The sequence below is a fragment of the Corylus avellana genome, chromosome ca5, assembly GCF_901000735.1.
Source record: "Corylus avellana chromosome ca5, CavTom2PMs-1.0".
Taxonomy (NCBI): domain Eukaryota; kingdom Viridiplantae; phylum Streptophyta; class Magnoliopsida; order Fagales; family Betulaceae; genus Corylus; species Corylus avellana.
The window spans coordinates 26,039,041-26,150,133 of record NC_081545.1 but is presented as its reverse complement, the minus strand read 5'-3'; the positions used below and the strand labels follow the sequence as shown (position 1 = coordinate 26,150,133).

At 35.2% G+C, this 111,093-nt stretch overlaps 12 protein-coding genes and 1 pseudogene across 17 annotated transcripts; 9 read left to right on the top strand and 4 right to left on the bottom strand.

The window, feature by feature from the left end:
• Window position 1: 1 nt before the first annotated feature.
• LOC132182031 (O-fucosyltransferase 9-like) lies at window positions 2-10,023 on the bottom strand (the record flags this gene model as incomplete). Its single annotated transcript, XM_059595243.1, has 8 exons — window positions 9,246-10,023; window positions 7,333-7,405; window positions 6,471-6,538; window positions 5,357-5,445; window positions 2,782-2,979; window positions 1,696-1,900; window positions 1,447-1,614; window positions 2-169 (listed from the first exon to the last, which is right to left on the bottom strand). Coding segments are annotated over exons 1-8 (1,347 nt in total), but the record flags the coding sequence as incomplete, so codon positions are not given.
• A 5,993-nt stretch (window positions 10,024-16,016) lies between these two features.
• Window positions 16,017-16,736, top strand: LOC132182030 (uncharacterized). The gene has a single exon (XM_059595242.1). It carries the CDS (start codon window positions 16,017-16,019, stop codon window positions 16,734-16,736), a length of 720 nt encoding a protein of 239 aa, XP_059451225.1.
• Window positions 16,737-17,339: 603 nt separating this feature from the next.
• On the top strand, window positions 17,340-18,338 carry LOC132182029 (uncharacterized). Its single transcript, XM_059595241.1, has one exon. It carries the CDS (start codon window positions 17,340-17,342, stop codon window positions 18,336-18,338), a length of 999 nt encoding a protein of 332 aa, XP_059451224.1.
• Window positions 18,339-20,121: 1,783 nt separating this feature from the next.
• Window positions 20,122-23,687, top strand: LOC132183176 (transcription factor IIIA). Of its 2 annotated transcripts, none has more exons than XM_059596579.1 (7): window positions 20,122-20,236; window positions 20,773-21,047; window positions 21,133-21,267; window positions 22,190-22,478; window positions 22,672-22,907; window positions 23,029-23,172; window positions 23,297-23,687. In XM_059596579.1, the coding sequence occupies exons 2-7, from the start codon at window positions 20,922-20,924 to the stop codon at window positions 23,471-23,473; spliced, it is 1,107 nt and encodes a 368-aa protein (XP_059452562.1). In that variant the 5' UTR covers window positions 20,122-20,236; window positions 20,773-20,921; the 3' UTR covers window positions 23,474-23,687. The 2 variants fall into 2 exon arrangements, with proteins under 2 accessions (XP_059452562.1, XP_059452561.1); XM_059596578.1 differs by having other exon boundaries at window positions 20,122-20,241.
• An 8,644-nt stretch (window positions 23,688-32,331) lies between these two features.
• On the top strand, window positions 32,332-33,387 carry LOC132182270 (zinc-finger homeodomain protein 2-like). 2 transcript variants are annotated; one of them, XM_059595458.1, is made up of 2 exons: window positions 32,332-33,240; window positions 33,338-33,387. In XM_059595458.1, exons 1-2 carry the CDS (start codon window positions 32,530-32,532, stop codon window positions 33,341-33,343), a joined length of 717 nt encoding a protein of 238 aa, XP_059451441.1. In that variant the 5' UTR covers window positions 32,332-32,529; the 3' UTR covers window positions 33,344-33,387. The 2 variants fall into 2 exon arrangements, with proteins under 2 accessions (XP_059451441.1, XP_059451440.1); XM_059595457.1 differs by having other exon boundaries at window positions 32,332-33,387.
• Window positions 33,388-37,361: 3,974 nt separating this feature from the next.
• Window positions 37,362-38,417, top strand: LOC132182645 (NAD(P)H-quinone oxidoreductase subunit T, chloroplastic). Its single transcript, XM_059595946.1, has 2 exons — window positions 37,362-37,774; window positions 37,957-38,417. The coding sequence occupies exons 1-2, from the start codon at window positions 37,419-37,421 to the stop codon at window positions 38,378-38,380; spliced, it is 780 nt and encodes a 259-aa protein (XP_059451929.1). The 5' UTR covers window positions 37,362-37,418; the 3' UTR covers window positions 38,381-38,417.
• Window positions 38,418-39,313: 896 nt separating this feature from the next.
• Window positions 39,314-43,322, top strand: LOC132181247 (uncharacterized). 3 transcript variants are annotated; one of them, XM_059594378.1, is made up of 5 exons: window positions 39,314-39,591; window positions 39,689-40,213; window positions 40,835-42,055; window positions 42,142-42,212; window positions 42,599-42,775. In XM_059594378.1, exons 1-5 carry the CDS (start codon window positions 39,493-39,495, stop codon window positions 42,654-42,656), a joined length of 1,974 nt encoding a protein of 657 aa, XP_059450361.1. In that variant the 5' UTR covers window positions 39,314-39,492; the 3' UTR covers window positions 42,657-42,775. The 3 variants fall into 3 exon arrangements, with proteins under 3 accessions (XP_059450361.1, XP_059450360.1, XP_059450359.1); XM_059594377.1 differs by having other exon boundaries at window positions 42,596-42,775; XM_059594376.1 differs by having other exon boundaries at window positions 39,315-39,591; window positions 42,771-43,322.
• Window positions 43,323-43,582: 260 nt separating this feature from the next.
• On the bottom strand, window positions 43,583-46,757 carry LOC132182983 (uncharacterized protein At4g06598-like; annotated as a pseudogene).
• A 1,666-nt stretch (window positions 46,758-48,423) lies between these two features.
• Window positions 48,424-61,295, top strand: LOC132183062 (uncharacterized). Of its 2 annotated transcripts, XM_059596458.1 has the most exons (15): window positions 48,424-48,506; window positions 48,737-48,816; window positions 49,224-49,318; window positions 50,529-50,689; window positions 51,197-51,348; window positions 53,167-53,285; window positions 55,690-55,853; window positions 56,048-56,122; window positions 56,610-56,681; window positions 58,381-58,518; window positions 59,899-60,054; window positions 60,279-60,331; window positions 60,406-60,584; window positions 60,713-60,803; window positions 60,888-61,295. In XM_059596458.1, the coding sequence occupies exons 1-14, from the start codon at window positions 48,431-48,433 to the stop codon at window positions 60,771-60,773; spliced, it is 1,581 nt and encodes a 526-aa protein (XP_059452441.1). In that variant the 5' UTR covers window positions 48,424-48,430; the 3' UTR covers window positions 60,774-60,803; window positions 60,888-61,295. The 2 variants fall into 2 exon arrangements, with proteins under 2 accessions (XP_059452441.1, XP_059452442.1); XM_059596459.1 differs by lacking the exons at window positions 60,713-60,803; window positions 60,888-61,295 and having other exon boundaries at window positions 60,432-60,578.
• Window positions 61,296-73,313: 12,018 nt separating this feature from the next.
• On the top strand, window positions 73,314-77,950 carry LOC132180797 (leucine-rich repeat receptor-like protein kinase TDR). Its single transcript, XM_059593751.1, has 2 exons — window positions 73,314-76,448; window positions 77,305-77,950. Exons 1-2 carry the CDS (start codon window positions 73,802-73,804, stop codon window positions 77,721-77,723), a joined length of 3,066 nt encoding a protein of 1,021 aa, XP_059449734.1. The 5' UTR covers window positions 73,314-73,801; the 3' UTR covers window positions 77,724-77,950.
• A 2,737-nt stretch (window positions 77,951-80,687) lies between these two features.
• On the top strand, window positions 80,688-84,102 carry LOC132181113 (large ribosomal subunit protein uL30z-like). Its single transcript, XM_059594182.1, has 6 exons — window positions 80,688-80,770; window positions 81,211-81,414; window positions 82,369-82,466; window positions 82,564-82,701; window positions 83,586-83,688; window positions 83,783-84,102. The coding sequence occupies exons 2-6, from the start codon at window positions 81,226-81,228 to the stop codon at window positions 83,996-83,998; spliced, it is 744 nt and encodes a 247-aa protein (XP_059450165.1). The 5' UTR covers window positions 80,688-80,770; window positions 81,211-81,225; the 3' UTR covers window positions 83,999-84,102.
• Window positions 84,103-96,792: 12,690 nt separating this feature from the next.
• LOC132182028 (QWRF motif-containing protein 7-like) lies at window positions 96,793-104,197 on the bottom strand. The gene is made up of 8 exons (XM_059595240.1): window positions 103,625-104,197; window positions 100,362-100,598; window positions 100,145-100,234; window positions 99,820-99,930; window positions 99,647-99,710; window positions 97,778-97,882; window positions 97,294-97,383; window positions 96,793-96,878 (listed from the first exon to the last, which is right to left on the bottom strand). Exons 1-8 carry the CDS (start codon window positions 104,195-104,197, stop codon window positions 96,793-96,795), a joined length of 1,356 nt encoding a protein of 451 aa, XP_059451223.1.
• Window positions 104,198-109,080: 4,883 nt separating this feature from the next.
• Window positions 109,081-110,039, bottom strand: LOC132182027 (zinc finger protein ZAT9-like). Its single transcript, XM_059595239.1, has one exon. It carries the CDS (start codon window positions 109,993-109,995, stop codon window positions 109,081-109,083), a length of 915 nt encoding a protein of 304 aa, XP_059451222.1. The 5' UTR covers window positions 109,996-110,039.
• Between the last annotated feature and the right edge of the window lie 1,054 nt (window positions 110,040-111,093).

Genomic DNA, 111,093 nt, shown 5'->3' with positions numbered 1-111,093 from the left:
CCTTAAATGGAGCAAGTTCTTCAGGAGTAGCTAATGTATCTTTCGATTCTAAACGTGGAAACATCTGTTTAAGTGGAGCCATATATTTTTCTGCTTTATAGATTTTTCCTGCAGCAACATATACTGAGGTGGTATTATCAAAACCCATGCCCCTAAGCATCATTCCGACCTAAAGCAACAGATGAAGTGATTAGATCAGCAGACATGAATTAGAATCCAAGGATAGGAACTAGCAACAGTAATGCCTTTAGGTTTTGAACCAAGCCAAGCCACCGTCAGGTTTAGAAGAAACTGTATTCAGATGCATTTTTGCTAGTAAAGAGACCTGAATGAAGCATGACATGTGCTATGTTTTTAAGAGGCCTACTCATTCATCATAAGAGCATTCCCAGCAATTTCGTTGTCATTTTCTCTAAATATAAGGATCAAAACTACTTTTTACTTCCTTATCTAAATACACTCCAAAATAGCTTCCCTTAACACTTCCTTATATCGTTAAAATAATATATTTTTTACTTAAAAAAAAAAAAAAAAAATCCAAAAACCTTTTATTTTCTTTCTCATCTCTGTCTACGCTCTCTTTTTCTTTCTCTCATCTCCAGAAATTGAGTTTCTTTTCTTTGTCTATGGTCTCCTGTTATGGATGTGTTCACAGGCGCCATGGCTGAAGCAAATCATGTTTTTGCAGATTTTGTAGATTCTTGATTGCTAGCATGATTTTTCATATTAGTTTTTAATTACCAGTGGGTGCTTTTGCTTCGATTACAGGTGGGTTTTTTGTCTTTGATTACGGGCGGTGAGAGGAGAGAGGAGAAGAAACCATAATCTTTGTTCTTCTTCTTGGTTTCTTCATACGGTAATGAGGGTCATCTTGGCTTCTTCTTGATTTACATATTTTTTTGTTCTTCGTTTGGAGAGAGAGATGGGAGAGGAGAGAAGAGAGAGATGTGTAGAACATGGATGAAGTTTGAGACAAAGGTTGAAGAAAGATGGAGTTTTGATGTTTTGCAGAGAGAAAGAGAGGTGCGAGAGAAGATGAGGGATGGCGTAGCTGTGATATGAGAGGACAGAGAATTGAATTTTTTCTATTTCAATAAGCATTAGGATCGCTGCAAATGAACCCAATACATTGGGTTCCACAATAGCGATCCTAATGTTTAGGGTTCATTAAGAGAATCTGCTGTGAGTGGCTTTTTGTGATTTTTTTGACATATTTCCTAAACTTAGGAAAGGGAACCTCATTTAGGGGAATCTGCTGGGAATGCTCTAAGGAATAAGAGCTCTTAATAGTAGAAATGGGAACTCTAAGGCACTTTTGAAGATTCCAAATTCCCAGCCAGCAGATGTTTTCACAACTTTGGATGCTAATTTTTATTTGAAAATGAAAAGGATTATAATATACCCAAGAAAAAAAAATCACCAAAGGAAGAATAAGAAAATGTATACCTCCAATGGAGTTAATGGGCATTTTCCATCCACCCGATTTGCACCGGGCCTTATTACTCTACCCCTTCTTCTGAATTTTCCTCTCCAACTTCTTTCTCGTGCAATATCCATTTCATGTTTCTCTTCCTCCCCACCATCATATTCACAGCATGAAAATGCAACCATATCCTTTGAGAAAGGAAAAATTGGCCCTTAGAAATGATATAGAAGACATCTACAAAAGGAGGGTTGCAGAGACAAGAATAACACCTCTTCAAAACGAAGATGCACTGAAACGTATTTACCAGCACTCTGGGAGCTATTTTTAACCATCCGATCAACCATCTTCTCTGCTAGCATTCTTATAGGTTCCGAAAACCTTAGTGCTTCATAATTGGCTAAGCATCTAAGCCATTGTACATTTGAAGGAACTGCCTGAGCCAATCTGTTGGAGAAGGGTGCAATGCGTACAGCCCTGCACGAAGGAATGAGGAAAACCATGTAATTGTCACATTCAGTGTGTTATAAGCCCACGACTGACAGAAAACAGTTCAAAGGGTTGCAAATGTAACTGCAGAGAATACAGTTCTGCAGAACCTGAAAGCAAGGTGAATGAATTGCTTTTCACATGAATGCTAGTAAGCATCATGTCTCTAAGCATGCAAATGTTTATGCCACATTATCGAAGCAAAACCAAATTATGCACTGTCATAGAATCTAATCAGGCAAAGGTTTGGCACAATTCTCACATCAGCGAAGTCTAGTTTTACCACCATGAGCCAAATTGGCTTATAATAAAAGAACAAAAGCAAAAGATTGAAAAAAAGAAGAAGTGTAGATAATAATTATCACTGAGACAGGAGAATATTGCATAAAATGAGCTTCCATAGACTTGTCAGTCTTAGATAATTATTGCTGAATAATTGCCAGACACCCAAGATTGTATGCATACAAAATACATGAATCACATTCCTAAATAGAAAAAAGCAGCGCATTTTTAGGACTGTTATCAATGCATCATCATTTTCAGTGAAAATATATGGTTCTTCCTCATACATATTTAAAACACAAGTATGGTCATCTCTCGTCTTTATTTCTGTAAAAGAATGTGTCTGACAAAAAGTGCCAAATGTTCTTTTGCATCAGTTGAAAGAGGAGTCGGCTGTTATTGATATAAACAACCACAAAACACTTTCACTAATTGTCTATTGTGTGAAAGTAAGAGAAAGAATATCTTGGTAGTATGCAAAAAACAAGGAAAAAAAAGGTCGTATTAAGCCCAATGTAGAATCAAAATAACTATGGTTCTTGTACAAAAAGAATTCAGAGAATTTGAAAGGGATGAAAATCTCATACCCAAGTCCCACCAGCTTTGGAAGGACCTTTTGAAGGTAGTGAGCTGGACTTGACCAAGCTTTTACTCTCAAATTTACAATGTTGCTTATATTATTGTCAAACCGCTGGCGAATATCTTCTGGGGGCTCTTTGACCACATTAACATGATTTTTGAGCGCATTTATGAAGAAATCTTCATCAAATATGTTCCCAAACTTGCTGCCATTGAAATACAAAAAAGATGAGAAATCATACTATCTTCAATCCAAGCATGGTTCTCTCGAGGGTAAAAGATAAATAAACTGACTAGAAATTGCAATTGGATGTATTTGAAATGTATCACTTTGACTTGCTTTTGTTATAGTCTTAAGTCCTTTGTTAATCAGCAATTGCTTTTTAAGCCATCAAGTTCCAAACTTAGTATCCATTATGGAAGCATGCCAACAGACTCAAACCCAATTAGAATTGTAACAAATGAAGGTGCCTTTTCCTACATATCAAGTCATTAAGTACAGCTTAATGATCAAAAGGATAACTGTTCTCATCTGACGCCTGACGGATGTCTCTACAAATCATGGCCGTAACTCAAAAATATGCATGCATAACAAATATTCACTTTCTTCACATTTATAACAAAATTCTACTAACAGGCGCAGATGGGCAAGCTCCCCATAGGTAAGGAATTTAATGAAACATAAATAAAATCATTAGAAAACTAAAGGCCTTTTTAGGTGAACATCAGAAATCCTCAAATTATCCAAATATATCAAACAAATAAGCATCCCTTACTCCATTAGTTATTAGCTTTTCTGACTTTCTTGCTCTCTTTTCTCTTTCTAGTTAGGCGTTTTCTTGTATACTTCCTGTGTATTAGGATTGCAAGCCTCTCTGTGCTTTTTTGTATATACAACATTACTTATCAAAAAAAAAAAGTAGTCATCACCTACAAGACTACAGCAATTACTAAATCCAGAGGCTAACTTCAGATCAAAATGAATTTTCTGCAGCAAATAATCCTCAACCCAACTTGCCTTACAATTAAAAACTCCAAAGGAAGTTGTTAATAAGAAGGGAGAGTTACTCCCCTGAATGTCTCAAAAGAAGTATGCTCCTGCAAATCCCTCCCATTATCCACGTAATCCACAAGTACCAACTCACTATACTTTATTACTCCACATAACTGGAAAAATGACTCAAAGCACACACATACAAGCATAGAAACACATTTTAAGAACCTTAAAATGTCGATATCCACACCACAAAGAAAGATAGTAAAAATCACAACGCTAATTTGGACATCAACTATAGGGACTGCAACTGAGAAAACAGGGATAATGTTTTGGGAATTTAAGAAGACATGAAAATAATTCATCTGAGTTCCTTAAACATTGAATTCATACAAAAGCGGCAGATTTCACCTTAACTGCCAACCTACAGATATTTGAAATGAATCAGCATATCCATAACAATAGCTAATGTAGAATGGTGAAATATGATCTGCGTGACCAAGGCAAGATTTTGGTCTATGGGACTGTAGAGTTGATTTACGCCTATGCATATAGTTGGTAGATGAGAGAATTTTTTTTTTTTTTTTTTTTTTGAGAACGTAGAAGAACTTTACTCAGATTAATTGCACATTGCAAACGCATATTGTACAACAATCCTCACTGTTAATCAAACTCCTACGGGTAACTGACCCCATCCGCCAAAACCAATTATCAGGTAATCCAGGAGGTTTCACCCTTGACGGGCTAAGCAGTTTGAAAAAGCTTAAGAAGAAGGATGTGGTGCTTGGCGTTAAAGGAGGATTTGGCAGCAGTAAAAGTAGCTGGATTCACCATGACTGGCTGGAAAAACCAGTCACAACAGGATAATCAAGTTGGAGGAGCATTCTTTTTAATTTATATAAGTAATCGAGATATAATTAAAAGCATAAAGCGCACCTAGGTACACAAGAAGTATACAAAAGAAACACCTAACTAGAAGGAGAAAAAAGAGCAAGAAAATTATGAAAACTAAGCTCCAAAGGAGATATAATTGCAATTGTCCAAAGATAAAGAGTAGTGAAGAAAAAAGCCTTAAGCACTTCCAACGTCTTCTCATTGTCCTCAAAACTCCTATCATTTCTTTTCCTCCAAAGACACCACAAAAGACAAGAGGGAATCATCTTCCAAACAACACCACTCTGAGTACTACCAGCAAACCACCAACAAGCAAACAAGTTGACAACTCATCTAGGCATAACCCAAAACAGCCCAACATGACTGAAAAAAACATTCCATAGGGCACAAGCAACCTCACACTAGAAAAGAAGATGGTCCAAGGGCTCCTCACTCTTCTTACACATCCAACATCTATCGACCACAATGATATGTCGCGTCCTAAGATTATCCAGGGTAAGGATCTTTCCATGGATAAGCCATTCTAAAAGCCACTCCAGTCCCCTATACTTGTGTGCCTCTAAGGGAATTTAAAGTACTAAACAAGCAAAGCTATTCCAAAAAAAAACAAAAAACAAAAAAGCAACGATAATAAAGACACCATTGAATATGTGGATCAAGATGATGATGATAGAAAGACCAACAAATACAAATACCTGGAATCTCGCCAAACACTATTTAAATGGAAAATTGGAATGATAAGAGATGCGTTTAGTAATCCAGCCACTGCAACTGCATCGCATATCTACATTGAAAGGATGATGAAAAAGTTAGCAAATAAATTTTGATAGAGTATAGGACATGGTTGACACATCTATTACATTCATCGCATTCGCATTACATACTGAAAGATCGGGAATATATATCAGCATAATTCTCCTAAGTCTACCAACAAAATCTGAGTCAGAATAGATTTAACATCAACCAAACACCCAAAGACACCAAAGTTACCATATCCTCCAACAAATCCACAAAAGTTAATTTCCATCTAAGATATTTTACAGGCTAAGAGCATTAATAAAGATGGCATCCCATATAATGCGGTTATTCAATTTTTTGTGGTCCCGTTACTGTCTACTCAACTCAACTCACCTAGCCTTAACCCCAACTACTTCAAGTAAGCAGCATGAATCCTTCTCCATCATTGAGCAATCTCTACAGCTAATTGGTGTTCATAGTGTGGTAGATTGCCCTCCTAGAGGGCACTTGGCTGCGAGAAGCAATGGAAAAAGGGAACGGGCAAGCCCCAGCCAGGTGCTCATTTGTTTTTTGACTAGAATCAATCAATCGAGAGCTAGCATTCGAGAAAGCAGATATTTTTTAACTGAAATAATAAAATTATAAGAAAAACTTCAATACATATATATTTTTTTGCAAGTAAAAAAAAAAAAAACCTTCAATAAATTCACAGATGTCTAAGAAAAATCAATAGTTACTTGTTCAATTGGACTGTCAAAAATGCTAGCTAGTGGCATCCGCTATAACCATCTTTGCTGAAATGACAGACCCATCCTCTGTTCCATCAATAAAATCAACTATAACAAGTCCAAATCATATTTCAGCAGTGCAAGTTCAAAAACCCAAATAATTCACTGCAACCTACATCTGAGTGACAACTCGAATATATTTGTAAGCCAATAACCACATGTAGCAATTTATGAGGCAATATTAGTCAAACAACATTCAACCAATCTTTCTAGGAGGAAGGGTGTATGACCCCTTCCAATGATTAAAACAAAGAGAGATAACGTTTCAAGAAACAAAACGTACCGATAAACGTTGTTGGTTCAACCCACCATTTGCTTCAATTATTAGAAAACCATTTGATTTTGGAAATTCTGAGAAATAGCATAAAACAGCAGTCAGCAACTTATAATGCACTGACAAGCATAATAAAATGTCTAAATACACAAAATAATTAATATCAGAAAATACAATCAGTAACATGATAAGAGATTATGTTTGATGTTAGAATTTCTTATCCATATTTCACTCCGAGGTTAAGCCACAGGCGCAAATTAAGCAGATATATATAATTACCAATCTCAAAACAAAAGTTATGGTATAACATGTCACCAGGTAACATAGGCATGATGAAGTATTCTTGGGGTCTTGCAACATATGCATGATGCTGAACAGGAAAGTTTGTGTATGCAATTTCAGCCACAGATCAATTAAGGGTAAAATGAAGAAAAAAAATACTTGAGATGGTTTGTTCATGTGCAGGAAAGACCTATATATGCACTGGTACACAAAAAGGATGCAGGTATTAGTAAGAAAGGATCTGATCACTAAAGATGCACCAGAGAATATTGTCTTAGATAGAACTAAATGCCAAAAAGGATCAATCTATCCAAACCCAAAGAGTTTGAGAAAAAGACTTATTTAACCAAACCCCATAAATAAAACTAAGGCTTAGTTGAATTGAATAAGCAATCAGCCAAAGATTTCTTACTTAAATGGCACTCCCTCCCCCAATAAGAATGGGATGGAGGGTCATATTGTGAGTTCAGTATGTGTGTGTAACTCACTAATAATTATTAAAAACAAATTCAATTATAGAATATAGCTAGCAATCATTAAAACGTATAACTGCAATGTTAACCAAAACCCTCCTATGGAAAACACAAACCTGCTTTCGAATTATTCTTGTCAACACAGGGTTTCCAAGCTTGATGCACATTTGAACTCCATGCTGTCATCAACTGCATGATTTCCATGGTGATCATATGAACATACTTAGGATGCAAACAATATAAATAAATTATAAAATAAAGCGTAACAGTTGAAGACTAATTCCTGAAGAGTGGCACAGTTTTTTTTTAAAAAAATTAATAACTTGAAGTACTATAATAAAAGTAATTTCATCAAATAACTATAGTTCCAAATTAGAAAGTAGCGGCATCAAAGAACAATAGCAAATAATGTTTAAAGAAAAATGTCATTCAGAAAAAGAAAGAAAGAAAAAAGAAACACATAAGATGGCATGACATATGGCACTGATAGGTTCACCGATGAAAGCAGAATGCAACAAAATTGATTCGCTAGAGTAAAAAAGAAAAACTGTTCACTGCAACCATATGTTTTAGTAAAGACCCAATGTCATCAGTAAGTAGACAAAGTACATTGCCGGTAGGGTTCACCAAGAATTGGGCTCAACAGAGCGGCACTAGATGTGAATTTCACCATGGACTGCCTAAAAAATGCAAAATCTGGGACAGAACTTACAACAGTTGGACATGAAGAGAGTTTTTTTTTCAAGAAAACAAGTGCATACTCAAAGGAATACTTCAATGAGCTAGTGTGTCATAAATCATCATGTCTTATATATTGATAAGTAAGTCTTTCATGATATATTATTTATGGCCTCTATCTCATCTGCATAAAGTCTTCGGCTGATACCAAAAAACAGAACTCTATTGACAACAATAGTAGGTCCTCATATCGCCACATAATTCCTCAACTTCCCTTCATTTTTTTATAGGCAGTTCTACCTCTCAACTCCCAGACTCATTAACATTTGGACTTTCCTGTCATATACATACTTGCCCGTGCTAACAACCCTTTATGAGACTTTTTTTTTTCTTTTTTTTCTTTTGCTAGGTAATTGACTCACACACTCGATGCAACTTGAATGGTTGAACCTGCCCAAAGGCCATTGGCATGAAACTGCTGTAAGTGACCTGCTTGGGGAGAAGAGTAAAAAGGAATAATATTCCCATCAACCAAAAATAATGTAGCTAGCACACTTTGTATGATCTTGTAACCATTCTCCGAACTTATTATGTGATACTTTTATTCCATGATTTTACACATTAAAACGTCTCTAAGCACTATAACATGTCTCATAACCTTGATCTAAGCCAACAATGCAACTCAACAAAAAGTCTTCATTCCTAATAAAGTGAACCATGGTTTCAAAACCATTCATTAATCGATTTTGCTGCACTTACAAGTTAGTTACAACCAATATAAGCTTACATCTGGATATACTACTAGGTTACAAAAATAAATAAATAAATAATGGCTCTAAATACTTATATACTTCAATTGAGATACGGAGCTATCTTAAACCCTTCAAAATGTATACACACTCCTTTTCAAACCTTGTTTAACATAAACGCCCATATTTCATGTATACAGGCATCGTCCCAGAACTACCATACTAATTATTCAACCGTGCTCATTCCATATGCATCAGGCAAACTATATAAGGAAGACAATTTCATGGATTAAGATCATGAAAACTAACCCTAACGCAAGAAAAGAAGGACATTTAAAGCCTTTATCCCAAAACCCACAATTCTTCACAATCAGAGCTATACACGTGAATCGTATGTGAGATACAAGCATTGACAACATAAAGTAAATCTTTTTCTAAACAAGAAGCAAACTGTTATACGCGATAAACAGTAAACAAAAAGAAATTAGCTCCTCTGACCTTTGAAAAGAAACACCCACAAAGAAAACCCAGTAATTTCATAAACTTGGCAGCAATTTTGAACAAACAGTGCAACATATATATTTGATAGTTAGAAAGAGTACCGCATTGGCGCTTCCATTGCTCTGGCGCTCCATAAAAGGCCAGAGCTTCTCGAACACCTGAGGACTCCTATATACCGAGCCCGTCGGCGCGCGCTTGCGCACAACAACGCCAACAGTGTTCTTCAAACTAACGACGTCGAAGCCCACGGAGCCCATGTACAAGAGCATCCCCAAAAAGTACAAGAACGGCGCCAACAAGAGCACGCCTCTCCGCCGAAACACCGTCGCTACGAGCACGACGACCATCCTCTCCACCAAGCTCTGCTTCGACGCCCTGCCACCGCTGGTCTTGCTCCGCCCGTGGCGGAACCGCGGAGAGGACGGCGGAGACGGCGCGGCATTCGACCGCCCGGTGCCGAGGCGGCTGTATCCGTGCATTGAAGGGCGGGCCTAGGGTTTTGAGCAGATAAAAAAATCGCTCGGATGAACTAGGATCGGATATTTATCAGCTTAGAATGAAAATCTCGCATTTTCCTTTCTGTTTTGGTTCCGCTTTTATGGCTCCACTCGTGAACTGAAACTAGAAGCAAAGCTCGGAGGCTCGGAGCGTTATTTCTTTATTACATTCGAGGTGCGGAGTAAAAAAACAAATGGATAGTATAGCTTTACAGTTGAAGCATCTGGACCTTTCTTTTTCTCGAGAAACAAACGGGATACCAGTGTAGTGAAAATGAATCAGAGTGAGATAGAGCAGCGGAGAAAAGCAGAGAGAGTTACAGTGTCGGTTAATGCGAGCGAGAGGAGAGGAAGATTTTGGTGGGGAGTGTTGTTAAGGGGATTCTCAATAAATAAGATCACGTGGCAGGGGATTGACGTTTTCGGAGCGATAGGGAGAGGAGGTAATGTTTTGTGATCGCGTCAGTCACGGACAGATGCCAGGTCGGATGGTGGACCCCGGACCGGACTGCCACTTGTGGTTTCGGAGGAGTGGGTGGGGGCATCATCAAATCGTCGTCATAAATCGGAATCGTCCTTTCAAAGCCATACACAACTGCTGTGGTTGGGATTTTTATTGGCGCCTTTTTAAAGCGGCTTTTTTCTGAAAATTATTGCACTTTCGGGTTGGGTGGGGGGACCTGGGCTGGGATGCTTCTTCTTTCTGTTCGTTCACCCTATACTTGGTCTTTTTACTCTTCTTCTTTTTTTCTTTTTTTTTTTTTTTTTGGGGGGGCCTCAATCAAAAGTAACATATTCCCCCATTGAAGATGAGATGTGGTGCATCTTTATTTTCCTTTGGACCTTGTGTGTAAAAAATAAAATCTTGATTATTGGATGAAGCATACGGACAAAATTTTATTACAAATTGAGTTTTAAGAAAATTCTTATAACTCACTTTCTAAAAGTAACGAATTATTAAAAATGGCATGAGATGATTTTTTAACCGCCCGCTAACCGCTATAACCGCTTAACCGTCTTAACCCTAACCGCTTAATTGTTATAACTGCCTAACGGTTAGCGGTTAGAGGTTATTGGGTTTACTAACTGTAGGCACTAACCGTCTTTTTATATAATATATTTTTATAATTATAATTATAATAATATTTATACATATAACATAAGCAATTGATCATTTAATCATTTGATTATATAATAATAAATTATACATATATAATATGACATAACTCATACTAATACAACAATCAAGTATCTAGAGACTTAGTTCCAATATATGCTATAAACTTATAAGTGCATATATGTTATAAATTATAATTATACATTATATATATGTGCAATTATACATATTTAATAATATAAATGTATAAGATCAATACTTAATTATATGATTAAATGACAATTTAAATACTTTATTATTCAAGTTAGTCATATTATTAATGTACAAATGGCATTTCTCAAGTTGTTTGACAATTCCGTAATTTTAGAATCTGCACTCATTTTTTTCTTTTTAAAAGTGTATGGAATCCTGATATAAAATAACATGAGTTAATCATGTGAGAAGTACTCTTCTTTTCATTCATGTTATGAAAAAGATGAGTAAAGATATAAGGATGATTAAAATTTTGCTAAAATTCTCTCAAATGTGATATAACATTTAAAATTACTAATATATCAAAATTCAATGATAATTATTTCAAATTCAATAATAATTTTAAATGTTATGTCACATTTAGGAAGACTCTAGAAGAATTATAGTCCTCCTTATATCGTTACTCTAAAGAGACATTAATAAAAAAGCATATGAGATAGCATTAATAAAAAAATTAAAAAAAAAATTGTGTTTCTCCCGTGCCAAATAATACATGCAAAACACTTAAAAATAATGAGTTATATATATATAACAGCCAGCAATTGATTATAAGTGATATATATGATTGGTACGTTTAAAAAAAAAACATTTAATTATCCACTTTTATACGAAACTAGAATCCAAATAAGTGGCTAAACACTTGGGAGAGTTTGAATAGAACCGACGTATGGCAAAGCAAAGAATAAATTTACTCTTATTTAGTATTTTTAGGTGTAAAACAAAGGAGATAGAACACTCAATTCACCAAAGGAATGTATAAGACAAGAAAAATATAGAACCAAAAAAGAAAAGGATGTGACAGAATGTTGACAAAACGTGGGAAGGATAAGATGCAATTTCCAAGTTTTGTCCAATAAGGCAATAACTCTCAAACAATGTCCAATCAGATTTGTCTTATATATATATATTATATTGTATATTTCTTGTTAATTTTATTTATAAATTTATCATTGGATTTGTGAGAGTCATATGTGAATGTCACATATTTAATGATAAATTTGCATATCTCTTATAGAGACTATAGAGATAGACTAGAGATGTAAAAAAAATGAAAGCAAACATTTATCTAAAAAAAAAAATCATGTCCCCAATAGATAGTTCAATTAGGCTAGAGACCACGCCTTATGAAGCGGAAGTTACTAGTTCGAATCTCCTCTCCCTCTCTTGTATGGACATGTTAAAAAAAAAAAAAAAATCATATTTTATCAAACTCACTTAACAAAAGAAAAAAAAAATAGGGATTTTCTAATCTATACCAAATTTTGTACATGTAAATGGATTACAAAGGCCCTTCAATTATAAATTATGTTATAATTTTACTTCGAATAATAAGATTTGAATTTAATTAAAAGTTCATTAATTGTGTTTTAATTAAAATAAACTACCAAACACCATAAATTTATATTTAATTAAATCAGATGTGGAATATAATAACACTTTAAATGCTAGAGAGTATCAACCACGCCCTACTAAACCCCACCAAATAGACTTTTAAAATCACATTTCGGGGGTTAAATATAGAGAATTTAGTTTTCTCTCTAAGCCCTTAAACCCTAGAGGAGAAGAAAAGTTTCTTCACGTCTTCATCAAACTGTGGGGAGAGTCATTGGTGGACCTACGTTGGCTGTTTTGTATTATTGGAAAATAGTATGGCGGAGGATTTAACAAGGCTATGGGAGAATCTGTCTCTCTCTGAAGGAGAAACGGTGGCAGTGGAAATCCAACCTAGGGTGGTAGAGGGATTAGTTTCCCGTTGGTGGGGAAGTTGTTGGTGGATCGTTTCATCGGGAAGGATGTAATCAAAAGAACTTTGATTAAGGGTTGGCGCCTGTTGGGCCGACTGTCTTTCAAAGTGTTAGGCGACAATGTGTTCCTTATGGAGTTCGAGAATGAATGGGATAAGATAAGGGTGATGGAAAGAAGACCATGGATCTTTGAGGAAAATCTTTTCTCTGTAGAGGATTTTGATGGACTGACTTCACTGCCATAAATAGAATTTGAAAAGGCGGTTTTTTGGGTTAGAATGTTTATCCTCCCGCTTGCCTGCATGGGGAAGGAAGTGGGATATCAAATAGGATCAACCATGGGAATGGTGGAGGAGGTTGATACAGATGAAGAAGGTGTGGGGTGGGGAAAGTTCTTGCGAGTCCGGATCCGTCTTGACTTGACCAAGCCTTTGACTAGGGGACAAATCATCAACCTCTTTGGAAAGCAGGTGCTGATTGCATTCCAGTATGAAAGGCTCCAACGATATTGTTTTGACTGTGGAAGAATCAGCCATAGAAGGCTTGGGTGCACGAATAGAAGTGATTCCTGGAAAACAGAGTCGGAGAAACAATATGGGCCATGGTTGTGAGTCCCTTCTCCACGGAGGCGGAAAGATCATGGTAGAGCTCGGTACTATGAGGGGCTAGGGGAGGAGCAAGAGATGAATGGTGTCCCAAACAATTTCGAAGGGGAGGGATTTAGCAAATCCATGGAGAGTAGGACGTCCGGCAAGCGAGAAGGGGACCAAACAGGTTGGCCGGAGAAGAACCCAAAAACGGCAACTCCGGTGTTCAAAGGGAAAGTGCCGATTGGGGGAGGAATTTCCGTTATGGTTGTAGAAAATAATAATGAGGAGGGAGGATTTGGTGGAGAAAATATTGGTGCAGTAAATGGCCAGAGGTATGCTAAAGATATGGAAGTAACGGCGTTGCAAAAAGGTAATAATAATAAGGTAATTATTATGGAGCAAAGGGGGGAAGAAGATTCTGGGCCAGCTATGAGGCATAATAAGTGTGAGTCAAACAGCAAAGATGGAAATAATTGTCAAAATCTACAACATATATTAAATGAGAACATGTAGTCAATTATGGAAGATATGGGTAAGAAATCGGCGATAGATGGTGTCCTCATTAGTGAAAATTCAAATGAGATGGCAGTAGGGGAAGCATTTACTCAAGTCCACATGGCACAAAAGTGGAAGCGAAGGGCAAGATCGAGACAATGTTGGCCGGAAATCGTATCTGAACCTGTGTCCAATGGAGAGAGGAAAAATGAAATGAACTAGGGGGCTACCAGTGTTAAAAAAAGACAGCAGGGAGCAAAACTGTCCACTCTGATTACAAAGGATTCTCTAAGGCTGCGAGATGAGGAGGAAGAGACTAGTAATGGATCGGGATTGGCGGGGTCTGGGGTCACAGCCCCGCCGACCGGCATGACAATATTGTGTTGGAACTGTCGAAGGCTTGGAAACCCCCAGACAGTTCGCGAACTTTGCCGTAAGGTAAATAATAAGTGTCCCAAAGTGGTTTTCCTCATGGAGACCAAGTTGAGTAGTAATAAAATGACTCCTATTAAACAACAAATGAGGTTTAAAAATATGCAAGTGGTTGATAGCATTGGTAGAAGTAAAGGGTTGGCTTTGTTATGGAAGGAGGAAGTGGGGATTTAAATTATGAATTACAGTAGTCGCCATATCCAAGCAACTGTGAAATCGAACAATATGCCGACCTGGACCTTCACGGGTTTCTATGGACATCCGGAGACACATAAGCGGAGCAAAGCGTGGGGATTATTGTGGTATCTTAAATCACTGGTACACGGTCCTTGGATGTGTGCCGACGATTTTAATGAAATCCTTCTTTCATCCGAAAAAGTTGGGGGGAGAAGCCGACCAAGGTACCTTATGGAAAATTTTAAAAATGCTTTAGATCATTGTGGCTTTTCTGATGTTCATTGCAATGGCCCTCTTTTTACATGGAATAATGGCAAAGAAGGGGTAGATTTTACCATGGAACGCTTGGATAGGGTTCTTGCTAATCTGGAATGGCATAACCTTTTCCCAAATGTGGTGTCAACGGTGGACCTGGCCAATTTTTTTGATCATCTTTCTATAACCATCGAACCCATAGGTTGCAATAGCGTAGGTAGGGAAGGAAGGAGATTTCGGTATAAGGCGGGCTGGGGGGAGAATATGGAGTGCAAAAAAATTATTAAAAAAATTTGGAGGGTCAAGAAAAAGGAGCAGGGAACGTGGAAAGGGGTGGAAAAAAAATTAAAAGAAAGTAGAGGAGGGCTGATGCAGTGGCAGAGGGTGCATTGTAGACAAAAGGGGAAGCAAATAAAACAAATATCCGAACAAATAATTGAGGAGCAGCGCAAAGGTGAGGGAACGAATGTGAGTTTTCTTAGACAGCTACATTCGGACCTAAGCACTTTGCAAGAGGAGGAAGATTTGTATTGGCGGCAAAGGGCAAAAGTGGACTGGATGAGGTATGGAGATCGGAACACAAAATTTTTTCATGCATGCGCAAATCAGAAACAGAAGGCCAATTTGATTAGAAGTATTTCGGATGAAAAGGGGCACCTATGGGAATCTCAGGAGCATATTGGAGATGCCTTTGTTCGTTATTTCACAAGATTATTTACTGTGGAGGCTCCTAGAAGTATGTGGCCAGTCCTAGAGACCATGGAATCACACGTTACTCCAGCGATCAATGAGATGATGCTGAAGGAGTTTACTATGGAGGAAATGGGGATTGCTTTGAATCAAATGTCACCCTTAAAGGCGTCGGGGACCGGATGGTTTTTCAGTTAGTTTTTTCCAAAAAAACTGGGCTAAAGTAGGTGTGGAGGTTAGCAGTGCTGTAATTCATATATTGAATAATGGTTGCATGAATAAAGATATAAATTTGACCTATATTGCTCTAATCCCTAAAGTTGATAATCCTACAAATGTCACTGAATTTCGTCCTGTTAGCCTTTGCAATGTTTTTTACAAGCTTATCTCCAAGACCCTTGCCAATAGATTAAAATCAGTTTTACCCGAGATTATATCCCACAACCAAAGTGCCTTTATCCTAGGGCGTTTAATTACTGATAACATTCTGGCAGCCTATGAGACGCTCCATACCATGCACTCGAGAATGTGGGGTAAGGTTGGTTATATGGCGGTAAAGCTCGATATGAGCAAAGCATATGATAGGGTGAAATGAGATTTTTTGGAGACGGTGATGTTACGGATGGGGTTTGCAGATAGATGGGTGAAGTTGATTATGATGTGTGTCAAGTCGGCTAATTATGAGATCCTAATTAACGGGAACCCTACTGGTCGAATTTACCCCTCAAGGGGTATTAGACAGGGGGACCCTATCTCACCTTATTTGTTTTTATTGTGTGCAAAAGCTCTGAGTTCCCTCTTGTCTAAGGCGAAGAGGAGTGGTGAACTAGCTGGAGCCCCTACTTCCAAAAAAGGACCGAGGTTAAATCACCTCTTTTTCGTCGACGATAGCCTGTTATTCTGTAAAGCTACACCTTTTCATTGGAGAAAAATGGCAGCAATTCTACACAGTTACGAAATGGCGTCGGGGCAACGGTTAAATCAGGCAAAGACGTCAATTTTTTTTAGCCGCAACACCACCACAGAGACACAGCAGGAAATTTTGAGGGTGACGGGGAATCCATGTACGCAGAGATACGATAAATATCTAGGCTTGCCAGCACTGGTGGGAAAATCACGTAATCAATCCTTCAAAAGCATAAAGGATAGGGTGTGGAGGCGATTGAGTGACTGGAAGCTCAAATTCCTCTCGCAAGCGGGGAAAGAAATTCTGTTGAAGGCCGTGATCCAAGCTATACCGACGTACAGTATGAGCATTTTCCTTCTCCCTAAGGGATTGTGCACCGAAATTAACTCTTTGATGCAAAAATTATGGTGGGGGCATCAAGAGAACGATTCTTGAATACATTGGATGAGTTGGCGTCGGATGGGACTATCAAAAGATCGTGGAGGGATGGGGTTTAGAGACCTGGTGAGTTTTAACAAGGCGCTATTGGCAAAACAATGTTGGCGACTCTTGAAAACGCCCGAGAGTCTCACGGCACAGATTTTTAAGGCGAAATACTATCCAAATGTTTCTTTCATGGAGGCAACCCAAGGTACCAAACCATCCTTTGCATGGCGAAGTATCCACGGAGCTAAGGATCTTCTAGAGGCCGGTTTATTTTGGAGGATCGGTAATGGGCGTGATGTGCATATATGGGGAGACAAATGGATCCCTCAACACTCAACATATCAGATACAATCTGCCCCAAAGGATTTGGATTCGAAAAGTCATGTGCATGAACTCATTAAGGGGGATGTGGCTTGGTGGGATCAAAATAAACTGAAAAATCTCTTTTCTAGAGAGGAGATAGATGCGATAAATACAATCCCAATCAACCATACAAACCAACCCGATGTCCAGGTATGGCGAAGCACTAGTTCAGGATTATTCTCAGTCAAGAGTGCTTACCACTTGGCGAAATAATTAGAGGAGATGAAGGCCCCAGAGAGCTCTAATTGAATGAAGGAGAGTTTGGTGTGGAAGATAATTTGGAAATTACCTCTCCCAAATGCTGCTAAAATTTTTTTCTGGAGAGCCTGCCAGAATGTGTTACCCACAGAAGATAATCTGCTTAGAAGAAAGGTGGTAAAGGAACCTTATTGCCCAATCTGTGAGAAGGAACCTGAGACAGTTGTGCATGCATTATGGGGATGTCCAGCAGCAACAGATGTATGGGGCTGCAGCAAGAAAATTTTCCAAAAATGCGCTACTGAAGGTGTGGATTTTCTGCTCCTTGCAGAACAGATACTGTCAAGATGTGGGTCTGAGAATTCGGTATTATTTGTTCATCTTGCCTGCCAGATTTGGTGGAGGAGAAATAAGTGGGTCCACGATGGAACCGTCATCAACCCAAATGTCATAATACAAGAAACGACCAAGTTCGTGGAAGAATATAAACGCGTGAATGAAGCGGTATTTTCTGCACATGGGGTGAGCACAAGCACCCAAAGCATTAGATGGTTAGCTCCTAATCGTGATTGGTATAAGGCGAACTGGGACGCTGCTTTTGAAAACTCTACTGGAAGGATGGGCATAGGGGTTGTAGTTAGAGATGACAGAGGAAGGGTAGTTGTAACGTTGAGCAAGCCAAGAATGGGATCTTTCGAGCCAACGACGGGCGAAGCGTATGCTGCTTTTCACGCAATGTGTATGTGTAGAAACCTGGGCATTCAATGTCTTTATCTGGAGGGTGATGCGAAACTGATAGTTGATGCCATTAACTCAAGTACGAAGACATGCAGCCGATATGATCATATAGTGGAGGATTCACGTTCTATTTTAAACACATTCCCTAAATGGAAATGTGGTTTTATACACCGTGAAGCTAATGAGGCGGCGCATAGGCATGCTAAGGCGGCTATAACAGATGTCAGTGATAGAATTTGGGGGAATGATCCACATGATTGTATTAGAGACATTGTACTGAGGGAGCAAATAGCTCTCTCCCTTGATTGTTGATGGAGCTTTACTCCACCTTTGATCTTTGTTAATGATAATCATCAATTTTTTTCTCAAAAAAATAAAAACCCCACCAAATAAAAAGTCAAACCAAAGGTTGTGGTATTCATTCTTGTTTAGCTCTTCTTTGACAAGCTACTGGAACCTTAAGAGTTATGATTTCTGTTTAGTACAACTTGCAGCGGGAAACCAGAAATTTGTTATTGTTGGAGTCAAATTAAAAATATAATAAACGTAATTTAAAATTAAAAAAATGAATGTTTTTTAATTACAACGGTTAGATTTTCACAACTAAAATTTTAGAATGATATTATTTAGCAACCCTTTAAGATTTTAAGTTTCGTCAGTAAAATTCAACAGTGTATTACTTTTCGAAATGTCAACTTATTTTCTTTGGAATAAATAGTTTTTAATTTTGACGTTGTGATTCATGAACTTAAATTTTAAAATTTTAATTACATTTACATAAGAGAACCATTGATAAACAACAAATAAACAAACACACATATAAATAAGTAATTATGGAATAAATTATATACAGCGAAAGTGTTTACTTTGATTATAAACACTACCCAACTTTTTTAAAAAAACATATATTTTTTGAAATTTTTTCCAGGCTTATTTTATATGAATTTTGTAATATTCTCTAAGTAGCAAATAGTGATTGGTGAGTGATGCAACCAAAATAATATATCATTTTTGCCTTGTTTACTAACTAGAGAAAATAAGATGGTTACCAATAATTCAATAAAAAACTTTAGAGTATTAAAAAAATAAAATAAAAAAGACACTGATTTTTAAAAGACCAAATGAGTCTCTCTTAATAATTTTTTTTTTTTGTTTTTAATGACAAATGTGTAGAGACCATTTTCAAAATTGTCCTTTAATTATATATATATAAAGTTGAAAGGCTTGTGGGGGCCATAGCTAGGTCTTAATGTGGCTCTGCCAATGACAACTTATATGTATTAAAATTACCTTTTAAATTATTTAATGCAATTTTAAATATGCTCTTAAAGTGTGTTTGACACTGATTGTGTCGGACCAACCTTAGAGATGTTAGCCATTGTTGATAGTTTGGTTTGACGTGACCGAAGGTTGATTTACACTATTTACACCAACTTTTTTTTTTTTGGACATGTCCGCACAAGGAGGGGGAAAGGGGGATTCGAACTAATGACCTACACTTCATTAAGCGTAGTTCTAGCCGATTGACCTACCTCTTGGGGACACTATTTACACCAACTACTATGACATTAGTTGTCGAGTGGATGCCTAAAAATGATGTAATGAAAGAGTGTAAAACAAGATCATAACTAATAATTTTAAAGTGAATACAATGTTTTGACACAATAATTTTGCCAAGAAACGAAGAGAAGCATGAGAGAGCATGAGATTATCGCGTGAAAGGGTTAGAGACATGATTACTCAAGAAAATGATTTATATCATTTTTCAATTACACAATATTATTTGCAATAAAACTTTAAGAGAAATGTTATTTAATGGTCCCCCAACATTCTTATAGTATTTTTCAATTTTTATTTATTTTTAATTAAAATTGATCAAGGAATTAAACATATTAATCAGCTGAAAATGCTAAATAACATATCTAAACTTTAAACTAAAATTCTTTTATGGGGACATGTAAAAAAAAAAGAAGTTGCGGAAAAGTGAAAAAAGCCCAAGCTGCGGGGCCTGCGGCCCAACTAACCTCAAACAATTGGGCCAATAGGGGTTAAAAGAGACGGAAAGAAAATCAGCTAGGGTTTCACTAGCTTTCTTCCCTACACAGTTCTTACACTTATAAACGCAAGAAACACCGACAGAGCTTCTCGTGTCCGAGCGATAGAGAGAGACACTCACGCAAAAGGTTCAGCTCCATTTCGTCGGCGGCGCTGTAAGGTTACCACACTTTCTCATTCACTTTCGTTGCCATCGTTTGTGTTAAATTTTTCTATCTATCTCTGCCGCTCTGTTTGGTTGCTGAGAAAACTGTTGGTGGTTTTAGAAGATTTGAGCAAAAATATTTGTTTTCTGCAAATTTGTGGATATAATCGCTATGGGTTTGCGTTGGTTTTTGGATTTGATCTGTTTTTAGATATCTGGGATTGGACGCTCTCCAGAGTCATACGAATTTGTTGATGCTTCTTTGTATGGGTTCCTTAGATTAAGTTTGATTTGTCTGCTTCGATTAGCCGAGAAAAAAATTGGAAGTAAAAGAACTTTTGATTATTAAGTTAGACGCACCCGATGGGACTCGAACCCACTACCGCACCTTCCACCTTGCTACAAATTTATATTTGACGAAATTATAAATATAAATTCTGAACGAATGGTAAAGCTTAAGAACTTTTTAGTAAATTTATCTTTTTCCTTGGTCGTTTATTTTCCTTTTGCTGAAGAGCTCAAACGTTATTTTTCTACCTTACGCAGCCCTTGAAGCTTTAAAGGCTCCAAAGCAAAGTACGCAACAAAACCCAAGAAGCCGAAGCAAAAGCACTAGATTCTTATTCCTGTCTTCTCGCCGTCACAGCTTCTTCTCTGTTAACTGTCTCGCTGGAACGATACAGAGAAAGAGAGAGATGGGTGCGATGGGAGAGATAGAAAAGCCGCTATTCAGAGACATAAGGCGTTATTTCTGTGAGTACTGTGGCATTTGCAGGTCCAAGAAGTCCCTTATCACCTCTCACATCCTCACACATCACAAGGTCTGCATCTGCCTCTCTCTCTGATGTGTGCTTGTTTGTATATTGAAATAGCTGTTTATTTTTTCTCTGTTTTCCTCTCTTTTAGGAGGTGATGGAGGAGAAGGGTGTTGATGAAGAAGAGAAAATAGAGGGGACAAAATCCAATACTTGCATAGAATGTGGTGCCACTTTCAAGAAACTGGCGTATTTGAAGCAACATATGCAGAGTCATTCCCTTGAGGTATTTATTTACTTGGTTTTCCTTTTCGGTTTGCGTGATTTTTAGTGTTTTTGAGATTTGGTTTAGATTTGCATATTTGAAATGATTATTTATTGGGTTGGGGTTGGCTTGGTGTGGTGTGGTTGGTTGTTGATGATCTATCTTGCGCCAACTCATAACAATCTCGGCTTTGGATTTGCTGGTTTAAAGTGATTGTATTATTGAAGTTTCATGGTATATGCCTCCTAGATTCGTGTGCGTGCGCATGTGATGATGTTTTTCCATGAGCTAGAAGATCTTTAAAGACTACAAAATTGTGCACTAATAGACTGACAGGATCAATTATCAATGGGTTTTTTGTTGTTGCTGTTTTTGTTCCTATTTAAGAAATCTAACGTGTGGTGAATTTGATGTGGAACCTGATTTTGATTTTAGTTGTCTAAACTTAACATATGTAGAAAATACAAATTCCATTGAGAGTCCATTAGCAGATAAGCTACGAGTTGCCTCATATGAGCAAAACATGGGTTTTATTAGAGGTGGGTGCATGTTCTAAGACATTGCTATGATACCACTTTATTTCCTAGCTGCTCACTGTGTTGACGGCTGTTTGCACATTGGTAATTACATTTATTTTGCTTATGGGTCAATTGAAGATGAATTATTTTGCAGGAATCTTTACTTATTTGAGATGTTAAAGCGTGTAGCATTGGATCCCATACAATGAACTCCAAAATGCGAGAGGCTACATCTTAATACTTGAATGGACTAGTATCAGGTGGGAGACCTCCTGAGAAGCTCCTTCAAGTGAGCCTCAATCACGCCATGTTTCCAAGTTGAGGTTTGAAGGTTTCTTGTCATGTATATTCAGATATAGTGGATAGTTATCTTTGCAGTTCTAGTAGCTCTTGACTCTTATTTGATCTTTTTGATTTTTTTGCAGAGGCCGTATACTTGTCCAGTTGATGATTGCCATTCCAGCTACAGAAGAAAGGACCACTTGACTCGCCATCTTCTTCTGCACCAAGGAAAACTCTTCAATTGTCCAATTGAGAACTGCAACCGTGAATTTTCTTTTCAAGGCAACATGAAAAGGCATGTGAAAGAATTCCATGGCGAGGATCAGCCTCTTACTGATGCCAAATGCCAGAAGCAGTATGTCTGCCCTGAAATTGGGTGTGGGAAGGCTTTCAGATTTGCGTCGAAGTTGCGGAAGCATGAGGACTCCCATGGCAAGTTGCTCTGTTTTCTAAATTCCAATTCCTACTATAATCTTGCTTCTGGATATCTCTTTATGTCTTCTTTATTTTTGTAGCGTAGATTATCTTGTTTAGTAACATTGTTCTTGAAATGAGAAACAAGTACTATTGCTAATTTTGGAAATTTTATCAATGCACTATTTGACAAAAGCCTTTACCGCTGCAGTTAAACTAGACTCGGTGGAGGCCTTCTGTTGTGAACCTGGTTGTATGAAATATTTTTCCAATGATCTATGCCTTAAGGCCCACATCAAGTCCTGCCACCAACATATTACTTGTGAGATATGCGGGACCAAGCAGGTGAAAAGGAACATTAAGCGGCACCTCCAAATGCATGAAGCCGAAGTGTCATTGGTGAGAATCAAATGCAATCACAAGGGTTGTCTTCACACATTTTCAAATGTAAGATACAACACCATCGATATTCTCCATTTTCAGCTTATTTTCTAACATTTGTATACGTACACAACTGAATATTATGGCTTTTCAATGATATTTTTTGCACTTGTTTATATATAATCAGAAATCAAATCTCCGTCAGCATGAGAAGGCTGTGCACCTTGATCTTAAACCTTTTGCCTGTAGCTTTACTGGTTGTGGAATGAGATTCGCACACAAGCATGTGAGAGACAATCATGAAAAAACAGGGAACCATGTTTACACACCTGTAAGTTTTTTATGCTTGGATGAGTCAAAGCTATTTTGTGTGTTCATCTGGATAGACATCCTTTTCCAACATGGATAGAAAAATGACATTCATGCTTTTGGATTCGTTATTGCTTTGGGCTCAGGGGGACTTTGAAGAGTCAGATGAGCAATTTCAATCGAGGCCCAGGGGTGGGCGGAAGAGAGAGTGCCCAACTGTAGAAATGCTTATCCGAAAGAGGGTTACTCCACCATGTCAGCTGGATGAGGGTTCTGACTATTTTTCTTGGTTGCTTTCACAGAGCACTGAGGACGAGCAGTGAGTCATGTCCTCTAGTTTTGTGCGATGTGAATAGATTCTTCCAATAGAAATATATAGTTCATTGTAGATGATATGTATAGCTTATTAGCATCCTTGTAGAATCTGGTTATTACAAGTCATGATACCCTTTTGGGGGTCATTCATCTGTTGTCTGTACTCACACTAGTACTAATTAGTGAAATACAAAATGTAGCCTTAGTAGTTTCTTCAACAAACCGTTTTTTTCTCTCTTTGTTTTTGTTTGTTTTGTTTGAAAGGGAAGGAGGTTGGGTTGAGGTTTGCTCACTCGAAATTGTTTTGGCTATGAGAATTGCTTGGAAGTAGGGGTGTACACAGCCCTCAACGGTTGGTTTTTTACACCAATCCGCCTGTCACTGCCCACAGGCAGGCGATTTTTGGGGCCCTATTTGCCCGTCACATGGGGTTAGCTACTCGGATTATAAATTATTCACGCAAGAAAATGAAAACGGTAAAGATTTGTTTGTTTTAGCGTAAAATATTTTTTCTATTTTCTAATATTTGGTACAATTGAAAACCGCGATTCAACCGAACATTTTTAGTTGATAAGAAAAATCTTTTATTTTTGTAACATGGTTTCCTTTTTTATTTTATATATATATATATATAATTTTATTTTATTTTAAATTTTTTTAAAAACATATTTAAATTACACTTTATTCTTTCAAAGTGTATGGCGATTTTCAATTTGACCTCAAATATTTTAATTTTTGTAATGTATTCCTTCAAACTTTTAAATTTTTGTAATTTGATTAATTTTATCTCAAAATTTTCATATTGCCTCTAAAATAGGGGTGCAAAAATGGCTAAATAGTCAAAGGGGTAGCTATGGTCACCCCAATATATATATTTTAATTTTTTATAAAACATAAAAAATTAGAAGCAATATGAGAATTTTGAAATAAAATTGGTCGACTCTTGAGCGTATCCAAAACTTGCTACTTCTGAAAATAACCCATAGCCCATCCGAGAGTAAGATAGAAAAAAGTCCCAACATATGATTTTTGCAATTTTGGGGGTACATTGCAAAAATTAAAATATTGAAGGTCGAATTAAAAATCGCCTCAAACTTTAAGGGATAAAGAATACTTTTCCCAATTTTTTAAGTCCGAACTTCTCTTTTTCTTCATACGTTGTCTTGACTATTTGTGGTTTTTAAAGAACACCCAAAAAAAAAAAAAAAAACAAAAGAAAAATTCATTCATCAAAAGCATTTGGGGTCGCTATACATGATACATTGATGAGCTACTAGTACGACCAGGTTTTCAAATTCTTTGTGGACTGGGGTAGGAAGATGATATTAATTAATTGCAAGTTTGACAAAAATGTTGCCCACAGTCACAGGATTCCCTTTATTTGTCCACCCATGGACCATCTACATAAAATCCACTTTCCCAACGATTTTAGATCTTAGACATTGATGGGATAATTTATAATTTGTGAAATAATTATGAGTGTATAGTTGACAAGTTATATATTATAATTATTTTACGGATCATTTACAACTTTTATTACAAAATTATTTACCGACATGTTTTTAAATGGTTTTAACAATTGTTTTTTTTTTTTTTTTTTTTTTAAATGTATTTTGATTTGAATATATTTTTTTTTAATAATGTAATAATATAAAGTTGAGAAGTGTTTCCGTGAAGTCCACTTCAGCATTTCTGCCGACATACGAATAAAACATTAACATTACTGGTACGACACTCATTTCTTGATTATTTAAAATTCAGAAAGAAATTAAAAAATCTAGATTGATTAATCTTTTCTTTATGATTTGTGATTGTGGGTTTCCTTTGGGTTTACTTAGAATTTACGCTATACGTAACGTGGGTTTACTTTGGGTCTTACGCAACATCCAAAAATATATATATATTTCTAAATTCATTTTTGGTGATTATTTCAGCATCCAAAAAAAGAAGAAGGAATAATTCTTTTTTGTTTTTTTTCAAATAAGGTCTATTTTTTGTTTCAAGTTTTTTTGCTGTAATTTTGGTGATTAATACCTTATATGGCTATAATGAAACCATTGATTAACTTCCTACTAGCATCTCTTGAAATAGCGATTATTTAAACTATTCAAAATGAAGAGTGTTAGGAAGCCCGAGAATTTTCCCAAAAATTCTCTCCCGGTTGGCGTGGAAAGCACTTCAGAAGAAAAAAATAATAATTTTTTCTCTCTCTATGTCTGCCACCCACATTTTCCACCCTCCCACATTTTCCACGGTAGGCGGGAGAGAATTTTCGAAAAAATTCTCGGGCTCCCTAGCACTCCTCATTCAAAATACTTTTTATTTTATTTTATTTTTATTAGTTTTTGAATATAAATTTTAACCGATTATCTATTGTAGAACAAAAATGTATCAAAATTTTTAAAATGACTATTTTCCTAGAGACGAAAATGACTAATAATAACTGTTACCGGTCTTTTAAATATCTGCTGGAGATGCTTTAAGTGCACGTTTTATTTATGAAAAAAATTGCCCTAAGCAGGAAAGATGAAAAGAAAAAGAAAAGAATTCCTTTACAATTCACTTCTTCCAAAACAGTGAATTAAAGACCGAGGTCAACTATACCATTGTTTCTCACTGAATTATGAACCAGGCTTGTAATGATTCGTCTTTGAAAAACAGTATAAATTAAAGGCCGATAATGTAGGAGGGTTTTGCAAGTGACGACCCACTAACTATTTTGTCAAACTATAATAATTAGCCTCTTGTCCTTATATTTCCTCTATTTTATAGCCCTTGTTTAGTTTGTTAATGAAGAGGGTTTTCAATTCCAAAAAAAAAAAAAAAGGAAAGAGGTTTTTCAATTTTAAAGTTATTACATTATGGAATCAGCCGGTTCTTTTTTAAAGAAAATAAAAATAAGGGTTAAACACATAATACTCCTTAGGGTTTCATTTCTTCATTTTTTCTTTCTTAGGGTTTAATTTTTATCACATGAAGTACTTGTAGTTTTGATAAAGACCAAATTAGTCATTTCGTCCATTGATTGTTAACTGACTTAACGGAAGTCCACATCACTAACACGTGGACTAATTAAAATTCGACACCTAATTAAATTTTTTATTTTTTAAAAAGAAAAATTAAAAAATATATTTTTTCAAAAAAAAAATAAAATTGGGATAACCGTCTGCCCGGATGGGGGTGGCTGAAACCATCCCTTGTGGTTTTTTAGAAAAAATTATGTATTTTTTTCTGCTTTTTTAGAAAACAATATTTACGTAATACAAGAAGAACACCAAAAAAATCTGTAACATTTCTCTTAATTTAAAATAATTATGAAATAAAAATGTAATTTCTAAAGACTAAATTATTATTATTATTTTTTCAAAATGGTCGTTTTCCCACTAAAAACTAAAAAGACGAACACGTTGTTCACACCTTTACAAATCAAATCAAATTCAAATTGTTGTAAAGAAAATTAAAATTCAAAAGAATAAGAGGATCCTTAAGAAATCTATCGTACAAGAGTAGGATGGAGTTTGCTTCCGAAAAGACCAAAGAAAGTACTCTGTAAAGGCCAGCAAGAGGTCCTCCAATGGGGACAACCTCTTTCTTTAACCTGGATACGTTCCTTTTATCGCACCCATCCACAACAAAGACAAATTGGTTGCGACAAACAAAACTCGTTGCCTTTTGTTTTAAGCGCACAATGCTTTATTCCATACAAAGGTTCTTATTCTTTCCCCCTAAAATGTTTATGTATTTTTAAATATTTAATGCGATAAAAAATTACAGTCAAATTGATAAGCAAAAAAAGTTTAAACCATTTTTCGAGTTTGAAGTTTTTATTTTTCAAACCGTGCTGGACCTCGGCGGAGGTTGTTGAAAGTTGCCGACCATTTTTCACGGGTTATTTTCCGTATTCGAAAAATATATATATATATATATATTTTTTAAAATGATTCCGTTGACATTAAAACAAACCAAACCTAAGTTAAAAATATTTTCAGTCAAAAAAAAATTATACCAAAAACAAAGTAGATTGGTACCTGTCTACCTGACTTCTTCTCAACGTTGATTCTTAATGCTCCCCACTCAGCACCATATGGAACTTTTGTTACAGCTTTTTCCCTACGATCGATGAGGTTGAGCAATTCCTCAAATCCTCATTATTATTTTTCAGAAATACATTCATTTTTTCATTCTTCCCATTCCCTATACTACACGTACGACTTTCTTTTTTCTTTTTTTTTTTTTTGGCTTTATTCAGGTCAGAACTTTGAGGGCTTGATTGACGAGGGATAAAAAATAGTTCCACACTATTCAATATTCTTTCCAAATTTAATCTTTTACAATTACTGAAATAAAAATTCACTACAAAATAAATTTTTTTAATATTAAATATTTTCGAAAAAAATATAATTTAGCCCCTCAAACTACTAGTCATTTCTATTTTAGCTCTTTAATGTTCAAAAAGTGATAAAGTAGTCTCTTAAACTACCAAACAGTTGCAATTTGACTATTCTGTTAGTCATTACCGTCAAATAAGATGAAAAATTCAAAACTACGTCGTTTTTTTCATGAGCTTCCTATCCTTTTGTGTGTGTATATATATATATATATATGCACACTATGACTTCAAGAAGAGGCATTTTGAAATGAAATCTTTGTATCTTAGATTTTTCTATCAAAGTTCATTAATAACATCTCCAGCGGATTAAGTAAAATATTTGCTCATTTTTCATCTTGAGCGGATTATTATTATTATTATTTTAATTAAATAAGGGAAAAAAAAGCTACAGGACCACTCTTGATCCAAATGAAAGAGAGAATGGGAGATCCTGTGAGAATGTTTCAAAAAACAAGATTGAAAGCGGTTCATTTAGCTAAATCATGTGCACGGTAATTGACACATCTAGACACTTTCAAAGCAAACCAACTTTGAAAATATGATAAATTTAGCCAAATATCAAAAATAATTGAAGCAAAGTTCCAAGACTCAAAAAGCGAAGGATTGTTAATAGCCAAGTTAACCAGAAGAGCGTCACCCTCAAGATGGAATCTGTCACAACCTAAAAAAAAAATGGCCAATCTAGTTGCAAGAAGGGTTGCAATAGCTTCACCTTGTAAGACATTCAAACTAGAAAGCTTCTGAGAAGCTGCAAAGACAATGTTATCGGAGGAGTCACTAATGGGTGTCCTTTATGGCCACATCAAAATTGCCCTCAAGACAACCAGGCTTAGGAGGAACCCAAAGAGAAGATAGGGCAACATCTTGCCATGCAGAAAGATGAAGATTTAAGGAAGAGAAAACAAGCTTGATCACTTTGGCTGGAACAGGTTGTAAAGCTTCATGAACCAATTTATTCATAGAAAACCAAATATGATCCAAAGTGAGCTAAAATACATTTGGTGTTGCATTTTTTGCTATTGATTATAACACACTACTCTCTTTTCCTTGCCTCAACGAGAGGTCACACTGGGAAGGATATAATTCAAAAAAATAAAAGAGAAAAAAATAATATGTTGGAGTTTATATATATAATAGAGAAAAATGCTTTTTAATTATATATTTTACATCTTATTAGTGGAGATGCACTAACTATCAATATTGTACGTGTATGTTTTGCAGCTTTTGCTCAGAAAAAGCAAAAGAAAAACATTGTGCACGTTTTGGAATTGTACAAAAATTTGATACTATTAAGAAGATACTATCAATAGTAATGCTTGGTCTTCCATTATAATTTTTCCTTTTTCTTTATTGCAAATTTGTACAATCACTCGATCCATCTCTTTACACCGTTGGTGAATATATTGAGAAGTGTTACAGAGCCAAATAAATAAATTTTAAAAAATTTATAAACTGATGTAATAAGGATTTTTAAATTAAAAAGATGTAATTTCATCTCTTGTCTGAAACTTATGGTTTATCACGTCAATTTAAAATTTTTCTGAGTTCTTTTATTTGAGTGCTTAGCACTCTCTGAATATATTTGATAATGTGTTTTATGAGTCGGTTTTTTTTTTTTTTAATTAAAAAAAAGTATTGATGTGATATAAAAAATAAAAAATATTTTTATATTTCTACAAGTATTTGTATTTTTTATTTTTGTTAATAGTTTTTATTTCCAAATCTCTTAAAAAGCTTCAACTCTGTTCATTTCCAAAGTGAAATGCAAATCTAATAACGTGGCCATAAAAATTATTATTATTATTTTAGTTTAATTCACAATAGCATTAGTTTGATCAAAGCCTAACAAGAGTGTACAAATATCTTTAAAAAAAAAAAAAGAAAAAAAAAAAAAGCAGTGTACAAATATGGAAAAAAAAAAAGAAGCAGTGTACAAATATGAAAAAAAAAAAAAAAAAAAAAGCCATGCGGAAGCAAAATTTTTTGTTTAAAAAATCATTTTTTATGACAATTAGAGCATTCTTATCCAGTTAGTCAGAAATTAAAATGAAATTAAAATAAACTACAACTAGCTGAATAAAATGTTAAAATATTTTGTGAGTTGTTACCGTGCTTACCAAACACTCATTAAATTTGAAAAAATATTAAAAATAAATATTTAAATAGAATAATAAAAATCGATATCTAAAATAGAGAGTCAAATGTATGTATTTTGAAAAGGAAAAAAATGTAAATTCAGTCATTGTGGTTTACCTGATTTACAATTAACTCCTTGTGATATCAAAATGAATTCAAAGGTCCTTGAGGTATGCTAAAAAAATAATTTAGTTTTTACAATCAAATTTCGTTCACTGACTTAACAAATTCTAATAGCGTAAAACATTAGAGCCAATATAATTGTGATACTTGTCATATTTAAGGCAGTGTCATACTAAAGGAATTTGTTAAATTAGTGGATGAAATTTGATTGTAGAGATTAAATTATATTTTTGGCATACTTCAGAGACCTTTGAGTTCATTTTGATGCTACAATGATTTAATTGTAAATAAGGTAAATCACAATGACCAATTTTGCATTTTTTTCCTTTTGAAAAAGTAGGTAATTAAAAAAGAAAAAGAAAAAATGATTTATTAGTTAAAACGAAGAGTAAATTTGTTGAGTTTGATGTGAATTTTTTTATAAAAAAATTAATGACTATTTTAATTGAAAAGTGCTAAAGAGCCAAATAAATGAACTCAGAAAAATTTTTAAACTGACGTGGCAGACCGTGAGTGGCAGATAAAGGAGAGAGAATTGTATTTTTTTTAATTTAAAAATCCTTACTACGTCAGTTTAAATTTTTTTTTAAAATTCATTTGTTTAGCTCTCTAACTCTTCTCATTTTAATTACATAATTTAAAATTTATCAGTTCAACATACAAATTAATCAAATATAAATAATTTTTTTTTTTTTTTTTTGCTATAAACAAACAACCACATGTAGATAGGCCTTTTTCTTCCATAAGCAAAAAAATGAAAAGGAATTATGAAATTATTACGTGTTGCAGAGAAATGTTTCAGTAAGCAGAGGTGGAAACCCCCTCCTGGACGGTGGTGGGGTGGGCTTCTGTTACCTTGGAAGCCACGCCTATCTCTCTCTCTCTCTCTCTCAATTTCTCTGACATTTTTCTGTGGACCCCACGGGCAGCATGGCGAGAAAAGGCGTGACGTGCGGGAAAAATATGCCTAATCAAGGATTTTATATATGTGCCCATACAGTGAAAGATCTCGTCAGCGCTTCCCTCAGCATCTCAGCCGTTGGATCCTCTGATCAGTTTATCAGAACCCACGTGGTGGGTCCCGTTCCCTGATAATGAGACGTCGACCTTTCACGAGCGCAGCTGTGCTGATAGGGCCAATCGGGTACGGCCACGTGGGAATATGAACAGTACGAGTTCGTTTGTGTGGAATTCTTTGCGATCAGGCTTCCTTAATCGCGTCTCGGTTTTGCGTCCAACTTCATCAGCCACCGTATACACCGACACGAGCCGGTGTTAAAGCACTAGGTAATTATAGTTTATTTTATGTTTTATATTTACCATGCAATCAAAACAACTCATATTAAATAGTCCAAGTTTACCGGTATTTATTATATAAATAATTCTTTTGCATCTTTACCTTATGGGAAAATGGTAATTAAGATATACTATTAACAAATTAAGTATATATTTCCAAAACACAACAAATATGAGCTTTTACAAGAACAGGCTGCACCTTTTTTGGTTAGCTAATTTGCTCAGGGTCTTCCCCTCCCTTCCAATTTTCCAAAATTTTCCATGCATAGCAATTTTATCGACAAGATTTGAGAACTTCATTCAATCATATTGCCTTTCCTCTACACTTAATCTTATAGTTCACATATACATATTTGTATGTTGTGAATATATCCAAAAGCAAATTACCAAGAGCCAACCAAGAAAAAAAAGAAAAAGCAAGCATTAAGAACGCTTGAAATACAACTTTTATTACAAACTACTTACAAGCTTGACATGACCGTCCATAATTAATAAAATAATTAAACATTTTCACACTTTACTCTTCCGATTAGAGTTTAATTGTTTCATCAATTATAAATTATAACATTAAATTTGTATATAAATTATAGTAAAATTGTAACATCCAAACATTTTTCTCTCATATTTTTTAACATTACTTTTAAAATTATTATTAATTTTAATTCAATGACTATTTTAAAATTTACTTCAAAATCTATAACATTTAAAAAAATAAGCGACTAAGATCTTTTCTAATTCATTCGACTCCTTTTCGGTTCAAATGAATCAGGGAGGGATTTAAATTACAAAAATTAGTAGGTGAAAAAGAGAAAAACCGGCCGGAACAGACACGTGTAAGTTACTTTGTCTCTGGCTTAACTTCTCCTTCTTCACCTGTCGTCATGCTTGTCTTAAATACGTTTCACGCCTCATATTATCATAAGAGTATGACGACTGCAACCTTAGAATTCCTCCATTCTTAAAAAACAAACCAAATGCTTCCCCTAAATTCTTGTCCCAACTCTCCGCATTAGCACGACACAGCATCCTCCTCTCCTAATCCCCGCCCATTATCTTAACCCGACCGACCCAAACTCCAGCCCTTTTTTTGTTTGTTTGTTTGTTTGGGTCCTCAATATCATGGACTTAAGCGTGATACCCTACAAACACGTAGTCAAGTCCGACAATGAGAAGGAGGACGACGACGTCGTGGAGGAGGACGACAAGACGGCTCGCCGGTTCGACAAAGACGGCGAACCGGTGGTGATGAACCCCAAGGCGACCGTCAAGGCTGTTCTGAAGTACAGGGAGTGCATGCGCAACCACGCGGCGTCCATGGGCGGCCACGCCAGCGATGGGTGCGGCGAGTTCATGCCGCGCGGTGGAGGAGACCCGCGCGAGTCGCTCACGTGCGCCGCATGCGGATGCCACCGGAACTTCCACAGGAGGGAGGTGCGGTCTCCTCGGCTGCCGCCGACTACGACGATGTTGTTTTACAATGCGGGGCCCACCGTGGCCTATGACGGCTATCGTCGTCATCATGATGGTCACGATGGCTGTGGTGGTGGGGATCGACGGTCGGAGACGCCGGAGAGAGTAGGGCCGAGGGCGAGTGCGAAGAGGTTCAGGACAAAGTTCACGCAGGAGCAGAAGGATAAGATGCTGGAGTTCGCGGAGAGGATCGGGTGGAGAATTCAGAGGCACGATGACGTGGCGCTCAATCAGTTCTGCTCCGAGGTCGGCGTCAAGCGCAACGTGCTCAAAGTGTGGATGCACAACAACAAGAATGCACACCGCCGCAGAGAAGACGCGCACCAGTCGCCACCTCAACCGCCACCGCCACCGCAAGCTGTTGGAGTCTAATTGCACCTCCTCCTTTTTCTAATTACTTTCTTCTATTTTATTTTCTTTTTAAACTAATTTTTAGTTTTTGAATCTGATCATTTAGGGCTAAATGAGCAAATGAGAAGACCCCCGCCCCCGGTGCTTGTCAAAATTTATTGGGTTGTACGTGTATGTTTTCAGTGTGTGATGAAATACTAAGGAAATGGGCTTGCTTGAAGAGAAGCATTCGGAGGTTTACAGGAAAAATATTCGTGGGTTTTGCTTTTGATTATTCAACAATGCCTTCAACTCTTAACATTTTTTTTATGGACAGTACTTTAAGGTATGGGGCATTGTTTTCCGAAGACTTGGTTGATTGGACTAACAAGTAACAAGACTATCATTCTAGCTTTTGCATGGTCTGAAAGTGAAGCGATAAAGAATCTAATAGAAATATTATTACGTAGGCAAACAAAAAAAACACAGATTATATATAATTGCTGTCAAGGATGCATGACAAAATGCCAATGCCTGTTGCATGCCTGTTTCCAGGTATCATCAAGAAAGCTAACCCTCGTTTTAACCAGAATGTTGTTTGGAAGGAAACCATCATGGCATGCCAGAAAAAGAATTCTCGAAAGTGCAGAAGAAAAGGTTTTTTTTTTTTTTTTGTTGTGTGAGAAAGCAAAGTTTTTACTTGTTTTGTTGAAGACGTATAATTTGGTATTGGTTGTCCATTTGAATCTTGTACTTGTTCGCATATATATATAGAACTTGCTTGGGCTAAGATGGAATTGTTGTGATAAAAAATAAAAAAGATTAGTTTGATTCAAATCCCTATTTTGACTTGATTACTTAATAGTATTCATCTATTAGTTGTTTACTAAGGAATAGCAAATGGCCAGAGTTTTAGGTATTTGTCATAAGCATTTGGTGGCTTAATTTCCGTTTAAGGTGGTTTTCTTGTATGGAGAGCAATGGTGTGGTTTGTGAGAGTTAGTTGAATGTTTATAAAACCACGTTAAATCTTATTGTCTGATCAAGATATTTTTATTCTAATGTATTTTGGCATGCACTTGAGAATACATAGAAATTGGTAATAGGGTTTCTTCGTCTTATAAGGTAGGAGTAGATACTAGGTTGTAATAAGCTTTTTAAAAAAATAAAGAAAAGGATTAGAAAAGTAACATAAAACTCAAAACTTGGACACTGATTTATGTTTGGGTAACATCTACTTGTCATAAATGTGTAGAATTAATCTTAATCGCTTTCAAAAGGCTCCCATCTTTGCGGGTTTTTATCTTCCTGATTAGCTTTAGATATATATATATATATACAGCAAAAACTGCTTATGATCCTCAGCTGGACAACATCAGAGGTACGTCTTTAAGATTTGCTAACTATAGAGTTTTTGATGTGATACAATTACAAAGTTGCAAGTGTTTTTGATATATAGGGTTAACATTTGAAAAGTATGTTCTGTACTCTGTCGAGTCCACACAAGAAAATTATTTGGCAAACTTTGAAATACATTTTGTAAGATCAAATAAATTAAATCTAGATATATTTATTTTGAGAGAACACGTTCAAGCATATAGCTTGACTTCTTTTTTATTTAAAAAAGAAGAAGTGAAAAACATAGCGGAGGCCGTTTAGCCACCCTAAAGGATGAGAAGGGGGTGGCCTTGCAGCCCCCTCTCGCTTGAAAGGTGGTTGTGTGGCTACCTTTGATCCGATGGAGTGGCCACCCCTCTTCTCTATTAGGGTTAGGCACACGCAATGACGGAACCAAGGGGGACCGGGAGTGGCCAGGGTCCCCCACAAATCACAAGAAAAAAAAAAATTAATGTTTTTTTTTTTTTTGCCAATTGATCCCCTCAAATTGAAACTTGGGTTCCGTCCCTAGCATATAACTACTTTTACTTTTTATTATTATTATTTTTTGAAAAGTAATCTATCCCTTAAAAAAATAAGCACCGATTTTTCTAAATAGTTTTATAAAAAAGTGAAAGGTTTTCTTAAAGAATATTTGTGTTTAATGTTTTGCAAAAATAATTTTTTTGTGAGGGTTAGGAAGGAAGAACGGAGTCTAGCCCTTTGGGGCTAAGGTGACAACACCAAACACCACCATACTATTCATTTCACTTTTTTAAAAAAATCAACATCAAAATATTCTCATTTTTTATATTACTTCATTCACTTTTTACTACTATTTAAATCAAAACATTCTCACATTTTATATCACTTCATTCACTCTTTATTACTATTTAAATCAAAATATTCTCACATTTTATATCACTTCATTCACTTTTTACTACTATTTAAATAAAAATTACTACAAAACAAAAATGTTCACTTTTCAATACAATTTTTTTAGTTTTCTATACTAATCATTATTTTCTTTTTTTAATGTCAACCATACTGTGGAAAAGGCCTTGTTGTTTAACAAACAAGGCCTTAGTGTTGGGTTGCTCAGCTTTTTTTTTGTTATTTTTATTGTAGTCCTTGTTTGGTATATATAAAATAAAGAAATAAACAAACATAGTCACTGTTGTTTTGTTTTGGTAATGACAATTTGGGCTTGACTATATAGAAAGTTAGAAACGAGCGTAGTGAGGAACCGCCTCAGCATGAAATGCTTTTGGGCCTTTTCTCGTCTCCTGCGTTTAAGCTTAAGAAGACTCATGATGCTGTAAAAAGAATAGTAAATGGGCCCTACGGATTCCCTTTTCTACTAAGGGAAAGGGACTCCATGCCAAAACCTGCCTTGTCCGCAAATTTGTTTACAAGATACCTTTTATTTCGCATGCATGCGTGACACTTTCTGTCAAAAGTCATTGCCATTACTTGTTTCACGAACGTGTCAAAAGCTCCCTTGAGATTTTTACCTTTTTTAGAGTGCGTCCACGGGTAGTGTAATTTTTTTTTAAAATTTTTTTTTTATATTAAATCTAATTTCAAAAAATGTAAATGTGTCGATCGGAAGTGTGTTTTTTAAAAATTATTATTTGAAAACGTAAAGAAATGTATGTTTTCAAAACCCATGTAATCGAGCTTACATTGAGTGTAAGCTCCCTTAAAAATAGACAATTTTATAAGTTCAACTACAATTATCAAACATGTAACTACATTTTTAAAAATTATATTTTTGAATCGCACGTTTTGAAACCACAAATATAAATGTGCTTTTCCTTTAACTCGATCCCTCCCAAAAAAAGAAAAAGAAAAATAGAGGCTAAAGGTGTTAGTCAAATTTCATAAACTTGTATTAGCTAGGAAAATTATTGAGAGTCACTCATATACATCATTTTGCCTAAGGGTGGAAATCGGTTCAGTTCGGTAGAGCTATTTTCGGTCGGTTAATTGAAATTGCTAGTTAAATCGATTAATTCACTGATTACATTTCGATAAGAATTTATTTCGAAAGTTTTGGTTAAACGGATATTTATGTTAAAATCGGTCTGGTTAATTAGTTAACCGTGAGCTTTTTTAATTGGGCCAAAATTTGATTGTTTTGGGATGCTCAAATTATTTTTTTGGGCTAAAATAGCTTATTGAACCAAACAAATTTTAAATGGGCCCATTGATTAACACAATAAGAGTTTACCATACATATGTTCTACACTTCTACTAATAAAATGGCCATAGAATATTTATTATTGGTTAATTATAGGTTAACTATATTTATTACCGGTTAATTATCAATTAATTCGGTTACTTATCGGTTAATTCAATTAACTTACAAAAAAATATTTATACTGATTGACCCAACCGACGTCGATATAAAAATCCTTAAGCAATTACCGACTGACTTCTTGCCGTAGGAGATTAATATTAGTTTGGTTGCAATCGATAGAAGGTAAATGATTAATCTGTCCACCCCTAATTTTGCATATTTGATCGAATTTTTTGTAGTTATTGTGCTCTAAATTCTTATATATAGTTTTACTTTTTTATAAATTTATTGATACTTTCTACTTTTTTGTATTTCTTTGTAAGGTCCACAAAAATAGAAAAACTAACTTTTTTCTTTTTTAAAATTTTAAAAAATGACATTTCAAAACAAAAAACAAATGCTAGTGAGCATGAAATGACTATCTCAACCTTCTGTTTTTGTTGCTATCAAATCCCAACCATAGAAACAAGCGGTCACAAGAGCTCGTCTTCTCCGCCTCTTAAAACCTGACCGTTTTGCTTTCCCTCCCATGGCCTCCGCAACAGCTCCTCAGGCTTTATACTCTCTCCTACGCAGAGGCCAAAACGGCGGTCACCTACGAGAAGAACGCCCAAAAATAGAAAAAGCAAGAAGTACACGAAGCACCAGAAACCATAATAATGGTTTGCGCGTCTTCGCATCACAAGGCCCACGCAAACGCCAAAGACCGCCACCGGGAGAGGTCAATCCAAGACTCCATTCCGGTACTGGCGATGAAGGTTGGATCGGAGGAAGCACTCGCTCCGGCCAGTCAACACAACAAAAGTTCAATGAACAAGACGAGCAGAATGTCATGGGCGACAAGTTTGCTGATTTGCTTAACGACCAATCTGATTCCCATTACCAGTGAGTATCACGTAATTTCACTTTCGTAAATATTCCGAATGGATTACAAGTCTTTTCTATTTTTATATTAACAACAATAAATTAATTTATCTTTTGTAATTTTCTTGTGAATTCTTGTAACTCTTATCTCAATAGAACTCAACAGATAACTACAAAATTCCCTTCTTGTTGGGAATAATCAGGTTCTTAGGAGTACGAGTGGACGCAGATATGGAAGAGATAAAGGGCGCATACCGGAGACTATCGAAAGAGTACCATCCAGACACAACCTCTCTGCCCCTAAAAGCTGCTTCGGAGAAGTTTATGAAGCTGAGAGAAGTGTACGACGTGTTGAGCAACGAAGAAACCCGTAGGTTCTACGATTGGACGCTGGCTCAGGAGGCTGCAAGCCGCCAAGCTGAGAAGATGAGGGTGAAGATGGAGGATCCCTACGAGCAGGAGGTGAGGAACTATACGCCGATGCCGGAGCCGGTTGATCGGTTTGTGGGAACCAACATGGAGCTAAGTGATCAAGCAGTCACAGCCCTCAGCTTTGATTTGTTCGTTCTTCTTTTTGCCATTTGTATCTTCATTTATGTGCTTCTCTTCAAAGCACCATACTACTAAACTAAACTCGTAATATATTACTCAAAAATTGCTTATAGTTATAGTGTTATACTATATATTATTATGTGTTTTTGTTCTATATATTTGATTGTTATAAAGTATAATTTATTTTTATTTTTGCCAATGAACTTTATTGAACCAAAAAGGTCCCCAGTAATTACTACAACAATGAAGCAGAGGGGCAAAGGAAGTTAGAAGCTTGATTGGCCACTCTAAGAACAAAGTTAACTCAAGCACTATATGTACAGTGACGAATCCGAATTTTTGATAGGCCAAATCTAAGCTTAATATATATAATATGTATTAAAGAAAAACTTCCAAACGGAGACCCCTAATTCCATTATTTGCATATATGAAAAAAGAAAGACACAAAAAATATCGTCAGGGATAACTTTTGTTTTTTTTTTTTTGTTTTTATGTTTTTTCTTACTTTCTTCTAATCGAAAAGGCAAGCGGAGGAGATCAACGGTAGTTATTTTACTTGAGCGTGACTATAATAGCACTTATTCACGAGAAGTCGCACATAAGGAACCTAAACAATAGTCCGACTTAGTCCTATCAAGACATCAATGAGAACTAAGGTAGTTTATACTAATTAAGCAATAAAATTTTCACTACAAGATTTAAATTCATGTCCTAATATATACCTAAACACTTTGAAAAAATTGTTTGGACATTAAACCAACCACCCTAGGTGGTATAAACTATAACGGGAGAACTTTTTTTTTTTTTTTTTGGTTCTATAACGGGAGAACTTGAATGGCTAGTGGCTAGAGTGACATTCAAAATCACTTTGGATAGAGCGCTAAGCCTCTAGCCCAATAATAATTTCCTAATTGTTGGGTGTTTATTACAAGGGTGATGGGAGCTTTCTAGCCCAATTTTTTTGGGCCGACGACTGCCACGTCAAGAAGTTGTAAATAGCATTTTTCAATCCGATGTCCGATAAACGCGTTTCTCTTTCTCTCAGTTTTTCCCGCCTAGAAAATCAAAAGCCCGGCAGCCCGCGAGCCAAACACATCTCTCCCCGTTGTAAATGGCTAAAACTATTCCAAAATAATGGTGTCATGTTTATTGGATTAGGTTAGATTCTGTGTGCGTTTCTTTCAGCGATGCGTACCACAAGAATCAAGAAGAATCACTCTACGCCCTCCAAACAAACCCCTTTTCCTCCTCTCCGAGCCCTAATTTCCGCAATTCAATCCCCAGAGGTACTACAAATTTTCAATTGTTTTTATACAGGTAGTTCCTTACTCTTGTATTTCTTGCATTTTTCCTTTTTTGCCTTTTCACTTTCTTGAATTTCAGGATCTGAAGCCGCCACTCACGAAAGCCATCTACTCCCTACTGCTCCACCTGTCCTTAAACGGAGCGTTTTATCGGTCTAATTCTTCACCTCCTGAAGCGGATTTCAAAGACGTGCATAAACTCTCGGACATCTTGTTCGAAGAACTCGATCGCAGATTCAAGCGGTTTTTCTCCGATTTACACGAACTTAGCTACTCGGGCACAGATATACGTACCGGCGTTGTGGAAGAACTAACCCTGCTGTTGCGGTGTTGTCTGGTGATCTTGAGTTTGCTTGCATGCGACCAGAATTTGTTGTCGGAGAAAGGCCGGGTTCTGCTTTTCATAGTCAAGGTTTTGACTTCTTTGGACGCTATTGGAGACTGTGAGAGGGAGAGGAGAAAGAGTTTTAGCTTCGAGAAGTCGGTTTCGCGTGAATGCGGTGATGGTGGTTGTACGACCTCGGTCGCCGAGGACTTCGCGGCTTCCTTGTGTTTTCTGGAGCCTTCTGATCCCTGCCGACCGTTTTTATGTTCATTGCTCGAGGTAATCGTCGATCATTCCAAATTCACATTGTTTTTGCGTAGGTCCATTGTTTGACAAGGCATCAAAAGATTTTGATTTTGATTCTGTTTGAGCCATTAATAACATTTGCGTGCTTGTCATGTTGAGTTCGCTGCTCTGCAAGTACATGGTAGTATTATTTGTAGGTTTCGTGATGGATTAGGGTATTGTTTGATTGCTTGAACAATGCATTTGAGAAATTGAATTTCATGTGATTTTCATTATTCATTGGCTGGTGATACTATTAATATGTGGATAGTAATGGCTTGGTGTTGCTGGTGCTGAGTGGTGCTATTTATGACCTTCCTAGCTTGCTCAGTATAATCTTTTTCCTCCTTGTATGCGAATTAATTGCAAATGTCCTGGCTCTTATTCTGTGCTTTTTGTAAATCTGCATTACTAGCTTTGTGGTTTGCACGTGATTCTGAACATTGAGGGTTATTGTTTCAAGCAAAAAATGTTTTCAAGATTAAGCATCCTTCATCTAAAGCTTTCATTTTTTTCTTTTCCCTCCACTTTTCTGTACCTTCCTCCCCAGGTAGCTTCTTTTATGAGAGCTTTGTTGAAGGCATACACAACTTAACGTGGAATTGTTATCTTCAGGTTTTGGCAGATGAGCTTCTAACAAGTAGATCATTGAGGGAGTACCTCATGCTAGTTGATTCTACTTCCTCCAAAAATGAAGTGCTGTTTACGTGCCATTTTCGTCTTGGTGATATTGAAAGTGTGCTGGAGGTGGTTTCTGCTCATTTTGTCCTATCGGTTTCTGATGAGCAGGCTTTTGAGAATTTCATTAACAGTTTAGTTTGGCAGCATGACAAGGGTTTTAGATTTCCTGAACTGAGCCTCACTTCAGCCATATCATTGCTTCTTAACCCCATCATGCTTTCTGCGCCAAAGATGTTCCAGGCCCATGTAATTTCATTGGTATCTGAAGCCATTGGTATTTGCATGTCTTCTAAGAATTTGAGGCCGGATCTTAGACTTTTGGATTTGTACCTTGCAGCATTTGAAAGGTCCGTCATCTTATACACCAGACACATGTCTAGTTTGCAGATGGATGGTCATCCTTTAGGATCTAAAGCTTCTGCCAATCTGTGTATGCTTGAGAGAAGTCAGCCGACTTTTGACTCTTATGTTCAGGAAGCTACAAGAAATAAAATTGACCGTGTGGTTTCCAAATCAGACGATTTGTGGGACTCTTACTTACACAATATGTTCTTTGCTACAAAATCTGACCTGGTGGCTGGATCTCTTTTGTATATGAAAGAGAATCAACATGTTTTTGATGAATTATGCAGAGACGAGATTTTATCAATCTTAGATTGTATCATACTTAGAGCTTTCTCAGATGATGTTAGTGATACTGTATTGTATAAAAAGGGGGAGACAAGTTCCCAAGATATTTATCTTCTTGCTTCCATATTGAAGTTATTGAGTAGTTCATTGGTGCAAGCTATTTGTTGTTTAAGGCATAGTGGGAATTTAGGATGTCTGAAAACCTTGGAAAATGCATCTTCATGTAAGCAATATGATTTTATTGTGGGTATTATTTGCTGTTTCCAACAATTCAATACCTGTCTACCAGTCCAAAGATTCTTGAGTGACATGATGAAAACTCACACAACAAGGCATAAGGAGTCCAAGTGGATGCTTTTGCACTTTTCAGGCTTACTGTCTCTAAGTTTTAATAGTGGGCTTAATTTCTTAGTGAAGGGCTGCATATCTATGATGATGGCACTGATGAATCTATTTGCTTTTGAAGAGGGTGATTTGTTAGCACTAAGGTCATTGCTTGCAACCAGATTAGATGAAGTTCAAGAGGTGAATTTCATTTTTTTCCTAGTCTAAATTTCTCAAGTTACTTGGTATTGTAGTTCATGCCTTGAAGCTTGTGGCAAATGTTGCAGCCCTTGGTGAACCAAAAATCTAGTAGAAGAGTTGCATCAAGATTTCGAAAGATTCAGACGCTCCACTTAAGGTACATGACTATTGTCTCTATCATATGAGCATGGTTTTTGGTAATCGTGTAGAGCATGTAAAGCAACGAGTTCATGCATCCAATGTCTTAATGATTGCTTTTTGCTTTCGAATTGGGATATATTATGACGAACCATTATTTTGGCTAGTGTTTGGGAGCATGAAAAGTTTATGCTATGCTAGAAACATGTATTTTCCAAATAGAAAAAGAACTAACCACGTCTAGTTTTTGGGAAAGTTTTTTCTCAGAAATTATGCTAAGCATAACGTTCAGTACTAGTGGAATAAATATTACTACTACACATGCTATTGTCAAAATAAAGGATACGTCCAAATGCATTGATACACACCTTGTCCTAATAATAATCTGTGTTGTGAAACTAGTAGGGCTCAATTTTGTGTGGTGACAAAAATCAAGTGTGATATGATTGCTCAGTATTTATGAGTCTCACCAAGAATGGAGCACTGTCATTAGCATAGATCTTTGGCACTCCTGTGATTCTTTCTCAAGGCAAAAACATTTTTTTTTGTTCTGTCTTTCTACCTCTGACTCTCTCAGAAGCTTCCATCAAATAATGGAAAACAAGCAAGTACAAACTTCACAGAATGTCTCGATCCTTAATCAAATGAAGGAGTCTATTGATGGGACAGAGGAGGAAACAGTGGAAACCTGCAATGGGAAGATCTTCCTGAATTGTGTATTAGATGACTCCCGAAAATTATCCGATTATGATGATCTAGCAGACTTCATAGAGTGCAAGCGAGGGAAGGATTATAATGGCTGGTTGAAGGATCGGCAAAGATATCGTAATCGGAAATCTCAGAAAATGGCAGTTTTGAGGTGGAAGAAAAAGATAAAAACTCTGAAGTTGATCAGAAAGAAATAATAAATTGTATGTATAGCTTTGTATATAATTGTGCATCAGCACTGTAGGCTGACCAGCAAATTTTTCAGGTTAGAAATAGGTGCAGGGCAGAATTTTTGTATCTAGTTTTGAATAAGTATTGTAGGCGGACCAGCAAATCTTTGTAGCATTTGCAATATGTCCAGCATGGAATTTGTCATGAAAATGGCATTTGAGGCTCCATAATTTTATTTTCCATTGTTCATTATTTGTTATTTATTTATTATTTTGTAAGTGAGAGTTTCATATGGGCGTCTTGGAAGTGTTAGGTGTATGAATTATGATGATGTCTTACATATTCCCTCAAGAACAATAATGGTTTTGAGTATCAATAGAATTATAGAATGCATCCTAAATCAGACGCTTACAAAAGGGTTCAAGAAGAAATTCAAGCAGCAAAAAAGTTTACAGCAAAGAGAAGAAGAAAAGATTGAAGTTATTAAATATAAAAGATCAATTTCCAGGCTCCAAAGAGTCCAAGAAGAAAAAAAAGAGAGGTGCCTACAATGACTCAAAATGGGCTATTTATAATAGCCTTTAGTAACCCTAGAATCCTAGCCCTTCATATTTCATAGAACAAATAAATCTTAACCCTCCAACTTCGTTAAATGTCGCATGCCCTCTTCAAAATACTAACAAATATATGGCATAAAGCATAACATAATAATAAAAGACTGATATTGAGATAGCTAATGGACTGGATAAAATAGAATAGGGGTCTTCTTTGCTTCAACTTAGATGCTCTTGCATCAGTTCTGTTTATCAATATCTTCTGTAGGGTAAGCTACCAACTGCTTTATCTGGAACCAGCTTCCTTAGGATATATACTGGTGTTGGCAAATTGGGAATTAAGATCTCTACTTTTTCGTTCAACGACGAGTAGAATGCTTCTGCTTTTGCTTCTGTTGTTGCTGCTGGTCGTACAAACATCGAAGCCTTGTGATTTCTCTCTGTAGCATATCCTGTTCCACTGTACCAAACCAAGTCCAGGGCATTCGAATGATACCATGAAACCAGGATCTAGTTAGATTCTTACAGTGTCCATGAAAGAATGAAATAACTTCAATGAAAACCATAGCAAAAGAGGGCCATTTTCTACTTCTAAAAATTGGTAAAGAACATATGGAGGAGGAAAACACAAATAGATTGTATCAAGGATGCAACATCTAAAATCATAAACTGAAGCTATTTGTTTAGATGATATAATAAAAACAACATAGAAAGAAGCAAAGCAGCAAAACGTTTCTCTCTTATAACAAGAACTTACAATGTTTTATAAATTGCTCCTGAGATAAACTATCCAATCGTTGCTTGAGGGCCATGTTTTCCATGCCCAATATAAGAATTTGCTGGTCGAGAAATCCAAGTGCTGCTGAAACTTCATATCCTTCTGCCTGTAAGGTCAGATTGGCCGTTAATGTCAAATCTTGTACTAGTAACTGGACAATTCTAAGGTTGAGGATTTTAGTTTCTTGCCTGCAAAGCTTGGACATTTCTTTCCAGTTCACCTATATATTGAAGTTTCCTGATCCATGGCTCTTGGCTAAATTTCCTGCATTTTGTACATACTATATATTAAGAGTGGAAGCACTTAAAAATTGCTAGATTTTACAAAGCTAGAGCTAAAAATATTTTGAAGGCTAAAATATAAAGATAATGATTCTGGAAACAAATGAAGTGGACTACATACTGCTTAGCACGTTTTGAATCTGTCCTGGATGCTGAAGGATTAGGATGGAAGCAATCTCTTCTTATCGAAGAGCCTTCCAGATATGCAGCATATGCAGCATCTTTCCTTGCAACAGGTTCCTGTGGAGGGCATGAGGATCCTGAGTTTTGAAAACTAATGCCATCACTTGTAGATGAAAGGCCATTTGAGCAGGTAACAGAAGTGCTTGAGTTTGCATAAAAGGAAGCTTGTGACAAAACTTTATGATGATCAAAGTTAGGAGATTCCCTAGAAGCTCCAGCAGGAATATTTTTGAACTTGTATCCACCTTCTTCAAATGCCTTGGCTGCTCTGTCCAAGCATGCAATAGAGTCACTTGATGAACGTTGATGACCTCTGCGCACAGGTGTCTCAGGCTCGTCAAGGAGTTCCTGAAGCCAAGAGGGTTGTTCCTCTAATAGCAAGCTAGCCGACGAAGTGCGTTGATGGTGTACTTGTTGTCCCCCATTGGGCTCTGGAAAACCTTCTGATCCGGCAATGGATCTGGCATTGTAATTGGCATTGGATGGAAAGATGCACTGAGAGTTACTTTTAGGTGGAAGCAGTAACTGTCTTCCTGTGTATGCAAAATTTCTCAAGTTTGACAAACCATTTGAATTTTCCATACCTCAAGGAGTAAATGAGCCTGTTTATGAAAGAAGAATATCAGGACTCAAAGGAGAGGAGCGAATAAGCATACTGACAAATTCAAATTGTTGCAAGACCAATACAGAAGAGAGAATTATCAGAGTGATTCTATATTAGAAACAGAAATTCTCTTTAGCTCCAACAGAAGTTACAAAACAAAGAAAAACAGAGGGCTAATGGAATTGGACTCATTGTATCTTATTGACATTTTAAACTACTAAGAGTATAAATGAACTCAAGCAATGCAAATGAAGAATTTTAGACAGTAATAGAGAATTAAAAATTAATTTTCAATCCAATTATGAAGCGGAATCCCACTAATCTGGTGCTTAGAGTATCCTACAATTGTGGGGAAAACGACAGAATTTAGTATTCTGCATCCCACCAAGGTTAAAAAAGAATTGATGGTGACAAGGGAGTGAAAAGCAACCAAGAAGAGAAGTGAGAATGGGCACATAAGACAAAGCAGAGTGGTAGCTACCGTAGCTTGTATATTGACTTGCTTATAGCAGCCCTGATGTCTAAAGAAGATTTGTTTAGAAAAAAACCTATTGAACCTAACTCTGTGATAGATTTTCCTATTCAGATGGCATGTGGGAATTGCCATAGTATATATTCCTACAAGAATCATATAAGAGCAGACAGATGGGTTTCTAATTGGGAGGTTTGATGAGGGCATAACAAACACATTGGCAACAGAGAAAGGGAGTACTATGATGAATATTGGTCCATAACTTTTATGAAATCACAAGCCAGAATGTCTCCTCCCTTGAACTCAACTCAAGTCATTTTTATCTGCAGCTCGAGCTTTAAGGAACAATGAATTTAATCATTTTATTAATATTTTTATACTCTCTTAACAAATGAGCCCACCACGTTGAAAAAAAGAAAAAAAATTAATATTCTAAGGTCGTAACCTATTTGATTTCATATTCAATATCAATAGGTGTAAAAGAATTTACGTACACTTGCTTAAGATTAGCATCGCAATGTCCTTTTACAATTCAAACGATGGAAATACAAATTGCTCAACACCTGCACCTTTGTTTTTTCTTTTCTTTCTCGGTTAACAACAAACTTGAGATCCTTGTTCGAAACGTGAAAAATACAAAAGAAAAAGAAGGAGAATAAGAAACCCAGATGTCTGAAACAAGCAAGACGAAAGCTTTAAGCCTAATGGATCCATCATTGAATCTGTGTGTGAGAGAGAGAGAGAGATACCGGTATGAGGCGGAGGGGCTTTACCGGTGGAACACATGGCGGTTGTGTCCAGTCAGCCACGCTGTCATCTCCAAAACAGTAAAATTTGCGGAGCCAAAGCCTGCTGGTTTGGCCTGTGAGAGAGATACACAGTCATAGTCATAGATATATGAAATGGAAGCGAGAAACGGGCAAAGCCCACACCGCGCTTTGCGTAACAGTAATATGTTACACCATTTCAAACTGCCCCCCGCAAAACTAACATATTCCCTACTTCATACAGGCATGATTTTAAGTATAAATTAAGAAAATTTATTTGGATTTGAAAAAAATAAAATAAAATTAATCTTTATGTATTAAATATTATGAGAGACATAATGGGATAATGTATAGTATTATGTAAATTGTATTTCCTCTTTCTCTTTTCATTCATGATGCTTCAACTTGATTTTTGGACTCAAGGAGAAGTAGGAATAGTATTATTATTTGTAGAAAACTAAATAAAAGTGATGCTAATATGTTTGATATAGTAGTATGATTGTCCTTTATAATAAAAATGCTTTTTATTTTTATTTTTATTAGAATCAAGCGATATTATAGATAAATAACTTTAAGTACGACGCTCAATAGAGATAATATCTGAACTACATTAGAGAATTTTCTCAATAAGGCCTAGTTCATCTCTAAGAGAGAGCGCTTCTTTTGCAAGGAAGGCTGCACCATTGAGATGTCGTCTAACATAATTAACCTTCCAACTTTGTAGACAATTTAATACTCCTCGAGCTTCCTCAATAAGATCATGTAAATAACAGCTCCATCTCTTCCCATATATATTTCTTAAGAGCATGCATCACTTAGAGAGCATCACATTCCAAGACCACCCTGTAAAAGCCTAGCTGACAACATAGATTGACTGCTCTCAAAACCACAATAGCCTTTGTAATATCTGACTCAATGATGTGGTCTCTTGGCGTCGACAAAGTAGCCAATTCCTCTCTCATTCCATCTCTAACTATCACATTGGTACTCATCTTTTTTTTTTTTTTTTTTTTTTTTGAAAATGGATACTTCATTCTAATAAAAGATCACATAGGAGGAAAAAATTCTTCCCTCCTGACAATACTATAGATTCCGGGTGGAGTCTCCTCCACCCATGTTGAATCTATGACATGGGTTGTAGCTAATTTAGCAAGTACATGAACATCATTATTTGCCTTCCTAGCTACATAATTGAAAGATCCCTTCTTTAGAGTTTGTAATTCTGCCTGGATGCCCTCCACAATATGCCCATCGCTGTTCTGACCGATACGAATATCCATCTTCATTATGTGTTTATAATAAATATGCATTATTAAATACTTACTATACCCTAAAATTTGTATATATAAGTCAGAAATTATTTTATTATATAAAAAACAAAAATGAGTAGGTTTTATTTGGTTAAAAATGAATAATAAAAGAATAAATCAAACAGTTTTGTATTTTGAAAAATTAAAGAAAACTCACAATTTATTCATTCGTTTTTTTTTTTTAAAAAAAAAAAATTATTTTAATTTAAAAAATTATTTTGTATCAAATAACCAGAGAAAAATAAATATAAAAGGCGGCATATATGGTTGCGAAATATGTAAGGCTCACTGCAATTGGTACAAAGAGTATGCTTATTCATCCGATCCGACCCGGTTATTTTAGTGTCATATTTATAGATGAAATTTATGATTTTTGGGGGCTAACTCAAAGAAGCAGTTTCATTTGCAGATGTCAACGGTTGAGCCGCAAATGCCGAGAGGCAAAGACCCTACCGATTTCTCTCGCACTTTCAAATACTTACTCGGTTAGTTCTCTATAAATCTCATGCGAAATTTTCAATTTTCTCAACTTTCTTTACCTTCTGTTTGGTTGCTCAGAAAGCAGAGGAAAAAGAAAAGTAGAGAAAGTTTTTTAGTTTCATTTTTTTTTCTCTAATTGTTTTCTTTTTCAATTACTGAGGCTTTTTTTTCGGTCCATTTAGATATTCTCATTTTCGTTGTTGTTATTATTATTTTCATTTCTGTTTCGGATTAGCTACGCAGTTCTTGTCAAGGGGAATTCCATTTGTATTCAACTCATGGATCGTGAGGCATCTTACAGAAGAGGACTACGCGGTAACAATATCCACCATCTTTCAGTTTTCTGATGAATTAGTTATTGTCATTGTCTTTTGAAGCTTGTAATTACTTTCCTGTTTATTGGAATCCATTCTAGGCTTCGGTTGTAACCTAGATACCAATGTAGTGTTTTCTTGGTGCAAATTGTTGAAACTTCTTCCATAACTTGTGGTATATGTATGGGGTAGCTGAAACAAAAAAAGCCGTAAGGGTTTGCCATAACTTTTCAAGGTTCCTTCTATGGAATGTCAAAGGCTTTCTCCCCTTCTTCTGCGTCTTTTTGGATTTTTCAACTGCTTTCTGAATCCTTTTTTTTTTTTTTTTTTTTTTGATAAGTAACTATTTTCTGAATCCTTTTAAACAGAACTGTTATTTTTTTTATGAATTTCCTTTCTCTGATGCAGCTTTATGCGGTACAATTCCATCTTTTTGTCACCTGTATTTTGTTTCTCAGTCGGGAGGGATTCCGGCGAGCATGCCTGCGGGCAGACATTAAAAGGTGCTCCCAAATAGTTTTTTTTTTTTTTCTTTTTTTTCCTTCTAATCTCCCGGTATGTTACCTTGCAGCCAGATGTGTGTCTAGTTTGTTCATGTGTTGATCAAATATTTTGTTTAAACTGGCTTCATAAATTAATTCATTTGGGTTTTAGTCAGGCTTGAGAGTGAGACAGTTGTTGGTTCCTAAAATTTTGATTCTAGGGTTGACCAGATTATTTTTAAGTTAACTAAAATGCTGTATTTGGTGGTGAATACTTAACTCTTGTTTGCTTTAGTTTAGTATATTTTTTTATGAGATGAAGGAAGAGTTGATAATTGTGAAGTTATTGCAAAATGCAATTTAATGATGGAGTAAGCAGTTCGTTTTGACAGGTTATAGATGTGTTCTGTCAAGAAACAGGTACTCTTTTGTATGTGTCAACCTGACCACGACCTGTTTAACTACGGAAAATTTCCCCATGACATGGTCTGCGTGACTTATTTAATAAACAGGCCAAGCTCATGTAGACACAGTTTACCTATGAATCCATATTCATTTTTTTTTTCCTTTTATTAAAAGATGAAATTCATTAATAATAGACATTTTATTTGGAATTGTAACCATTAGTTACCTGCTTTCCCTTTTAATTTACAAGTATAACCTTTACTTTTAGTTACTTCTATTTAAAATCTTATTTAAAAGCAATTATGTAATGTAAAAATAGTTTGTGAAACTGGTTCAAAAGGAGTATGTGTCACTATACGTGTGATAATAAATCATGATTGCTAGTTTACTATGGATTAGGCTGGTCAACCAAATTATAACCTGTCTAATGATGAAGTTTAAAAAACAACTCGATCTTGACTCCTACAGAATTAAGGGAAACCCAAACCCACTAACTTTGGGTTGGGTTTGAGTCATGTCTGTAGGTATTGACACCCCCTAGTTGGATGTAAGTGAAACAGCTGTCGTACTGCTTGAGTTCTGTATTGCATGACAATTTTGTAATGTGATCAATTTATGTATTGATTCGTATTAATGCACTATCCTTTTATGATGTTAAATATGGCACATTTTGAACATAAACAGTTTAAGTTAAGGACAAAAATTTGAGGTTTATGTTTGATGGTTGAGATACTTATCTCTTCTTTGTGGTCTAAGTGAGGGCTTTTGGTGCATGATACTCTGAGCATAAATCTAACTCCTATAAAAATTATGTCTTATGCTGCAGCGATGGCACTTCAGTGGAAGAAAACACAGTGAAGCTAATGAAAGTTGCTTGGTTGACTCTCCCACTTGGAGTATTTATAACAGTAGTGGCATGCTTTTTTGTTTTTTGGTGGCAAGAACTAAGTTATTCTAATCCATATGCACAGGCTATTTTGATTAATGGTAAAGTTCTGCATCTACTTTCAATTTTTCCAATTCTATGTTTTTGCTGTAGATCCTCTCTCTATGAAGGTTTTTAATCCTGATTCACAAGTCTATCTTTTTTTGATTTTTTCCTCAACAATCAATGTTGTTGTTTGCATGCCTTTAGATGTAGAACTAATATCATGCAAGTTCACAGAATTTAAGAGAACCACCACAAAGTACAGGAGTTATAGCTTGGATGATATAAGTTTGTTGCTTTATTGACTTTAGACGTTGACTGTTTCTTTTGTCTGAGGATGCCAAAAATTTTATTCGCAGCAACTATTAGATAGCGCTGATTTTTTGAAAATACTGGTGACAAAGTGCATTTATGAGCCTGATATCTTTATGTATAAAAAAATATTACTTGAGCTACTTGGTCTAGGGGATCTTAGGCAGATTAAGTTAGAACTAAATCAATATTATATTTCTTTTATTATATTATTGTAAACTTGATCCATGAGACCAGTAAATATCATATGGCAGGTTGTGCTTGTGTATTAGAGCTATTGGCAGAGCCATTGTATATCCTTTCTCAGAGCTTGCTTCTGCTTAAATTGCGGTTGGTGGTTGAAACTGCAGCTACGCTTGCGCGTTGCTTAACAATGTATATCCTCATTGTCAATCAAATTGACACGGTAAGGTTGAAATCAGACTATGCTGTCAATCTTGATATTTATATGTTGTGAATTTGCTTTGTCCGACCACCAGATCCTGATATATTTTTCTTCCCGTTTATATTGTTAGATTTGATGATATCTCTTGGTTCTTGATGTTTGCAGTTTGCATCATTTATTGGTTATTGGAATTATCATGCTTACATGGCGCACAAATTTTATGGGTTTTTTTTTTTTTTTTTTGGTGTGTGTGTTAAATTGAGTGATGCATGGGAAAAATGCAAAATAATAATGCTACTGAAGAAACTCTAGCTGTAGTGGTAGTAGTAGTAGAAAAAAGAAAACTCTCATTTCAAAAAAAAAAAAAGAAAAAAGAAAACTCTAGTAAAGAAACAAATGCACAGAGGTTCAATAAGTACTCATTAAATTAAGTTTTTAAAATACTAAGTTACTATGTAGGACCCTAAATGGCAAGCCTCTATCACAAATGGAGTGATTTTATTGGTTTTTGGATATTTGTCTGCTTTGTTGGCCCAATTTGAATGGTCAATGTTCCTCCTTGTGCAATGGAGAGGAGCCATTCTAGCAGGCTCATAGAGTTAGTCTGGAATTTGATAATGTTGGCTCAAAGAGATCAGTTTAGTTTGCCACCTGGCAGGTGCATGACTTGTTTATGTATGAGGAGATTTTTCTATTGTTTTTAGAAGGGTGTAGTGCGGGGATTCCTGGCCAGTGATGGCTGTGGATTTCTGTATCTTCATGCTACAACTCGGGACGACATAATATGCTTGCCTAAACTACACTTTATTACATGGAACCAGCTTTTCACCATTAGTTGTCTCTTGTTAGAGAAACTGGTTGTTAGAACACAGGACAAGGGCATCTAGGAAGGTGAAATTTGGAGAGAAATTCAAATCACCCATCATTACCTTAGGCTAATGTTTTTTCTAAGATGTTAAAAGTAGAGTTGCTGTGTGGCGTATCTATGAATGTATCTAAAATGAACTTTTGTTGCGACCAATCATTATCATGCTTTTATTTTATTTTTTCTCTTTCTCCATCAGAAATGGTTATAATCAAATGTATTCTATCAAGAAATGGTGAGTATTTCACTACAAAATGTTCATAATTCTTAACTGCTTTCTTTTGTAAATGGTAGATGATTTAAGTTAAATGGAAGGATTACCTGTCTGTGGAAAGGACTTCTTCTGTATATATGTCAAGCATGGCAAAATGGGAGTTAGATGATGATAAAGTTAAAAGATGCACAAAAGGAGACAATTGAGGCTTGGAAATTTAGAATCTTTTCAACTTTGGGGGTCCAATTAGCGTGACAGCAGCCTCTGTGTTGTTGTCACAGGCACGGTCCAGCCTTCCAAAGCCATTATTAATTGATGAATGAACTACCTATTGGAAATTGTCCCTATTTAACAAGGGGAATATCAACATTGTTTTGAGCTGATATTTCAATACATAGTACAGATTTCTTTATTGCTGAGTCCATCCAATAAACTGATAAAAAGTGGAGGTTATTTTTTATCAAACAAGAAATGGAAAACAATTGTTAGGGTTTTTATTCTGTTGTTGACTGTTAGAGAAGGAGGTTTGGGTGGAATGGAAGTTGTATGGTTTGGTGTACTCTAACGTTTCTGTTGCTTTTCATAAGATTCTGTTTCCGGGTTACCAAAAACAAAACCCCAAAAATTGTTTTGGTCCTTGAACGTGATGAACAAAATGCAGGGCTGCTCATTGTAAATGTTCTCTCCTAAGTTTGATGGTTTACATGGATAAGGATTAGATAAAGCTTCTAATTATTAGTAATTCATTGATTACTTGCAGGAGAAAGTGTTCGTATTTGCATTGTCACAAGCTGCATATGGAGCTTGCTTGTTCCTCGGCTATTGGGGCTATTATCTTCTTTTTCGTGCATTTAGAAGTTCTGATCTGTTCCCCTTTAGGTATAGAATATTTTATGTTGTGCATCATTTTCCTTCAATGATGAATATGCTATGATTGTTGCACCAGAAAATAAAAGAAGAGAAAAGAAACAAAAATGTCAATATAATAATGATAATATTTCTATAAATTTAACCTTTAAGCTTGTCCTTCAGCTATCTTCTCTCAAATAGAACACATTAGATCTTTAGAATGTTGTGAATCCTAGACGCCTTTTTTGTGTGAATCTCATTTAGTCCTCTGCAATGAGCTAACTGACTTCAATTTTCTCTGGAAAAAATATTAGGCTGCATCTTGTGGGTCCTATACTTACTCGTGAGCTGGATAGTTTTAACATTCCCTTTATGTTGAAAGTGAATGGTATGAATTGACAGCTTTGCAATGGTTTAGAGCATTCCCAGCAGACTCCCTATAAGGGAGTCTGTTCCCTAAGTTTAGAGAATATGTCCAAAAAATCGCAAAAAATGTCCCACAACAGACTCCCTATATGCTTCCTTAAACCATCAGCTACTACAGTAGAACCCAATGTTTTGGGTTCCACTGTAGCGATCCAGATGCTTATTAAATTGAAAAAAAAAACTCTTCTCTCTCCGCACACCTCTCATCATCTTTCCCTTTCCTGTCAACACGCCATCCCTCTCTGCAAAACATCAAAACTCCATCTTCTTCAACCTCTCAACTTTCATCCATGTTCTACACAAGGTAGAGAGGAGACCAAAAAGAGAGAAAGTTTGAGATTGAGAGAGAATGGTGAGCGTTCTGTTCAAGCTGAGAGAGAGAGAGAGAGAGTGAAGAATGGTGGTTGAGCCACCGTCGTCGTGCAGTGGGCAGCGCCTGGGCAAAGCTGAACCAACCCGATCTGTACATCGTCTTCATCATCATCATCTCGCCTCTTTTCATTTCCATTCAACTGTGCTTTGTTTGGATTTTGATTGTTTATTTTGGTTGGTTGTGATCCGAGAAATCAGTGATAATGGGGTTTGATAAAAAAAGTTAGCTTTATCGACGAGGTTGGGGTTTTGGGTCTCTGATCAGTTGAAACAAAAATAAAAGAGGAAGAGTGCGGTGATGATGCTATTTTGTGGACTAGAGTTTCTAATCTGGGTAATCTGATTGACAAACCCTTGGAAGAAGAAGATGGCTACGGGAAGAAATATGAGGGAGAGAGAGAAAGTTTGTTTAATAAATTAAAAGAATAATAAAAAAAAAAAGTAAAATAAAAAAAATAATATTTTAATGATATAGGGAATGATTAAGGGAAGCTATTGGGATGTATTTTGATATAGGTAAGCAAAAAATAGTTTGAATCCTTAAATATAGGGAAAATGACGAGGAAGCTGCTGTGAATGCTCTTACAAATTTGTTATTGAAACTTTCATTTTAGGGTTAAATATACTTTAGCCCCCTCAACTAATAACCGTTTTTTATAAAGTCCCACAAATTGATAGCTGTGACACTTAGGGTCCATCAAACTACTATTTTGTTACATTTAAGCCATTCCATTAGATGTTGCTGTCTGTTTGGATGAAAAAGTGGTCATGTGTGTCTATCATCCTTCCTATAGTACCCTTCATTTAAAAAAAAAAAAAAATCAAAAAAATTAAATAATTAAAAAAGAAAAAAAGAAGAAGGTAAAACGTAAAGGGTTGCCAGCGAGCCACCCCCAACCCACCAGGGGAGGGGGGTGGCTCGGCCAACCCCATTTGTTTTTTTTGGGTTTTTTTAAGTGTCAATCAACGCTAACAAAGGGGCTAAATTACAACAAAATGGTAGTTTGATGAACTCAAGTGTCACAGTTGTTAGTTAGTGGGCCTTTATAAAAAATTGTTGTTAGTTGAGGGGGCTAAAGTATATTTAACCCCTCATTTTAATATATACGCACACAAAAATGTATTGTTGAGAGGAATCTGGTTCAAATTTGTAGACCACACCATTTAGAGTCTTTCACACTTGAGTTATTTATCCTATTATGTGTCCAGAGTTATTTGGCAGGCTAAGCTGAAATAATATGGTAGCTTAGGTGTGATCTACAGTAGTTTGTTGGCCGTATGCCTTTTTTATAGGGGCCCAGCTGACCATTATATCTTCCAAATGAGGTTGCACGCCCGTATTTGCTTCCTAAAGAAAAACAAGACGTTATATATATTTGCCTGCTCCTATTCTCTACATATAGGCCGCAACTGAATATTTTCAGTTAAAACGCCAGTGGTGGGTTGTTGAGAGAATAATTCTCAATATCAGAACAGTGTTATCATGAAGTCATATGGTGTTATAAAGTATGAAACATATTTGTTTTTTTCTTTACCACCAATATGTAATGACATGTCCTTATCAATTATTACCTGTCTTCTTGTTCTTGTTTTCATAATCATTAGTGCATTACTGAATAACAGAGTACTCTTGCAGAGCAGGAACTTTGAAGGATTATGATAGTCATCTGTCAAAGATGTGTTTTCTGTTTACCCTTCAATCCTTTCGGAAGTTGATCCTTCAGGAAGGAGAAAAGGTGGTCCTTGTGTGGTTGGATACACCATATAACCAAGCTGTATATGGACTTGTAGACAAACTAGGTAAGTATGTGGTCCAGCTATCTTTTGGAGTAGGGTTAATTACCCTATGATCACAACTGGAGTGTTTATTGAACAAATATGGATTTTATTTTGATATGCTCTTATGTTAACTGAAAAAAATGTAATGGATTTTATTGTTTTCTTGTTTTGACTTTCTTAGCGTGCTTAATCTGTTAACTTTTATCATGTTCCAGGAAGCTTAGTGGTGAGGCTAGTGTTTCTTCCTTTTGAAGAAAGTTCATACGCTACCTTTGCAAGGTCTGCGTCAGGTTTTCATCTCTCCTTTGTTTCCTTTTCTTGGACACAAAAATCCAGCACATATCTCATTTTCCTCATGGTTTATCATTTTCTTGGTTTTGATGTTTATATTTCTTTCACCATATTAGAATATTAATTAAATTCATCATTTCCTATCAACTTAAGTTTCTAGGGTAAGTGTTGATTTAACATGGTATCAGAAGAAATGTTTTGAGTTTGAACCCTAATTCTTTAATATATACCTTGCATTTATGTAAGGTGTTGGCCTTCACTTATTGAGATAGAGTTTGAGCCTATGCATAAAAAGGAGTGTGAAAAATATTAACTAAATGATTTCAACCATTTTCCTATCAACTTAAGTTTTTGGGATAAGTAGTGATTCAACACTCCATTTGATAAAGAGTGCTGCTTTAGTATATCTCTATAAATCATGCATTTTTAATTTCTCTTGAGCTGTAAAAAAGTACTTGTGTATTAATTTTATTTATATACTGACAGGACAATATCCAGATAGAAGTAGGAAATTGGGAAATCGCCTTGCAGAGGCCCTGAAGTTAGTTATGTTAATTGGTATGTTTTTATGCTCACCACTCTTGAATCAATCTATTTATATATTTACAACTTTCTTTTTTGTTCCTGGGAGGTATCATTGTAGTGGTCATAGGAAATATGTGATGTTATTAAGATTGAGGAGAGGACATTATGCTTTGCAGAGATTGAGATAGATTTGCTTATTCATGTAGGTAAACTTATCCCCTCTTTGAGCTAAAGATGTCATATTAGTGCAATTATTGAAACCTCTTAGTTTGGCTGGACTTTTAAATCAGATTATTTCTACCCCCTCTCCAACTAAAACCTTTCTTTTTGTTTGATGCCATATCATAGTATTTAATCAGTTGCAATCGTTTAAAAGACCTGCCCATTTATGTTACATGTTTTCCAGATACTCATACCAAATACCACAGCTATGGTTTTACAAATCGAGTTTTTTTCTGGACATGTTTTCCAGATACTCATACCAAATACTCCCCCACCCCCCCCAACCCTCCGCGATGGTTTTACAAATCGAGTTTTTTGTGGAGGAGTTTGAGGTGTGATGAACAAAATTCTGCAATTTTCGCTTCTGAAAAAAGTTGATTTTTTTTTTCTTTATGCAGAAATCTGATTGTTTAAACAGAGCTTAGCCTGCACAAGACGGTTCTTGGGTCCCCAGCCTCCCTTCATTAATGTGCAAGTCTGCTCTGCTTTGTAGTGGTGTCTAGAGTCATTGGTCTTTGTCCAGCCAATTACATGATTGATTATCTGATTCGCCTGTTCACTTTGTTGAGTTCTGCCAACAAGCATCTTGCCCAGGCACATCTCATATTGCCATACTTAGTGAATGGAGATTGAGGAGATAGGGGAAAAGTAAAAGTAGATGGACGAAAATCTAATTGAGTGCATGTGCCACAGCCCAAACGTTACACTCATAGCACTCCCTGCCTGACCAACAAAAATTTCCTCTCAAAGTTAACAGAATTCCCTTGCCCAATTACAGCTACCAACAGAAAAGGGATTAAACTATCGTGGATTTCCAGATCTAGTTTCTGTAGTTAGAGAGTACACCGGTTCTTGAATTGGAGTAAGGAGTTGCAGCTGCAACCATTGGTGGTATTGACTTGACACATATAATGAGGAAAATGAAATGAGAAGTTTAGCTTAATTTCTACACTGGGTAAAAATACTGGTATGAAATATCTGGGTTAAATTATGTGATTTAACATTTTGCGATTGCGAGTTCAAAATTAACAATTATAAAAATCACTTGGCCTGTGTTCTGTTCGAGGGTAGTCAATACTTGTCTAGTTTTACTAACTTGTAAAGAGATGACGACAAAATTAGAAATGAATGCATTTGTGAGAAGCCTGAGGGGAATGAGAGTCTGCTAAGACAGTCTGGCCATGCAGCATGAAGCGGTGGCTGTAGCTTGAGTGTCAGAAGGTCACCATGGAGGAACCAAAAGCTTGGGGTAGGGTTTAATAGGTTATATCAGCGGTATAGATGCCTCCCTTCATCTTTGAATTTCCAAAGGCTCTGATAAATTTTTTTTGTAACAATTCTATGCAAAATTTTTGACTTCAATTTACATATCTAGATGGTACAAGTTGACGACTGTATATGAGTAATTTCATTTTATTTTTAAAAACACTGGGATGGTATTATTTGTTTCATTTTTCTTTGTCACCTTTTTTCCCCACTTGGTCTGAATTTGCAATTGTATGTCTTGTAGGACTTGTATTTATGGCATTTGGACCAAGTTACTCTTATTCTCTCATTAGATTGTTGTATGGTCGGAAATGGAGTGATGGAGAAGCATCAACAGCCCTCCGGTATTATTGCCTTTATATAATCTTCTTGGCTATGAATGGTGAGTAGCTTTTTGTCATGCTGATAATTTTTCATGACATGAGTATTTGTTCACTTCCCTCATTTTAGATTTTTTCTTGGCATCTGCTTATATTTACAAAGAAATATACGGTACGCTGTGGACAGCTGTACTTATCAAAAAAGAAAAAGATTATTTGGACAGCTATGGTAACAATTCAAGGTCAGCTTAACACAAGACATTTAACCAAATTAAATATTTGATAAAAAATCAATGGTAAAATGCTTCTCTTGGCTGGAAATTTGACAGAACCGATCCCAAGTCCTAGTTATCCATTTATCGTATTTTACTTGATAGTTGTGAAATAAGTAGTGTTTTAAAAGCTGGATGGGACTGGCTGGTTCAGCAGGTGAATTGTGAACTGATCTCATTTTCAGTCTGTTCACCCCCGTAACCCATTCCCAAATGACCTAGACTATTCTGGATTAAACTGATCAGTTTATTGATTGAATGGGATTGAATTGGTCAACGTACCAGTGAAGCAGTCCAATTTTATTGACAAAAGACATGCCTTCTAATGAAACATTCCTTTTAAAATAACTTTTGGTGGGCCAAGAAGGTGAATTCAAATTTGAAAAAAATGTGAATTTAAATTTGAAAAGCGATGGGTTCAAAGTTAAGGGTGATATGGAGAATTAAAATTGGTAAGTGCTTTCATAAAGAAATTTTCATCTATTTTGGGAGTGTCCAAAAAAGGAAAGCTCGTCATTTTTATGGGACAAAAGGATTGTATGAAAATTCACACTTTTCTTATTGTTTTCCTCAAATACTCAATAAATCTTGTATTTTTGGATTATTTAATACATACATCAAGTTAGTAAGTATAAATTGTATCATACTAATATCATTATAATCTTTTTTATTAATTCAATCACAATAATGTATTTGATATCAAATTGGTTAATCCAGTTGAACCGATGGATCAGTGAACATGTCACCTTTTTGTTTGTTAAAACAATGGAAAAAAAGGAGCTGTGCTAGGAATAGCAGGTTTCCCATTTTTTAAGTAATTTTAGCTGCACATATTACTTTTATACCATTTACTTTTTCTTAATAATCCTAGGATTTTTTTGGCATTTTATATGAATTGTGTAGTAGACCCAATCTCCAATTTTGATGTAATAGAAACTAAAAACTCAAAAATTTGTACTTTTCTTATGATCGGATAGTACAGATGTCTTAACCCTTTGACTAATTAGTCAATGTCCCTGAACTGTACTTGGCAGTCGTCATTTAATGTCAAAAATTCAACCTCTATGATTTCCTAGTAGAAAGTGAGAGAGGTAACCCAGATATCTTACTGCTTTTTTTAAGACAATTTTTCCATAAATTTATATTTAGATTATTCTGGTTTTCCATCAGGAACGTCCGAAGCATTTCTACACGCAGTTGCAACCGAGAACCAACTCAAACGCTCAAATGATTCGTTGCTTGTTTTTTCGTTGATTTATATAGTCCTGAATGTTCTGCTGATTCGTTCCGCTGGTGCAGTTGGCTTAATATTGGCAAATTCTTTAAGTATCCTTTTCTCATTGTGGGCATTCTTCTTTGTGCCTTTTTCTTTTGTTGTCTTGGTATGTTCCGAAATCTTTTTTGAATTGTTTGAACTCTGCAGTGAACAACAATTTATTTTTCTAACGATTCATGCAGATTCTACATTTAGAATTGAGATTAAAGTAATTTATCTGCATCCAGAATTGATATTAAAGTAATTTATCTGTGGTTTCTTGACTGTTGCAAAGATATGATTTTGAGGATTTTATACTCTATGGTATTCATAAAGCGTTATTTCCAGGTATGGCTTTTATATGAAAGTGTTGTTTGTTTTGGTGTTATTTTGACCTTGAACTAATTTCTTCTTCTCCACAGGATTCTTCCTCATTTTCCTTTTCCAGCTGCTTGCCTTCAGGATGGACAGTTCTGTTGTTTTCAGGTGTAACCACTCTTATTTCTGAGAAGATATTTTTGGATCGTGAAAATTTCTGGCCAACATTTGCAATTCATTTTTCTATTGGGTTGGCTTGCTTCTGTGTGTCATCTTTTGTCATGTAAGTTTCTTCTTTTGCTCCCCATCCATTTGAAAATCATTACTAGCGAGTATTATAGCCTTTTTCTCTTTCCCCATGTTAGTTTTGTTCCCTTAACCCTTGTTTTTACTTGTGAGTTCTATTAACAGCTATCGCCGTGAGAGGCCTTTCATCAACAAAATTGTCCGTTTTCGTGATCACTCGGACTGAAGAATTGACATTTTCCCAACAAATATTATGGTGGGATTATATTTCTTTGCCTTAATTGTTTACTTCCTTATTTGTTCATATGGATATCATAAATCAAATATTCTTTTGATGCAGCAAAAACTCGAGGGTGAGGGAGTTCAAGCCAATTCCAGAACATGTTTATTAACGAACACCTCTGAAACTGGTTTCGAGTTTGCAAAGAGAAGCAAATATTGGATACTAGATATGAGCAAGAGGGCTGTTCTATTTAAAAGTTTTGGAGGCATATTACCCGACAGGATTTTTTTTTTTTTTTTTTTTTTGTCGTGACAAATTGAAATCAGTTAGATTCTAAGAACCGGACGCAGGATAGGAATAGTTTTACCAGGCTTCTGTATTTTGATGGTAGAGAAAAAAATATTTATCCCTTATGTTTTTGTTGTCTTCAAAGCGGCACCGTATTGGCAGCGGTGTGTTTGGAATAGCTTTACCCAAATTTGATTGAATCCGATCCGTCACAAACCCATCCCAATTAATAGATTACAGATGCCTGAAACCTGAGACAGCCGGCCCCATTAACGTAATCTAAATTGAATATCGAAGCCCAGCTTAGTTTGTTGGCTTACGTACTATCTTTACATACGTATAAATCCGTTAGTATTTATTTTTTATATATATCTATAATAAATATAATTATTAGATGAGCATTTAATTTGTTAAAAAGTTGCATTTCAAGTAGTGACGACGGGTGACACCCATGGCATTTGCACTACCAAGCGTATAATTTATGACTTACATTTCAGTTTCATGATGTGTCAGTGGAAATCGGAGAAGGGTTTTTAGTCACGAAGCTTGAAGTTGAAACCATTGGCTTTATGTACAAAATGAGTAAATTCTTTCAGGTACGCAACATTAGGATATTTATTTCAGTTCACTTCTACTCTAAGACACTATGATCATGATTAACATATGTTTCTTTGAGTGAAAGTATAATTCAAATAATTGGTGTTAAAATGGAAGAATCACCTCATCACCATCATAAGATGTGTCGCAAAGCTTATCCCATTTTCTACTATATTTATCAATATTTGTCTATACAAGTTTTCTCGTCATATAGCGCAATATAAAATTGTTGAAAAAGTTGTGAAAGTTTGAACTTTATAGAAAGGGCCACGGATCTAAACCTTAAGGCTTTGATATCATGTTGTAGTTTGTATGAACGATTTAGACACAAAAGGTGGAAGCACGTTACTCTCTTGTTGTTGCATTTCTCTGACCCTATATAATAAGACTCACAAACCTTAATAATTCTTCTAACACAGTAACCATAGTTAATTAAGCATTTTTTTATTTTGTTTCATTCAATCTGTGTGCCTATGAGGGGTTAAACCTTAATTAAGCGTCCACTTCTAAAAGATTGAGAAGTATGAAAGAGTTACAAGACAATTGGCGTGTATATTATGGTGTAGCCAAGTGTAGTGACAGCAAACGTACAAAACCGACCTACCCAAAACAAAAGGGTGATGATTAACAGGGCACCCACGGGTGTATGGGTTGTCCTCCAATGTCAATAGAAATGACCAACGCAACAATGGTAATTATATGGTTTGAAAGCAAGAAAAAGAAAGGTAGAAAAGAGAAAAAGTGGGGGAAAATATATATGATATTTATGATTAAGATGTAGACTAGGGTTTAGACAAGTATCCAACAAAAACATAGAAATAAAGTGGAGTTGCATGTTCTAAAACAAAATCATTGCAGTTTTTGAGTTTTGCTTAGGAGGTTGGATGCCATAATGGATTTCATACCAGTTACTCTTTTGCTTTACCACTCAAAAACGAGTGAGAGCACGAGTGAGTGCACAAACACACTTTAAAGGGAGAAACAAACAAAACAAAACAAACAAACAAAACTTAAAAGAGGAGGGCTTGTGTGGTTGTACCCGAACCAGCCCAAGCTTGGTCAGACCCGAGTTAAATCCGGTAGGGATGATTTCGTCAAAAAAAAAATAAATAAATAAATAAAGGTAAAAAAAGTTGATGAATTTTCTTTGAACACCAAACTAAACAAGGGATCACGATCATTTTCGTTTCAAGTAAAATTGGTAAAAATTTATTTTACGGTTTAAGTTTTATTTTGTTGTATATAATAGTATCCATGGTGACACAACATTTTACCTTGTGGCAACATATAAATTAGGACCGATAATTTTTTACATTACCTGTAAACTTGATACAAGCTTAACACGAAATTAACAGATTATAGCTGATGAATTTTACCAATTTAATTAAATATATTAAGTTAGAGTTGATATATATAGTCATATGTTCATACATTGACCCGACATGCGACATTTAAGCGTGACCCTTTTTGACATACTTGTAAACCTGATATAAACCCAACACAAAATTAACGGTTAAAGTTGAGAGGTTTAACTCGTTTAATTAAACAGTTCAAGTTAGAGTTGACCTATATAGTATTATACACATGTCTTGATACGACTCGAACCCAATATACAAACACAAATTATCACCCTTAACATAAACAAAAGCAGACTATCAAGGGTGGAGATTCAATGGCCCAATGAAGTTTCCAAGTGGTCAGGGCATGTATTAGGACAGTATTAGCCACCTTGGATTCCCATTGATATCCTATGGGGCTAGGTCAGGCAATGGCTGACTTAAGGGAGCACCTGCAATTCCTACCATCTAGGCTCCTCTTGTGCGGCTCCCAGCGGGTAAGTGCTACTATGGTCACGTCCAGATAGGATAACTACAATTGATTTCCTTGGCCTACCCTTTTTAATTAGAAAAAAAAAATAAATAAATAAAACAAAAGTAGTTGCTCAATTCATCAGCTAGACTATAATTAGCATCTATATTTTGCAATACCCATGCTATGCATCTACCTCCAATATATAATTCCTAGTCCCATTTGACCCCGAAAGCAGCTTTTGAATTTATCTTGAGCATATAAAAAATGACTCGTACACAAATGGTTAACTTTTTGCGATTGTTTAGTCTTATGACATTTAGTGACTCATAAAAAAAAAGTTTAGGGTTATGAATCAAACAAGACCTATATTTTGGAATCTGAGGATGTGACATTCTTATTTAAAACCTATATCCATTGGAGCAACCAAAGGACTTGAAAGACCTAGAATAATTCGAGATATTTGACTTAAGTGGCTGTAAAAACAAAATAGAATAAAAGATATCGAATATAGTTTTTTTAATGGTTTAAATTTAATTTTATTCTCTAAACTTGAAATTAAATCTAAACTATTGAAAAAACTACATAAGATTATTATTATTTTTTTTTAGCACTTAAGCCAAATCCCAAATTCAAAAGGGTATATCACATTCAAAATCTTGAACCATGATTTTTTTTTTTTTAACTAAAAAAAAATAATAATAATAAGGAAAAAGAGGGACAGCATCAAGGATAAAGTAGTATCCTCTCTTTTATTAGAAAAAACAAAGAAAAAGAAAAAGAACAATTAAATTGCCAAACTAGCAGTGGTTTAATTGATTGTACTTGAAAAAAAAAAAAAAAAAAAAAAAAAAGGAAAACAGAAACACAAAAGGTAATTGAAACCCATATACGTGGAAGCCAATGATGCAAATTTCTTAATCAAACAAGTCATGTTCATTTTAAACCGGATTCAAGTTTCAAAATAGAATACTTTGTTTGGTTATTGTGTCGAACTTTAAAAAGAGTTCCAGCAACCATTAGCAACCACCAAGCTAGGTAGACATAATTTTGCCTACAATATCACCATGAAAGAGAAAGATGGAAGGTGGATTTTCCCCTTTCTGCAAAAAATGCGATGAATCAATTTCCCAAATCCCTCCCCACATTTTGCTTCACCAAACTTTTGATCCCTTTTTCTTTAGAAGATCCAAATCATTTGGTTGTCTATTCTCTCATTTTCTTGTTATTCTCTCAAAATAAGTCTGCAAATCTTCACGTTAAAGCATCTATTTTTAAGAGACATCAAATGATACAACATGACATGTAATGATGATCATGGGACCCCTTTTTTGTAATCCTCTTGTTATCTTCTCCAATCCACTTAGGCCACAAAGATCCAACAACAACTAAAGGTTTCAAACTGTGATTATTATAATTCTTCATTGATCACATGGACTCCTCTTAATTATCTGATTTAGCTACCTAAATCACAACAAAAGCTTCAATATTTACTATTCTTTTCTTTTTTCATATTAAAAAATAAAAAAGTCGGTATATATATATATATATTACCCTATGTACTAGCTAGTAACATTCAAGAAGTTAATGGTTGAAATCGAATGGATTGCAATTTTGTGTTCGAATCACAGAGAATAAAAAAAACCTATAATGTGCCGTATTAGACATCAACGGCTTATGATCCTAAGTGTCACACGTTACTTAAAACACATAACTGTATGTATATAATCTCATTAAAAACTTTTAAAAGAAAAAATTATATCCAAAATTTGGGTCATCGGATGGATTTCAGGAAGCAAAACGATCTTAAGTATCACACAAGCACATAACCGTATATATATATTCTCATTAAAACTTTTAAAATAATAAATTATATCCAAAATTTAGGTCACAGATGGATTCCAGGAAGCAAAACTAAGAATGTGAAAAATGCGAAGTAATGGGCAATTGCATGTCACCGCATGTCCCATATATTGAATCTATTTGAGATGGCGTATAATTATTGGACGTGTTGTGCACTCTCCTGAAGGGAGAGTGGGGATGGGATGCATATTGGTGAGGAGTATTAAATCTAAATCTTGACTTAGAGTTGGGGTCACATGCTCATTTCAGTCACCTTCAAAAACTAATTATATTGTTCTCCACTTAGGGATGACTATGAGAAGTTTCATGTGGTGTATAGAAAGTGATCAGAGCAGAAAATAAGGAAGATGATGATCAGATGAGAGAGAGAGAGAGAGAGAGATGGTGAGTGTCAAGTCAAACACGAGAGTGCAAGTCCACAGTAGTTACTGTAGACAGGATGTAACGGGGTCCCTTGGGCCTTAGCCATTCCACTCAACCTTTTTCCTTAACCAATTGATATCGAGTATGTTCAATACTTTTTCATCATTCTCTTATGGAACCCCACTGCCCCACTCTTTAACTTTCTCTTACACAATGTTGGATCTCTCTCCCTACTCTTTTTTCTCCCCTTGGCCCTTGTTGCTTCCTACTCTTCTTTGCTTTAATTGCACCTTCAATTATATAATTTTTATATATATATACACACACCTAGCTAGCTCCTTAATTATTCACATGTTTCCACACCTAACATTTCTATAGTATCTCGATTTTTTTTTTGAAGAAACTTCACTTACTCATGATGTTTTAACACTTTTGTAATCGTATTCTTTAAGTTTAAAAAAATGAAATGTCATTTTTGTTAGAATTTTTCATTAAATCCTAATGTTGAAGGTCAAAATCCCCAAAATATGCTTGTTTTAAAAATAAATACAAGACATTCAAGCCGTTGGCGGCCATAGAGGCTTTTTAAAAAATAAAAAATAAATAAAAATTGGTTGTTTGTCTCCTTTACTATTTAAAATTTTTAATCAATAGTAGTTATGTATTTTTATTAATTTTATCGGGATATAATGGATATTTTACCTGTATACCATCTGATTTAACCTTAAACCCTAACGATAGAGGTGTCATTTCAAATTTTTAAAACATAGTAACTCAACATTGCAACTTTTTAAACTTTAAAAGTATAATTGTGCAAATTAAAAGTGCCGAAACATAAGGAGTACTAAGTGAAATTCTTCCCAAATTCTTTTGGTATATAAATCAAATTATTGAAACAGTTTTGAAAGGTAATATAACAGTTAACTAAACTTATTGGGTTATTAATGGGACAGGTGATGCATCAATATGAGTATACGTTTGACAAAAGAATGAGGCTGCATGGGGTCTACGTCTTGTACTTTTGAAGATTACCATAAACAAAGGGTTATAGATATTTAAACCTGATAATAAAGTTGATAACTAATATCACAATTAAAATATAGAGAAGATGCCATGAATATATATTTCTAAATTGTGATAATTAAATGGTATTAGAGATTTTTTAATGAAGAAAATTAATTCAATATAACGAAATTGCAGGTGTTTTTCACTCTTGATCTGGATGGAAGAAAGACGGGAGACGAATTAAGAATGCTTTTAAAACTAAAGTGGAAAGCGACCCACTTAACTAAACAATGTGTTCTAAAATTGGACTACAAGAAACTTCCGAAGCTTTATAGCTTTGAAAAGAAAGCAATGGATGTCGAAAATTATGATACCAAAATTTCAATCAGCAAATTAACAAGTTGAGACTATTGATAAGCAAGAGTTATTTACAGTAAAAGCATCATCTTCTAAGATATATATAAGGGAGTTGAATTGAGCAACTTTGAGCTTCACCAATTGAAGCATCAATGGTGAGCAAGTGCTTGGTGACAGCTTACACATTCTCGAGTCTTGACAACTATATATATGAAGTCAATAATGGTAATTTAAATCCTATTATTATTTAAGTGAATTTAGACAATTAACTTTAACATGTACTTTATAGTTGTGGTGAATTAATATTACTGTAGATGCAGACTTTGGAAAAAAAAAAAAAAAAATTGTGAATCTAGAACATTTATCAAGCAAATACGTGACTCTTTGGTCATTTATAAGGAATAGAATGATATGTACACATTTTCCTCGACAAAAAAAAAAAAAAAAAAAAAAATCAGCCTAATGCCTTTGGCATAGGATTTGGTGTTTATTGTCAAATAAATTAAAGAGAAACTTCACAAAACATTTATGAACTTTTACTTGCAGTCACATAACCTCTCTCAAAGTTTTAAAACTCTCAATTAAGGGTATTGAACTTTCAATTACTCATTTCCGTTATGACTTTTTATTAATTTTGTCAAAATTCTCAAATACCCCTATTTTTTATATTAAAAACAAAAAACAAAAATTGCAAAGATGTTTTTATATTAAAAAAAAATTAACGGCCAAATCTTTACAATTTTTACTTTTATTTTTTTTTTTAATAAAAAAATAGGTATTTTAAAAATTTTAACAAGATTTAACGAAACATTCTAACGGAATAGAGGTAATTGAAATAAATTGAAAGTTCGATACTTTTAACCGAAAGTTTTTGAACTTTAAAAAGTACTTTTAAAATGCTTGAAAGTTCATAAGAGTTTTATGAAGTTCTCTTAAATTAATGTAAGCAACAAAAAGTGATCCAACGGTTGTCTTGAGGGCTAGACCCATTAAGTGGTGGGTTATTGGAAGATAATAATGCTTACTTATCCATATCAACTCATCAAAGAACAACAAACAAAAAAGAATGATTGAGAATCAGAAAATATTGCAAGAATTTATTTAATATGATATGCTGAATTATCCAGGAGCGATCGAGATTTGCAGCACACAACAAAAAGTGCAATTAGCTTTAGAAAGGCTCCCCGTAGATTGCATCCTTGTTTTTTTTTCTTTGGTAAAAATAAGAAAAGAGGGGACATAGTTGTCTTTGGAGCCAAAAGATTGGGGACCAAACCGTCATGGAAAAGGTGATAGGGAGCAACCGTTTTAAGGCGAAAATTGAGACAATAAATAAAACGCGTCAGCGTGGGGTTGGGGCATGATGGAAAATGCGAAGGAGTGGGGGTGGTAGGGTCACGCCCGTCACGCGAGCCCCCCAGCATGAGTGCGTGACCAGGCACGTGCCCACCCAGAAATACTTGTATTTTATTCTTTTGAAATTAATTAGCTTTTGCCTTTGCTGCTACACAATACACTACACAAGCGGATGGCGGGATGGGTACGGGTGAGACAAAATGACTGTGGCCCCACCGTTGCACTCCCTTGATACGGGCCTCCCACGCCTACTGGGCCCCCACCTATAAGGCTGATCTGTCCTCTTCCTCCCCAATCTCCATCGCGAATCCAAATAAAACTTCCCCAAGTGTTTTTTATTTCTTTTAATCATGGAGAGGTCGTATTATGGTACACTGACTTGTAATAAAGATTTACGTGGTATGAAAAATAATTAATTAATGCCTTATTCATATAAAATTAAAATAAAAATAAAAAGACTGAGCTTATGGTTAAGTAGAGCTCAAAAGTGCAGGAAAAGATCTTCTCAGAGACAATTAATGAGATGTTATTGTGATTTAGCTTATGGTTAAGTAGAGCTCAAAAGTGCAGGAAAAGATCTTCTCAGAGACAATTAATGAGATGTTATTGTGATTTATATGATTGAAGGAATATGATTATCTCCAGTTTAAAATAGACCAAAAAATATCTAGTTTATGGTTAAGATTTTTTTTTATAAATTTTAAAGAGAGACACATGTCTCATTAACAAAAAATAATAAAAAAAAGGGTAGTTGACCACCCCATCTTGACCATAGGGGGTGGTCGGACCATCCCCTTTGGGCCTGGGTGGTTTCAGCCACCCCATACCGGCCGTTCAGGGTGGCTTCGACCAAATGATTTTTTTTTTTTATTTATTTATTATTTTAGATTTGGCCAGCCATCCTAGACAGTCATCTCTTAATTTTTTATAATTTTATTTTTTAATTAATTTTAAAATATATATAATATTTTATTATTATTTTTATTAATAAGACATATGTCTTATTTATTGCTTCAAAATATCTCAAGAGAGATCTTGTTCCATGACGGAAGCTATTGCCAACAATTTACAGCATTTCTTGTCACAAGCTTCGAGCTCTATCATATTTGTTTTTTCACAAAGAGTTCTGAGAGAAGAAAATAACAAAGAAAAACGTTTTGAATTTTTTGTAAGAAAAAAATGAAAAATAAATTGTTTGTTAATGTAAAGAAATAAGGTTAATTTTTTTAAAAAAAAAAATGAGAGAAAAAAAAAATTACCAAACAGGCTGTATGTTGCCATTAACATTCCAGAGTAAAAATCCTTCAAAATATTGGATTTGACTTATACTCAAGGCTAGCTATGAAATGCTACTTCATGCTCAGAAAGAAGTCATGACCTAATGGTTTCATAGCGTTGATTGAAAAGTAATGTCCTCTATCCTACTTCCGATCGACCCATTTCTTTTTCTTTTTTTAAATGGACCCACTAGCATGTATTTTTTCCTATATATAGTTGAGTTGAATATTAGTTCTTATCTAGTTTTTATGGCAAGAGATGCAAGCAATAAATTTAGTATAGGAGAATTGAGCGGTGCTGATCATTTTTCAGTTTAGGAGTAAAACATGGCATCGACAGAGGACTACTGTGGCTTCTGAACATATACGTACAATTATTGCATGCACTTTACATTATTTAGGATTAAAACATTACATCAACCGACTGGAGACTTATTTTATTGGTGAAAATTAAATGGACCAAATTGCTCTAAATTAAAATCTCAGAAATACGTTCTCAGAAAAATAATAATAATAATTAAGGAATTAACACGTAGGATTCCCATAAATGCACAGAAGGCGACTAGACGGACGTAGACTCTTCATTCTAAGACAAAAAGACATATTAATTCTGTTTTTTTTTTTTTTTAATTGTAGTAATTTAAGGTACACAGTGGTCAGTTATGAAAGATATACTTCAGTAGAGACTAGAGAAGATGAATTTTGTAACCACGAAACAGTCACTCTCAGTGTTGTTTGTTTGTTTGTGGGTGGATATAAATGTATAATTCCTCTCCTCTTCGTATTGTTTTGTTTCTAGGTGCTTCTCAGGGACCCTCAGACTGTGACGGTCTCGAATTGTTTTTGTCTTCCCGATAACAAAATCTGAATTCCACGTTTGCCCAAAAATTAAATTAAAAAAAAAAAAAAAACCATTGAAAACCAGGACTTCCACCGACAAAATCGGATAATAACAGTAATTATATATATAATAAATTTATTAAAAACGTGAGAAAGAAAATGAAAAATTTATTGGAAATCCTATAAGATCCATTCGTTTCTGTTTAGAGTAATTCCAATTCTTTTTATTTTCATTTAATAAAAAATTCATTTTTTAATTTTAATTTATTTATAATTTATATTTATAAATTAAAACACTAGGACTTCAAAAAAATAAACATTTATATAATGTGGCTATCACATTCTATCTCTAAATATTTATAATATAATAATAACTAATCTAAAATTAAATTGATATGGTCACGTTAATATAGTGAAATAGTTGATTATGATACACATAATATTTGGTAATAGTAGTAAAGACATGAATAATATATAGAGAAAAGATGTGGGATGGAATGTAGCGTGTTAAAACGAAGATATAAGTGAATATTAAAATGAGTTAGGATGATTATGTTTGAAGCTTTATTCTTGTCTTAAGATATACTTTAGTAACACTAATGATACGAAAGTACATCTCCATAATGCTAAAGCTTTACTCAAGTCAAACTCGGGAGCAAAAAAGCAACACAGCTTGGTATATTCGGTATTTTATATTATATTAATTCGAGACTTTAATGTATATATATATATATTTTTAATAACAAGAATTCAGGATTTTCTTGAATTTCAAACATCCGCGCCAACACGCTGAAGAATGAAGGCTACTCATTCCAAGAAGCACAATCATACACTGACACGGCTGCTTGACACATTTTGTGACAGCCACTCATAGAGAGTGTCCATTTTTGTTTCCTTGTTTCCTCTTCTTTTTTCTTTTTTCTTTTTTGAAAAATAGGAATCTTTGATCTTCGATGGCCCCAGTTCTATCATATGCCCTTTTGTAGTTAGTTTGAGGAAAAAAAAAAAAAAAAAAGGATAGACGAAACCCTTAAACAAAAATTGCAAATCCATCCAAAAATTACTTATGCAATTACTAAATTCTAAATAGAAGTAACTCATACACTTAATACAAGTAAATTTTCAATAAGGCCTTTAATAGGAGAGACTCGTAATCTTTTATATATATATATATATATATATATATATAGATTCACTATTGAAATTGAGTAGTGTCGGACATTTTACTTCAAATCAATTGGTATTAAAAAAGACAAATTCAAGTTTTTTATGAACTTCAACATCGCACTCAACGGGCTTGTTTTTAAAGCAGTCACAAAGAATGACAAACTTAAGTCTTTTATAGACTTCAACATCACCTCGAGCAAGTCTATTTTTAGAGGAATCGCAACGATCACATTATATCCCAACAAGATATATATATATATTCTTTTTCCAAAAATACGAGGTATGGGATAATGAAAAGGTTTTTATTTTATTTTATACTAACCGTATTATGACTACTGGTATGGTTAGAATGGTGTCCAAATATGCATATTAATATACTAATAATATAAAATTCCCTAATTGTTTATCTCCCTCACATATTTACAATAGTTGTTACTTATGATTGATATTTTCTTATGGTTAATTGGTCACCATAATCAAAGATATACACCATGTATAAAGATTAAAATCAATTGATATCAATGAACTAAAATGATACCATGCATTATACTGCAGAAAATTGTGTAATTATATATTTATATAGGAGCCCTATTTACATTTAAACTTGTGTTTGCTTATTGTTAGTTTCAATTTATGATGACTTTATGAAATTATTAAGTCACGTTTTTTATTAACCTATTATTGAGTATACATTTGTAAGTGTTAAAAGGGTAAGGCTAATCTAGGGGCTAGGATAGATATATGTTCCAAGTGCAAGTAATATAATTAAATAATATTATTAAGCCAAAACTCAACTTTTCAATTTTTTTTTACTTTAATATTGTTTTAACATATTATATTATGATATTCTAAAAGGCTCTCCGATATATCTATCTATCTCCACAATTTCAAATATGGTAAATGATTCTTATATTTGTTACAATTTATTAAGTATATAGGCGTGAGTGTAAATAAATTAAATCTTACATTAGAAATGTTACAACTATTCACCCATCTATGGGTCCGTTTGATTAACGGTTTTAGTATGATTTCGGTACAACATTATTCATCCAACTTTTTTATTTTTTCAACATTCTTCTACTTTTTACATCACATTAATTATTTTTTATTACAATTCAAATAAAAAAATGACCACAAAATAAATTTTTTTCATTTTTTTATATCAAATATTCATACTTTTTTTTTCTTTTTTATAAAAAAATATTCTTTTTTTTACACATAAATTAATTTTTATTATAATATCAAAACGAAATCGTAGGCAGGACTCATAAAAAAATGAATAAAAGCTGAAAAAAAATAGTTCTCAAATTATTAATAGAATAGGGTTGAAACTTGAAAGTCCACCATCGCATTAAAATAAAATAAAAAACAATTAAGTGGATTTAAAAAAAAAAAAAAATCCCAAATGATCCCATTATGACCTTGCCAATGATTATGAAAACCAAAAACACAAAAACACTGATTCGTTTCATCGCAGCAGTGATAATGCCAAAATTAAGAAGGTGGTCCAATCAAGTAATTAATGTTTAAAGAAGAAAAAGAAATAAAGAAAAGAAAAGAAGAAAACAATATTTAAAGAAGAAGAGAGGATGGGGGGAATACGGTGGGAAAATGAATTGACTTTTCTTGGATCCTGTGAGAAACATCGCCACTGTTACGCATATTTATCAGTTTGGTGGCCAAAGATAAAGGAAACAAGGAATGATGAAAAGTAGAAGAAAAAGAAAAGGAAAAAGAATTCCCAAGAAAACCAAAAGTATATCGACATCAGACAAAGGTAGAATACTGATCAGGCGGTGAGAGAGAGAGAGAAAGAGAGCAAAGTGGAGGGATGATGTAGCGAGAAGGAGCAAAAAACAGTTCCCACTCATACTGTACTAGCAGCAGTAGCAGTAGTTCTCTTTCTTTCTCTCTCTCTTTTTTGGTTTTGTTTTCCGTATGCCCACCAACACAACCCACTGAACCAACCAAAACAATCATCATCATGAAACATCCTCTGCGCCCAGCACTCCAAAAAAGAAGCTCTCTCCCTCATCAAAACCTCCCTTCCCTTAAATTTACCCTGCTGCTCTCAAACCCAACCCCAATCTCAACCCATACACCAAAACGATGAAACTTCTTTTTCTTTTTCTTATCTCCTTCACCTGTCCAGTTTTCTCTGCTCCCACAGCAGTCCCTCCTCAGCTACTCTCTCTTCTCGCTCTCAAATCCGCTCTCAAAGATCCTCTCTCCACCTTCCATGACTGGGATCCGACCCCTGCTTTCTCTAAGCCCATTCCCCAAATCGACCCGGTTTGGTGTTCCTGGTCGGGCGTCAAATGCCACCCTAAAACCGCACAAATCGCCGCCCTCGACCTCTCTCGCCGCAATCTCTCCGGTGCAATTCCGTCCGAAATCCGGTACCTGTCGCGGTTGACCCACTTGAACTTGAGCGGCAACAACTTCGATGGGCCTTTTCAAACTGCCATTTTCGAGCTGGCTGAGCTTAGGGCCCTCGATATCAGCCATAACAACTTCAACTCAACTTTCCCACCTGGGATTTCAAAGCTTAAGTTCTTGCGCTTTTTCAACGCTTACAGCAACAGCTTCACCGGTCCACTCCCGAAAGACCTCGTCCATCTCCGGTTCCTCGAGCAGCTCAATCTCGGAGGAAGCTACTTCGGTGGTACTATACCACCGAGCTATGGCGATTTTCCTAGGCTAAAGTTTCTGGACCTGGCTGGTAATTTGTACTTGCAAGGTCCGATACCACCGCAATTGGGCTTTTTGAGGCAGCTCGAGCGCATGGAAATCGGCTACAACGCGCTCGAAGGTGGGGTGCCCGTGGAATTAACGTTCTTATCTAATCTCAGGTACTTGGACATTTCCAATACCAATGTCTCTGGCACTCTTGCACCTGAATTCGGGAACCTGACGATGCTTGAGGAGTTGCTGATATTCAAGACGTCGATTTCGGGCGAAATACCGGCGAGTTTCGTGAATTTGAAAGCTCTAAAGTCTTTAGACCTGTCCGAAAACCAGCTATCAGGGACGATTCCTAAAGAAATTGCCACCTTGGAGGGACTCACCAGGATCAGCCTATTGAACAACCAGCTAAGCGGCGAGATACCGGAAGGTATCGGCGAGTTACCGGAACTTGACACGTTACTCCTGTGGAAAAACTCGCTAAACGGAAGTGTCCCTCAAAAGCTGGGCTCCAACGGCAAGTTACAGCATCTGGACGTGTCGTCGAACTCGCTCACGGGTCCGATCCCACAAAATCTCTGCCTCGGAAACAAGCTCTTCAAGCTCCTTCTCTTCTCCAACCGCCTGGTCGATCAGCTGCCGACATCGCTGACCAACTGCACCTCCTTGGCTCGGTTTCGGATCCATAACAACCAGCTCAACGGCTCCATCCCGTATGGTTTTGGATCCTTGCCGAACCTCACCTACGTCGACCTGAGCGCCAACTACTTCTCGGGCCCCATTCCCGAAGATTTAGGCAATGCCATCAATCTGGAGTACCTCAACATCTCCCAGAATCAATTCGACTCCGTTTTGCCCGACAATCTCTGGAACGCCACCTACATGCAGATCTTCTCCGCCAGTTCCGCCAAGCTCATCGGCAAAATCCCAGACTTCGTTGGGTGCCGAAGTCTCTACCAGATCGAGCTCCAAGGCAACTCTCTCAATGGTTCCATTCCTTGGGATATCGGCCACTGCGAGAGGCTTCTGACTCTGAACCTGAGCCGCAATTCACTGACCGGTATAATCCCCTGGGAGATCTCCACGCTTCCCTCAATCACCGCCGTCGATCTTTCGCGTAATTTTTTGACGGGCACGATCCCCTCCAACTTCGGTAACTGTTCCACACTGGAGAGCTTCAACGTCTCCTACAATTTGCTAACCGGACCGATCCCCTCGTCCGGCACGATCTTCTCGAGCCTCCATCCGTCGTCGTTTTCGGGGAATGAGGGTCTGTGTGGTGGGGTTTTGGCAAAGCCCTGTGCGGCTGACACGTTGGGAGTAGGTGAGAACGAGGTTCACAAGGAGCAGCCCAAGCGGACGGCTGGGGCTATCGTTTGGATAATCGCGCTGGCCTTTGGGATTGGCCTGTTCGTTCTGGCCGCTGGGACCCGCTGTTTCCACTCCAACTACAGCCGTCGATTCAGCGAAGACCGCGAGATTGGACCGTGGAGATTGACCGCCTTCCAGCGGTTACACTTCACGGCGGACGACGTCATCGAGTGTTTGTCCACGACGGATAAGATTCTGGGGATGGGGTCCACGGGAACAGTTTACAAGGCGGAGATGCCAGATGGTGATGTCATAGCTGTGAAGAAGCTCTGGGGCAAGCACAAGGAGACAGCACGTAGGAGAAGAGGGGTGTTGGCTGAGGTGGAAGTGCTGGGAAACGTGAGGCACAGGAATATAGTGAGATTGTTAGGGTGCTGCAGCAACAGGGAGTGCACCATGCTGCTTTACGAATACATGCCAAATGGAAATTTGGACGATCTATTGCATGGGAAAAACAAGGGCAATAATTTGGTGGCTGACTGGGTTACCAGGTACAAGATTGCACTCGGGGTGGCTCAGGGGATTTGCTACCTCCACCACGACTGTGAGCCGGTGATCGTGCACCGCGATCTCAAGCCAAGCAATATTTTGTTGGACGGTGAGATGGAGGCCAGGGTGGCAGATTTCGGCGTGGCAAAGTTGATCCAGAGCGATGAGTCAATGTCGGTCATCGCTGGGTCATACGGCTATATTGCGCCAGGTGCGTTTTGTTTTTTGCCTTAATTAGCCGTTCTTTTTTGTTGGGCCTGCTATTGTGCGCTGGGGGTGTTGACTTTTGGCGCACGATAATTGTGATGTGTTTCATGTTGGGTTAGTTTTTGGAATGTTTGTTTAGTTCCTTTTGTTGGGTGACGAAATGTGGGTAAGTTGAGTTGCACTACAGTAGCTTGTCAGATTGTCTAACTCATAGGATTCGATATTAAAGTATTAGTTGATTCAAAAATAAATAAATAAATAAATAAATAAAGTGTTAGCTAAAGATAAGTTCACTCTACAATTGAAAAGCACAGTAATTAATTAGTTAAATTAATAGAAAAAGACAAGAGAAGTTGCGTTTTCAACTGTTTTGATCGTACTAATTGATTTTTTGATTTAATCAATAATTTAATCAGCCTTTTTCTTTTCTTTAATATGGTAATGCACCCACATGATCAAGGCTAATCATAACCCTAATTTTAATTTGTCTTCCTTGTGTGCGCACTGTGAATGCAATTTCAAACTATTTGAGCCACGGCGGACGTGGCGCGCAATAGCGGTGGTCTTTTCTTCTTTAGGCGCCGGGGTTTTTCTCAAAACTGTTTCATAGCGCACTATCGCGCGTGAAGCTACCCTCTTTTCTTTTTCTCTTTATTTTTTGCTTTTCCTTTTTCAGAAGTCGTTTTTGGAAGATTTACCTATAATGAGCTGGACCCACTTGGAGATTTGTCCAATATTGACTCTCATCAGTGTGTTTTTGACTTTTTTATCAAAAACAAAAATATCACTCATGCATTTGGATTGAAGTAGTACTTATCAAGGCCGTATTTGTTTGTGTTTTTTTGTTTTTTTTCTTGCAGAATATGCTTATACCCTACAAGTTGATGAGAAGAGTGATATTTATAGCTATGGGGTGGTGTTAATGGAGGTTTTGAGCGGGAAAAGATCGGTAGATTCTGAGTTTGGCGACGGGAATAGCATTGTGGATTGGGTAAGGTCGAAGATAAAGATTAGGGATGGGATCAATGACATCCTGGACAAGAATGCCGGCGCATCATGTTCACCGGTCCGGGAGGAAATGATGCAAATGCTTAGAATTGCATTGCTTTGCACTAGCCGGAATCCGGCCGACCGACCCTCCATGAGGGATGTTGTGTTGATGCTGCAAGAAGCTAAGCCCAAGAGGAAATTGCCGGAGAGTGTGCTCGGCGGTGGCGGTCGTGATAATGGTGGTGGTGATATTCCTTTGGCACAAAAGCCTGTCGCGGAATGTAATTAATATGAATATTGGTTTACTGGGTTTTTTTTTTTTTTTTTTTTTTTTTTTGGGTTACTTTTTAAATTGCGGGGGATTGGTATAGGAGAAGTAATTTTTCTTTTTTGGCTTTCAATATGAATTTTCATGTTTTCTTGCTCTATTTTCTTTCTACAATATTGTTATAATTATGACCTTGGGTGTGTTGCTGCTTATATATATATATAAATTAAGGCTGTAAATCATGGTTACCATGGACTAGTCCTGTGTGTACCAATTGCTGGGAAGATATTAAGGATGAAAATTAAGCTCAATTTCTGGCAGTTAAAGGAACGAGTAATTTACACGAGATCACGCTCTACTCTAGGTTGTAGGTTGAGACCGTTTAATATAAATAAATTTTCTCTAAACCAGTTCAGAAGAAATATCCTCAAACCCATTTAAAATAGTGTTAAATGTCTATAAACGTTTAAAATGTTAGTCTAAGTTAGTAAACTACAATTAATGACTTTAAGAATTTAATATGCGTTTTAAATATTTATGAACACTTTGCACTATTTTAAATGGGTTGGATGATATTTTCTCGAGATTAGTTAGAAGAAAAATTTTGTCCTATTTTTTTTTTTTATTAATTTAAGTTTTTAAAACAAATAGTGGTTTAATATGATGACTAAACAATAGTACAAAGTTTTAATCTTGATTTTGTAATTTATATTTATTTTTAATTAAATATTCTAATGTTGAATTTGACTTATTTATGGAGAGCTTGAGTTTGCACGTAAAAATAATTGCATGACTATAAATTAAATTTTTGAATAAGTGTTGATTTTAGACTTTTTTATTTTTGAAATGGGGTGATTTAAGACTTAAGAAATATCATTTTTAAATTGATTTAATGATATATTACTATGTGGAGAGAGAGAGAGAGAGGTCCCATTTTGACCAATTTCTGTAAGGATAATTCAACCTACTTCATGTGACATAATTGTATAAAGCAATTATCAAAAGGAGGTCTTAATGGCTTTAGTTTTTCTCTCCTAGACGGCCTTAAGGTTTTCTCACTTTCTTTCTAGCACCGCAACCTCAGGTAAGCCCCCTCCCCAATGGTGAGGGGAGGAGGGATGGCCGTTTGTTGCCTCCCTCCTCCCCCTCGCCTGCCCTTGCATCGGGTGCCAGTAGTTACTTGATGTCCCTGGCCCAGGTTGCCTCCTCCCTACCCTTTCTCTGCTGCCCCTTCCTCTTTGTTCCGCTTTTGTCCTTGGCGGGGCTCTCGGGTTGTTTTCTGCTCCTTTCCTTTTTGTTTTTTTGCTATGTTTTTTGTGTGATGTTCTTATAGCCTTGCTTGTGTATTACTCAGTGTGGATACTGATTTTGGGGGTTTCTTTCAAACCCCCCCCAGTTTTGTTTTGTGTTCGCTGCCGATCTCCTCCGCCTGCTCTGTCACCCACCGTCCGATGCTGGGTCTTTCCTCGTGCCCCTCCAGCGATGAGTTTCAACGTCCCCTGTTGCAATGGTTTTTCGACTTGCTGGCGACCGGTTTCGCCACCCTCCGTCCACTGTTTTGGGTTTTTTTCGCATCCCCACCATGTCGAGCTTCCATCGTTCCCTTCCAGTGTCTGTTTAAAACGAGTGCACAATCGACATCCACGCTGCGTGTGCCTGTTCCCGTTTGTTTTATTTTCCTTGTATTGTCTTTGTTCATGTTTTTTCTCTGTATGCATTTCATTCCTGTTATTTACTTGTAATAAGGCCCTGGTTTGCCCACGTTTTATTTCGGTTTTCTTGCTTCTATTTTGTAATAAGGCTTGGCCACTCGATCTGCCTGCTTGGAAGTGAACTGATCTTTGGTCCAGATCTTTGAGGTCGTGGATGTGAATTCTAGTCCAAACCTTCGAGTTGTAGACGTGAACTTCATCCTGGCTTTTGGGTCGAGGAGGAATTTGCACTACCTATGCATTGGATTGCATCTGTTTTATGCAGATCTGTTATTTCAACTGAAAACTAATCATAGGTTAGCAGAGGTTTTAGGTGATGTTGTATCCTTATAGCTTCGGCTATAATTTGCATTTTCAGGGCTTTGTGCTCTTGCGATGTAAGAGCTTTATGCTTGTGATTATTATCAATGAAATTAGAATGTATTTCTTAAAAAATAAATAAATAAGTTTTTTTTTTTTTTTTTTTTGAGAAATAGACAAATCATAACATAAATATCATGAACTGATCAAGAATAATATTGGAGCGCTTAAGTTTTGAGTCCTATAAGGTTGCCTTGGTTCGAAGGTGACCCCCAGCATAGATAATACTAGTATTTTTTGTTGCAATTTATTTAATCCAAAGCACGATTATTATTATTATTATTAACGAGCATGAAAAAAGTCTTAGTTCTAAATGAAAACATAAATACCTGGATTGACATAATTAAGCATAAGATTGTTAAAAAAGAAAAAGAAAAAGACGTACGATTGATAAAAATATTTAATAACAAATTAACAAAATGAAAGATCACGAAGAAAAGTATTTATTAAAAATTATTGTTGTTGGGAAACAGCTTGCTAAAAAAATACACTAGTATTTCGAAAAAAGAATTATTTGTTATTATCATTGGGCAATTACACAGAGGAATTGAGCTTTAAGAACATTATTATCATATTGCTAATGGTCATCAACTTTCAGCCTTTACATGATTAATATTCATATTGGGCCTGTCTTATTGTCATATTTACATCACAGCCGAGACTGGTTGTAGCCATTCTGACTACATTATTTTCCTCATTTGGGCCTTTTTCGTCGCTTGCGCTTGCTTATTAATATTCACTAATATGGGCCTGCCTTGTTGAAATTAAAATATCAAAGGCGAGATTCGAGACTGCTTGTAGCCATAGTCTATTACTCAGGCCCATTCTAAAATGGGCCTACACTTCCATTAAGCTATCTATTTGGGCTGGGTTTAACAAAGAATATAGGCATGTAATCTGTCCAGCGCCCAGTTACTCTACCCGCGCTGCCTCAGACTCTGAGGTCAGGAGAAGCTTTTCTCTCTGCCTCCCAACCCACCCAAAACCCTAGCAAAGGTAAAACCCTATGCTCCTCTCTCTCTCTCTCTCTCTCAAGTGATTTTAAGGTGTATATTTCATCGTTTTGATTTTCGTATCTTCCCGTACTGGAGTTTTAGTCTTTGAGAGATACGGAATATTCATAGTTTCTATTACACGTGGGTCGCGTCGTGGTTATAATTTTGCATCTGCTTCTGTTGGCAGATTAGTTATTTTACGTCTTCTTGGATATCAAATGTTTAGCGATTTTTGTTTTGAAATTTTTCGTTTCTTTTTTGCTTCTTTTAAATGACGTTTTCAGTCTTTTTGTTACTTTTCTCTGTACTTCTATTGCTTTTGTTAATAATAATTGCTTGATTTGATTTTTTGGAGTTCATTATGGGTTTTGAGCTGGATGTACTAGTTGATTTATAGTTCTATCAGCTTAACTTGTTCACGTTTCTGGGTTTTGTTTACAGATTTTTTATTTTGTTATGGCGGAAGAGGATTCGAAGCCGTTGGCGTACATACCGGAGATAATACTGAAGAAAAGAAAGAGCAATGAAGAATGGGCGCTCAAGAGGAAAGCCCAGTACGAGGAGAGGAATGCTTTGATCAGGAAGAGAGCCAAGCATGACTTCATCAGAATGCCTGAGGACTTTATCAAAGAGTTCCGCACTAGGGTAACTATATCTATCTATTTGAAATATTTATTGATCTGTGTGCGTGTGAGAGTTTCTATTATTGGAGAATATGGATACAAGGTTTGGGATTTCTTGGTTTGCGGTTGAAATTGGTAAATATGATTTTAATTTTTTTTGGGTTGCTAAAGAAATAGGCCATTATTGTGTATCCATGATGGGGTTTGAGACAGTTGGAACTGGTATTTATATACAGATGATATGTTTAGGAGATTGATATGATTGGAATTAAGTTGGGAGATGGAATTTGGAATTTTTGTTTGAAGGAGTGAAGCCTTTATTTGTTTGAAGTTCGAGGATTTGGGTTAGGCAACAGTTTTTCTGTAGAAAAGTGGAAAATGAGAATGTGGAGTGTATGATGATTCCTTCCATATTCAGGGTCTAAAATGTTAGGAAAACTTGGAGTACCAGAGGCCATGTAAAATGGAATTTGACTGGGTTCGATTAGTTTTGTGGTACCAGGAAATGGTGATGTGTCTCGACTGTTGGAGCGTTCAATGTCTTGATGTTTATGCCCTCAGGGATAATGAAGTGATTTTGCTATCTAGCATGTCTGGATACTGTATAGGTGCTTTCGCCGGATACTGTCTAGCATGTTTGATCTGTTAGATGTGCCTTTTGGTAATGGCATATTAGTAGGTGTGATGGGCTCTTCTATGGTGAGAGAGGTGTCTATGAGAAGTATGTAGTAGTCACTGATCTATGTATGTTCATCTAGGTGGTGAGTTTATCAAGGCTGGTACCTTTGATAGGTGCTTGGATCTTGGTGTCATGCGTGGGTTGCATTTTAAATTTAATTTTCTTGATATTAAGTGTATCATGAGGTGGCTGTTCTTTCCATATCTGCAATTTTATGGTATAGTCACTTGCCTGTTAAACTCCGATTCGGTTCATAGTAAAATCTGTTGAATAATCTTATCTGTCATTTTCATGTAGGAACTGGACCTTGTAAAAATGAAACAGAGGACAAAGAGGAAAAGACCAGCATTAGAAATGACAGAATCAAAGCTGCTTTTTATCATTCGCATACACGGGTGGGGTTACCAACGCTTTTTGGTGATTTTCTGCAGTACTTCTACCTCTAATGTCTTTATATTTTCATTGCTGATGTCTGCTACGTCCATTTCCCAGGAAAAGAGAAATGCATCCAAAAACTAGGAAGGTCTTATACAACCTGAGATTGAGAAAAATCTTCAGCGGTGTATTTGTGAAGGCAAATGAAGGGATAATAGAAAAGCTGCAAAAAGTGGAGCCATATGTTACATATGGGTAGGGTAAACAAAATCTTCTTTTTTCCCTTATCAATATGCAGAAAAATATAACCATACTAAATAAGCTATAGGAAAATGTATAATTTTCTTCTTCTTTTTCTTTTATTTTTTTTGATAAAGTAGAAAATTTAGATAATCTTGAGGGTACTTCCATTATATTTCATGATTTGTTCTATGAAGTGATATAAATATATAGAAAACATAATTATTATTTTTAAACTTAGAGAAGTGTTAGCTACATCTATTTTGTACACATATTAGTCAGTAATACTCTACATCCTAAAATAACTTATCCTTTTTCCGGGCAGCATCAAAGCCAAGTAATTTCTGATTATCCCTTCTAATGGCATTGAAATTGTTTAATTTATAATTTCTACTGAGACATAGACATTATGCTCTCTCTATGTCCACCTTCTTGGACCAGGGATGCTAACGAACTCAGACAATCCGAGTATTATGCTCTTTAAGTTGATTTGCTTCCTTGGATTTGAACTCAAAACCATTCTCCAGTTTGATTGATGCTTGATACCTTGTCAAGTTTAATTTTTAGAGATCAGATAATACTAGAGCTGTTAAATTTTTTGTTATTTTAATATAATGTGTGGTCAGACAATGAGGTACAGGGAGTGATAAAGCTAAAGTGGAGGCTTGAGATTTTATTACTTCATGGAGAATAATCTGAACAGATCTTAGTTGCACTTTGTGTTCATAAATTGGGAGTTACTTATGTCATTAACGAGTCCATTGCTTCTTTGTTCCTCTATACCAAATTGCTGAATCGGAAGTATTTTTTGGGATATATATATATATATTACTTCCCTAATATAATTATGATAACTTACCGTGCTTTTTGGTTCTAATGAGATTTGCTTGTTTGTGAAGATACCCTAATCTAAAGAATGTGAAGGAGCTGATTTTCAAGAAGGGTTATGCAAAGATAGACAATCAGCGGGTTCCTCTGACAGACAATAACATTATTGAACAGGTATAAGTTGTACCTTGCTGAATACTGGAATGGCTTTGAACATCATTTTTGGCCATAGCTTTTAATGCTCGTTTTGCCTGTCTTTTGCTTGCAGGCATTGGGGAAGTATGGCATTATATGCATAGAAGATATTGTGCATGAGATCGCTAGTGTTGGTCCACATTTCAAGGAGGTTGCTAATTTTTTATATCCCTTTAATCTCAACAAGGCAGAAGGAGGATTGCAAGGAACAAAAACTCTATACAAGCAAGGAGGGGACACTGGGAATCGTGAGGATCAGATCAATGAACTAATCAGTAAGATGAATTAAGAAGATGTAATGCTACATATAAGAAGAAAAAACCTGAAATGTAGTCTGCCTCTTAAATGGCCTGCAGTGGCATGTATTGCAATTTTGAAGCTATCGTTTGTGTTGCTTTTGGTTGTTCCTTAGGTGATAATATCTGTTTTCTTTCTTCTTTCTAACTTAACGAACTTGTTTGAAAGTGGGGGAGTCTTTGCATAACAGCTAGCTTCTATTTAACAGAGCTATAAGGCCATGACTTTTTGTGAAGTTGTCCAAGGATTAGGAAGAAAACTTAGAATTCAAATTGAAGCAAGTATTTCAATAAAAATAAAAGTGCTATTGGTAGCCATGAGGTCAAAACCTGTTTAAAAGCTGAACTCTTAAAATACCTTATTAAAACAACTTCTCCAATATGCGGTTCAAATATTGCTTGGGGTCATGCCTATTATTCTTCATATTTCTATGGAAGGTTGCTCCTATTTGGGATAGAAAGAAGAAGAGATCTAAGTCGTTATTTTAACGTGACAATTTTTGCAGTTGAAAAGTATTACTGAAAATCTAAGATGCAAACACATTTTTTAATATATATATATTTCACTTTGCCAAATGGTTAGAAGAAATCTCAATATAAAAATCTTGCTGGACTTCAGAAATGATCAAATTGAAGGAAATTGGTAGAAAAAGTTCAAACAAATTGCAATTTAATATTATAATTATGTGATCATTATAGATTTTATTATTATTATTTTATTTATGATGAAACCCTCAAACAGATGGATTCAAACTACAAAAGGGTGGTATTTTAGAATACCTCTTTCCAGCAAGAGGTAAAGATTAAGCTTCAAGGGTGAGAAACTAGACATTTTCTCCTTGATTTCATGAATCTTATGTAATTTCTTGTGCATGAGTTGTTATTTTTTCGGAGTTGTGTTATATGGGTGGGTGGGTGTGTAAATGGTGAGTGAGGATTGGTTGAAAAATGGAAGAGATGGCTCTCTCATGGCCAAAGCCCAAGGCTTTCATGGAGAAGTTTGAGTCTTTTGAGATAAAGGGAGCAGACCAGGATGTAGAGTGTTAGGAAATGGAGTTGGTGGGCTCTTGTGTAGTTGTGTGCGAAGTGTTTGAGTGCATGAGTTGTGTTGAAAGTGAGTTGTTGAAGGAAATGTAGAGACAAGGAGGAAATGTTGAATCTTTGAGTTAGAACGTAAAAGTTGTGATTTTGGTTGAAAATGGTGTTGGGGAGGTAAAGGATAGTGGTTTTGGTGCTCTGGAACATTGGGTGGATGAAAAATGGTTTTGGTCCTTTTTTGATACATTCTTCTTTCACCCCCAGACAATCCCCATGATCCTTGCTGCATGTCCCTTTAGGAATAGAATCCTATCTATTTCAAATGAAATAGAAAATCTATTTAGGCAAAAAATGTGATAAAATTAAGACAAAATTGTCCTCAATTTTAAAAGTTTGGACAATTTAATCATACCATTATGCCTAAATGGCTCCTCTCAATTTCATTTGAAATTGAGAGGATTCCTTTCCGTCCCTTCAGCTATATCGCTCATCAATATATCATCCTTCCTACAAGGAAAGTCGTCTGTTACGTCATTAAGAGTGTCAGCTGAATTACTAGACATACCGGGTGCGTTTGCCAAATGATTGAAAAATGAAGTGGACTGGAACTGTAGTAGATTTGATTGATGTGAGAAAAAAAAGTAAGTGTTTTGTATGAAAAAAAGTGAAAAAAAAAAAAAAACAAAAAAAATTGTTTTGTTGTGATTTTTTTTTATTTGAATAATAATAAAAAGTGATTGATGTGATGTAAAAATAAAAATGTTGGGGTTGATTTTGAGAGGAATAATATAGACCTTTTTTTTGAGTCATTTGGCAAACACAACCACCATGCTTGTCGCGCAACGAATCTTTCCTTAATGGGTATCTATTACTGTCTGGTAACCGTCGAAAACTTTCGCTTCCTGTGTCTGAACCCGAGCCCCGAGTTTTACTGGCATCTCCAAAACCATCCTTTGGGCATCTCAGGCCACCTTTTAGGGGAAGCGGCACGCAACCAAGGCCCATATTGGTTTTCATTAGCATTTCCATGCTTCCATCGTATCTCTCCGTTCACGCATCCACTAGCTCCATGCCAAATGACCCCACATCTTTAGCAGAATTTTGGTATTTTTTCAAATTGGAAAACAATCCACAGTGATTGATCTTTCAGTTTTAGGACACGTTGATAATTATTTAAAAGTGTCTATTTTTTCTATCAAAATAAGTTTTATCATACTTTATTTTACACCAATTATTGCATTTTATATTTAATTGTAGAATAATGTTTAATTATTAAATATGAGCTTAAAATAATATTATAATGCAAGTTATTGCCTTTTGTAGGAAAAACAAGGAAATAAAAAAGACAACAAAAGAGGGCATGTGCTTCTACTTGGAAGATGTACCCAGAGAACCAAAAGACAAGAGAAAGACCAAAGCTAGAAGACCAAAAAAGCAAGCCAAGCCAAAATAAAAGCAAGCAAGCCTAGCCAATTACAAGAAGAAGTCACGTGGAAGCCAAGAGAAAATAAAGCAAGAAAAGAAGTGGACATGAAACAAAAGAAGAGAATTGTAAAAGAAATAAAAGAAAAGAAGGGAAAAAAAAAAAAAACCTAAGTCGATGGGGGCAAGGAGAATTCTGAAATTTAAGAAAACCTAACACAAAACAAAACCATCTCTCATCTATATATATAGAAGCAGCAGCTGCACTGAGGGGATATCTTGGGCTGAGAGAATTAGACACTGCCGATTAGAAGAATTAATTTTCTACTTAGTTGAGTTAAAAAATCTATGTCTCAAGAATTTGTAATATAATGCTAGGTGGATCCTCAAAGCCTGGTAGGCCTTTTGTCCTTTATGTAGGTACAGATGAACCAAGATTATGAGGTAACGTAATCTATAATTTGTTTGCTTTAACTATTTGAATCAGTGCGTAGAATTATCTCAGGCTTTTTGTTCTCTCCATTTTTATAGGTAGTATGTAAATTTCCTATAAGCACTATTAGAAGGCAAAAGAGTAGCAAGTTTAAGAGAATTTATGTATCTTTAATTAATTTACAACTGATTTGTAGATTAAATCAAATGCTTTGCCAATTGTTGTAATACGCATCACTTATCCTTTGTTTGTCTATGTTGCAACTTCTTATTGTACCTACGTACTCTATTCTTCATTCTCCCTATGGCCGGATTACATGATAATAAGCTCTTTAGACTAAATATGGCGCTATGTAGCGAGTTGATCGACATACAGCCTCCTTGGATGCATCTTGATTCTTGTACCCAAAATCCATTCTTTGTATCACAACAATATGGTAATTTTTTTTTTTTTTTTGTTATTATTATTTATTTTAATGTAAATGTTTCATTAGTAATTAGTTATTTATATATTTATGTACAGCTGTATTGAATGCATGATTATTCTTATTTTTGTTATTATTATTTGTTTTAATATTTCAATTTAAATATTTGTGTATGCATGACTACTCTTATTTTTATTACTATTATTTGTTTTAATGTAAATATGTAACTAATTACTTATTTATATATTTATGTAGAGTTGTATTGAATGCATGATTATTCTTATTTTCGTTATTATTATTTGTTTTAATATAGTGATTTAAATATTTGTGTTTATTTCTTGAATGCAATACTACTCTTGTTTAATTTGGTATTATTATTTCTTTTAATTTTTCGATTTAAATATTTCTGTATGTAGGACTACTCTTATTTTTGTTACCATTATTTGTTATAACGTAAATATGTAATTAATATATTTATGTAGAGTTGTATTGAATGGATGATTATTCTTATTTTTGTTATTATTTGTTTTAATATAGTGATTTAAATATTTGTGTTGATTTCTTGAAAGAATGACTCCTTATTATTATTTGTTTTAATATTGCGATTTAAATATTTATGTATCTATGACTACTCTTATTTTTGTTACTATTATTTGTTTTAATGTAAATATATAATTACTAATTAGTCATTTAAATGAGTAATAATATTGGGCACACCGGCATATGTAAACAGTGTGCACGCCAGTGACGTCGCATGTGCAACATTTGCCCCAATTTTTTTTTTTTAAAAAAAATAAAAAATCCAGCGACCCATTCCCATGACCATTTTATTTTCCCCCAAAAATTTTCTCCAAACCCTTTCTCCTTCCACTGGAACCGGCGCCGTGAACCCCCACCGAAACCGGCGCGACTCCTCTCCCCACCGTCACCACCGCCGACGAACCCGTCCATCAGCTCCCGCCGGAACGGTTCTCCCCACGAGATTTTTTTCCCAAACCCATTCTCACCCCACCCACAGTGCGTCTGCCATCTTCACCACCACCGACGAGAGGCAGCTCATTTTTCCCAAGTAAGAGTCTCTCAGACCCAAGCTTGTCCTCGTTGATCCCAAGTAATCTTCCTCTGCAAGTTTTTTTCCTTTTCCTTAAGTGCTTTTACAGCACCCTGTTTTGCCGATCTATTTAGTTATGCTTGCGCTTGGGCTCTTTTACTGATTTTTTTTTTTTTTCTCTTTTGTTCTGGATTGGGGATGGCTGGAGTTAAATGTTTGATCTCATTTTGCTTGGTGGTTGCAAAGCACGTATTGGTGGTTCAAGCGAAGGGAAAGAAAGGAATGCAAGCTCGTCAATTTTAGAGGAAAGCACACCTATTTGCATAGACACTATGAAAACGTGCAAAGGGTATTGATATTCGAAGTCAAAATAGTAAACTACCACAGGGTTGTTGGGGATGCGATTTTGGTAATTTAGTAATATACCCATCATGAGAACATGCCAAGTTTGAGTGGTATGAAAAGCAAGAAGGCCCACAGGGCCTACCTAATTGACTAGAAAATGAATTGATTTGCAACCTCGTTATCAATTGACTAGAAAATGAATGGTAGGCACAAATTGTTCGAGAGTACATGACTGCATATTGTTGCAATAGACAGTAAAACCCGATATGACAAAATTTGGGCATTCTTTCCCAAGAATAGAGGTAGGCAAATTATTTAATTGATTGAAATATCTCGATATCAATGGAAACAAATCAATGGAAACAAGACCAAGATAAGAAAGGAAATAATAGAGAAGACTCTTGGCAACAAAAAAAAAAAACAATTTCTTAGTTCACAAACCATCATGGAGCGCAAGAAACTAAGAATGAGATATTAGAATATAGAATTTCATTAAGCCAATTAACTTATTTCATGAAATCAAATCCAGCCGCCACAGCAAGCAAACACCCATCCAATGACTTTAAAATTTAAAGAACCATCAAGGAATCCTTTAGATTAATTAAGTGTTTGAGGAACGTGCACCACGAACATAAGAATGGATTTGGGGAATCTGGGTGGAGGGAGAATGGGTTTGGGGAAAATTTTTGTGGGGAAAATGAAATGGTCGTGGGGATGGGTTGCCGGATTTTTGATGTTCTTTTTTTTAAAAAAAAAAAATTGGGATGTGCCACGTCACTGGAATGCACACAGTTCACGCACACCGGTGTACCCAATATCATTACTCCATTTAAATATGTTTGTAGAATTTTCTTGATTGTATAAATGTCTCAGTTGAAAAGTGTAATTGGACTATATTTGAGTTTGACCATGTATCCGGAAGTCTAATAGCCTTTAGTGATGAGATGAAATTTTTTTTAAAGAAATCAATCTTCACCTTCGTGGATTTCACATGGCAAGTTTGTATTGTGGACATGTATAAAACACTGTAAGGATTGACCCGTGGAATCTCTAAGTGTTTTTTTATTTCTACTCATAGGAGACAACCAGTTACGAGAAGAAATAAGATGCGACACACTACATTTTAGGTTTTTTGTAGCAGTTGCCATGCGACAACAATTGAATGTCAATGTCATAGTACCTTTGGATATGTCATTGTTTTTTTGAAACTAATAATTAATCTAAATAGAGAAAGAAAATAAATGAAATACAGAGATTTTAGGTGGTTCGGCTTATGGCCTACATTCACACATTAAAGCTATATATTTTCTTTTCACTTGATTATTTGATACAAGACTCTATTTATAGATAAATATAATATGAATATTACATGTCTCTTTTACTTGTACATTAACAACCATAATTGTAACTATTGTCTCTTAAACTCTTGTAGCTCGATCTTGTAACTCTTGTTTCTTGAGCTCTTGTGACTTTTGTTTTTTGAAAATTTAAATATATTTCAACGAAACCTATCTCTGCTTCACTAAGACGAGGAATCGGCAATTCAAGATGCACGGTTGGTGGCAATTCTTGCATAAAATCAATGCAATCATAGGGAATAACAGGAACAATAGGACAATTGGTGTACATTGTGACAAAACTTGAGGTCGAAAGGAAATGGTATGGAGGAAAAGTAATTTTGTAAAGCTGAGTATGGAGGAAAAGTAATTTTGTAAAGCTGAGAACTCTACTAATTATCTGTTTAAAATTGGTTATCCACTCCAAAGAGTATGAAAATGTGATTTGATAAAAGAGTACAAGTTTCTCTTTACTTTTCTATTCTTATATAGAAGTGATTATAGTAACTTCAACCAACTCCTAAGATTATGAAAATTAGAAGAAGAAAAAAAAAAATTAGTTATCCCAAGAAAATAGAGGCAAACCAATACAAAGCACAGTAAATTTGTTTGTAGTGATTTTTTTTATTTGAATACTAATAAAAAGTGAATGATGTGATATAATCATTATAAACAAATCATAACTCTTTCAATTTAACTCCAAATGAAATGAAATTTGACTTTAAATTTTTTTTCATTCAAAGGCCCAAAACATATCCAAAAATTGTGACAAAATGTGATTATTAACCCACTCAAAAATTTCATAAATTTTGAGTTGTTTTAACTGTTTGACAGCTTGACCTTTCAAGTTTAGAAAAATCATAACTATTTCAATTTAATTCTAAATTACACGAAATTTGACTTGAAATTTTCTTCATTTAAAAGCCCACAACATATCCAAAAATCATAGCAATCCAATTTTTTTTAATACCTTCAAAGTCCTCCAAAATTTTGTGGTTTTGTTTTATTGGAATTTTTGCTTTAACATTTGCACTTTCTAAATACCATAACTAATTCATAAGTGTTCAAAAATTATAAAACTATTTTCAAAATATTTATTTCTCATTATTCTATAATACCTTGACAAATCATGAATAGTTTGTAAATTCACGCACAATAGTAGGCACTACAAAAAAAAACTACCATTTTCTGACGTGGCAAACAGTACATGATTTTTGCCACATCACTAATTATTGACATGACAAAAAATGCCACGTAAAAAAATATTTTTCTGACATAGCAAAAAATAGCACGTCAAAATTTTCTGACATGCTAAATATTGACATGTCACTAAAAAAATAGGCGGGATTTTCAACTTTTTTCCCTCTTCTTATTATTTATTCTTTCCATCTTCATTTATTTCCCCACACTCTCTCTCTCTCCTCTCTCAACCTCCCTTCTCTGCACGGCAGCTCCCTCTAGAGGAAGAAGAAAAAGAAAAGGTGAAGAGAAAAAATTGAGAAGCAGCAGATTGAAGAAAGTAGAAGAAGAAGAAAAAGAGAAGGAGAAGAGAAGAAGAAGAGAAGCATAAAAATAAAAAATAAAAAATAAATAAAAAAGGAGAAGAGAAGAAGAAAAGAAGATAAGAAGATTTTTTGGGTTTGACGTTTGGGTTTTCGATTTTTCAAATTGATTTTTTGATTTTTTTGAAGATTTTTTCGGTTTGGGTTTGGGTTTTTGAAAATGGAGAAAAGAAGAGAGAGAGAGTGAGAAAATGGAGAAAAGGGAGAGCTGTAGAAAAGAAGAGATAGAGAGAGAGAGAGAGAGAGAGAGAGAGAGAGAGAGAAAATTGAGAAAAGAAGAGAGGGAGTGGTGCAGAGAAATTCCAAAAAAAAAAATAATTGAAAAATAATTTAAATTAATAAATTTTTTAATTGAAAAAAAAATTCCAGAAAAATTTTGAAAAAAGAAAAATTATTATTTTTAATTAATTTTTTAAAATTTACTAATGTGTCAATTTTGACAAGTCAGTAAATTTCTGACGTGTTATATTTTAACACGTCAGAAAAATTTTTGACGTGCTAAACAGTTAACGTTAAAAAAAAAATTTACTGACTCCTATATATCTGACATTCAACACACGTCAGAAATGCCACGTCAGAAAAATTTCTGACGTGTCAGACACCATAACACATCAGAAAACTCTAGTAAGGAAAAAATTATTTTTTTGTAGTAAGTTCTATATATTGACTTGCACAATACATGTAAATTCATTCAAAACTTCACTGATCACACGCATCACTCCACCTCTGCCTATCTCTCCTGCAACTTCTTCTTGTACCTTCGTACTCCATTCTTTTATTCTCCATGTGGCTGATAATAAGCCCATTAGACCAAATCTGGCGCTATGTAACGAGTTGATCGATATGCAGCTTCCCGAAATACATCTTGTACCCAAAATCCAATGTTTGTAGGACAACGGTTTGGTATTTTTAATTTAAGAGGGCTGCTAAGCATCCCAACACTTTTTCTCAAATTTCCTTTCCCAAATGATCTGGACCCCACATTCATTTAAGAAAAAAAATGTAAATCTATTTATTTATTGAATGGACTAGATCATTTGAGAAAAAGTATTGGGATGTCTAGTATTATCCTTAATTTAATTCTTATGTTTTTTTTTATTATTATTATTTGTTTTAATATAGTGATTTAAATATTTGTATTGATTTCTTGAACGCAGGACTACACTTTTTTTTATTTTATTATTATTTGTTTTAATATTGCGATTTAAATATTTTTGTATGCATGATTACTATTATTTTTGTTACTATTATTTGTTTTAATATAAATATATAATTACTAATTAGTTACTTATATATTTATGTAGAGTTGTATTGAATGCATGTTTATTCTTATTTTTGTTATTATTATTTATTTTAATATAGTAATTTAAATATTTGTGTTAGGACTATTCTTGTTTAATTTGTTATTATTATTTGTTTTAATATTGCGATTTAAATATTTATGTATGCATGACTACTTTTATTTTTGTTATTATTATTTGTTTTAATGTAAATATATAATTACTAATTAGTCATTTAAATATGTTTGTAATTTTTTTTTAATTGTATGAATGTCCCACCTGGTCAGTGGAATTAGACTTTATTTGAGTTTGACCATGTATCTGGAATTCTAATAGGCTTTAGTGATGAGATGAAATATTTTTTTAAAGAAATCAATTTTCAACTTCGTGAATTTCATATGATGGGTTTGTATTGTGGAGATGTATACAACATTGTAAGGATTGACCAATTGGATCTCTAAGTGTTTTTTCCATTTCTACCAATAAGAGACAATCGGTTAGGAGAAGGGATAAGCTGCAACATAGCATACTTTAGGTTTTTGGTAGCAGTTGCCATGCGACAACAATTGAATGTCAATGTCATAGTACATTTGGATATGTCATTGTTCTTTTTGAATATCTACAAGTCCTCTGTTAATAGTTTGGATATAGGTACTGTGGTGGAATGCAATATATATCAATTGTGTCATCTAATTTTATATGACGTAACCGACGGGACAAACTTCATTCATTTAATGGTAGATTACAGAAATCAAGAACGAGAATATTTTGAAGCGAATCTAAATATGAGTCATCTTGATTATAAGCTAGATTCATAGGCTCATAACCTCAATACCAACTGTCTAATTTATTCATTTCCTTCCTGCCGTCGATGGAGGGGTCCGACTTGTACAATGTACCACAACAGAATCCTCGGTTAATGAGTAATTGTCATTATCACTATGCAGACAAATATCTGGTATGTATTAATTTATTTTAAAAAAAATCAAATTTAGATAATTAATTTGATTTTTATATATTTATAATAATCGAATTATTTATTTACAGAGAATGACCATGAAGCTATGGAGAGAGAGCTTAACCATGGAATGCCGGGAAGTGTTCCAAATCGTTGGATGCCATTTTTAGAATGCCAAAGTTAAACCCACTCGGGTTGGATCAATTTTTGGTGGCCAAACCTTTCGGATTCAATACACGCACGTACATATTTGCTCTTGGACATTATGAGGCCATGATTGCTGGAATAGTAATTCAGCAACAGAAGAAGCAATTGTATCAGTTTGGAGAAGAGGAAAAAAGAAGCTTACCGAGAGTATGAAGGGCTGATCAGCAATGGCATTAATCTTGGAAGGCAGGAATAGCATAGCATGATCCTTGGTAGGGAAAGATGATTCATCAAAAACAACATGGCGGGACAAATAAACACGATTTGAAGCGAGGTCAAGACACATATATCCTGCATTACTATATCCAATGAAAATGCAAACTTTAGAGCGGTACTCTAATTTGTGGGCAGTGTATAGATGAAGAAGAGGGAAGCATTTGCAACCAAAAACACGAAAGAGAGAATAATTTGGTGCCTTGAGAAAAAGCTTTTTAAAGGGACACACATTATCAAGCAAAATGGTGGGAAGTCTATTGATAATACATACAAAAGTAAGAAATGAGTCTACCCAATACTTGTTGGATAGCCTCGAATGACCAAATAAGGTGAGACATGTGTTTAAAATGTGGCGGAGCTTTCTTTCAACTAGGCCATTCTGCTGTGATGTGTGAGGGCAAGACTTCCTATGAGTAATGCCATTTTGTGATAGAAAGGTTTGAAACTGAATGAAATTGTATTCCCCCACCATCAGATTGAAGTTGTTTAATTTTGCTAGAGAACTGATTTTCAACATGCACCTTAAATTTAACAAAACAGCTATACACATCATATTTGTTTCACAAGGGATAAAACCAGGTATACCTGGAATGATCATCAACAAAAATACTGTAGTATTTACTAGCATCGATGGAGGTGATAGGAGAGGTCCATAACTCAATATGAATTAAATCAAGAACACCAGCAGACACACGTGTAGAAGGAGAGAAGCGTAATTGCTTGTTCTTACCTAATTGAAAAGAATAAAAATAATAATAATAATAATAAATAAAAATAAAAATAAAAAAGATGAATCATGAGAAATAGGTAAACTATGTGCCTTTTATTACATGATTGACAGTCCCAAAAGAAGGGTGACCAAGTCTAAAGTGCCAAACATGAATAGATGTCCTTAACCCTAAGAAAGCAGTAAAGATAGGTTTATGTCTTGATGAAAAATTCTACAGCCGCAAGGGATATAGCCCATTTTCACTCTTGCCTTTCAAAAGTATTGCCCTTGTCTGAATGTCCTTCACATAATAATGAGAAGATGTTAGTATAAAATAACAATTGTTATCCTTACAAAATTTTTGGATGGACAACAAGTCGGTAGCAGTTGAAGGGCAATGTAAAATATCTCTAAGATGAAAGGGAGTAGAGGAACAATGAAGAATTGTTGAACCAGTGTTATAAATGGTTAGACCTGCTCCGTTTCCAACAACTACTAAGTCTTGACCTTGAAAGGGTTGCTGCTCAAGGGAGAGATTCTCCAAGTCATTGATAATATGGACATTAGGTCCATTGTCAGCCACCCATTCCCGTCACTCCAATTTGTTGGCATGTAACTGGGTTGTAGGATGTCAACCTTGTTAAAGTATTGATTAAATGATTAAATAATTTAAATTTACCTTTTTCTATCAGGTTAAGCTTTTGGAATAACTAGTAATTTAACATGGTATTAGAGTCAAAGATCCTCGGATCGAACCTTAACTCCGTCAATTCACCCTCATTTAAATTAAATATTTCACGTGTTGAGTCTCACCTATTAAAAGGGAGTGTGAGTGAGAGTATTAAAGTATTGATTAAGTGATTTAATTTACTTCTTCTATCAGCTTAAGCTTTTGGGATAACTGGTAATTTAACATACCTTGGAAGGAATAGTCCATCATGTGGAAACGGTCCAACACTTGGTGGCTGGTCCTGCCACAAATCTGGCAAGAGACTCGAGGTGCAATGTTGAGGGATGAACCACTAGGACCTAAGAGGCAGTGGCGGAGCCCCAAAGATCTAAATTTTTTTTTTTCCCCCAAAAATTAAAAAAAAAAAAAAAAAAAATTCCAAGGATGCTACTATGAATGGTAAACTTTAATAATGCCCAAACTTAATACATATGTATCGTAACCAAAAAAAAAAAATCCTTATCTAATACATATGTATGGTAAACGTTAATATCCATATGATTGTTTATTTTATTGTTTAACTTTGATTGTCTCTTACGAGGTCGTGATTTAACTTGAAAATTTTAGGTTAATGAATAAACTTTAGGTTTATGAATTGATTGATTTAACTTGCTGAGAGTTTCAATTTAGATTTGATACTTGATGATTTTGTACTTCTAAGAGACCGTAAAGTGTAGTTCTAGACACTTTTTTTTTTTTTTTGGTATTTGTCTTTTTGATATATATATAGTGCCGATATGTTACATTTCTAATATATTAATTTGAGCACATATTTATGAATTTTTATAGATATTTTTTTGTGATCCATATATTATGTGAATTACCAAATTTTTAGGGTAGAAAAAATTTTAGGACGCCAAAAAAATTTTAGCGGCACCCCCAATATAGATTGTCTGGCTCCGCCACTGCTAAGAGGACAAGGCGTGCAGATGTAGTAGGGCCGCCATGTCTAGAACCAGAAGGTCCTTTAGCGTATCCAAGACGATGGCTGAATTTATTAGGCTAAGAACTCTTCATGCGGTTGTATGGTTGGAAGTTTGGTTGTGTATGACTGCCTTGGCGCTGCATAAACAAATTAAGCAAAGTTTGAGGCATCAGTAGCAACCTTCTGTTGTTGTTGATTGAGGAGCATCTTGTGATTTAGCATATCATCTTGAAAATCTGCAAGAGATAAAGCCTTGTAAAGGGATTGAAAGAGGGATTGAGTCCACCCATGAATAAGGAAATTAAATCCTCATCATCAATAGGCTTGCCAATGGCTGGAAGTTGGTTTGCCCAAGATTTGGTAGACTGCAGATATTCAGCACATGATTTTGAACCCTGGTAAAGGTTCTAGAGTCGCTTTTTCAAGTGTGATACCCGTGAGCAAGATTGGTTGGTGAAACTCTGAGCAAGAGCATTCCAAATTTGTTGAGAAGTGTGTAACCCAAACATAATGGAGAGAATGGGTGCTTCTAAGGAAGAATTAATCCAACTTAACAGAAATTAATCCTTCCTACACCAAATAGAGTAATCAGGATTTAGTACATCTTTGCCTTGATCGTTAGGCAAAAATTTAGGTGGGCAGGTTCAGTACCATCCACAATGCCCATCATATCATGGCTTTTCAAAGTTGGAACAGTTTGAGAAAGCCAAGCCAAATAACTGCCCCCCTCATCAAGTTTGCCTGCAGCAAATTGATTAAAATTGGGAAGGATATAGGTTGCGGGAACAGTGTTTGAAGAGGAAGAGGCCATTAAGGAAAATAGGTAAACAAAAGTAGAAAGGCGTTGGCCTATGAAGGCTCTGATACCATGAAACAATTTTGAACTATAAGGAAATAGTAGTAACTTTTCTTGATGATCAAAACAGAGATACATGTACAGTATATATAGCAGTTATGCTGACTATACAGTAATTACAGTAAATCAATTCCATGTTTCATGGAATTGATTGATTACATAATTGCATAGACTAATGACAGAATTATACAAATCAGTGACAAAGGTTTCCTTTTCTGTTGTGATTCCAGCAATCACATTGTAATTCTTTCCTTGTATGTTTGAGAGCTACAGCTGTACCATGATTCTTGGCTAACAGAATGGCAAGTGATTGCCCTTGATCCTTGCGTGACAGAGCAGTTGTTGCACTGGCAGTATCTTCAAGTGCACCAGCTGCTGTACTGTCTGCGGTGGACAGTTTAACACTAACAAAAACATCAACGCTATGACGAGATCCATTATTTTTTACAATAATTAATCCACACGGAAAGGCAGAAAGTTTTATAAAATTCAAACAAGCACCATGTAGAAGTGGGTGTGTTATTTGTTGAAAAAACTTCTAATGATACCTAGAAAGAAGGCAAAATAAATATTAAACTATTGACGAAGAGAATATGTCATATAATATCAATTTTTTTTATAAAAAAAATAAAAAAATCGAACTCTTGTTTTTTCTCACATCATGCACCTAAAAATAATTGAATATTAACATTGATACTTTAAATGGCAAATGACTATAGTAAATTATTTTGGAGTGGATATGAAAACAAGAGTCACCTCTAGGCTCTAGCTGTTAAATTGGGTGCTTTATATGAGATTCGCAAGTAAAAGACATAACAAATTATATTATTTACTTACTGAAAAAAAAAAAAAAAAAAAAAAAAAAAAAAAAAGAAGAAGTAAGATTAAAGATAAACGATGCCAAAAGCATTAGATGTAAGAATTTGTAATTAAGGTATGGCATGTATGTCACATATATTTACTGTAATTATAAAATAAATATAATTACGATGTTTAGTGATTTATTCTAAATAAATATTATTTTGTGGAATCAAGTATTTTGAATTGATTATTTATTTGATTCTTATTCATTGAAGCGAGGAATAAATGAAGTAACAATTCTGATTGAGGGTCCTTGACCAACCTATAAATAAAGCTTGTATATTCTATTATTGGCACTAGTAGGTGAGGTTCTTAGATCATTTCTTAAAAAGCATGATTGAAGCTACTGAATTGGGGGAGATGATCATTTCCCATGATTTAAAGTGGTTACATGACATTTAACGGTATACATAACGTCAATATTGATCAAGGATAGAGCATCTTTATACTAAAATTGGTTAATGATTAAAGTTTACCAAAATAAATAAAAGAATTAGATGGACTAGGGAAGCACAATTCTCATAATTTTTTTTTTTAATGATGCATGAAATGATGAAACCCTCAGATGAATTCAAAAATCAACCAAAAAAAAAAAAAAGGCACTCGGGAAAAAATTTATAAAAAGGAGGTATTTTAGAATACCTCTTTTCTTCTTTTCTCTTCTTCCTCTCTACCAACCTTCGAACCCTTGCACTGGTCAAGGTAACATATGTCACCGACCAACACGGTACAAGGGAAGCTGGTGACAAAGTGTTGTAAATTTTATAATTCTTCCTAAACAAACGTAGGAAAGCACTTCAACCCATTTTACAACAAAATATGAGAATAAAATTAAAAAATGGAGGTATTTTAGAATACCTCTTTATTGTTTTTTCTGTCCTGTTGGCACCATTACTCGAACCTTTGCCCTGGTCAAGGCGACAAATGCCACCGACCAACGCGGTACAAGGGAAGTTGGTGACAAATATGTTGTCAATTTAATAGTTGTTTTAAACAAACGTAGGGAAACAATTTCATTTCATATAACACCACCATCACAAGTTCACAACTTCAGATAAGCTGATCACCGACATTGTAAAGATGAAATTGAATTTCTTGCTATAATCCAAAACTGATAGAAATTGATAACAGGTTGGATGAATGATATGGGAAAATTCTTGATTATTCACAAAATTAAATTAAATATAATAATCTTAAATAATTACATATCATACAATTTTCATCGCCGATAATAAATTCGTTAATCTAACAAAATATATCTATAGAATTCCTCTAATTTTCAATGACCTTGGCATCTCCTTGACTCCTTAGTAGCTTGAATGAGATGTACTTGTAAGCTTTTCTCCTTTGCCTGTTACAATATACAAAATAAATAAATAAATAAATTTTTGAAAACATTATTATCACTATGAATTAGTCTATATCATTGATTTGGGCTCAAAGATTGTAGTGAGGCTGACCAATAATGTAGAAACCAAGGTAATTGCCATCTCAATTTCTTCCAGGTGCTCTTCATCTTGCTCTAACGTGCATGTGAGCTCTGTAAGGAGATAAAAGATTGTCTCAATCTGCTGAAATAACCCAAATTTATGTTAGTGGACTTGTCTAAGAAAACCTTTAATCTCTGTTAATACAAAAATACAATAAACTTATAAATGTTGACGTCTTTAATCACTGGACTATTTGCATGGATTTATTATTATTATTTGGATAAGATGCCAAATTAATTCCATTTGATTAGCTGTATGGGTAAGTTGGGAGTGTTTAGAATATTTTGGTTTGAACCTTTGAGAAGAATTTGGTGATCATCGCCACAATGCTGTCCATAACTTCCATAGCCGTGCTCAGAGCTTGGTATATAGACACCACATCAGCCTGTCGTGTAGCAGTGGGAGGAAGAGATAAAATTAGATTTAATTTTCACAAAAAAATTAAAATAAAAAAAATGACAGGTTTTCCTTCAAACCAACCTTTATAGAAGCAGAAACTACTAGTAAATTACCTTAGCATCTTGTACTAAAGGAAGCCTGATTGATAGGCTTGATAATTTTCTTGTCATTCTGCAAACTGATTCTTGATTTCTTCTCTCCAACTTTGCCCATTCATTCAGAAGGAAAATCTGTGGGTTGATAATTTGATATACTTTGATCTCAAGTTTCACCCGTTCCATTTGAATTTGCATTTCTACTATGCTTTTCCTCATTTTGAATATTCTAATCCATACACAAAATATTTTCGCCTGAAAGTACCCAACAAAAAGGAAAAGAAAAAGAAAGGTTATAATTAATGATGTGTCACCCTAAACTAAATATCTAATTAATTTGAAACTTTATTGAAAATTTGAAATTACATAATCATCAAGCATCTATGTGCTGCTTTGTGATTCTTGAAGTAGAGTATGTATATAGAATGAAAAAGTTATGTGACAAATTAAGAATGGTGTTTCTTTGGTGGAGCTTTTGCAGACCTATGGAACCCATAGCGTAGGCTGGGCTTTTGTATCTTGGGCCGGCAGGCTAGTGAACCTATTACACCGAATTGAGATGGACTCTTGAAATATCTGTGCCTTGGTCAAGTCATGACACATATGTAGGTGTTCTCTGTTTCCTATGAGAATATTATAAAATTTCTATTATACATTTTGTATGATTCTTCATACAAAATAAATTTTACATTGTTATTATGTGGTTAAAAAATTTATGATTCCATAAATGTGAGTATTGCAATATATGTTATTATCCATAATGGGTTAACTCATGATACCAGAATAAAAAAATAAAAAAATAAAAAAAAAAAAATCTTTGGCCGTGCTACCTAGCCTACCTTAATGATGGATATTAATTTAAGAGATTGGGATCCCATGCAATACAATTTTGTAGACCATTGATTTTGTATGAGAATATGGGTCAAATATGAAAAATTATTAACCCTTAGCATTTCTCAATTTACAATTAATTGTCCACATAATGACAATAATGCGAAAAGACATTGAAAGGTTAGTTTGGGTTTTGTTGGGGTGACCGAACCACCTCAAAGAATGGTTGGGTGTGACATCTCCGAAGTGGTTATGCTCGAATCTCATCGGGCGTAGCTACAACCACCTAGGGGTGTAAACGAGCCGAGCTTGAGCGAGCTTCCCTTGTTCAGGCTTGGCTCGTTTAAATTTGACTCGAGCTCGATCTCGAGTCGAGCTTAAGGGCGAGCCAAAAAAATCGAGCTCGAGCTAATAATAAGTCGAGCCGAGCCAGCTCGCGAGCTGGCTCTTATATTTAATGTTTTTGTTTTCAATTTTTTTTTTTTAACTTCAAGTACTCTTAAACGGCTTAAGAAGTTAGTTTGCATATGAGCATTTGCTTAACCTGACTAGTCGAGTATGGAGCCTGAGTCAATACAGCAAGGCATTTGGTTTCAAAGAGAGAGGATATGCATCCTTTTATAGATAAGCAAACTTAGAGATTGATGTTTTCTTAACAGGTAGTGATAGTGTTTGGGTCTATTTGATTCTTCAATAGTTTATACCTTTCACAATCTCCCTCAATAGTTTTTGCTTGATTCTTCTTCCTTTCGTTTGGATATGTTCTAATTGAATCAAGGTCTTTTTAATGATTGCTCTCTCTCTTTGATCATGAAGGGTCTAGAATTTTCCATTCTCTAACGCTTAAATATAAATGCAATTTTAAGGTTTTAATAATTATGAGATTTATAATTAATTATGTATTACTTAGTTTATATATATAGACACACACACACTCGAGCTTATACGAGCTGTTCACGAGCTTAGCCGAGTCGAGCCGAGCTTGCTTCGTTTAATATTCGAGCTAGGATTTGTGTTCATGAAGTGTTTCATTTAATATTCGAGTCGAGCACGAGCCGAGCTTATGCGAGCCGAGCCCGAGCTTGCTCGCGAGACGCTTCACTCACTTAACAGCCCTACAACCACCCCCAACAACCTTGGAAGTGGTTGCCTCACCCCAAGAGCGACTCCAAAAGTAGTGTGACCACCTTTGAATCATACTATTTGTGTGGCTGCCACCCAACACCCACGGGACCACTTTTTTTCTTCCTTTTTTTTTTCCTTTAATTTTTGCTACGATCTGTATTGTCCATTTGAAATGGATGGTCCAGCTAAGAAGGTATTGAACTGCGCTATACTTTCCCAAGTTTCCTTAATATGGTGCACTGTACATCATAAATATCATGATGTTACTTTTCTTTTATGTTGGCACATTTATGATATTATAGGGCGTCATTAATCAAAGGATCATTTGCTTTTACGTTGGCATGCAATATTGATATAAATGATGTCCAAAATTTATGTGTAAATTTACAATTCTTGAGTAGTAATAATTGATGAAATATTTGTTTATTATATATATTTTGAGTTTTTTCAACAGTGGTGGCATGCAATGGCAAAACTAGAAGTTTTAGTTTGAGGGCAAAATTAAAATATATATTATTTGGGGAGACAAAAATAATTTTTAAAGTCTATTTTATAATATAAATTTTCCGGTCCCCAAGGGCTAAGGTGGTTCCGCCCCTGGACCGGCATGCATTGGTAAACATGTCATTGCAAATACTTCAGCAGAGAAATATTGTGAGAGACTCAACAAAAGAGAAGTCTATAAATTTCAACAATGAGAAATTTTTTTTGATTTGAAATAGGTATTTTGTGCCAAAATACTCAAGTAAGCACATGCTATATCCTACACCGAATGAAATGTGTATTCTTAAAATATTCTCTTGCTGTGGCCCAAAATGCCTTAAAGACAGTGAAATATTTATGCTTCAGCCAAATCATATATATCAATGATATTTTGTTTCCTATATTCTCGTTATTATAATTTTTTTTATTATACATTATGTATTAATATTATTCATCCAAAATAATAATTTTAAATTATTATTAGTATTAGTTATTAAAATATTATGAATAATTATATTATTTTATAACTCCTAGAACAAACAAAAAAACAAAAAAGTGATGTGAGTTGACCAAATAATAATATAAAAAAGTAAATGATAAATGCAAAATTAATTACTTAGAACGCATATAGACAAATTCATTAAACAGGCTCTTAATTAGCATGTAATTATGTAGACCCTTCGCATACCATTGTCCACTATTAATAAAATATATATATATATATATGGAAAAGAAGAAATATTTTTGTGGATTCTAATTTTTTTTTTTTTTTTTTTTGCCACTCGAAAATGTTCCAAAAAAATTAAAGTCAGAGCAAACCAGTTAAGTTGCAGGAAGCGTACCTTTGCAACTCCCTTTACAGCAGCCATGGGAGCCTCAGCTTTGGCATTCACAAACCTCCACTGCAACAATCTATTCTGCAGAACCCGGAACCGATGAAACTCTTCCTCTTGTACTCTTGACACTTTCTTCTGCTTGAAGTACTTCAAAACCCCACTAACGCCACCTTTAACCCTCTTTCCTCCAGACCCTGCCGATTCCGGCGGCTCCGGCGAAGACCGCCCTGGCGACAAAGCCCACGCGGACGGCGAACTCGTGACCGACCTTGCCCCCTTTGGTGTGCCAGTAGTAAGTGGACTGCCGCGGTGTAAGAAATTACCAAAACGAGTATTTTCTTGCGGCTTCTTTTGCGTGCTTGAAATGAGGATTGAGGGGCTAATGTTTTCTTCATTTTTGTTGGTTCTTGATTTCGTCGTTGATTTTGGGCGGGGCTTTATTGCTCTTTGGCCGGAATTTGGCGTGCATGAATTGTTTTCAGGTAGTGGGGTGGCCGGAGTTGTGCTTCGGCTTCGTAGAAGGCGAGGCGAAGGCGGCAACGGAGCGGAGAGGCGGCGACAACTACGCGTGATTTCCATTGATTTCCGTGTACCAGCTGGTGGAGGTTTGAGGTTATATTTTTTAGATGGTTTGGAGCCGTAAGGTCTAAGAAAGAAGCACCGCGGTAGCTGCAAGCCTGCAAGCTGTTGAGAAGTTGAGAGCACGTCGTTGAGCCAGAAACGCTGACTGCGCCTACATGTCACCACGCCATGCAAAAAGTCTCTGTCCCTCTCTCCTCCTCTCTGTCACCGGTCAAGGCCTCCACTAAGAGGAAATTTTTTTTCTTTCTAGTAGACTTTGAAGTGTTTCGATAAAAGGGGTAGCCCATTTTCGAATAAATTAGTGGAAAAATAAAAATAAAAAATCCTTTGACCTCAAAGTTTCCGATGAGACTTTATACACGAAGTCAAAAACGACAAACACTTCTTTTTTTTTTTTTTTTTTTGACGGTGGGAATATTTAACGAGCAAAACAATTTTTTTTGAAAAAAAAAAATAATTAAACTAATTTACAATTTATTGACATTCCTGAACATGTGACAAGATAAAGGACGTTAAAAATTAAACTTTCCATTACATATTGACATATGTTAATAAGTTGTAATTATTTTGTTTCTTTTGAAAAAATCTTTATCTTATTCATCTCATAAAATTATAGGCTCTAACAAAACAATATAAAAAATACAGGGAGAAATTTCTTCCATCAAAACTTGATCTATGATATGTTTAGCTGCTCTTTTGACTAAACCATGAGTCACATAATTTACCTCATTTTTGACACGAGCTATGTGCCAAACAGGTGCTATTTTAAGTACTGTTGGGGTATCTTCCACTAGTTGCCGATATCTGCTCCAATTTTTCTTGCTTAATTAGACAACATTAACAATTTAAAGCGTATCACCCTCTAAAACAATGTGTCAGACCCAGGTATTTACAAAACTCTCTTGCATATTAAAATTTCAACACTTTAGCTGCTCGCAGTGGGTTAGAGTTCCCTCCCTGGTCTTTTTTTCTTTTCCTTTTTTTGTAGTTATCAGTTCTCCCTTAAGACTCCTTACCATACACCCATTAACCTTGTCAATAAGCATATCCTAGTTAACTTTATAGACATCAATTGGTGGTGCTTCCTATCGGAAGTGGTTGTCACTCCATTCGTTTATGTAAATGAATTGTAGTTGTAACACTACTCTTTTTTCACATTGATGTTATCCAATACGACAGAGAAGGCCAAAGAGATCTAAATTCTTACTACTTATTAAGTAATTTGATATGGGGCCAAAAAGGGGGAAAAATGTTAAATCTATGTGTGTTAATAGCTGCTTTCTTAAGTTGTGCCATTATTATTACAGTTAATATTTTGACATTTTTGTAAAATGTCTTGGAAAAATTCAAGATAGTCTTTGTCGAACACATTATTATTAGAACCATTAACAACCATAATAGCATATTCATCTTAATCTCTAAAGAAATTTTTGCCAACGTCTCATTGTGCAATTTATCTCTTATTGATTTTACTTCCTGTTCAATGGTGAGAGTCTGACAAAGAGATTTCCGCAGTAACAAAGCTAAAACTTTAATTTACCTTATTAAAGATTCCGAAAAGCAAGGACAAATATTTGTATTTATTGAGACAATAGTTACAATAACTCAAAAGACAAAGAACTCAAGAGTTAAAAGTTACAATAACTTAAGAGACAATGAACTTAAGAGTCGAGAGTTACAAGAACTCAAGTGACAAGAATTACAAATGATACATTAAGTTTATTGATGTTAATGTAGAAGTAGAAATGCTTGTAACGTTCATACTCTTTCTCTATAAATAGAGTATTGTATACCATCAAATATATCAAGGAAATATGTAGCCAAGAAAATGCTTTGATGTGTGGACATAGGCCATAAGCCGAACCACCTTAATTCTCCGAGTTTCTCGTCTTTGTTCTCATTTATCTTCTCTAAATTATAAGTTTTAAGCTATAGGCTAACACCAATTATCGATCTTGTGATTTTTTTTTTTTTTTTGGTCTCTTCTCAATCACTCTTCCTTAATGAGTGACTATTGGGTCGAAGACATTTTCACTGTCGAAGTATCCTTGTCATCCAAGTTCCGGCTATAGTAGCCGATGCCAGCCAAAATTTGCCGATGTCAAAATTTGGGTCAAAGTAATAGATGCCGGCCAAAAAAAAAAAAAAGTTGCCGATGTCGGCCAAGAGTCACCGAAGTCCAAGTTTTAGTTATGGCAGCCGATGTTCCAATTCAGGCCATAGAAGCCATTTCTGAGCCCTTTGATGTTCAAAATCAAACCTCAACGTACGTGATCTACCGTTGGGTCTGAGGGGGCGTATTGAGACAAGAGTTACAATAACTCAAAAGACAAAGAACTCAAGAGTCAAAAGTTACAATAACTCAAGAGACAATGAACTCAAAAGTTACAATAACTCAAGTGACAGGAGTTACAAATGATATATTAAGTTTATTGATATTAATGTAGAAGTAGAAATGCTTGTAACGTTCATACTCTTTCTCTATAAATAGAGTATTGTACACTATATCAAGAAAATATGTAGCCAAAAAAATGCTTTGATGTATGAACGTAAGCCATAAGTCAAACCACCTTAATTCTCTGAGTTCTCATTTATCTTCTCTAAATTATAAGTTTTAATAGTATCCACCGTATGATATAGGCCCTTCGATTTGAAATAGGAAAGTTAAGTTAATTGGAAAACTTTTGATCACTCCAATTTTTACTTTTTTTACTTTACATTATCTAGAGAGTCAAAAAACACACAGATATTTGTAAGATAAAATGATATGTTTATCAAATGAAAACATTTGAAATTCAAATATATATATGAAAACATTTGAAGGAAGCTAGAGAAAAGATAGTGATAATCAAATTGATGCTAATCTTCAAAAAAAAAAAAAAAAAATAAAATGATGCTAATCTCAAAACATTTAATGCCAGGTTGTCTGGTTGAAATCTTAGAAATCATAACAGTGGCTGGCCATAGTAAAAAGTCAACGGAAATTGGGATTACAGCAATGACTTACAATTATTTCTTACTTTTTAGGGATTTTTAGATTTCGAATATAAGAATCCGATGATATTTTCTTCTTTTTCCTTCTCTTTTTTTTTAAGGAATTCTCATACTGTAATATACAGTCAAGACACTACTATAAACTCGGGCATTCAATTGATGAAATTGAAAACTATGGTGTAATACACAATTCAAAAGAAGCACAGGGGAATTACATAATATTTTCCTTCAAATCAAAGCATAAAGCAAATTCCTAATAATTGGGGTAGAACCTCATATATATATATATATATATAGGGCAGTAAATAATATAATAAAGGCCATGTGAATTCTCTTATTCCATGATGAGACCAAACTACTTATGAGAATACATCTATGATGATGTGGTAATTAAAATTAATCATTAATTTTTATTTTTCTCAAGTCATTATTAATTTAAAAATTGATTTTCACTGTTATATTATTGTACAATTATATAAGAGCTTATTAAATAGTATTACTCAATTACTTATATACCCATATTTTGACTGTATACTTCATTCAGTTAAAACAGTATCTTCAAGATGTTTTTCTATAAGAAAACTGAAATCGAAATAGGCTGATCAGAAAACTAGCTCAGGGAGCTAGGATTCACTAAAAAAGAAAAGGAATATATATATATATATATATATATATATATATATTAAAAAAATGGCAGGAAAGCATCGGGTTCAAGTAATGTGCTTTTTGATGGTTGGACCTAACCTCACGTACATGATCAGGAGACAGACTACGGGGCATAACTTTCCATGCATGAGAATCACAAGCTACCGTACGAGTTATTTTTCTGAATTTATGAAAAAGGCTTTTAAATGCATTAAGAAAATGTCCCATTAGCTGAATGCATTGGGTCGTGTTTAATGCCCTATTTAATAAACAATATTGTAAGCGTGAAACGGTGAAAAAACTGACATAGATTAGACATGTATGTAAACCTATGTATGTATAGGGACCAGTTGATATACATAGAAAACGGCTCCGTTTTGACGCCACGTAAATCAATTGAGCCCAAAAGCTGTGCCAGTCTGTGACTGAATTGACCCACCCAAATGTATGCACAAAAAAACATAGTTAAACCTATGACTTTCGTAGCTGAATAGAATAGCTTTAAAATAAAACATCATCGGATACAACATGGGCTACTAATTTTTTCATTATTTTTCAAAAAATAAATAAAGAGAGAAAGAAAGGGAGATGGGGGAATTAGTTGGGGTTGAAGATGCTGTGTTGTGGAACCCTTCAAACTGTGACGTGACAAAATGTGATTCGTCCATAGCGCATGCTTCGTTGTGGCTAGTGGCTACACTATAGAGGATCAAAATCAGAGGATAAAACTAAACGGAGAGGATAAGGAGGACAGCATTTAGAGCCCAACTCCTTGACTTCTTCACCAACTGTACAAAACTATGAAGTGGGGGTGATGACAGGTAGAAGCTAAAATCTCATATCCAAACAAAAACAAAAACAAAAGGTTTTCTCTCTCTCTACAACATTTTTTGTTTCCTCTATTAATGAGAAAATAACGGAGAACAGTTATAGCTTAAAACCTCTTTTCACGAAACTCCTATGAAACAGAGAAACTCAATCTTTATCAGGATTATTTATTTGAATATTCAAATAAAATTAAAACTGAATTAAATTCTCCATTAATGGGTTGCAATATTGAAAAGCTCTCAAACAAGAAGAAATCAAAATAAATAATTATAAAGAAAATTCTCTAAATCCAAAAGAACTCCATTGTATGATCAAAATAAAAATAATGATCTAAATATTTCCAGGTCATATGAATATGTACAAAGAAAAAAAAAAAACAAAAACAAAAAACAAGCATGGATTTTTTTGTTTACCTATGCTGCATTGGACACAGTTGAGAACGCAACCTGCTGGCTAACTTCGTCTTCTTCTTCGGGAGCCGGTAAATTAAGATCTATCAAATTGTCTCCTCCGAGTGATCTTGCAGTGCTTCTAGCGATGTCACCGAAGTTGGAGAAATGGACTTTCTTGTGCCCACCCAGCGCTTGACCCGACTCGAACACTCTTAAACAAAATGGGCATTCAAATACTCTGTCTTCAACGACAACCTTATTGCCTTGATCTTCGACATGTTTTTTTTTTTGAAACAGATCTTCGACATGTTCTTCATTGAGCTTGGTTTTCTTGTGGCTCGCTCTATGGCCGCCAAGAGCCTGATAAGATCGAAACACTTTCCTACACGTCTCGCACCTGAACTTCGCCTGCGGCTGCGTTTGCGTGCGAATCTGGCAGAGTGGATAATCGTGATCCTCGTCTTCTTCATCATCTTCGAGTCGAACTTTTTCTTTCCCTTTTGACCATTTATCCCGAGAAAGCATTAGAAGACACATGGCCACGTCTTCTTCCGGAAAAGCGTCGGAGACAGAACTCACCGGTTCGGGTTCTGGTTCGGGTACGGGCACGGCGGTTTTGCGTTGCCGTTTGGATCTCCTGCGAGTCGGGTTTTGAGGGTGAGACTCGTTCTCGCTTTCCCTGTCGGAGTTTGCCAGCTCGCCGTTGAGGGATCGGTAGGACTGCATGGGGTTCTTTATGGAGTGGAGGACGAGGGACGAGGACGAGGACGGAGATGGCTGAGTTGACTCGGCGGCTGCGAGTGGCGAGTTGTCGTGCTGTTGTGGCGGCTTGGGAGGGATCGGATGCTTGGCCAGATGAGATCTCATGTGGCCCCCCATGGCTTTGCCGTTGGCAAATCGCCTGTTGCAGATCTTGCAGATTCTGTGCTTTTCCATAGCCTGAAAAAACTCTCTCTCTCTATCTCTCCCCCCTCTAAACCTCTAAGAGAGCAAGTAGAGTGAGGGAACTTAAAAGGAGTAGGTGACAAGCATTCCTTAAGCAAAAGGTCGCAAAACCAGAAGGTCCAGAATGAATGTGACAAAACTTAGGTGTTCTCCAGAGGATTTTGGCCTATGTTATCAAGCAGAGCCCGGACCATTGGATGCCTTTTGACTATTATCTGATGGATGATCACATGGCAATCCTATGCACTCTCACTCACAAAATAATAATAATAAATAAATAAAAGTCACTACTATGGAAGGAGGCTAGTTGTGCAAATATAGGCGTATCTCAGCGTACGTAATCTGTAAGTTGAAAAAGGAAAATATTTTGGGTTTTTTTTTTTAATTTTTTTTTTTTATTTGCAGAAATAGAAAACACCCAAAGATGCAAAAACAGAATAATGCTAAAATGAAGACATTGCCAAAAATATGTTTTTTTTAAAAAAAATTACTATTAAATTTGTAATAAATTACTATTAAATTTTGATTCAATGATAAATTTAAAAATCGCACCAGTTTTGAGTTGACATAAGAAAGACTTGAAATTAACATTTAGCATTTCTTGGCAAAAATGTGTTAGGAGACCCGTTAAAAACTGTTCTTAGATAATTATTCTTAAAAATGACATGTTTTAAGGAAACATCATAGAGATATTCCTAAAATAATTGTTTTTTTTTTTCAATCTAAACAAATATTATTAAAAACATTATATTTATAAGTTGTCTTTTTATTTTTTTAAAACGCTGAAAAAACTATTTAACCAAAAAAAAAAAAACAATCCTATTGTTGTTGTTGTTTTTTTTTTTTTTTTTTTAATTGTTTTTTTGAGTGCTTTGCCATTTCTTTTTTTCCATTTTTTTTGCTGGGAGAGGCTTAGTGCAGTAGTGACAAACTACCGCATCCTGTAGTAGCCCAAAACGTGGTCGTTTTGGAAAATAAAAATATTAAAAGTAATAATATAAAATTTATTAAATATTTAAATATTCAATAATTAAAAACTAAAATATTAAAAAGTAAGAAAAAGAAAAACTAAAAGGAGCCACCCCATGG

Excerpts from the sequence above, each read along its gene's own strand:
- LOC132180797 (XM_059593751.1), top strand. The coding sequence starts at position 73,802 with ATGAAACTTCTTTTTCTTTTTCTTATCTCCTTCACCTGTCCAGTTTTC. Across the intron at positions 76,449-77,304 it reads ATACGGCTATATTGCGCCAG|AATATGCTTATACCCTACAA; the intron begins GTGCGTTTTGTT and ends TTTTTCTTGCAG.
- LOC132182029 (XM_059595241.1), top strand. The coding sequence starts at position 17,340 with ATGAAGGAGAGTTTGGTGTGGAAGATAATTTGGAAATTACCTCTCCCA.
- LOC132182030 (XM_059595242.1), top strand. The coding sequence starts at position 16,017 with ATGGGGTTTGCAGATAGATGGGTGAAGTTGATTATGATGTGTGTCAAG.
- LOC132183062 (XM_059596458.1), top strand. The coding sequence starts at position 48,431 with ATGTCAACGGTTGAGCCGCAAATGCCGAGAGGCAAAGACCCTACCGAT. Across the intron at positions 48,507-48,736 it reads CACTTTCAAATACTTACTCG|CTACGCAGTTCTTGTCAAGG; the intron begins GTTAGTTCTCTA and ends GTTTCGGATTAG. Across the intron at positions 56,123-56,609 it reads CTTTGCAAGGTCTGCGTCAG|GACAATATCCAGATAGAAGT; the intron begins GTTTTCATCTCT and ends ATATACTGACAG.
- LOC132182028 (XM_059595240.1), bottom strand. The coding sequence starts at position 104,197 with ATGGAAATCACGCGTAGTTGTCGCCGCCTCTCCGCTCCGTTGCCGCCT. Across the intron at positions 100,599-103,624 it reads CTGTAAAGGGAGTTGCAAAG|GCGAAAATATTTTGTGTATG; the intron begins GTACGCTTCCTG and ends GGGTACTTTCAG. Across the intron at positions 100,235-100,361 it reads CTTTAGTACAAGATGCTAAG|GCTGATGTGGTGTCTATATA; the intron begins GTAATTTACTAG and ends GCTACACGACAG.
- LOC132181247 (XM_059594376.1), top strand. The coding sequence starts at position 39,493 with ATGCGTACCACAAGAATCAAGAAGAATCACTCTACGCCCTCCAAACAA. Across the intron at positions 39,592-39,688 it reads CCGCAATTCAATCCCCAGAG|GATCTGAAGCCGCCACTCAC; the intron begins GTACTACAAATT and ends CTTGAATTTCAG. Across the intron at positions 42,056-42,141 it reads GATTAGATGAAGTTCAAGAG|CCCTTGGTGAACCAAAAATC; the intron begins GTGAATTTCATT and ends CAAATGTTGCAG.
- LOC132181113 (XM_059594182.1), top strand. The coding sequence starts at position 81,226 with ATGGCGGAAGAGGATTCGAAGCCGTTGGCGTACATACCGGAGATAATA. Across the intron at positions 81,415-82,368 it reads TCAAAGAGTTCCGCACTAGG|GAACTGGACCTTGTAAAAAT; the intron begins GTAACTATATCT and ends ATTTTCATGTAG. Across the intron at positions 82,702-83,585 it reads GAGCCATATGTTACATATGG|ATACCCTAATCTAAAGAATG; the intron begins GTAGGGTAAACA and ends TTGTTTGTGAAG.
- LOC132182645 (XM_059595946.1), top strand. The coding sequence starts at position 37,419 with ATGGCCTCCGCAACAGCTCCTCAGGCTTTATACTCTCTCCTACGCAGA. Across the intron at positions 37,775-37,956 it reads CAATCTGATTCCCATTACCA|GTTCTTAGGAGTACGAGTGG; the intron begins GTGAGTATCACG and ends GGGAATAATCAG.
- LOC132183176 (XM_059596579.1), top strand. The coding sequence starts at position 20,922 with ATGGGTGCGATGGGAGAGATAGAAAAGCCGCTATTCAGAGACATAAGG. Across the intron at positions 21,048-21,132 it reads ACATCCTCACACATCACAAG|GAGGTGATGGAGGAGAAGGG; the intron begins GTCTGCATCTGC and ends CCTCTCTTTTAG. Across the intron at positions 23,173-23,296 it reads GGAACCATGTTTACACACCT|GGGGACTTTGAAGAGTCAGA; the intron begins GTAAGTTTTTTA and ends CTTTGGGCTCAG.
- LOC132182270 (XM_059595457.1), top strand. The coding sequence starts at position 32,530 with ATGGACTTAAGCGTGATACCCTACAAACACGTAGTCAAGTCCGACAAT.
- LOC132182027 (XM_059595239.1), bottom strand. The coding sequence starts at position 109,995 with ATGGAAAAGCACAGAATCTGCAAGATCTGCAACAGGCGATTTGCCAAC.